The sequence below is a fragment of the Ricinus communis genome, chromosome 5 (genome assembly GCF_019578655.1).
Source record: "Ricinus communis isolate WT05 ecotype wild-type chromosome 5, ASM1957865v1, whole genome shotgun sequence".
NCBI classification, from domain to species: Eukaryota; Viridiplantae; Streptophyta; class Magnoliopsida; order Malpighiales; family Euphorbiaceae; genus Ricinus; species Ricinus communis.
In genome coordinates, this window is record NC_063260.1 from 23,106,346 (window position 1) to 23,239,961 (window position 133,616).

At 32.0% G+C, this 133,616-nt stretch overlaps 15 protein-coding genes and 3 non-coding genes across 21 annotated transcripts; 7 read left to right on the forward strand and 11 right to left on the reverse strand.

Annotated features, from left to right (window-relative positions):
* Nucleotides 1-10,473: 10,473 nt before the first annotated feature.
* LOC8271401 (serine/threonine/tyrosine-protein kinase HT1) lies at nucleotides 10,474-15,791 on the reverse strand. Of its 2 annotated transcripts, XR_001534855.3 has the most exons (5): nucleotides 15,622-15,791; nucleotides 14,031-15,240; nucleotides 13,293-13,748; nucleotides 12,307-12,632; nucleotides 10,474-10,754 (listed from the first exon to the last, which is right to left on the reverse strand). XR_001534855.3 is itself a non-coding variant. In XM_015716036.3 (4 exons), the coding sequence occupies exons 2-4, from the start codon at nucleotides 14,790-14,792 to the stop codon at nucleotides 12,360-12,362; spliced, it is 1,491 nt and encodes a 496-aa protein (XP_015571522.1). In that variant the 5' UTR covers nucleotides 14,793-15,240; nucleotides 15,622-15,791; the 3' UTR covers nucleotides 12,015-12,359. The 2 variants fall into 2 exon arrangements, 1 of the variants encoding a protein (XP_015571522.1); XM_015716036.3 differs by lacking the exon at nucleotides 10,474-10,754 and having other exon boundaries at nucleotides 12,015-12,632.
* Nucleotides 15,792-22,164: 6,373 nt separating this feature from the next.
* TRNAF-GAA lies at nucleotides 22,165-22,237 on the reverse strand. Its single transcript has one exon. It is a non-coding gene; the product is annotated as a tRNA-Phe (tRNA).
* A 2,141-nt stretch (nucleotides 22,238-24,378) lies between these two features.
* LOC8288057 lies at nucleotides 24,379-25,729 on the reverse strand. Its single transcript, XM_002509421.4, has 3 exons — nucleotides 25,369-25,729; nucleotides 25,043-25,268; nucleotides 24,379-24,923 (listed from the first exon to the last, which is right to left on the reverse strand). The coding sequence occupies exons 1-3, from the start codon at nucleotides 25,639-25,641 to the stop codon at nucleotides 24,496-24,498; spliced, it is 927 nt and encodes a 308-aa protein (XP_002509467.1). The 5' UTR covers nucleotides 25,642-25,729; the 3' UTR covers nucleotides 24,379-24,495.
* Nucleotides 25,730-33,068: 7,339 nt separating this feature from the next.
* Nucleotides 33,069-33,141, reverse strand: TRNAF-GAA. The gene has a single exon. It is a non-coding gene; the product is annotated as a tRNA-Phe (tRNA).
* Nucleotides 33,142-33,269: 128 nt separating this feature from the next.
* Nucleotides 33,270-35,888, reverse strand: LOC8288056 (L-type lectin-domain containing receptor kinase VII.1). Its single transcript, XM_015729011.3, has 2 exons — nucleotides 33,628-35,888; nucleotides 33,270-33,542 (listed from the first exon to the last, which is right to left on the reverse strand). Exons 1-2 carry the CDS (start codon nucleotides 35,702-35,704, stop codon nucleotides 33,469-33,471), a joined length of 2,151 nt encoding a protein of 716 aa, XP_015584497.2. The 5' UTR covers nucleotides 35,705-35,888; the 3' UTR covers nucleotides 33,270-33,468.
* Nucleotides 35,889-49,979: 14,091 nt separating this feature from the next.
* On the forward strand, nucleotides 49,980-56,312 carry LOC8271405 (probable hexosyltransferase MUCI70). Its single transcript, XM_002509424.4, has 9 exons — nucleotides 49,980-51,026; nucleotides 51,520-51,765; nucleotides 51,964-52,177; nucleotides 52,371-52,480; nucleotides 52,564-52,763; nucleotides 53,133-53,236; nucleotides 54,374-54,561; nucleotides 54,665-54,864; nucleotides 55,627-56,312. Exons 1-9 carry the CDS (start codon nucleotides 50,759-50,761, stop codon nucleotides 55,858-55,860), a joined length of 1,764 nt encoding a protein of 587 aa, XP_002509470.2. The 5' UTR covers nucleotides 49,980-50,758; the 3' UTR covers nucleotides 55,861-56,312.
* Nucleotides 56,313-57,347: 1,035 nt separating this feature from the next.
* LOC8271406 lies at nucleotides 57,348-58,031 on the forward strand. The gene has a single exon (XM_002509425.4). It carries the CDS (start codon nucleotides 57,485-57,487, stop codon nucleotides 57,920-57,922), a length of 438 nt encoding a protein of 145 aa, XP_002509471.1. The 5' UTR covers nucleotides 57,348-57,484; the 3' UTR covers nucleotides 57,923-58,031.
* A 3,055-nt stretch (nucleotides 58,032-61,086) lies between these two features.
* On the reverse strand, nucleotides 61,087-62,340 carry LOC8271407 (BURP domain-containing protein BNM2A). Its single transcript, XM_002509426.4, has 2 exons — nucleotides 62,140-62,340; nucleotides 61,087-62,024 (listed from the first exon to the last, which is right to left on the reverse strand). Exons 1-2 carry the CDS (start codon nucleotides 62,191-62,193, stop codon nucleotides 61,191-61,193), a joined length of 888 nt encoding a protein of 295 aa, XP_002509472.1. The 5' UTR covers nucleotides 62,194-62,340; the 3' UTR covers nucleotides 61,087-61,190.
* Nucleotides 62,341-69,961: 7,621 nt separating this feature from the next.
* Nucleotides 69,962-70,849, forward strand: LOC8271408 (organ-specific protein P4). Its single transcript, XM_002509427.4, has 2 exons — nucleotides 69,962-70,121; nucleotides 70,226-70,849. Exons 1-2 carry the CDS (start codon nucleotides 70,071-70,073, stop codon nucleotides 70,622-70,624), a joined length of 450 nt encoding a protein of 149 aa, XP_002509473.3. The 5' UTR covers nucleotides 69,962-70,070; the 3' UTR covers nucleotides 70,625-70,849.
* A 1,120-nt stretch (nucleotides 70,850-71,969) lies between these two features.
* LOC8271409 (SWI/SNF complex subunit SWI3D) lies at nucleotides 71,970-77,586 on the forward strand. 2 transcript variants are annotated; one of them, XM_015715301.3, is made up of 7 exons: nucleotides 71,970-72,651; nucleotides 72,941-73,464; nucleotides 74,511-75,161; nucleotides 75,693-75,859; nucleotides 75,941-76,665; nucleotides 76,897-77,084; nucleotides 77,154-77,586. In XM_015715301.3, the coding sequence occupies exons 1-7, from the start codon at nucleotides 72,213-72,215 to the stop codon at nucleotides 77,523-77,525; spliced, it is 3,066 nt and encodes a 1,021-aa protein (XP_015570787.2). In that variant the 5' UTR covers nucleotides 71,970-72,212; the 3' UTR covers nucleotides 77,526-77,586. The 2 variants fall into 2 exon arrangements, with proteins under 2 accessions (XP_015570787.2, XP_015570783.2); XM_015715297.3 differs by having other exon boundaries at nucleotides 71,972-72,651; nucleotides 75,938-76,665.
* A 1,774-nt stretch (nucleotides 77,587-79,360) lies between these two features.
* On the reverse strand, nucleotides 79,361-82,043 carry LOC8271410 (ras-related protein Rab7). Its single transcript, XM_002509429.4, has 7 exons — nucleotides 81,778-82,043; nucleotides 81,409-81,435; nucleotides 81,181-81,280; nucleotides 80,474-80,620; nucleotides 80,289-80,369; nucleotides 80,024-80,169; nucleotides 79,361-79,725 (listed from the first exon to the last, which is right to left on the reverse strand). The coding sequence occupies exons 1-7, from the start codon at nucleotides 81,828-81,830 to the stop codon at nucleotides 79,659-79,661; spliced, it is 621 nt and encodes a 206-aa protein (XP_002509475.1). The 5' UTR covers nucleotides 81,831-82,043; the 3' UTR covers nucleotides 79,361-79,658.
* Nucleotides 82,044-85,098: 3,055 nt separating this feature from the next.
* On the forward strand, nucleotides 85,099-88,606 carry LOC8271411 (putative proline-rich receptor-like protein kinase PERK6). Its single transcript, XM_015716692.3, has 8 exons — nucleotides 85,099-85,770; nucleotides 86,187-86,738; nucleotides 86,833-86,919; nucleotides 87,005-87,075; nucleotides 87,189-87,265; nucleotides 87,397-87,541; nucleotides 87,739-87,900; nucleotides 88,075-88,606. Exons 1-8 carry the CDS (start codon nucleotides 85,179-85,181, stop codon nucleotides 88,354-88,356), a joined length of 1,968 nt encoding a protein of 655 aa, XP_015572178.2. The 5' UTR covers nucleotides 85,099-85,178; the 3' UTR covers nucleotides 88,357-88,606.
* Nucleotides 88,607-92,538: 3,932 nt separating this feature from the next.
* On the forward strand, nucleotides 92,539-99,220 carry LOC8271412 (coatomer subunit gamma-2). The gene is made up of 18 exons (XM_002509431.4): nucleotides 92,539-92,741; nucleotides 93,283-93,380; nucleotides 93,478-93,528; nucleotides 93,677-93,790; nucleotides 93,890-94,090; nucleotides 94,180-94,281; nucleotides 94,902-95,009; nucleotides 95,091-95,324; nucleotides 95,430-95,680; nucleotides 95,764-95,935; nucleotides 96,023-96,178; nucleotides 96,283-96,333; nucleotides 96,598-96,738; nucleotides 97,097-97,294; nucleotides 97,390-97,521; nucleotides 97,610-97,783; nucleotides 98,054-98,293; nucleotides 98,661-99,220. The coding sequence occupies exons 1-18, from the start codon at nucleotides 92,696-92,698 to the stop codon at nucleotides 98,853-98,855; spliced, it is 2,664 nt and encodes an 887-aa protein (XP_002509477.2). The 5' UTR covers nucleotides 92,539-92,695; the 3' UTR covers nucleotides 98,856-99,220.
* A 1,077-nt stretch (nucleotides 99,221-100,297) lies between these two features.
* Nucleotides 100,298-105,683, reverse strand: LOC8271413 (guanine nucleotide-binding protein subunit beta-2). The gene is made up of 6 exons (XM_002509432.4): nucleotides 105,199-105,683; nucleotides 105,021-105,115; nucleotides 102,954-103,378; nucleotides 102,207-102,564; nucleotides 101,485-101,598; nucleotides 100,298-100,550 (listed from the first exon to the last, which is right to left on the reverse strand). Exons 1-6 carry the CDS (start codon nucleotides 105,302-105,304, stop codon nucleotides 100,515-100,517), a joined length of 1,134 nt encoding a protein of 377 aa, XP_002509478.1. The 5' UTR covers nucleotides 105,305-105,683; the 3' UTR covers nucleotides 100,298-100,514.
* A 3,278-nt stretch (nucleotides 105,684-108,961) lies between these two features.
* On the forward strand, nucleotides 108,962-109,033 carry TRNAE-UUC. The gene has a single exon. It is a non-coding gene; the product is annotated as a tRNA-Glu (tRNA).
* A 772-nt stretch (nucleotides 109,034-109,805) lies between these two features.
* On the reverse strand, nucleotides 109,806-113,926 carry LOC8288048 (glucan endo-1,3-beta-glucosidase 7). Its single transcript, XM_002509433.4, has 6 exons — nucleotides 113,699-113,926; nucleotides 113,194-113,489; nucleotides 112,705-113,073; nucleotides 111,313-111,636; nucleotides 110,665-110,953; nucleotides 109,806-110,153 (listed from the first exon to the last, which is right to left on the reverse strand). Exons 1-6 carry the CDS (start codon nucleotides 113,763-113,765, stop codon nucleotides 110,116-110,118), a joined length of 1,383 nt encoding a protein of 460 aa, XP_002509479.1. The 5' UTR covers nucleotides 113,766-113,926; the 3' UTR covers nucleotides 109,806-110,115.
* Nucleotides 113,927-117,058: 3,132 nt separating this feature from the next.
* On the reverse strand, nucleotides 117,059-122,666 carry LOC8271416 (cyclase-associated protein 1). Its single transcript, XM_002509435.4, has 10 exons — nucleotides 121,987-122,666; nucleotides 121,235-121,403; nucleotides 121,066-121,130; nucleotides 119,001-119,310; nucleotides 118,764-118,911; nucleotides 118,556-118,665; nucleotides 118,355-118,410; nucleotides 118,179-118,235; nucleotides 117,859-118,002; nucleotides 117,059-117,447 (listed from the first exon to the last, which is right to left on the reverse strand). The coding sequence occupies exons 1-10, from the start codon at nucleotides 122,266-122,268 to the stop codon at nucleotides 117,361-117,363; spliced, it is 1,428 nt and encodes a 475-aa protein (XP_002509481.1). The 5' UTR covers nucleotides 122,269-122,666; the 3' UTR covers nucleotides 117,059-117,360.
* Nucleotides 122,667-124,349: 1,683 nt separating this feature from the next.
* LOC8271417 (probable receptor-like serine/threonine-protein kinase At4g34500) lies at nucleotides 124,350-128,272 on the reverse strand. 2 transcript variants are annotated; one of them, XM_015714964.3, is made up of 7 exons: nucleotides 127,501-128,272; nucleotides 126,666-126,770; nucleotides 126,454-126,576; nucleotides 126,086-126,256; nucleotides 125,838-125,967; nucleotides 125,549-125,758; nucleotides 124,350-124,743 (listed from the first exon to the last, which is right to left on the reverse strand). In XM_015714964.3, the coding sequence occupies exons 1-7, from the start codon at nucleotides 128,091-128,093 to the stop codon at nucleotides 124,735-124,737; spliced, it is 1,341 nt and encodes a 446-aa protein (XP_015570450.1). In that variant the 5' UTR covers nucleotides 128,094-128,272; the 3' UTR covers nucleotides 124,350-124,734. The 2 variants fall into 2 exon arrangements, with proteins under 2 accessions (XP_015570450.1, XP_002509482.2); XM_002509436.4 differs by having other exon boundaries at nucleotides 124,350-124,751; nucleotides 127,501-128,271.
* Between the last annotated feature and the right edge of the window lie 5,344 nt (nucleotides 128,273-133,616).

Sequence of the window (133,616 nt, forward strand, 5' to 3'; positions counted from 1 at the left end):
CCTCACATTCAGAAATCAAAATTCCTAAAAATCAAATTCAAATCCCTAAAATCATTTGCTAGCAATGTCAAGCAGCTTGTATTACTCTTCCTGAAAGAACATATTAAAATCCCTAAACGCTCGTTTGACAAAGTAATTACTTCATGAAAAGAAATCTTTAAATAAGTTTATATGTTAGGTAATTTAATAGTAAAAGAATGTCTGCATTTGTGAATATTAGTAATAGATTGTTTGTTGTTTTTTGGTGTTGCAGTACCCAACTCAAAATATTTCACTATACGTCTACATCATTCTGTTTTGCATAAGGAAAATGAGTATGCAATTGGGTTTGTAGACTACTTTGATTTTTGTTCTGCAATCTATGATTGAGATTGATGTGATGGCAAAGGAGTGCAATCTTCAGCTTAGCTGTTTGGAATATTTCTGGTTGTTGCCAAATGTTTCTTATTTTGAATGGATTAGATGCTTAAATATTGATGCTGATGTACTTGATTTGATATGGCATTGGATTGCTGTTGCTGGACTTTAGAAGAAAAACTTAGCAAATATTTGGTGCAGCTTTTTTCATAATTGTTGCCTTTTATTTATACTGAAAAGAAAACTACAAATAAGGACTTATGACCACGCTCTACTTCCTACGTATATGCCACTATTTAATTATTTAGCAAACTCTTAAAGACTAGGTCAGAAAGTAACCAATATCTATCAGCTACAAAAAAATATTGTTGAAAATAGAACTTCTAGAGTTCGAGCTTATCCAATAAATTACCCCCTTAAGCTTGCTACACTGTTGATTTGAACGACGCTGAGCTTCTGACGCATCTCGATGAACTTGTTCCGTGCCAATGCCTTTGTTAGAATATCCGCTAGCTGCCCATCGGTGCCAACGTGATCAACATCCATTTTTCCGGTCTCGATACACTCCCGGATAAAATAAAATTTTGTGTTAATGTGCTTGCTCCTGGCATGATACACCGGGTTCTTGAAAAGCGCAATAGCCGACTTGTTATCCGATATAAGTTTGAAGCTTAGTTCTTCATGCCCGACTAGCTCGCAGATGAGACGACTGAGCCACACGCCTTAGCATGCCGCAGTTTCCACCGCAACGTACTCTGCCTCATAGGATGATAGAGCAACAATCTTCTGCTTCTGAGAATTCCATGTCACTATGCTGTTCCCTACGAAGAAAGCTATCCCGGAGGTGCTCTTCCGTCGATATCGGAGGTCACCGTCATTAGCCAATCAATGCCATTTTTTCTCCACTTGTCTTGTAACAACACCCGTAGCTTAGTGTACCTTGTATGTACCTAAGTATTTGCTTGATAGCCACCCAGTGTTGTGTGCTTGGCGCCTCCATGTATCGGCTAGCAATCCCTACCACGTGAGCAATGTCAGGCCGCGTGTTGACCAAGTAATGGAGGCTTCTGATTACACTCTGATACTTCGTTGCGTCCACTGCAGCGCTCCCACCCTTCTTGCTTAGACGGAGTCGATTCTCCATTGGCGTGTGACACAAGTTACAGCCACCCATGCCGGCGAACTCTAAAATCTTTACCCCGTATGCTCCCTGGCACCTCGTGATTTCACCATCGCCTTGACGCACCTCGATCCCCAAGTAATAACTAAGAAGATCGAGATCACTCATCTTAAACACTTGCTGCATCTGTGCTTTGAACTTGACGATTTCTTGAACACTTGTCCCCGTAATGATTAAATCGTCCACATAAACACCCACAAGTAGAAAAGATTGAGCTGTACCTTTCCTATAGATAGCGTGCTCGAGCTGGCTATTCGTGAACCCAAGTGAGATGAGGGAGGCTTCCAGCTTTGAGTTCCATGCTCTCGGTGCTTGTTGGTGCTCGTACAATGCCTTACTTAGCTTGAGTACTTTTCCATTGTTGGTGTTGTCGACGAAGCCCACTGGTTGCTGGACGTAGACTTCTTCAATAAGGTCGCCGTTTAAGAACGCCGACTTCACATCCATGTGGTGCACCTGCCATTTTCCGTGTGCGGCGAGTGCTAGCAACAGTCGCACTGTCTCCATCCTTGCCATGGGAGCGAAAACTTCCTCGAAGTCCATACCCTGACGCTGAGTGTACCCCTTGGTGACGAGTCTTGCCTTGTGCTTCATGATGTTACCGGCGTGATCTTTTTTTACTTTAAATACCCACTTGAGCCCAATGGCGTGGTGGTTCGCCGAAAGTGATGCAAACTCCCACGTCTTGTTGTTGACGATCGACTTCATCTCATCCTTCATGGCACTCCTCCAAGACGGATCTGCAAGTGCAACTTCCACGCTCGCCAACTCCTCCGTGACAAGTCGAGATTCGCCCGATTGCCGAGGTCCTGAGTTGGTGTCGAGATTGTCATCGTGTGTGGGTGGCGTAGCCCATTGAACTTGTGTCTGAACGGGCATGGGTGTTTGCGGCTTAACTTCCAGTGTGGTCAGCTCAGTTGCCAGTGTGCGTGGTGCACCTGTTGTTGTTGCGCTGGTCTCCGTTGAGTAAACCACTGTGAATGTGGTCGGCGCTGCTGTTGTCTCTGAGCTCGATGTCTCCCAATTCCAGGTGCGGCCCTCCTCAAAGACAACGTCTCTCATCACGTACAGCCGCTTCTCTGCCAGGTCGTAAACCCGGTAAGCCTTTACACCATCCTCGTAGCCTATGAACACCCCCAATGTCGAGCGATCTGCAAGCTTGTGCATTCCTGGTCCAACTCTCTTGACATATACAATGCATCCAAAGGTTCTTAAATGGTGTACACTCGGCTTCTTCTTGTGCCATGCTTCGTAAGGCGTCATGCCGTCTAAACTCCTCGTCGGCACGCGATTGAGAAAGTACGCTGCAGTTCTCACAGCCTCTCCCCAAAACATTCCCGGCACAGCTATTGACTTCATAAGACATCGAGCCATTTCAACCATCATTTGATTTCGTCTCTTCACAATGCTGTTTTGTTGCGGCGAGTAAGGTGCTGTGGTATTATGCTTAATGCCATTCTCCTTGCAGAACTCTACAAATTCGCCGGAGTTGAACTCTCCGCCGCGATCAGAACGGAACACGAGCAACTTGCACTCACGTTCTGCCTCAGCTACTGCCTTGATCTTTTTGAAACACTGGAATGCCTCGTCTTTCGTCCTGAGCATCTCAATCCACATAAATCGACTAAAATCATCGACTATGAGCAGAAAGTACCTTTTACCGCCTGCAGTTGTTGGAGTGATTGGGCCGCACAAGTCGCTGTGGACTAGTTCCAGTGGACGACGTGTGCGGAACTTCGAAGCCTGAGGAAATGGCATCCTGTGTTGCTTCCCAATTGCACATCTGTCACAGAGTTCCTCCACGTGTTTGATGTAGGGAATGCCCGTACCATCTCTTTGCGTGAAAGATTGGGCAGCGCTCGAAAGTGGAAATGCCCGAATCGGGCATGCTAAAGCCAAGCTACGTCGTCCTTTTGCATCAGTAGACTCACAGGTGCTGTAAGGTTCAAACTTAGCATGTAGAGTTAGTTGATACCGGTGTGAGTACTTTGCGTGTTCGACTAAGAATATAAAGCACCCCACCTTGGATGACGATTTTGTAACCATTTTCATCAAGCTGCCCAAGTGAGAAAATGTTGCTCCGCAGTCTCGTAATATAATATACATCAGAGAGAACACGGTGGTCGCCGGTGAGACACTGAAACATGACCGTGCATCTGCCACATATGTTCACCACTGAGCCATCGCTAAATCGCACCGTGCCATGCACTGTTTCGTCGAGGGTCCTGAATGCTTTCTTTTCGCCGATCATGTGATTGCTGGCGCCGGTGTCGAGATACCATACGCCTTCAGTTGCAGCCACGGGCATCACCTTCTCTTTGTTCAGGTACACTACCGGAGGTGTGTCGTCGACACCTTGTGCCAATGTCTCGATCTGCACCATGAGCAACGTTGGTTCATTGTCTACCTCCGCCTCAATACGAGCAAGATTCGCTTGTTGTTATTGCTCCTGGTCATGCTTTGCTTTGCGACACTCCTTCGCCCAATGCCCTGGAATCCCATAGTAGCGACAATTGCCTTTTTTTCGTTGGCCGTTGCCTCCGCTGCTTGATGATGACTTTGCTTTATACCCCGCCAACGACTTTAGTTTAGCTGCAGTCTTGCTCTTCTTGTTGCCGCCACCGGATGACCCTTGCCCTTGCTCACGATGACGCTGCCGGGACTGCCACTCTTCCTCCGTGAGGAGTAAATGACCTTCGGCAGGTGCGGGGTCATCAAGCTCACTGCGCTCCTCTACGACTAGGAGCCGGGCAGTGAGTTCTTTAGATGGACAGGTTTTTGAGATCCACTAGTGACTCAATTGCCATAGCCATCTGCTTGTACTTGTGTGGCACACTCCGAAGGAATTTGAGCACTGCCTTATGCTCAGTCACTGGATCACCCAACACCTCGAGGTTGTTGACGATATCCGTGAGTCGAATGCCGAAAGACTCCACTCCCTTGCCGTCCTTGAACGCGACATTCTCGAAATCAGTCCAGCGTGTCTGCGCCTTGGCCTCCCAGACGCGCTCGACGCCAATCCGCATGATCTTGAGTGTGTCCCAAGCCTCCTTAGTTGCCGCCTTTATGCCAAGCGTACGGATTAGTTCCGGCGAAACTGCCCGTAGCAGTGCCGACATTGCTCTCCGGTCCTTGCGTTGATCGCGAGGACAACCTTCGATGACATCCCACAAGCCTTGCGCTTGCAGTTGTACCTTCATGAGGATCACCCAATCCGCGTAGTTGGTTCGCGTGAGAACCGAAAAGTGTCCGCGCCATTGCTCTCCCTGATGATCCGTTCCACTATGTGTAACTCACTGCCGCCACCGGTGTTAAGCTGCCCCAGCAATGGAGTTGGACTCTCCCCCTTGTTCTTGTCGACTACTTCTTTTCCTTATGTTGCCATTTGCCGAAGCGGATCAAACACCGATCAACTGTAGAGGTTTGGATCGAACACCACACGCTCTGATACCACTTGTTATTGCTAGACTTTAGAAGAAAAACTTAGCACAAGAAGAAAAGCTAGAGAATGCAAGTATTTGGTGCATTAAAACTTACTGTTTTTCTCATAGTTGTTGCTTTTTATTTATACTGAAAAGAAAACTACAAATAAGGACTCATAAGGAAGCCTTATCCAGTCGAGAAGTCAGGGACCAAAGGATAAAGGAATTATGAGCATGGCCTCAGGTCTGTACAGCTCTCAGTTGTACAGACAGATCATCACAAGTCTAGCAAAAAGGAAAAAGGGAGCGACCTTTCTTCCTTAAGGAAGAAAGGTCGCTTCAACCCATCCAAAATCAGAAAGTAAACGTTGACATAGAACATAGGAGCTAAACTGGTAGCTTAAGGACCGTTACAAGCTCAACCATGTATATAACAAAGCATACTCCCACTGTAATACTCAAAATTCTTATTACTGTAAAGAATCATTATTGTTAAATAGACTTCCACAATAACTTATCCAATTTTTCAGTCTCCTGGTATCCAATAAGTTGTAATAAAGTAGCTCATGCTTTAACTTCTTTTGCTTTTGATAATTTGTCTACCTTATTTATTGTGGAGGATGTCCCTCCTTTTTTGTTCATGCTCTTACTGTTCAATACATTTGTAATTCTTCTTTCTAGTTTCAATATACTATTCTTATTCTAAAAAGAAAATATTTTATTTTTACTTTTTCATCTATCCCAAATTATAGTGCCCATTTTATTTCAGATTGTTACTTGAATACAAGTAACTAATAGTAAAAATGTGCTTTGTTTAAATAAAATCAACTAAAATTAATTTTAAATTTTTTGTTTCAAAATTGTAAATTTTTATTGAATATATTATTTCATTCAATGTAATACTAAAATTTTTTATTTAAATTTTAATAGTTAAAAATTAGTTACAAATAAAAAAAAACTAATATGCATCATTGACATTCAAAATGTCTAACAAAAAATTAATAATATTAACTCCAAAAAGGTTAACTTTTTTAATTTATATGTAAATTAAAAGTGAGCCATTTTCTTTTTGGAGGGAGAGCTTCTCTAATATTATATATACTAGTTGATATATCACGTGCCTTACACATAATTTTACATATAAATGTAAACTATAGTTAATTTTAAATTACGTATGTATACGTCAAAGCATATTATGTATAAACAATACTTATGTATGTTAGTTATATTTGTTAATCAAATAAATAAAATAATACTCATTTAAATTCTATGATAATATGAAGAGAAAAATGCTAAATATCTCAATTCACATCTTATCCACCTATGTGGCATCTAATATAATATTACTTTTCTTTACTTATGAACATTATTTGCTTCGGTAAATAAATTTAATTCTTATGTATGTTAGAAACGTAAATATACAAATAGAAATAAATATTTAAATAATAATTACAAATTTGAATTTATAAGTTATAACTATTGATTTATCTAATATTATTTTATTGCATAAAATTTAAAATATGTATCCCACATAAATTTTCTGAAATCAATTAAAGTCATTTTTTTCAATTACTAAAGTCAAATGTTCTTTTATGTCTTCTTTTTTTCTTGATGGCTTTTATTATATATTATATTATAGATTATAAATATACGATTACAAAGAAGCATATAAATTCGCTTAAACACCTTTTATCAAACTTTTAATAAGTATTTTCTAAATATAGGTTAAATAGGCTATTTTATTTTTAATACTCTTTCAAAAAAAAATTTCAATTAATTCAATTTTAAAAAAATAAAATTCAATATAAAACCCCAAGATAATATATTAAAAAGAGTACAATTGTAACATATAATCCTAATAGGAAGAGAAACTATATTCTAATTCAATTATGTTAAGATAAAATTAAATTTTACTCTTATATTCCTTAATCAAATTCAATTGCTTCTATTTTTTATCAGTTATTTTTTTCCTTAGTAGTGCTGTCATGTTCATCAATTGATTGCAAAGCCCCAATTTATTCAATCTTTTTTTAAAAAAAAAATTAAGCTAAGTTCTTATGAATGACTTGATTTAAGGATGTTAGATTGGAACAGAACATTGCAAAAAGCAGGTTTCTCGTTCAAGAGCAATTCCAAATAGATACAAATTAATATTGATGATGGTTGAGATCCTAAAAGACAGGTGGTTGACAAGGGTCAGAAGATTATGTAGCTGCAGAAACCACGCAGCAATAATTAAAAAAGCACAAGACAAAAAAATTATATATTTTATGTGTCTCATGTATATTTTTATATACGTACTAAATTAAATAAATATTATATATATATATATATATATATATATATTAATTTTAATATTTAAATCCTCTAAATTAATATAAAAATTTTATAATTTTTATTCAATAAATACGTTCACCAAAATTTTTAATATCCTTATTTATTAATTCTAGGAGAAAAAACAAGAGAAAACGAGTGCCACCAAAATTTAATACTGTGCTTTCTTTATTTCATTTTTCATTGGCCTGGAAAACATTACAAATTACAGAATCATGGAATAGAAATACTTATATGCTGTCCTGAATCATTAAATTCTTGACCTGGACAGGAGGGAAATGACAATGAAAAACCAATGTGAAACCTAGCAAGAGAAACAGCACAACAATGTCCGAATCCGAATTTAGACATTCACTGGTTTTGAAGTCTGATGATGGTAGGTAACAAATTAAAGATGAATATCAAATAAAACACCAAACCAGGCATCCTGTTTTCTTTATAAAAGCTTGATCATAATTAATATGTAGTCAAAAAGATCACAATAGCTTTTCACAAAATGCTCATCATACCAACCAAAATAATCTGATATTAGCTCACGTGGCTCCATCGCCAGACCACTCGATTCCATTTCCTCAAATATTCATTTATTAATTTTCAGATTTTCCAGTGAAAGATACAAAGGAAACTATAATTGATCTCCTCGACTTTAAATTAATAAAGTGCTCAAAGCTTGGCTCGTCTTTTTCATTACATTTTCCTCTTCCTGCTCAAATTTTGTTTTTGCACATTGTCTCTTTATTTTGCTTTTCTTCCATTTTTTTTTTTTTTTGTTTTTTCCCCTTCTCTACTTCCAAGTTATTCAGACAAGCATCATCATACAACCAAACTTTATTTTGAACAGTCAATTCTATGGTTCCAATATCTGCAGCTTTATGGATAAAATAAACTGAATTATTGTTCGCATTTAGTTGAACTTGGATTCATTTCTCTTAAATTTCATAAAAGTTATACAAAAGAGGTTTTCTCTTTTTCTTTTTTAATTTCTTTTAAGAAGTAAAGGCCAAGTTGTGGGAAATTTCAAGAGAACATGGTGCAACCTAATTCCACCTGTTTCTTTGTGCGTTTCCAATATGGAGGAGGAGTAGTAAAAAGTGGTCAAATTGGAGATGTCTATATTAAAAGAAGTTATGATTCACATAAATCACAAATATAGCAAAGGGGACAACTATATGAATATAGTTTAGAGATTCTTCGCAGATTAGAGTTTTGAATTTTGATTGCAATTCTATACACTTGGCTAAAATGAAAATTTATACCTTTATACTGAAAGATCCGAAAATCCGAAATTGCAATTATTAAAGATATGTTTGTGATTGCTATTGAGTATTTAAAAAGCAACTTTGGAAATTTCTTAATTTAATATATTGATTCTTTGTCTTTGATAAACTGTTTTTCACAAACTTGCTTTTGGAGAAAATGTCAATATGTTATGAAATAAAAAATCAAATAAACGAACACCAATTTAATTTTTTTTTATAAAAATAAATATAATCAAAATTAAAATTGAAAAAGAAAATTTTAAACATCAAACACAGTTTAAGTAATTAATTTTCTAATTATAAAATAAAACTATCTTAAGAGTCTCAATTGATTAGTGAAATTATAGGTAATAACTAAATCATGAAATATTTTTAGATTGTTGTAGCTAGTGTATAAACCGGTCAATATAAATATAATTGACATTTGAATATAATTTCTTTATTTATTGTGAGAATTAAGAATAGAGACAAAATTAAGTATTATTTTGTTGAGATATAGTTACACGGGGCAAAATTAGAAGAAACAAATGGGTTTCATGATTTTAATTTTAAAGAAAAGAAAATAATTAGAGGTTAAAGAGGCAATTATATAAGGATTGCCAACGATTGAGCTCCAAAATAAAATTGATGGAATTAGCAGAGTAGAACTTGATCAGTCCAAATTATGTATAGATATTTAAGAGTATTTTAAAGCTTTAATGATATATTTCTATATATAAAATAGTGAAAATATGTGCTTTTGCCTCACTTAAGCTTAATTGTCTATTTTCAGAAATATTAGCAAAAAGAGGAAAATATGGAGCTAAAAGAAGCTTAATGGGATATATTCGTGCCATTGACAACATTATTAAAGAATATGTAAGCTAAAGAATATACACATTAAATCTATAATTATAAAAAAGTCAAGTAGACACGTATAGCCTATAGTCTTTTAATCCAGCTAAATTGATAATAATTAAATTCGGAATCATTTAATACAACCTACCATTCAAGATATAAGTTCTTAAATTTACTAAAACTATTATTTTTAACTGCACATAATGTAACAAATTAGCTTATTTTTCATTATATTGAGAAGTAATTATGACATTGTAAATGTTGATATGAATATAATATATCACTTACTTTAGATATTATAGAATATTAAATTAGCTTATTTTTCTAAAAGTTATATTTTTAAATATATATATGTGTGTGTGTTAAAATAAAAAGAATATAAGTGTTTAGTTTAGTCTTTCTGCTTTTGTATGAACGTTGTTATTTATTTATTTAATGAATGATTTCTTTACCTTCATATCTTATTAGTTTCAGTTATTATTGTTAGTTAACCATCATATTAATTTAGCAATAGTAATTGTTATGAAAATCTTTAGGTTTAAAAGTATCAGAAACATCATCTTTACTTTAATCTATGTTGGTATAAGAAACCTAAGTTGCATTATTAGCTTGAGTGATTTAAGGAAAAGGCACATTACCATCTCATTCATTAGATCTAGGCTTAAAATAAAACAAGGAAATTATTAAGTAAATAGCTAAATTAAATACTATTTTTAGCATATAATTTTAGATCATAAGCATTTGCATTTGCATTGCATATTTATTTATTATTTAGTTACTTTACTTTATGACCATTATCCTCTCAAACAAATGATTTAAAGTGTTTAGATTTACTTTTATTGTTTTGTGTTGATAATTAGTCTTTATAATAAGTGGCCTCATAGTTCTTTGAGAGATCGACCTCGTGATGAACTTACCCTTACTATAGGGACGGTTCATGCACTTACGAGTACTAAAAAAGATACATCAGAACTCAATCAGCTACTAATTTAAAATCGTATTGTTCGCTATCCACTTAATTTCTTTGTGAATTTTGGGTAATTTTAAGGTATCATAAATTGTTTAAAATAAAGAAAAAGTACTCTTCTATGAAAGGATATTTCCTGAATGATATTTTCATAACTTACAATGATATCTCCTATGGTAATATCCAAATTAAGGCTTAGCGTAAAAATTGAAGATATCAAGAAATTAAGGCAAAGCCCAATCTAGTATTGCCTGGTGGGCTTTTTAATAGAAGAAAAGGGTCGAATATGGACACTAACGTCAAGCAATCACATCGCATATCTGGGACCACAAATTACTATCTCATCTGTTGTTGCTGGCTGATTTCATTGCATCTGTCCGAGTTTAGAGCTCACCCACCTAATCCATAGATAATGTTGATTGACTATGTCATAATCATTATTTATATACAAAAAAATACATAATATAAAACTATTTTTACTGGAAATCCAATGCACATGGACTTGAACTCAGCATTGCACTTAAAAGAGAGGCTTTTCACTCATGTTGGGTGAGCGCCATAAATGTGACTATGTAAAAGGTATCCCTACACCTAACAATTGTGAATTGCAATTAATGCTGAGATATTTTTGCCAGTACAAAGAACAGTATGGTTACATGCATGTCTCAACAAGAAAATTTAGAAAAAGGCCTAATAAACAAATTGACTGGTAATTGAAAGAAAAGCCACTCCCAACACAGAAAGTGATGACATCAATTATCAAAGAAAACATATCATTTCCTTTTCCTGTTTTTGACTGGTCGATAAAGCAAAGCTATAGCAGATGATATGATCCCGCTTGCACCCTCAGTAGATTGGCAACCATGTGAGAATTTACCAAGACAGGGTATCCTATCACTTGCCCCTCCGGACTCTCTTGTTTGTGGATTCTTGTATCTATTATTCTTCTATACAGCCAACAAACAAACCAACCAGGGAGAACAATACAGCCACAAGAAGAGTGTGCATGCCCCCGTAAATCATTGCATTTATAACTATTCAATTAAAACATTTTTTTATTTTGCACAGAAAAAAGAAAATGATCATACCAAGAAAACTTAACATAACGAAACAAAGGCCTTAAAAATGGATGGCAGCAGCGTGCTATGAGAAGAATGCAACCGTGAAAAATCAAATAAAAAATTGGCATTTACTGTTGGCCAAACTGGGGTTTCTTGCCAGCCAACCCATCCAAATATGCTGGGGAGGGGAAGGACTTAACAGTAAGAAGTTAATGTTATCCTAGTGACCAAACAAACATTAGTCCATTGGCGTTCATGAAAAAGAACATCAAATCCAATGAGACAATATGCCTTGCAAGCATTTTGAAGAAGATCCACAAAACGTGCACGTGCAAAGATGATCACGTAATTCATGGTTATCATATAATCACCAATGTGATGATAATAAGGAAAGGTTCAACTTCTTTCTGATATTGTCAACAAAAGCAATATAGTCAGAACAAATGAAAACCAGACCACTGAAACTTTTAACTAACCCATAGTTTGAATGTCTACCACCTTTTCTTCCCCAATCTACCTGCCTAAGCAGCTCTTCCTTTAATAAGTATTAGAATGAAAGCAACGATATGCTACAATTACTACACTGCATAAACAAAATAAACCCAAAAATACAAAAAGATGATTAAAGAAAAGGCAAGTATAAACAAGTTCATCTTAGAGAATCCACCCAAAGCAGACCCACCCCACACCTCATAGAAAAACACTATTTCTGTCATCTCCATAATTGCTTACAATGTTCAGAACACCCTAAAATGTGATGACTGTTGTGTGTATGTATATCTGTGAAGAAAAAAACTTTCACCTCAGTGGATGCTACCAATCCATTAATTCACTCTCACATGAATGTGACATAGAAGAGGATTACAAACAAGAGGCTTAGAAAACAAACCTTTTAATTACAAATAACCTGGTGCACTACAAAAGCCAGGCTATAAGAGAGATTCATGTGAATTTAGGTTTAGGCATAGGGGAGCTACTTGGATGCATGGGACCAAGCTTTTGAATCCAATGAAGAAGACCTTTCTTATGATCTTGGCAAGTTGGATTTTGTACCAAATTCAGAGTCCCATCACGAGCAAGTGAAGATCCAAATTGCTCTAATACCTTCACGATTTGCCAAAACTCAGGCCTCTTATCTGGTTGCAAGGACCAGCATTGCTCGATTAATGCTCTCATGGCTGGATGACAGTCCCGTGGGATAACAGGTCTCAAATTCTACAGAAAAATAACAAATTATCTGAAATCAGGAAGATATTCTGCTGGAGTTTATAGGAGTAACAAAGTACAGAACAAAACAAATTATTGAAAGGAGAGGGAGAGAAAGAGAATAAAACCATTCAGAACTACTCAACCAGCAAGAAATTGGATTATGTACAAATAGATTCCCTTTGCCCTTCTTAGATTCAAAGATTAATTCTCTCATTAGACAAATAATTCAATTAAAAAAAATTACCAAATTTTGCTTTTCAAACATTGATGCAATCCATATGTTTACTACTACACACTGATGAGGAAAAAGATGTTTCTCTTCAAATCAGATTTCACTTGCTATACTTTCATGCCAAAAAGTAGGATGCACATTTCACTATAATTAGCAGCAATACTTTTTATAACAGTAACTTCTTATATGTCTTCATTTCACCAGGACTCAATATCTCACTAAATTCCATGGGATACAAATTCCTCAATATCCCTTATACCAGCAGCAAGAATGACTGATCATAATAGTTCCTTATCTAAAGTATCTTTCACCAAAATAACTAAGACTTGAAAAAAATCCCCAGAATTGTGCAATTTAAAAAGAAGTCTGAACGCCAAGAAGTTATAAGTTCATAAAACAACATTGATAACAGTAGAAAACAAGTAAAGCAATACCTTATTCACTACTGCAAAAGCAGCTTGTATGGGGTTCATATCCTCATACGGGATTGTTCCAGCCACCAATTCCCATAAAATTAGCCCAAAACTGTAGACATCTACCCTTTTCCCGTAAGATTTCTTTTTTATCATCTCTGGCGCCATCCATCTGTAAGTCCCTGGATCATCAGCTAATGAATCGCAGTAAGCCTCCTCACAAGCTATACCAAAATCAGCAATCTTCATACGAAACTCTTGATCAATAAGTACGTTTTCGGGTTTAAGATCTCTATGGATGATACTTTGAGAGTGAATGTATTCCATTCCACGAGCAATGTCCAGCGCAATTGCAATTAGTTTCTCCAAGGGGAGAGACTTATGCTCGAGCTTGTGCAAGTATGCCCTCAAGGAACCTTCAGATAAATATTCTGTTATAACACAATACACCGGTGGCATTTTGCATGCTGCTACAAACTGCATTTCAGATCAAAATATGTAATAAATAAGAATTCACTATGCAGCCTCAGGCTTACTCCACTCACAATTGTTTCAATCACAGTTAGAAGTTCACATCTATTGTTTGCCACTTAGATAATCTAATCACAAAAGACAACGTACAGAATCACATGTTAACTCTATGTGGTGCAAGACAAGGGAACAACGCCGACTTCCCTCTACTAAAAATTGGGAAGAATAACATAAGCAAAAAAGACAACCAAAACCAACATAGTAAAGGGTTAGAAAGAATTTGATCACCTTTATAACATTTGGATGGTGAAGCCGAGATAAAAGAGTTACTTCCCTGTCATATTGATTCTTTAATCTAATTGATAAGGTTCCATTGTCGTCATCATCTGGGGCCCGAATAATTTTAACAGCAACAGGTTCGTCCTTGTATACGCCATGATAAAGCCTGCTATGTGCCCCATGAGCAAATCTAAGACCAAGAAACAGCTTAGACATATCAACACTAAATTCATCAGCTGCTTCTACAGCATTAACCCTTCCGCCAGCATGGTCAAAATACTTTGTCCAAGCAGAGTCCTTCTTAGACTTTAATTTTTCATGACCCTTCAATGAAGCTAACTGCCGAAGTGGGCTTGTGTTAGATGCATGTTTGGATGGCTTGGCAAATCCCTTGTCTTGATCTTTGCTGCGAGGATGAGGAGTTGAGAATCTCTTCCTATCAGATCTTGCTTCCTTAAAAGTATCAGAAAGCGCTGTTTGAGGGAGAGGAGATAAAGATCTCAGCTTGTTGGTCACAGGATTTCGCTGAATCTGAGAATTACTAGTAACGGAGGATGAGGACTTCTTATTTGGAAAGGAAGCAGATCTCTGATTGGAAAAGTAAAGAGATTTCCGATTAGGAGAAGACGTGCCAGGCCTTGATTTCAAGCCTGAATTCCTCTCTTCCTGAACAGCTAAAGCCAAAGACGCCAATCTTGAAGAATCTAATCGATGACAAACTGTGTGTGAAAACTTTGTCCTCCTTATCCAAGAACTATTCTCTTCCTCCATTCTCTCTTCCTTATTCCCACCAATTTAATACTTGAAACCCTAAAACAAATTTCTAACAATAACAAAACTCGTCAGCCTCTCAGCCTCTATAAAGTTTGGTGTTCCTTCTTCTTCAGATGAATAAGAAAGAAAGAGACCTGAAAACAAGAAAGTACTTGCAGGACCCAAGAATTCAAATCTCTCCCAACCCATCAACAAGTGAGCTATAAAGATTCAAACTTTGGGTCTACTACAATCGAGAAACCATTCAAATCCATGAAGACACATCAAGAAAGGGACCATAATAGAGTTCAATCTCATTTCCATAATAACCAAAATCCCATCAACGAAAACCATCAAAACATTAATCACCACCACCACCACCAAGCCAAACCAAAACCAAGACCTGATTAACCGACCCTTTCTTTTTCCTTTGGCTTCAAAGTCAAACGGCACCTTCTGCAGAAACCTGGAAAATCCCACAGAGATACCACCCAGTGGCCAATAAACAAATAAAAAAATTAAATAATCATTTAAAAGAGAAAAAGGAAAAAAAGGCAAACCAAAGCAAAGTACACTCAATTATTTAAGCAAATTAAGCAACCCCCATGATTACTTACATCCCCCACACCCCCTATTATTAAACACTGGAAAGAAATCCAATCATTATGTCAAAACAATCATTCACCCAAATATTATTAAACTGCAAAAATAACAATAACCCAGATACTCAGATAAATCCCCAAATTCCCAAATAAACATATCACAAAAAAAAAAAACTCTCAGATAAAAAATTAGAAAAACGGAGAGAGAGAGAAAAAAAAAAAAAAAAAAAGGCAAGTGCTTTTACCATTAAGAGGGCACATAGCTATCAGGAGGCAGTGACATTATTCTCCTTGAAAAATCCATGTTTTTAAAAGGCTCCTGTTTTGTGTGCATGAGAGAAGAGAGAGAGAGAGAGAGAAAAAAAAAAAAGGAATTAAAGGATTTTTATTCTTTTTTTATTTGCTTTTTGTGGAGAAAGAAAAATCGCGAGTGTTGGATGGAATTTCGATGTGCCAAAACATACGTACTTTATACGGCGACACCGTAGATTCCACTGGACCCGATATTTTTGGCGACGACTTTAGTAAGGCAAGGAAAGGTGGGGCCCTTTTACTCGCGCTAGATGGTGGGTGGGCACCCACTCAATTAAAAGAAAGAGGAAAAGAAAAAAAAGAAACCCTAAAACTAAAAAGTCAATATAATACGGTAAGAGGGAGAATTTTATTATTTAATTAATTTTTGTCTGTTATTTTTATAGTATTAAATTAGAAAAGAAAAAGAGAAAACAAAGGAATCCAAGTGTCACCATCTGAAGAGAATTAATTTTAGGAAGCTACGGTTGTATTGTGTGGTACGGTTTGCACGGATTAGGTTTTAATGCTGCTTGGTGGGTGGCGGAGTTATGGTGGTGGTGGGGGTGGGGGTGGCGGTGGTGGGGTTTTCTTGGATCTCATTATTCTTTGTTGTTAATTGTTATTGTTGTTGCTGAATTGTTTTGTTGGGATGGAACATCTCTACGTGTGTGGTAATATTTGATTTGAGATGTCTTCTTTGTTGTGTTTTAGTTTGTTTTGGCTTTCTGTTTATTGGAACTTTTCAAATGGCATCTTAATTGTGGTTGTTTCTCCATGAATATGCCAGACAATATCTCTCACTAATTACTATTACACTAAATACAGGATTTAGAGATTTTGAAACCGCACCGAAACGTTTCAACAGAAAATATTAGTTGATTATTTAGATTTGAAATATTAGTTGATTATTTAAATCTCTTTTAAATCAGATTGTATGGAAATATTTTTAATACAATCATAGATATCAATAGTTTTTTTATTATATCGAGCGGTAATCAACCTATTTCATGTTATTCTAAAACAAATTATAACTGATTTAAAAAATATTTATATATACTATTGTTTATATAATAAATAAATTTGTAATTATTTATATAATAATTAAATCTAACTCTTAAAACCAAACTCAAATTAAATATATAACGCATTATTAAATATAAATTTAATAATTATACTCTAATAAAATATAAAACTATTGGCCTATATTTAAAAATAGAAACACTAAATTTATATTTAATTACAATATTAATTAATATACAATTTTATCTTGGTTTTTCTGAATAAACTCTAAATTTACATCATTAATATTTATTTAATTTAAAAATATAATATTTAAATTTTTAAAAATTTAGCAGTAAAAATATTATTGTGGTATCAAATATATTAATAATATTAATTAATTATATTTATAATAATTTTTATCAGTGATATCTCTTTTGATTAATTAATAAAGTATGATATTTATTGGTCTCTTTTAATAAGATAACGCTATTTTTAATATTAATTTGGTGGATCAAAAATAAATTATTCTAATTTCACACTATGTAGTTGTTGAAATAAGTATAATATAATTGTAGTAATTTTTACTTTTTATTATATATTTTTTAATTAATTTCAATTGATTTAAGCTGAAAATGAATTATTTAAAAATATAAAATCTCCGATACCTATTATCTTGTTTTGCACCGAATTATTCTATTAGATCCAAATCATTATACCGAATAGTTATAAAAAAATCTATATATTTTTATATAGAAATTTTTATATTGGAGATTCAATTTTAAAAACTTCAAAAATTGATATGAATTAAAAAATGTTCCAATTTCCAAATCTTCTCGAAGTGTACTCATCTTGATTAATTTTTTTTCTTCTCTAATTTTTTAAATTAAAAAACAGATTGATGAGATTTAAATTTTATGCCCTTACTCCCATATATTAAAATAAATATCTAAGTAATATAATTTTAGTTCTATAAAATATTTTCTCCCATCCATGTTCATCTAATTGTGTCTCATAATTAAATTTGGACTTAAGAAAATAAGGGGATTACTAAGTATAAGCTAGACTAAATGCTATTTTATCATATAATTTATATTAATCATTCTAGTTGCATATTTATTTTTTAATTTTTTTTTTATAAATCTTTAAATCATTCTCAAAACATTGATTTAGAGTGATTAACTTTTAGTATTTTGTGTGATAGTTGGTCTTTATAATATATGCTCTATAATTCCTTGTGAGATCGACCTCATTGTGAACTTGCATGTACTATCATTCGGTTCGTACACTTGCAAGTACTAACTTAGACACATTAAATTTTTGACGCTGTTGCCGTAAAATTTGGCAATATTATATTTGATTAATTGCTGAGTTTTATTTCTTATATTTTTGTGTGTTGCATGTTTATTTATTTTTGTTTTATCTTTAAATTTTATTTTTAAGTTTTTAAATCTAAAATTTTTTCTTTAATTTTGTATGCCTAGCAGAAAAATAAGATCAGGTGATTTATCAACTCAAAATCCCATACAACTTGAGATCAGCTGTTAAAAAGGCAAAAGGAGACCAAGAGGTAGAGAGTGAGTTTGTACCTCCAAGAGAAAAAGAATTTGAAGAAAAGCTACAACAAGAATTTGTATGAGAGTTTGAGAAAATGGCTATGACCAAAGAAAAGTTACAGCTTAAATGCAAATGGCTATGAAGATTTATACTCGTCTTATAATTGGTAACACTACTTCATGCATAGTTCTAGGTGATGCATCTAGAAATTATGAACTCAATAACATTTATTTTAATATACTTCCTTTTTTCTATAGTATACCTAGTGAAGATGCATTAATATTTATTAGAAAATTTTACGCTATAGTTCATATATTCCCATAATCTAAACTAAATGAAGACCAATTAAGGATGAGATGTTTTTCTTACTCATTAAAAGAGACAGCAAAAGCTTGGTTAATAACCTTGCCTCCTAATTCTTTGAGAACTTTGGATGAAATTTATCAACAAAAATTCACGAGTAAATTTTACTCACATCAAAACACCAAAAAATTAAGGGCTGAAATTTTCAACTTTTATTGAAAGGATACTGAATCATTTCATGAAGCATGGGATCGCTTCAAATCACTTTTACTACAATACCCACACCATGGATACCCACTTCCTGTAACCAACCAATCATTCTATGATAGTCTAACACAACAATATCAATGTATGGTTAATAATGCAGTTGAGGGTGCCATGTTAGAAAAGACTGCGGATGAGGTTTATGATATTTTTGAGATGTTAGGAACTAATTCACAATAAAAGAGTGTGAGAACAAAAAGAGTAGGAGTGAATGAAGTTGTGTCTAATAATGAGATGCCTATTCAAATAGCTGAATTAATTAAACAAGTTAGGACACTTTGTGCAACTAAGAATGTACAAAGTAATGAGGTATATGGGATATGTGGTATTTATGGTTATGGTGCTAATATTTTTGCTCATCTTATGAGACTTATGCAGGAAATGATTATGAAGAGGTTAATTTGATGGAATTTTATCAGCCTAGGCAACCTAAAAATAATCCATATTCCGACACTTACAATCTAGGATGGAGGAACCATCCAATATTTCTAGGGAGGAATAATGATCAAAACCTACCACGAATAATGATCAAAACCCACCACAAATATTGAGGAACCAAAACTAGTCTCAATATCAAAATCAAGAGCCTCAATACCCAAGGAATTAAAACCCTCCATTATCTAATTAAGGACAAGCCCCTCAAAGAAAATCAAATTTGGAGTAAATACTCCAATTTTTTATGACAGCTACCCATGATAGGATAGAGAGGAATGAAAAGAAAACTGATTCTATAGAAGCTTCAATGAAGCGATTGGAAACTCAAATTGGGTAAATTGCTGAAGCTGTACAAGCAAACAAGAAAGAAAAACTACCAAATCAACCTAAGCAAGCTAAAGCAGTCACTATTCTGAAGAATGGTGAGTTATTTAATAATAATACTAAAAATTTAATTAAAAATATTATTCTTACGCAAATACATTAAAAGAAGATGAACTAGTTGATGTAGAAATAATTGAATGAGGTGTACAAAAAGAAGAAAGAGTAGAGCCCAATCTTTAACAAAAAAAAAAAAAGACAACGAGGCATTTTTAAAAACTAACAGTAAAATCTATAATTATCAACATAACTATAAAACTTATATTTTTTAGTTATATTTAACACTTCAGAATTGAATTTTTTTATTACAAACTGAAAGACTTCTATTTCAAGTTTAGAAATTTGTTTTACAGTCCAAAAAGTCATCACCTTTTTTAGATTTAAATTTGATAAGTTTCTATATTTGAAATAAAAAAATCTATCTTTTTGCTAAAAGTTTATAAAATTTAAGAAATTAGATAAAATTAAAATAAACGTAAAGTTGAGAATTATATGAATAATTGGGCGATTTAAAATGGGGTCCAAAGCTTGGAAGATGGACTAGGAGAGTATCTGAGTTTACAGAGCTTTTACCATCACTGGAAGATGGCCCAGGTGCTTACCTGAAACCCACCACACAAAATAGCCATGCCCACAATTAATGGATACGTAAGTCCATTTATAAATAGAAATAGTTAAGCCCATTCTTTCTAATTTACACACTTTGCTAACTCCCACCACTCCATGAGAAATCTATATATAAACTTTTGGTTAAATACATATATTTATTTATCTAAAATTATTTTAATTAGTCAGTTTAATATTTTAACTTTTAATTTAATTTAATAGATATCTAAATTTTATTTTCTTAATATTTAAACACTTTTAACTTTCAATTTAACCTAATATGTATGTGAACTTTACTTTTTGGTAATATTTAAATATTTTTATTCAATATGTGTGATGTATTGAATAAAAAAATATATCAAAAAATATAAAAATATCACAAAAGAGAAATTTTAATTATTTATTAAGTTAAATTAAAAATTAAAGTGGTAAACTGACTAAATGATTAAAATTTAAATGTCTGATCTAAATTTTTTGACATATGTGATTTAACATAAAATATTTTTGTTTTAACATATGTACTTATTTTAAATATATGGGATTCAAACTTATGTATAATTTTATTAACTTTCTATTAATTCATTAATTAGTAAGTTATATTTTTAATTAAACAATTACTTTAATATGTGAAACTAGTATTTCAATTATATATTTAGTTTTATATTGGATATAATTTAGTTTTATGATTAGACAATAACTCTAATTCTAAAAATATAATATTTTGCTAAATTTTTTAATAATTTTATTAACTAATAAATTATTTTCTAATTCTAAAAATAGAAATATTATTATATTTATAGTATCAATTTATATAATATTATAAAATAATTATAATATTTTATTGAAACCAACAAATATATTAAGAAAAATTTTGATAAAAACATTTATATTAAATTTTAAAATACTATAAAATATTAAAAAATTATCAAATTATATTTTATAAATTTAATTTATATATTATATTTATAATCAAAATAATTACGATTCCAAACGCGTAAAGTGACTATACTAAATTGCATGGGAACTATACAAAAAGAGGATGCTGTGAAGAATACTTCTAATATGAATACGGCTAGAAGAGGGGTTGTAGGTTTTGAAGGCAAATCGTGGACGGAAGGTGAAGTGAACTCTAAAACACCGGATCAATTAGAATATTAATAATCCTCCACTTGAGCCGGATTTTGAAAGTCTGCCTTACTTATATTATATGAGGACCATAGTTGGCTTCCACTTTCACCTCCCTTTCTTAATATCAACTTCGATGCTGCCTCTGAACAACATCATCGTTTTGGGTCCATAGGAGGGGTAGTGCATAATCCTTCAGGCCTTCTTGTTGGCAGAACTCCAACGATCGTTCCTGGTATCTTTGAGCAATTATTGCTGCAAATGACGGCACTAAAGTACAACATGCTTTGCCTAATTCAGAAAGGCTGGTCTATGGTTGAGTGTGAAGGTGATGCATTAGTGGTCATCTGAATACTTAATGATTGTATTTGTGGTGAGTCTTGATGTTTCTAATCTATTACAGGACATTCTGTCTCATAGGAACTTATTTCAGTCTTCCTCTTTTAGTTATGTTATGTTCCTGGATTTTGTAACTCTCTTTGCTCATCATGTTGCCGTTTAAGCTAAATTAGTTGTGCGACGTGGATTCTGAGCTGTTAGTGAAAGCTGCCTTTGTTAAAAAAAAAAAAAAAAGAAAGAAAAAGAAAAAGAACCAATGTCAGATTCAAATTGACTAAGTGAGTTGACACGGAAAACATCTTCCTTCTACTATAAATCGGGGTTAGCAGTAACATGATCGTCACAGCACAACATCGGAATAGATATTTTTCATCTGCATGTGTAATATTCACGGTCGCTTCCTAATTCCAACTCGATGACCAAATTATGACACTAGATGACACAATAAAGGAAAAGGAGAAATTAAGGAAAAAGAAACAAAAAAATGCGGTGAGCGTGGATCGAACACGCGACCTTCAGATCTTCAGTCTGACGCTCTCCCAACTGAGCTATCCCCGCTCGCATGTTCACTGTTTGTTTAAATATTAAATAACATCATTTGATGTTTAGTTAACATTTCTCCACCTTGCTACAATTCTAATCTGGAGCTTTGGTGGACTAACTTTTAATTTTAAAATGAACAAATTAAATTAATTTTTATTATTATATATTATCTTTTAATTTTAATTTATAGTAACTTAATCTGAATTCCTTTTATAAATAAATAAAAATTTAAAATATTTTTTATATCTCTCAAAAATATTAATTTAATATTGAAATATAATATTTTTATTATTCTTAGTAAAACTCTTTTAAAAGAACAATAAACATCACACTTCAATAAAAGGAGAAATAAATAATAAATTTTTTATCTATATTCATCATTAAACATATAAACAATAATATAAATAATTTTACTGAATATAATTATCAATCAACTATCAATTATCGGATATCAAATACCAACTATTAACTACCAATAACAGTTTAGCGAGTGAAGCTCATAATTTACTATTAAGAAGCTTTCTTTCCATGTGCAAAAGCAAAAAAGTTAATAGTGTGGTTGCGAATAGGATAGTAAGTTCTAACTAAACATAATCTAAGCCATGGATACAGTTAATTCTCTCAATAGATCTTTTCCAGCCTTAGATCAGAATGAGAAATAGACTTAAAAGCAGCTGCTGCTATAATGATCAAATAATTAAGTACAGAAGATTATCTATTTTAGATTTAAATCATAGAAAGCTTGCATCTTTTAGGAAAGACATAAGGAGAATCAATAGTATCACATGGGACATGGATATATACAATGAAATTTCGCACCATTTTGGAACAAGGCAACAATATCTTATTAGGATTTATAAATGGTGGGGTACCAAATTGACGCAAAACCACTTCACTTTTGATGGTCAATGAATGTACCTGGACAGAAACAAAACACTTTAAAGCCACACGGAGAATTCTTTTCACTCTTATATTTATTTTGATAACAAGGCTCCGTTTGTTTCAAAATATATATATATTAACGATTCTGTACAGTTATATATTTAAAATCAAATAAAATTTATAATTATGAAGAGGTTATAATTTAATGAAGGTTTGAGTATATAATTTTTTTTTAAATTTTAAATTTAATTTTATTGGTAAAATAATAGAAATCAGAAATAAAATATATAAATATCTTATAATATTATATTAATAAGATAAAACAATATTACAATAAAATAAAATATAATATAATATATATTTTTTTAAACTATATATAAAAATATTATTATATAAAAAGATATTTCTTAAGATGGAATTACAAAAATATATAACGTATTACAATAAATATTTTATTTTTATTTATAACCGACTCAAATTGGAACCGTAATTATTCATATAAAAATTATTTCTATATATAGTATTGTTATAAAAAAAAATTTCCTATGTATATATTTTTTTAAAAGTCATCTGATTTTTGTAATCTTTAGTGTATATACTAAAAAATATCAATGTTCTTTAATGAAATTAGATTACTAAAGTATTTTGATTTATCAAAACTTCATACTTTTTTAACTTATAATTAATTGTGAGATGATCAAATAAAAACAATGAGTAATTTTTTCTTTTTGTAACCGATTGATGACCAATGCTAGTTAGTTGGTGATGGACGACGAAAATTAGATAACTAGATTGAAAAAGGAAAGAGGCAATTTTAAATTTTTTTAATAAGATTTTTACCGAAATTAGATGTAAACATTATAATTAATAAGAGAGTAATACATATATATTTGATGTTAAATGATTGATACATATTTTATTATTTAAAACTAATAAATATGTATTAATCATCTATGTATAAAAAAAATATAATCTAAATCTAAGCAATTTTTTTTTTTCATTTTCTTAATACGCAACTGATGACCAATGCTAGTTCCCGTTGCCGAGGTGAGCTGAAATCATTGCCCATATTTGAAATATTAATTGCCATGTTTTGCCAATTCTTATTAAATTCTTTAACAGTAAAGTTTTCCACTTATTGGTTACAGACACACCCCAAAAGAAAATAAGAATAAATTGTGTATCATGGAATCAAAGCCATGAAATGATAGCAACTGTCTAGAAATATCATGAAAAATAGAGTAAAAGGGAAGAGAAGAGGAAAAAAGAAGACAAAAAGTTAATTATTTGTGCCCATATTTATATATATTTACCTCTCAAATTTTACATGTAATTCTATGAAGATCCACAAACAAGAAATACAAACAAAAATTAAATATTCAATCTCGCAATCATACAACCTCAACTGCTGTACAATGCATATTAGGCAACAAATCTAGCAAATCAACCGTTAGCATCGAAGACTTAGGCTTTGATACCTTGCCTGAATATCCCATTGAAAAGCTTGGTATTGATGCTACAGTCCTTTCACATGTTCCAAGCCATTTAGCTTGCATATACCTTCGTTTTCTCCATGGCCCCAAGTGCATTTTCTTTTGTTTCATGCACTTCTTAGCAGCTAAGCATAAAATCTTTATCACATTATTTAATCTTTCAACTTTTCCCACGAAAATCTCCGGTAATTTCCGTACTAAACTATTATACTCCTCGCTTGCTTTTGCCATCTCGAACTCAGCTTGGAAATTTAATTCAATGATTACTCTTATCTCTCCTTTTTTAGAACTTGAATTATCTATCACATCTAAAAATGTATGTTCTCCTGCATAGTAAATTAAGGACTAGTTAGAAGTTGATTTAAAAAGAATTATATTCATACTAATTAACTAAAATACTAATAATCTTTTTTTTTTTCAGAAAAAGATTCCAGTTAGTAATTACCTGATGGGATATCAGGAGAACTTCTCCATTTAGACTTGCAAATGGCACTATTATATCCAGCGTTTCGGAGGCGGCCGGAGACCTCTGCCATCAAACATTTCCGGCAGCCGCCAACCATCGGTTTTCCACAACCACAGGTTGTTCCTGCCATTTGAATTTCTTTTATTGTTTCTTTGGTGATATTTCTAATGCCTGATTCCAGTGAGCTAGTTCTACATAAGGTAGCCTGAACACCAAAATATATGTCAAAGAAAATAAATAAATCCATAGATATGGATTGATTAATTAACATATATAAGAAAACGTAAATCAGACTATATACTTACTTGTAGAAGCTGGTGTTGGTTGTCCCAGAAGCTTTTGTCTTCTTGAAAACCGCCATTCTCTTTCTCTTCATCTTCTTCTTCATCTAATGCTTCATTTTCATAAGAATCCTCGCTGCTAGGACTTGCCTGAAACGACTGATCTTCGCCGTGCTCAAGAAACCCGAAAACCATATCGGAGAAACTCCCCATCGGCTGGTCGTGGAAATCAAATTCCTGACTATTAACCGGGAAATCCTGCTGATAAATTGGGATTCTAAATCTCGCACTGGGCATGGCTTGTACTGATGAGCTCCTTGTTTAAGACAAAGGAAGGAAGAAAAAAAGAAAAAAAAAGGAAAATGTGTTAAGTGACAACACACCATAATAAAAATTTCATTTATATACTTAGCTTGGACTGACGTGGGGCCCAACACCCAACGTGGACCAACGAGTCGCCGCGCACATGTGGGTCACTTGTATTGCCTACGTGGAACTAAATGATTGGAAGATATAAATCAGACAACAAGGATCCACGTCAGTCAGCTTCAATAATGTTGATCTCTGGATATACTCGAATATTCACGTAAATTATAGTTTTCATATTTCTCCTTTTATTTTATTTGTTTTTATCTATTAAATGGAAAAAAAAAAAGAAAAACCGGATTAAAAATTATAAAATAAAAGAAAAAATAGATGTTTTTGCAGGTTTATCCTCATCTTGTGAATAGAGCGGGACCATGAACTTCCGGTGATGTGACTGGGTGTTGATCGAGACCCACGTGGTTTGATCTGGATCGTTGATAAAAAATTAACAAGGTTTATCCGAAGAGTGGGACCCAGTTGCCAGCCACCTAACGCAAATGATTTATTGTAATCATATGGGAATGGCTTTGTCAGATTTTTTATTTATTTATCGCTAAAAAGAAAAGAAAAAGAAAAACAGTGGATGTCGAGAAAACGCGGCGTCTTGGCAATGGTTTTTGAGAATTCTAGACATAACATGACAAGATTCCTATGAATTTTCTAGACAAGTGTAGTGGCAAAAAGTAAGGGTGTTGTGGTCATTTGCTCAGGGCAATAATTTTCGGAATGTGTCAATGTGCTCGAGCGTTAAAGCCCCTTCACTTGAATAAGAGATTTATTTTCCGATTTCATATGCCACAATTGACGTTCTGAGGATCATATATGTCGGTGAAGGGAAAAACCCAATAGTTGGTGTTATGCCAATAACAAAGTTGATATGGTAAATATTTGAAGGGTTTAATTGCTAAATAAATTATATATTTTATTCACTTTTTCTAAATTTAGTAGGTAACTTATATCTTGATAATGATTTTGATTTCAACTTTCAACGGTATTATCAATTAAAATCAGTTGATGCAGTTATAATATTAATGATAAAGAATTTGAGTCGGTGATAAAATTACTGAATTATTTCCAGATAATTCAAAGATTTTTTTTTTTTTTTTATGTTTTAGTTCGAAACCTTAAAAATTCTAAGACATGGAATATTTTTAATTTCATAATAAGTAAAATAGACAAAACAAGTAAGAAATGAATTAGATTTTATCTTATTAGAATTTTTTTAATAAAAATGAATATAATACTAGATAAAACCATTTTATTCTTACATCATCTATTTATTTGTCTAAATAATACTGTTATTAATTATGATTTCAACATCTTTAATACTTTTTATCATTATTAGAATTGCAATCGTGTTGAAAAGTTTTGGCTAAAATTTTTTAACCAATTAACACCGAAATTAATATTAAAATATGTTACTAGAATATAAAAAGAGTTAAAAATAATGTATTAGATTTAAAAATAACTTGAGAGTATGACTTATCTAGCAATTAAAGTTCTCAAGTATGATTTTCATTTTACTATAGGAATTATTTATTGTCTATTTTACGGAAAATTTAAGTTATTTATTTTATTCTTTGTATATACAATAAATTGAATTACGTCTATTTTTACATCAAGATTTTTGACGTATAAATATTATATAATGGCTAATGAAATCTTAAATTTAATTTTGATTTCTTATTAGAATATGTTGAAAAGGATGGGGGAGCATTTCATATCCTTTTGTGGGTAGTTAGGTCTACCTTTCCGATAGTAAATGGTTTCTTTCATTTTCACTTGCGCTATAGGCAAATTCTAACAATTGTGCATTTACATGGATGGTTCACATGAAATTGTATAGTGTAATTAGTACTTATTATCCTGGGGTGCATATGATATATCCTTACTCTAGGGCCTTCTGTTGGTATATGTACTTTTTTGTTTTCTTTTAGTAATACTTATCTTCTTAATTTAACATTTGAGGCTTAGCCATGGGCGATTGCTGTATGGAAATGAAGAAGGTTGTATTCACTTAAGATTCTTAGAGATTTGTGTGGAGTTTAAAAATTCAGTTGTGACAATAATAATTTTAAAAGGCATTGTATAAGTCACGAGGAATTCAATATTGACTTTTAAAAATTTTTAAAAAGTCTATAAAAATTAGAGGGTATTCAATTACAACTTTTTAAAATCTCTAAAAATAAGCTAGTGTTAAAAAAATCATCGACTTTTATATACATGGACTTTTATATACTTTTAATAATTTTTTTATTCATTGTTATGAATACAAATTTTTAAAATTTGTCTTTCACTTTTCTTTAAGATTTTGATAGAATTTTTTCTTTGAAAACTCATATTTTTTCTTTTCAAATTCTCCTATATTATTATTTTCATTTATCTTTACTATATTATCCATCTTAAGAAATATAAAACATTTGATAAAACTCATAAAGCCAAAAATTATTTACTAATAATATTTGCTTGTACTCACACATATAAATAAATAAATTAAAATTTTTTAATTTAATTTTCAAAGACTACCATAAAAATTTTAAAGTTTAAATGAAGCATTTAGTGAATTGTTTTTGAGCAAACAATCTCACTATATAGACTTCTAGGTTTTATTAGGAAAATAATTTGTTTTATGTTAGTAAACGTGATTGTTGTGGATTTATGTATTTATCAATGAATTAATATGAGTAATTACTATTGATTTAAGTATTATTGAATAAGTAATAAATAAAATATAACGGATATGACATGAATTTAGTGGTCTAATCAGAAATAAATTGTAATAAGATAATTTTTATAAAAAAAATTAGTACCTTGACAAAAAAATAGTATTCATGTTATGAAATACAAAATTTTAAAATAATATAAATTTGACACAACAATGAAATAGAGTTCATTATTTGTGTATAGAGTTGTATATAATATTATATGAAATAATTTAAACTAAATAATAAATACAAAAAAGAAGATAAGGAAAATAATAAAAGTAAAATAATTAAATTTACTTTTAAATAATTAAATAATAGATAACTAATAATTTGTAAAATCAATAAAAATCTATCGATGTCTATAAAAATATTTTTAAATAAAATATATAAAAATCACTCACTGAAAATTTTATAAAAATAATCAAAAAAAATTTAATTAAATATTATTGTCCAAAATTCAATCCTTCACTTTTACACTATCTAAATAAAATTTTATCTTTATAATAAATATAAAAAAATGCCTATGTAGGCCATGGATTACGGGACATCCTATGAATAAAAAATTGATTTTCCGAATTCTTTAGCCTTATTACTGAAATGAAAATGCCAGTAATCATTCCTAAAAGACAAATTCCAGCCGGGCTACGTGTTCCCTTAAGCTTTTGACTATATATAACCTGTAGTAAGCTTGCCAGTATTTGTTAGGCATAAATTGTAGGTAAAGTATTTAAAACTCAAAAGCAACCATGTTTTGTCACTAACCTAATCATGACCCTTTGTTATAATCTTATCATCTTCACCTCATGTGTCCCAAAAGAACCCATACAAAATAATAGCCAAAAACGACATCATCTCATTAACGTAAAAGAAACATTAGGATATAATAATGCCGGAAATAAAATATATATATTTTAACATAATCTTGGTGCTTTTGATGTTTTTCACGAGCTTCTTTATAATCTTTTATCCATTATTAAATTCTTATTCCTTAAAATATACTCTCCTCTACTTCCTGTATCTCTCTCTACCATTCTTAAATTGTAAATGTCATTTGAATTATTTAATTCTATTTATCGTATAGTTTTATATGTAAGCCACTCTTTTCATGCATTCACGCTTCCTCTATAATTATTGATTAGATTTAAACCCACCTAAAATAATCATAGATTTCAAACTTAAGAATATTGGACTAAATACTTGCATTTTGTAGTCAACTTATAACTACAAATTTCGAACCTATTATCATAAGTTTAAAGGAAATTTGTCATATTTTGTCGAATAAAAATATGTATATTCTTATTTATAGCTATATTTTATCTATCTTTCCTATCCAACATTGTTGACGTGTACATACCAATTAGTGATCATTACCGCAGCTTCTTTTGGGTTCATTGCTTACACTGTATTTTTAATGTATAGAATAGAGGAAATATTATATAGTATTAGCGCAGTCCAGGTTTGGTGATAAGGACCTGTTTTGTCTTACCATCAACAACTTGCTTCTGATCCATGAATCATATTCGTCTGGTTTCTCTCTTCCTAACTCAATTCTAAGACCGAACCTATGTCATGGATCCTTATTTTTATATATTCAAACTATAGAGTTATATTCCCCATCTTTATAAGAGATATTGTTCTATTTTTCCCTTTAAGATTATCACAAGTTTGACCATTAATTTCAATATTGGCATTCATCCCATCAAAAACTAAAAGACAGATAGAGAAACAGGTGACTGATTTTCATGTGTTTCAGATTCGCTCAAGGAATATATGAGCATCTGATTAAAGATGACCATCTTAGTCGATTACACATCATCAATATGTTTAGCTCAAGGTTTGTGCTTAATTAATTAACCCTCTCATATTAACATACTTTAGAATTAGACCCCAAAAGTTATCCAGCATTTATCAAATCTTTCTTTTTCTGATTATTGAAAAAATCAATTGGATGTTGACGTATAAATAATTATTAAAAACTAGTTGACATTAAAATAAAATTACATAAATAGATATATTTTCATAAAAAAATTTAAAATATAGCGACGGATTTTATATTTTTTAAATAAAATAAATAGATTAATAGTAAGTTTTATGTCTTCTGCTAAAGTTAGCAAGTGAATATTGTACTTAATTTAGAAAAATGTTTTGATTTGAATTTCGTTATTTGTGGAATATTAATGAAATTAAAAGATTGCATTGAGATTAATGGGACAGAAGAGTGCCGCATTAGGTGGTCCAACCTCTCATAGGATAACAATGTACAGATCACATGTTGATTATGTTGCTAGTAAGCGATATTCGGATGAATGCCACTTCAGATTTTAAGTAAATATAAAGGATAAATCATTACAATTTCAAATTTGGAGTGCTTAGTTGGCAAGAAGGCCTGCCTCATCCAAGGATAAGCTTTGATAATATTCATCAATAAATGTTTGCCACCCAACAGGGACAAGGTGCAAATTTAAGCTACGATACAAAGGAAAGGGGAATGTTTTTTGTGGCCTAGACGCACCCACTCCGAAAGACAAGTATGTATCTGGGTTGGAATGAATTTTGAGGTTGTACTTGTATTTGGAATCTGTCTTTGTCCAGAAATCAAGTTGAATTTCCTGTCCATAATCAACCCCAACTGAAGAACCTACGCCTGAGATGGCTTTATACTCTCATAAATCATAAGACGAGTGTGAATGCATGGATCAATTCATAAAGCATTTAAAATTGATTTAAAAAATATTTGAGATTAACTTGGTTTTTAATTAAATTGAGTTCGAGCTCGAGTAATCTCTCGAGCCAGGTTCAAACTCCTTAATATTTAATTAGAAAAATTCATAAATTTAATTGAATTTTTAGTCATTATTAATATATCACAGTAGAAAATTCAATCAAATTCGAGTCAACCTCGTAACGGATGTTCAACTCGATTTACAAAAACAAATTAATCATCATGAATTTGCTAGAACAAATTAGGCAATATGCATTTTTTAAGTCCTTGATTGTTTTAGTTTTATTTTATTGAGCCATTTAATTTTTATTTTGCTTCATTGAAACCTGATAATTTTTATTTCTATTTTAATTAATAAAATCAAATAAAAATTTCAGGGATCAATAGAATATAACTGAAACATTCAAGTACTTAATAATGAATTTTTCAAACAAATTAAAATGTATCTTATGTATGACTAAATTAATCTACAATTCTGAACCCTAATTAATAAGATAGAAACTAAACTGACTCCAATTGTAGCTACTATTATTTAATTTGAAAGTTCAAAGATACGGTGGTTCTAACATACTTTACATTCCAACTAAAGGTTTGAAATGAATAATTCCAAAATAATTTGAACATAAAAAATGGAAAATGTTAAACATTTTTTTTTGTTTCACCTCTTGCCCAGGTGATGTAGCATCTAATTCTTTATTAGACTATTTTTTGAATTTAAAATATTAAGAGATAATTTTATAACAATATTAGACGTCACATTGGGTGAGATAAAAAATGTAAATTATGTAGCATTACTTACAAAAAATTGACATTGAGTCTAATATTTAGTTTGGATTGGACTATCTACCCACATGGAAGGAAGGATGTAGAACCAAATCTCACATGCTTTTTCTTTTTTTTCAGAAATTATTTTGGTGCTTGTCCATGTTAACAAACTATCGTTTGTGGTCCTGGTGTGGAGGTCTTAATCCTAAGTTTATTAGGACATAATCCTGTTAATTAGTTGATTATGTATATAGAATGGCAAGTGGGACTTACTAGCTTCATGCTATATATGATCCTATGTCTCTATATGTATATAGAGCAATGAATTCCTTCATGTGCTAGCATATGCAAACGGAGAAGCAAAATGATAAAAGTAATTTGAACGTGGGAAGCAACCTAATTTTCACGATTGATTATCCATGAGCTATATCTGTTTATGTCCTTGTTATATTATCATCAGATCCACATCTTTGTTCTTTCTTTCCATTCACATCCTTCAATTCTGATCCAAATTCCCGTCAGAAAACAAAAAGGTGAGGACTGATTTGCAAAATGTGAAGAGACGTTAGTAAAAATCAAAGAAAGAAAAAGATAAAAGAAGAAAGCAAGCTTACTGTCTATTATGCTAGAATCTTCTATGTTATTCCCTTCTTTCAGTTGAGATCTCTTTCATGGTAATAATATTAACATTATTTCCCTTTTAATCTCGACTGAATTCGAGTATGTCATGCATTAATATTAATTACTAAGTTATAGTACACTCAAATTATCTCTAGTTGAATATTTGCAAAATTATCTTAATTTTATTAAATACCGAAAAGGTTATATGCCCAACAATATACATTATAAGTTTGATTTGAAATATCAAAGGGTAAATATTGGTGAATGATGAATGAAAAAATTCAAACAGCTACAATTCCAATTCTCACTAATAAGGATCAAATCCTTATTATTTATCTTGTTGGGAGTGGGATTTCTAAGACTGGTAAAAGCAAATCGAAAGGCCACATTTAATTTAAGATTAAAGATTTTCATATTGAGCCGTAGAGTATAGTTTTGGGATTTGATTATATATCAGATCTAATTCATTTTGTTCAAACAGAACAAAAGAATTAGCAGATTGGGCCGTAGAGTTTACTTTGGGCTTAATCCAATAAAAAATAAAATGCGGTGAGCGTGGATCGAACACGCGACCTTCAGATCTTCAGTCTGACGCTCTCCCAACTGAGCTATCCCCGCTTGTCTTTCAGTTAATGAATTATGAATTAATAGAGATGCTGGTGCAGGAAAGCATAGAACTAGTTGATTCTTGTGTGTTCTTAGCATTAAAGATTATATATAGGAAAAGTTGACAAGTTAGCAGAAACTATTTCAATGAAACACTGAAAACAATATTCAAAACTCATATCCTCTAATCTCAGAATACCGATTTCCTGTACATATATATAACAATTGTGCAAACAAAGTTTGCCAACAAAAATGAATCAACATATTAAAACAAAACAAAACAAAAATAAAAAGAGCTGAATTAATGTCAAAGCTCCTTTCCCACCAGCAATTTCAAGTTTATGTGGTCTTGAATCTCATTTGTCCCAACATCTGCAGCTGCCTCCCCAGCCTTGTTGTCTGGCTTCGGAAATCTGGTCAAGGTTTCAGTCCATCAAAATCGGCATAACCAACAAATTTCTGCTATGCTAATAAAATTCGCAGTGCAGATTCACCTACCATCGACTATTACGCTATTGGTCCAAGAAAGAGACATGGAAGATGATTGTCTGATATCTTCAAATGTTGGGTGAGATGAATATCCCAATCTCTGAGAATAATCCAACCACATTTCCTTAGAGTTCACATATTGCAGCAAATATGCATCCATATCTTCTGTTTCAGTCTCATTAGCCTCGTTTTTCCCCTCCAAAATCTTCACCACTTGCCTCATTGTTGGCCTGACACTAGCATCAGGATATCCGCAGAGCAGGCCTAAGTGAAGTACTCTTTCTACCTCTTCCTCGTCAAATCCTCCTCTAGCCTTTATCCGGGGATCAAGAGCATCCAGTAGTTGCCCCCGCATCATTGACTGCCATACCAATTCTACTAAAGGTTGCTTCCCTTCCTCTATAGGCCTTCTGCCACATATTACTTCCAAAATCAAGACCCCGAAACCAAATACATCTGTTTGACTTGATGCTCTACCACTTCTAACCACCTCAGGCGCTAAGTACCCCACTGTTCCAACCACTCTTGTGGTGCTAGCCACTTGACCATGGCTATGCATCCTGGCTAGGCCAAAATCACCGATCTTTCCTTTCATATCCTTGTCAAGTAACACGTTGCTAGCCTTAATGTCCCTGTGTAGGACTCTAGACTCCCATCCTTCGTGCAAATACAACACTCCTGAAGCCACATCTTTCAAAATCCTTATTCTCTCTTCACAGCTTAACATTTTGCTTTCATCACAATCAAACACCCTTTTATCCAAACTTCCATTTTCTAAATAATCATAGACCAACATGAAACTTCCTTTTTCTTTCTTACACCAACCTCTCAGCCCAACTAAATTTCTGTGTTTTAGTCTTCCAAGACTAGAGATTTCAGCCAAAAATTCTCTCATTCCATCATTTTCATGGGAAATTCGCTTCACTGCGACCTCAGCGCCTCCTGGCAATACACCCTTGTAGACCTTTCCATTTCCTCCAATGCCAATGACATTTTCTTCACTGAATCCCTTTGTTGCTGCCTCAATTTCTTGATATGTAATTCGATGGGGCCAATATTCCAATTCCCATTCCTCTATATCAGCTCTTTCCCTTGCCTTCCTCTGCTTCCTCCTAATAAAGAACAAAGTAATCAAAGCAGCAGAGACAATAACAACAAAACTTCCAGCTGTAGCTCCTGCAATGAACCCTTTAGACCGAAAAAATGAACCCTTTGGAAGAACAAACGATGGTAACCCAACTGTAATCAACCTTTCACTTAATGAAAAATCTGAATTGCTAAAGCTCCAAGCAAGAATTTTATGACTCTCAACAAGTCTTCCTGTTGATGCTGTAAACCCAACATACATCTCTTCCTCAAAAATACCAGAAAGATCAATAGAAACATTTAACAAAGGCCGGCTAGGCCTTCTCGTACCAACAGGTGCCATAGTAATATTAATTAAAGAATCTGCATAATCAATCCAAACTTGATAATTTTCACCATTATTTAGCTTCAGTCTCTTGAATGACTTCATGTCTTCGCTGCTGCTCCTTCTATCATCAAGCCAATATCCTGCATCTTCTGCAAATCTTGATGTGAGAGAATTCACATCAATACCAACATGGTTATCATTAATATCATTGAATTCTTGATTGGAAAACACATCAAACTCGATCCCAAGCACATGATTATTGGGATCACCATCGTTTGTTCTATTAAACAAGCCTAAATTCTGAGCTGTTGTCGTACCTTCTATGCCAGCAATTGGCACAAAAATGAAAACCAACCCATGTCCTGGAAGAACATTCTTGTAAGGGGCCATGGCAAAAATGAAAGAAGTAGAAAAGGGATACACATAAGATGAATTTGGATCTTTGGTGCGTATTTTTGACGGATATAAAGCACGACCAATTGTGAAAGTAGTTTCATTAGTAAGAGAAAGAATGCGAGATTCAATAACAGCATAGCCGTAAAGAAGCAAACTAGACGAATTGAACCCATTGTAGACAAAGTCAGTTGCTAAAATGGGTTGTTGGCAAAAAAGAATTATGGAAACAAGAACAAGAACAAGCAAGAAACGAGGAGGCTTCTGGTGTTTCTTCATCAGAGCTAGCTAATTAAGCAAAAAAATGCAGAAACATGAAAAGCAAAAGCCTTTGTTTTTCAGGATAGTAGTTAGTTTAGGTAGATTATAGATATGGTTGAAATGATTCAAGACAAGGCGGTGGTTTAGACAAGAAGATCAAGTTAGCTGACACCTTCTTGACAGTAAGTAGTATTTCTCTTGGATTTTTCCTGGTCAAACATTTTGTAGCTTGGAATTTTAGACATGGATACTTTGAATATTACAAAGATGGCACAGTAATTAGTTAGTTTAATCAGCAACTTTGCATTTTCAGAAAAAATGAAAGAGTTGGATCCTTTACAAGTTTGTCATCTGAACATTACAAAACAATCAGTTCCATTATTTAATTATATAGAGATCACGTTAATATTAATAGTCAGATAGTATTTTTTTATTGCATTCAATTTTTTAATAATTAATATATATCTAAAATATTATAAAGTATCAGAAAAAAATTAAATTTATAATAATCGAAATTTAAAATAGTTATTATCAATATACTTAAAGCAAATTGCATCACTTAAATTTAAAATTAATAGAATAATATATATAAGAAGATTTATATTTTAATTAAATATTTAATTTTATAATAATTATATATATATATATATATATATATATATATATATATATATATTATTGAATGATAATATTTTCAAAAGTCAATTTAAAATGAAATTAACTTCTTAGAATTTATTAATTTATTAAATATTATATATAAAAAAAAGTTGACTATATTTTAAAATTATTGTACTTAATTTATCATCACCCTTTAATCAGAAAATTTTACCTATATGTCTAAACCATTTCGTTACCCATTTCACTAACTCTGGATTATTTTAGGCTGCGTTTTGTCATTTCTTACGCAATGATTGATTATTATATCTGTTACTATTCTCTATCAATAATAATAATAATAATAATAATAATAATAAGATGGATAAATTATAACCAGTTAATACTCTTTTTATGGTTATAACCATCTAAGTTGCAAATTAGAAACATCATTTTAGGTACCCGGAATTACACAAAAAGAAATACTACCAAAGTATATCAGTTTCTCTTTGGATATTCTTTTGTGTTTATTTTAAATTTTAAAATGGAATTACTTTATTAAATTATGATCTTAAACGTTTTATGATTTATCTATTATTTTATATACAATGAATATTTTAATTTTATTCAATTTTATAAATTTAATAAATATACTTTTCAGAAGAGGATGAATAAAATATTTTTATGAATATGATGGAATGTTCACAAAGAAACTAAAAGGATATTTTAAAAAAGTTGTGGAGACAAGAGAATATTTTAGAAAATTATAAAGACAAATAAATTATTTAGCATTAAGTTTGCAACATAAGTAGCCAAATATATAAATTTAGATGCTCGAGAGATATCTCTAGAAGGTGAGGGATGGCATATTTCTTTTTCTTACAAATTGAGGTGCTACTAAATATACCATAAAATTTAAAGGCAAAAGTGATAGAAAAAGAAAAGTTGGTATAGTCAGAAGGGCAATTTGACAATTTTATAAATAGAACTTAAATACGAATTGTACTAGAATTCTCAAAGTTCAAAGAAGGTATCACATTCAATGACATAAGATAAATTCAACAAGAAAATAATAAAATAGATTTAGAAAATGAAATATGAAAGCAACAAGAAAGGTCAGAAAAGAAGTTTGCCGGCTAAATCAAGAAAGACCCTCAGAAATTAAAAATAAAAAGATTCAATGTGTAATTTTCTTATTTGACTCTCGCAATCCTTTTGCAAAAGAAAATTAAGAAAAGTAAACGAGCCAGAAAAATGAATGCAGATATTATGCCTCTGTACGGATCTATTCATTGTCAATTGTCAAAATCAAACCTACTAAATGGCCAACCTGGATCTCACTACCAGCTAAGTCAATTGATTTTATCACCCTTCTTCAATTTCCAATTTTCTCTAATATTTATTTTTTCACCAAAAAATAAAATGAAATCAATCCCAGAAATATTTTTGTTTAGTATATCAATAATTAAATTTCTATAAGTAATCTGATCGGTCTGTCTATTATTATTAAATATATTTAACTTTAAATTTTCTTAATTTTTATCAAAATTTTTAAGCCGGATAGAGATTAGCCCTCCAGTGTCTTTCTCCCTGCTCGAGATCGAGTGTCTTTCTCCCTGCTCGAGATCGAGTGCAGTAGAGTTCATACACTAATGAAGGTTTACTACTTTTATTGTGAGAATGAGAAAATAATTATACATATTATATATTCTTTAATTTTATTGAATACTTAAATAATAAAAATAAAATAAAATTCAGATTATTTAGAAGATTTAGCCATAAGTGCAATCGAAATAGAATACGAAAAAGAAATAACATATACATTTACCTATGAAGAGAAATATGTTTGGGGATCAAATTAAAAAATGTAAGGAAATTATAGATGAAAAAATGCGGCATCCCTGAGTCACTTTCAATAGTTCAAACTTTGGTATCATAAGAAGCGGAAAGGCAACTTTTAATTAGTTCACATCTCATAATCACTATCATATCTTTGCAGAGCCAAAACGTAATTACTGATATCATATATTTGCAGGCCTTTGTGGAATTTTGCATCAGCGTAACATTAACAGCAAGGTGATAGAAGTTGAGTCACAGTTGCCTCATGACGATGATAATTATTCATCTTTTAGTTCGTTGCGCGTCATTATTCACTAGTGGGATTAAAGTTTACGCAATTCAACTAAAACTATTGGGTAGAATAGAACCAAATGAGTTTTTACTTTAGAGTTGAGAATTGCCTGGAATTGCGAATAATCAAAGGAATTAAAACAAATCCAACAAAAAAACTTTCGAATATTGTGTTCGGCAACAGGGCTGATATTTTATGACGACGGAATGAGGAAATTGGATAATTAGAGCAGTGAGCAGAATGAGAAAGTTAAAAAGAAAATGAAGACAAGAAAAGATTTAGGTTAGCAATTTCAAAAGATGACTATTATAACAAAAGTCTTACAAAGCGATGGTTTAATTGATCCATAAATTAGAGAGAGAGAGTCAATTAAGAATTATGAGTACGTCTAACACAACACTAGCAAGTATTAAAAGAATAGAAGGAAAGTAATACACGATTATATAGGCTGCTAATTAGATCCATGACAAATATTTGCTAGTCCTTGTCATTTAGTCTTTTACAAATAATAATAATAAAATGGCGGACGGACCTCGGGGTCTTTTGGGGTGGAAGAGTATGACGGTCGTGAGAGACATTATTAAAAGGAGGTTGGAGATTAGTATAAATAGTGGCAGAAATACGGATGTATGGCATATGATCCTTCAAAGTTACCTCTGTCCTAAGGAAGGTCTCTGATATTATAACAAATGGCAGATCTTGGAATGAATATCTGATTAAAGCTTTATTCCCGGAGGCTCAAGTTAGAGCTATTTTTTATGTTCCTATTGGATCTAGTCATATGTCTGATATGGTTATTTGGTTCCCTGAGTCAAAAGGTGTGCTTACCACCAAGTCTGCCTATAAATTAATTTGTAATTTAAGGGATGCTGCTATATCTAGGAATAGAGCTTTAACATCTGAGGTCATTGATGATTTCTGTTGGAAATCAATGTAGACTGTTAGAAATAGTTTACCCACTAACCAGAGATTGTATAAAATGAGAATAAAAGAATTTAGCCTTTGTCCTATCTGTAATTTGCATAAGGAAACAGTGAAACATATCCTATTCTTGTGTGATCATGCTAGGGCCGCTTGGCTTGCATCTAATTTGGGGTTCATTCCATAAATACTTGGCTTAATAAGTTTTAAGGATTGGCGGATCAAAATGTCTGAGAGGGCCAAGATGGAGCTTGATGGAAACCTAATTATTTAATTAGGTTCCTTGGTCGGAGCATTTGGAAAATGAGGAATAGGTTTTCTTTTAGGGTTGTGTTCCTGAACCTGTTTTGACTGTTTGCAGAGCCTCCTTAATGGTTTAGGAGATCCTCTCGGCTACTCATAATCCATCTAATGGATCCTCGCCCCAGTCTACCTCAAATGTTAATTATCACAAGTGGTGCTTTTCGGTTTTTGAATGCTTAAAAATTTAATTCTGACGCTATTTTTGAGCTTAAACTTGTAAAACCTTTCAGGAATGTGAACATGGAATTTAAGGTGAATAACTTTATAAGAGTTTAATATTTTACTGCCGACCTATTAACAATTGATGTGCGAAAATATTTTAAATAATGCTTGCCATTCAGCAGATTTGGTCATCATGCATTAAAATTGGATGAACACTATTCTGAATTTACATTGGATATATCTCCAATAGGTATGGGGCCACTGTCCCGGTAGTATATTTATTATTCTCTTAATCTATAAATACAGATATTTTTATATTCTTACTATTTTAATTTCGTTTTCCGAGTTTGCTAATGCAGATTAATACACTATCAGAGTCATGCAAGCACTTATGAAATGCCAAATTATAAACCACATTAAATTATTTCAAGCATATAAGGTATAAATTTGGTGATGTGAGATCATGCTTTCTCAAATATTTCCTGATAGAAAATGGAGATGACGAATGAAATCTCAAGGGAAATATTATACAAGTCCATGAGATAAAGATATTCATAAATAGGAGAATTTATAACCTAGTCAGAATGAGAGGATTTGACTATTTGAGCCTGAGCTAGCTGGGAGCATGGTCTTCTAGTGTCATCCCTTGTTGCTACTATTTAATACATATAAAATCTCAATTTGTCAACAAACTTTTCTCCTTCCCACCGTAACCAAAAGTCATTACATTCACAACCGATAGATATTTAAATATTATCAGAAAGGGTCTCTGCGAAATACTGAAGCAAACCGCATATGTCAAAGATATAAAATTAAAAATTTGAAGCAAATTACACCAATTAAAATAAAATATTTAGAAATTTAAATGATTTTTTTTGAATTAACCTTCTAAATAATAAGGTTTATTCTTTCTTTTTTCTTAATCCATACTTCAATAGTATATCCACATTAATGTAAATGAAACTGATGAGAAATGAAAACAACCACCCACCTATGAATATGATGACATTTAATGTACTGTAACACATGGATTAATCTTTCAGAAACAAAAAAACACATGGATTAAGATTAAAGGCTATACAATGACATTGTAACCAACCAATCTAAGCATCATTATAATTTATACTTCATTAATTTTCCAACAAATTAACAAAATTCCCACATTAGAGTATAACACTTAACAATTAATGTAGCATGAGTATCTCTAATCTCCAAAGCAATTCAAAATTGATAATACAACAATTAATAGGTGGCGTTGATGGACTATTGTGAGAGACTTTTACTTTTTGATAAAATTAATTGGGAAGCCCTGCATCTAGTTATAGCCTTTTTATTAAAGAAGTGATTGTTTTTTGGTATTAACATTAAGAATTATTATTGAGAATAATTTATTTGCCCACTTTTTGCTCGTGTCTTCCGGTTCACTAATCAGCCCAATGCAGCAACCAATTCGATGGACCTTAGCCGTCAGGATCGGAAGAGACAAGGATTTTATACAGCTCATGATATAGTTTTGTTAAAAGATTTAAATTCTCAACTCCACTAGACCAACATGAAAATAGAATATCATAAAATATAAAAAATAATCATATAACTCGCTTCTGTAATCAGCAAACTAATTTTCGTAAGCTTCTTTGTTTTGGCGTTGAATTCTTATACCACTTTGATGACTGGTTGGCAATGGCCAAAACCTCAGGCCATAAAAATATATATTTTGTTTGTTTTGGTGGTTTTCTTGCTATAGAAGTGGGGACGAAGCTATGGTAGCCTCCTCTTAAGAGCACAAGTGCACCGCTCCACCATCAAATGGCAGCCTGCCAGCCGCCCACACATTATTCTTCAACATCTCTGCCAATAAAGAACGCCTTAAATTATTACGTGGCTAATCACTTTATGTACACGAATAAAATAATAACAACGATAGATACTACTGCTATTACCTCGGTGATGATAATAAAACAGTTTGAATCAAATATAATACAAAAAGTACATATATATATATATATATATATATATACGTATAATTTTTCAAAATGAAGAGACCGATAAATAATCTTACCCGAGTTATTTTCACACATTTACTATACAAAAAGGTGAGAGTTCACAAACGTTTGTTTAGTAATTTAAATAAAAAAATATTGTTAATGGGTGTAGAATGATAAAAAAATAATATGAAGAGAAGAATATGAGATTGTATTAACTTATGTAATACATGCTTTGGTACATATTTGTATATATACAGAAAACAAGAGCTAGAAATAAAAATAAATAATCACTAAATCAATGACCTAAAATCAACCCCTCTAATTGTGAGTCAAGAATATAAACAAATCATTAAAATCTTGGAGTAGATTATTAACTAATATAATCTAACATCCCCCTCAAACTCAAGGTGACAAAGAATTTGCTAAATTGAGTTTGCAAGATAAGTCATGAAAGCGACTAAGTGGGTGAGCTTTAGTAAAAATGTCATATGTCTGATTAATAGAAGACACATGAGAGAGTTGAAGAGTGCCATTGATGAGATAATGCCGGATGAAGTGACAATCAATCTCAATATGTTTGGTGCGCTCATGGAAAACATCATTACAAGCAATTTGTATGGCACTGTGATTGTCACAGTAAATATTTGTGGCATTAGATTGTGAAACTCTCATATCCTATAACAACCATCGTAAGCAACAAAGCTCAGAAGTTGTGTCAGTAAGGGCCCTATATTCCGGCTCCGTACTTAAGCGGGAAACTACTGTTTGCTTTTTACTCCGCCTAGAGATGAGAGAATCTCCCAAGAAAAAAAAACAATAGCCAGTCGTAGATCTTCTATCAGTAGGATCGCCTGCCCAATCAGCGTCTGAGAATGCACACAATATTAGTGAGGATTGTGAAGAATAATGAAGGTCATGAAACAAAGTACCCTTGATATAACGAAGAATTCGAAGAACTGCACTGAAATGAGAACTGTGAGGGGCAGCCATGAACTGGTTAACCATGTGAACTGCATGAGCTATGTCTGGACGAGTGGCGGTGAGATAAATAAGGCTTCCAACCAATTGCCTGTAAAGAGTAGGATCATCAAAAAATGTGACATTTGTCGGTAAAAGCTTGACATTAGCTTCACGGGGAGAAGTCTTATTATCTGTCAGGTTGGCACGTGTTAAGAGATCAGTTGCATATTTTGCCTGAGACAAGGAATAGCCTGAGCTGTGAGATGAAACTTATATCCCAAGAAAGTAACTTAAACGACCAAGATCTTTCCTCTCAAACTGCTTGTTGAGAAATCGTTTCAACTCTGTAATTCCCTGCAAATCATCTCCTGTAACAATCATGTCATCCACATATAACAGTAAAAGGGTGTATCCCTTATCCGTTTTGTGAAGAAATAAAGCGTTATCATACGAACTAGAAGTAAATCCAAATTTGTGAATTGTGGAACTGAATTTGGAAAACCATGCACGAGGAGCCTGTTTAAGACCATATAAGGCTTTATGAAGATAACAAACTTTACCAGGTGGATGATCATAGCCTGGCGGGGGTTTCATGTAGACTTTTTCGGAGAGATCCCCATTAAGGAAAGCATTTTTGACGTCCATTTGGAAAAATGACCATTTTTGTACAGCAGCTACAACAATAAGGCTTGGAACTGAAGTAAGACGAGCTACAGGTGCAAAGGTTTCTTCATAGCCAATACCATATTCTTGAGTAAAGCCCTTGGCCACCAAACGAGCTGTATACCGTTCTATTGATCCATCAACACGGGTTTTGATTTTATAAACCCATTTGCATCCCACGATAGCTTTATCAACCGGAAGATCCACCAAATCCAAAGTTTGTGTCTTTATTAAAGCCTGCAATTCTTCTTTCGTAGCTTGCTGCCAAAGAGGATTAGTATTGGCTTCCTTATAAGAGGAAGGCTCATGTAAAGTAACAATTGTAGAGTAACAATGATAATCACGGAGATAAGATGGTGGTTGGCGTACTCTAGGAGGAAGATCATTTGAGTAAGTTTCTAATAATGTAGAATTCTCAGACGTGTTAGATCCTGCAGGATAGGCAATAGGTTGGTCATATGTTTGTCCTGCAATAACAACGTTAGGAGAAAGAGGAGAGTCCTCATTTTCATTATGGACAGTTTGTATTTCAAGAAATAAGTCAGCGGAAGGATCACAAAAGTAAGGTGGACTATTTGTAGACATTTGAAACTTAAAGACTGTAAAAAATATTTTATGTTTTTTAGAAGTAACATGCCGAGAAATACGTAGACGTTTAGAGATAGGGTCCCAACATCTATAACCTTTATGTTCGATTCCATAACCCAAAAGCAGCATAGACGCTCACGAGGTTCTAATTTTGTGCCTTCATGTGGCTGTAAGAAAATAAAGCAAGCACATCCAAAAACACGAAGTAGAGTATAATCAGGATGGATACCATATAATCGTTCATAAGGAGTTTGATTACCAATAATCGGAGAGGGGACACGATTAATGGTATAAACAGCTGTGAGAGCAGCTTCGACCCAGAAACGCTCAGGACAAGCGGCAGAAGTCAAAAGAGTGTGAATAGTATCCAAGATATGTCTGTGTTTTTGCTCTGCACGACCATTGGATGGCAGTAACATATTATGACAAAAGTTGTAAAAGTTTATAGTCTTTGTATTCCATGGCATTATCAGTTCAAAGAGTTTTTATGCTATAAAAAAATTGAGTTTTGACAAAAGAAGCAAAGTTAGCATAGATTTCATATAAGTGAGAACGATTTTTAAAAAAGTATATGCAGGTAAACCGAGAGTAATCATCCACAAAGATTAAAAAATAAATTGCACCGCCCATTGTGGCTATAGGGGATGGTCCCCAAATGTCAGTATGCACAAGATCAAAAATAGCAGAAGAAAATGAAGTGCTTTTATTAAAAGGTAAAGCATGTTGTTTTCCAAGTTCACAAGAAGCACAATCAAAATTTTGATATTTAATATTTTCTAAAGCACTGCTAGAACATAAAGATTTAAGTGTAGAAGAAGAAACATGACTAAGGCGAGAATGCCAAGTTGACGAGGAGATGTAAGCGCATTGAGATACAAAAGAAAGGACAACATTTGTTTGTGAAGGGAGTTGAAGAGAAGATAGTTCAAACAGACGACCAACTTTACGGTCGGTCCAAAGGATTTGTCCCGTTTGTGGATCCTGCACATAACAACCATGATAAGAAAAATGTAAGTCAAAACCTTTCTCACAAAGTTGTCCAACATAAATAAGGTTTAATGAAAGCTTAGGTATAAGAAAGTGCATTGTAAGGACAAATTAGAAGTAGCAATATGACCTATATGGCTGACAGATATACAAGAATTATCAACCGTATGTATAACAGGAGCATAAGATATGACATTTTTAGTTTGGAATAAATGAGGATCTGCAGTCATATGGTTACAACAACCAGAATCAAAGAACCAAGAGGAAGTTGTACCTTTGGTGGCAGAAAAGGCAGAGGAAGTGGAGTTAACCGTAAAGGATTGAGCTAGAGCTTGTTTCAGTGTGTCAATGTCTATCTCGCTTAGTAACTCATTCAGAGATGGGGAATTACCAGGTGAAGAATCCTCCTCAATGGTAGTAGCTGCAGAAGTATGAGTAAATGCCTTACCAAACTTGGATCGGGATTGGGTGTACTTTCCTTGCTTGCCTTGTAACTTGAAACATTCAGAAATAAGATGCCCATCTTTATGACAGTACCTACAGTTTTTCCCTTTATTTTACGAATATGCAGTAGTAGCCAGGACTGTATCAGTAGAGAGGACTGACTTATGAGGTTTCAAATTTATTAAATGAGCTTTTTTGTTCAATAACTCTATAACTATAGTGTCAAGATTTGGAAAAGGATCCCTATGTAACAAAGAGGACCTTACTGACTCAAAGTCATCATTTAAAGCTAAAGTGAACTGATAAACTCTAAATTCATTTCTTTATTTAGCATAGAGTTCAGCATCACAAGAATCATGCCAAATTGGTTCAGACATTGATAATTGGTCCCATGCAACAGTCATTTCAAATAAAAAATCAATGATGGACTGACCTAATTTTTGATGCATTCGAGTAAGAGTACCGTAAAAGTGAAATCTGTGAATGGCGTTTGTTATTGAATATCGTTTTGACAATAATTCCCACACCTCTTTTGGAGTATCAAAGCGTCCAAACTGGAGCTTGATGGATGGGATACAAGTGTTTCGAAACCAAGTAAGAATTTGATGATTCTTACTGTCCCATTCTTCAAACTGCTGAACATATTTGGACTGCTCCTCTTCTCGATGAATAGATTTATGTCTTTATTGGTTTTGACCGGCCCAGTATCATAAATGTAAATGGCTCGGCTAGATGGGGCAGAATAAAAATAAAATAGTAAAATAGAAATTATCTTTCGGAGAGATGGCCCAGTGGTTGATAGCTCCAGTCTTCTTTGCCCTTGATTAGTTTTATTGTAGCGAATTATATTAACATATCTCTATAGCTTTTTTCCTCGAAGAAAGCTTGACATTTCTTCGGACCAAATAACATAATTTTTCCCATTAAGGATAGTAGTAATTAGATGTGAGACGTCAGATTTCTCCATGAAATAGATGAGTCAAAATATATACAGACCTGAAAATATAAATTGCTGAAGTAACAACAACAAATGGACTCCTTTTATTTAAAGAAAGTGAAATTTTGAGTAATGTCTCTAATGATTATAATTTTGGTTTCTGGAAAGTATGATTTTAAATGGATTGAGTGATAAAAGTGTATGATATCACATGAGAAGCCAAAAGAAATAAACCAAAGTAAAAATACAAACAAACAAAAAGAGACTAAAGAAATTTTATAGAGCCATGCTCTAATACCATGTAGAATGATAAAGAATAATATGAAGAGAAGAATATGAGATTGTATTAACTTATGTAATACATACCTTGATACAGGTCTGTATATATACAGAAAACAAGAGCTAGAAATAAAAATAAATAATCACTAAATCAATTACCTAAAATCAGCCCCTCTAATTGTGGGTCAAAAATATAAACAAATCACTAAAATCTTGGAGTATATTATTGACTAATATAATATAACAATGGGTTCAATGCGATAATATGTTTTGCATACCTTATTCTTTAATAGATGCTACTTACTGAATGTCTAAATTAAGCTATCTTTATTGTAAATAGTGTTAGTAAATTGAATTTTTAAGGAAGTCATTTTTTTTATAAATTAAAATTAAAAGTGCTTGATATATAATTTAACTTTTTCAGAAATATAAAATTGTGGTTTTGTTATATATTCTAAAAGATAATAATATTTATAATAAAATTAATATTAGCTTTTTTAGATATTTAAATAAAAATATATCAGTCAATTAGATTATAGTTAATTAAGAAAATTATACTTATCTAACCTCCTTAAATAAGTTCTCTATAAGAAACGTTAAGTTGTTTACTTCTCATAAAAAAATTTTGATCATGCAATCCAGACACAATTAAAATCTATATTTCTCAAGAAATACTATCTTCTCTTCTTACTTACCCATATCAGAAGAGTTCTCGGTGCAGGATTAGAGCTACTTATTATAAATCAAACGATCTATTATTTTAACAAAAGTGTTAAATAACAAAATAATAATGTAATTTCCTAAATCACATTAAAACGTTGTCAATTCAATTAATGACAGAGTATTATCCACCATGATATTTCCCATCTCCAGCATTAATTACTATATATATATATATATATATATATATATTAATTTTTAAAATTTAAACTTTTTTGACACATGTTTAGTTTTGACATTTAGACTTTTTATTTTGATATGTGTACTATTTTTGACACAAATAATTTAAATTTCTGTGTAATTTTATAGGTTTTTTATTAATTTATTAATTAATAAATTATATTTATAATTAAACAATGACCCTAATACTAAAGATAGCATATTTATTATATTTTAATACTATATTAACTAATAAATAGTTTATAAATCATATAATAATACTAATTCTATCATATAGCATATTAATTATATTTTAATATTATATTAACTAATAAATTATTATTTTTAACTAGATAATAAGTTAAATTCTAGAAAATAACATCTTAAATTATATTTCTAATATTATATTTAATAATAAATTAATTTTTAATTACATAATAAAATCTTAATCTTAAAAATAGTAATATCAATTATATTATTAAGTTACACAATACTAAAATTAATTAATAAATATTTTTAAAAGAATTTTTATATTATTATACTAATAAAGTTTTAAAATTTTAAAAAATTAAGAATATTTAGAAATAGTTAGTTTGCTATTATGTTTAAAAATATTATAAATTAAATATTAATATTATAAATTTTATTAAATTGTATCTATCAATTTAATTTTATAATCGAAATAATAATAACGATCGTGCAACTCAGGTAAACGACTAGTAATAAATAAATTTTTATCTAAATTTAGTGTATATAATGCAACAAATAAGAAATTGACATGTTTATTTGAGAGTCTTACACTTTAATATCGAACAATTGATATATATTTTATTATTTAAAATTAATAAATATATATATCAAATATCTATCGACTTAGCATATAAATAAAAATATACATCGGGTTTAACCACAAATTTATTTTTTATAATAATAATAATAATACGAAGAGTATGATAAATCTTTTTTGATATGGGAAAAAAATTTAATGTCCATATTCCAATTAATATCCAGCAGAATACATATAGTGAGATGCCAGGTTTCCCTCATGTCTTGGATACATTAGTACTGGCAAAGTGACTTTGAAAATGTGCATGATTTTGAAGTTTGGCAATCGACAATGACATTTCGCGAAAATGCACAAATTTTATTATTATTTTTTCTAAATGATCTGATCAGGAAATGAAAAAGAAGGAAGAATAAAGAACAGTTCAGGCCTTTCTCATTCCTATTTCCTTTTGGGTGCACCCTACAGTTATACTTGTTCCGGATAATCATTGTAGGACCTAAATGAAAATAAAACAACCCTTGAGAGACAATTGGACAAATATCATATTAATCTTAATTGAACGCCAAAAGATGTTTTGATAAATTAATTTCAAAGTTAGACGCAAATGTTCAAATTAGTTTTTCTAACAACTCTTATAACCCTTATTTTTTAAGTGGGATTAAGACGAAACACTTGAGTCAATTTTAAATATCAAACTAATATGCTTAACTCTTTTTTTATATCTCCACCATAATAGAGTGAATAATAAATTATATCATCTTATTATTAGTGGAAAAGATCAGTAAATAAATTATCAAGTTCAAATATATAGATTATGAGCTTAAATTTTGTATAAATCGTCTCTTATAACTATTTTTTCAATTTCTGAATAGTCAGCGATTCAAAATTAAAATTTTATATATATATAAAAAAGATAAAAAGTAAACAAATTTGTTAATTATATAAAATATATAATATATAAAACTAATTAAACTATATATGATCAGACATTGAAAATGCTATTATGTTTAAGATTATATGAAATTTCGATGGTTAAAATTAATTTAAAAAAAAAAAACTGAAAGATGCCCAATTTCCACCATAAAATTCATAAATGATGCATGGTTAATAGTGGTTGATGGATTGGACAAGCAACAAAAGTTGATATAATGGTGGCAGATCCATAACTGGTGGGTGTGTGATATCCGTCTTAAAGTTAATTGGCTTATTAGTTTTATTTTCTATTTGTTTATTTTATTACTAGTTAGTTGTCCAATAACTAATTTCAATTGTTTTTAATTAAATAGAAGACACATAATTTTTTTGACTCAAATAATAAACAATGGAATGAAATAATAAAAACCCATATCCTGACATCAACTACCAGCATAACCCTATTGGCTTAATGCTTTCAGTTTCATCAGATACCTAAATTTATATTTTTCGTATTATTTTTGTGGAGTTTATAATTATTCTACTAATTAATCATATTTAGACACTGACAAATGTCTCGATCATGGCTATTCTATTATCTTATGATAAAACCTCAGAACTACACATGACCGTCCGATTATATTTACATCACGCACATGGCATAGGTTAAGGTTAGCCTGTCAAAATAAATATGTTTCATGTCTTTTAATTTTATATATATATATATATATATTTATTTCTTATAAAATTTCATCAGCATATAAATATTAGATTTGAAATTCCTTTTTTAATGCAAAACACCCTCAAATTCGGAGAAAAAAGGAATTATGATTTTTTTTTTCTTTAACATGTTACAGAAAATCCCAGATTTGACAAAATAAATTAGAGAGAAAGATAGAAAGAAAGAAAAAAAAAAATCCTTGATTTCACCAAACCTTTGATTTTTGCTCAAAACCCTATCCGCCAATCACAAACCCTAGATTTATTCTCTTCAAAATTCAATAGTAATCCCTCCATTGCATTTTTTTTAATAATAATATAATAAATTATTTATTATATTTATTATCTAACTTTGATCTGTGAGTTTATAGATTCACATTTGTACTCTTATACTAAATTGACAGTTCTTTTTTAGAAATCATTTCTTTTAATTTTCCTTTCTTTATTGCGTAATTGAGTGCAATCTGGTTCTGCAGAGGAGCTTTGATTTCAGGGAGTACTAAAGTTGCCCCAGCAGTTTTGGGGCCAATTTGGTGAAGTGAGTCTGAACTATTTTCTTAATTAAATATTTTTTCAGATCAATTTAGAGTATTTATTATTTGGAAGTTTTGTTCAAGATAAACTGGTGCTTTCGCCAATTTGGCGAACTGGGTTTCCGTCGATTTTCCATTTTAATCCATTCTGTTGCTTATTAATAATACTGTATTGTGTGACAGTAATAGAGAAAGATAAGTGATTCTTTTTTCTTTAATTATTTTTTATGAGAAGGAGATGAGATGAAAGGGGTATTGTCTAGTGTTGTGAGGTTTAAGGAGAGATAATGACTGGAGGGTCATTGGGTTTAGGGATTCGTTCTAGTAGTTATGGATCATTGGAGAAGCAATTTCAACAGCAAAACGGTGTTGGTGTTGGTGGTGTTATTTTGCCCAACCAAACGACAAGCCGTCCTAAACCTGCTAAAATGCTTAAAGAGAAAGAGCGGCTTTTTCATTGGATCTGTAAGATTGTTGGCCGTAAAAAGGTTGGAATGTTGTTCCTTTGTATCATCTCCGCTGCCGTTTTCGTCTGGGTTCTGTATGTAGGAAAAGGTCTGGATTCTGATTCTCCAATTCATATTTACTAGTTATTGGTTTGTTATAATGCTCAAATTCATTTCTTAGATCGAATGGGTTGATGCTTGTTTTGTTATTTTCTTGTTTGGATTGCTTGTTATACAGCTATTGCATTTTTATTTAAATTGTTATTGCATTTTTATTTAAATTGTTTTTGGTTGGCTGTATAAATTGGGAAATGTGTACTTAGGGTATACTTTCATGTTTTAGATATCTAGTGCTTTTAGGCTGTTGTCAGATGAGCGTGGAATTGCTTACATCTCACTGAGGGGATAATTGCTGCCGTTGGTCTAATTGAATAAATTTGAAATGTAACTTGGTAGCATCCAATTTTGAAAATTTTGATTTTCTTTTACTTGTTTTATCCCCCTCTCCTGATGCCCTTTCCCAGGGGTGGTCTATGTTGTAGTTCCTGCTCCGTTGTTACCTTTATTAGAGATGTGATGCTTGCCTTTTGGGCTGTTTCCAGGTGAGGATTCACAGGAAGGTGACCATGTCTCAAACATTACGTTTAATAGCTCTTATCCATTTAGCAATACAGAGAACAGGACTTCTATATCTAAGAACTTCAATTTGCTGCCACCACAGCCACAGCCACCGCCACCGCCTCCTCCTACACCATATTTTCTGGGCTATACTCTTCCTCCAGGGCATCCATGTAATAGCTTTACTTTACCTCCTCCACCAGCTGATAAGAAAAGAACTGGTCCACGGCGTAAGTTCTCCCTCACTAGCCACTTGTTTGGTTTACCTTTTCTTTTCTCTCTATTTTTTTTGTTTAATAAGCAATGCTGCAAAATACTTTATGTTGTGGATTTGTCAAGGTGGAAGGGATTTTGACTTGCTATATTTTTTAATACACAAGAAATATGATGTCAGTTTTGCTGAAATCCTGTGTTGGTGTATATTTCAGCATGTCCTGTGTGTTACCTTCCTGTGGAAGAAGCAATTGCCTTGATGCCAAAGTTCCCCTCATATTCTCCAGTAGTTAAGAATCTGACTTATATCTACGAGGATCCACTAAGTAGAGATGGAGAATTTGGAGGTTCAGATTTTGGTGGTTATCCTACTTTAAAGCAGAGAAGTGAATCTTATGATATTAGAGACTCGATGAATGTGCATTGTGGGTATGCTCTCTTTCTCTCATTCAATTCCTCCTGCACATGTTTATAAGTATTGGAGGTTTTTCCTTTGGAATTTTGCCTGATCTAGTTTACATCTTTTAGAGCAACACAGTACATTTTTTTGGATCCTCTATTGATTGTTGGTTCATTTATTTTTCATCCTGAACTTTGGTTTTTGCATATTTACACTAATCAGATTTGTCAGAGGACAAAGACCCGGCCACAGTACAGGATTTGACATGGATGAAACTGACTTGGCTGCAATGGAGCAGTGCCATGGGGTGGTGGTTGCTTCTGCTATATTTGGTATCTTCTTTGCACAATGAAACTTCAACTTATCGTTTCCTTTGCATAAGCTGCTAGCTAAATAAATTGTTCTTGTCTGTCAGGAGCCTTTGATGACATTCAACAGCCAAGTAATATTAGTATGTACTCCAAGCAGACTGTCTGCTTCTTCATGTTTGTGGATGAAGAAACAGAAGCATATTTGAAAAAGAATGGTGGTCTAGACAGCAGCAGGATGGTTGGAGTATGGAGAATTGTTCTTGTCCGTAATCTTCCTTATGCAGATGGAAGACGCAATGGAAAGGTAAAATGTTGTATTTTAAGTTAGCATTTCCATTCTTAAGTTGGATCAAAGCTTGAGCTTATTGTTTCTCTATGTGTCCAGAATGTGCCGCAGTAGCTTTAAATATTAGATTTCTATTATTTTGACCAGTGCTCCTTCACATGAATAGATGGGAAGACTCATATAACTGATTCCACAATAGTCTTTCTGTTAATAGCAACGTCTAGAAATAAATAGCATTCAGTTTCTTTTGGTAACTGTTGTACACTAGAATCACTTTACATTTGAAACTTGAAAGGGCTTGATGGGATTTGGAGGGTAAAAGGCTGTGCTAATGATACAAGTTGGCACTTCAATATGCCTTTTTAACCCAGGTTATGCCTGTGGCAGGTACCAAAGCTTCTATCACATAGGCTTTTTCCAAATGCCCGCTATTCTTTATGGATTGATGGGAAGCTTGAACTTGTTGTAGATCCGCATCAAATCCTTGAAAGGTAAAACTCTGGTTCTCCTTTTTTGTTTCCTCTCCTTTTTCTCTTGATCCATCTATGATGTTTGTCCAATTACTTTCATGAGCTTGCTATGCTGTCAAGTTTCAAATATCAGGGTTAACAAGCTAACTATACAATTTCATATTATCAAGTTTCAGGAGTTGGTCATTGTATATTCGCAATTAATGCATGCATCATAAACTGAATTTTTGTTGGATGCGCTTTGGTGTTTTCTGTTGAATTTTTGCAAGGACACTGGGGGACCATGTATTTACAAATTTCCACTTGTCCTACTACTTAGTCTCTTAAATTCTCTCTTTGGTTAATCTGGAGAATATTTGAGATGTGTTTCACAGCTTAAAGTCAGTCTCATGGCATAGATAAAATTCCTTTTATTTCTGAAAATCTCATTCTTGGGTCTAGTGTCTTCACATTGTATATTGTATTTTTTTCATGAACCCCAAATGCCACACACTATGATTGCTTCTAAGTTATTTGACCTTTGCTAAAGAGTTACAATGCTGGCTGGGGTATGATGGCGTGTATTTTGGGTTCAACTTTATGTTATTAATATAGATATTGAAAAAATGGAATGCTTCTCTGAAAAGTAGTAGGCTTTAAAGTGAAAATAGTTTAATTCCTTATTGCTTTCCCTACTAATAGTTTTTTTTTTTTTTTTTTCTGAAATCTATTAATAATTTTCTTATTCACCTTTTCTTTCTGGTATATCGGAAAAGTAAAAAGACAAAAGGAAAAAAAGAAAAGAAAAGACTGACCCATTAAACCAGCACCAATAAAGTCCGCCATTAAGAGCTCATGAGCAGATATTCTAGGTCTATATAATTCCTTTATTACTTTTTTATGGATAAATTATGTGCTTTGTAATGTATATTAAGTCAACAAAAAGTTGGTGGGTGGTTTATCCAATGAATCTAGAAACAGTGGTTTTGCCTCTAGGAAAGCTGTGAGATTTTCAAGTTGTCATTTCAGTGGTGCTCCAAAGGAAAGCCATGTGGCATAATGGAAGTTCACGTTAGATGTAGTAAAACTGTTAGTGGTGGTTGTTCCTTTTGGTGTGGCTAGAGTCAATTTTGGGCTCCTTAATTACTATTTTTCTTCTATTTTTGTGCTAATGCACAGGCATTTATGGAGAAAAAATGCGAGTTTTGCAATTTCTAGACATTACAAGCGCTTTGATGTGTTTGTGGAAGCTGAGGCAAATAAAGCAGCTGGAAAGTATGATAATGCTTCCATTGACTTCCAAATTGATTTTTACAAAAAGGAGGGTCTGACTCCATATTCTGAGGCCAAGCTTCCTATCACAAGTGGTAAGTGTAACTTTGCTCTCTTCTTTTCGGTTGCATCTGTTTAGTTTCTTTTTATTTGTGTTTGTTATTGGTATAAAGTTAAATTTGATGAGTGGCTCTGCAGATGTCCCTGAAGGATGTGTAATAATAAGAGAGCATGTCCCTATTAGCAACCTCTTTACTTGTCTTTGGTTCAATGAAGTTGACCGCTTTACATCCAGGGACCAAATCAGCTTTTCCACTGTAAGAGATAAGGTTCAGGCAAAAACAAATTGGACAGTCAATATGTTCTTGGACTGTGAAAGACGAAACTTTGTTGTTCAGGTAATCATGTAACACATTTCTGGTCATATTTTTTCAAACCAAATTGTCCTGCAAACAAGGTAGTTTTGAAAAGCAGCACTTGTTTTTGCACTTCTTTTAATACCAAAGACACACCAACTTGTCTTTTGCACTTCTTTTTTCTTATTATTATTTTATTTAAAAGGATAACCGGTTTTGGTACGATATAATTTACAAGTGGTATGCCAGAGTGCAGTCAAGTGTTTTCTTTTGATTCTCTAACCGCATTATTTTTCTTTTTGCTTTTTTTTTTTTTTTAAATAAAAGATACTTGTGTGTTTCTTGGGAATTTATGTGCTTCATTGTTACATTATATATATATATATATATATATCATCGTGTCAGACTAACTATACACATTGCAACATCGTATTCACTATGCTCAACTTGTTGGAGAATACAATCTGACTGGTGGACCAAATCTTATGCCAAAAAATTCAGGGAGATATTAGAGGAAGTGTTTCTGAAAATTGTGAGAAATAGATGTTATAAAATAAGTTTTTGAAAAATCCTAAACCTTCTAATAGTGAATGATGTTTCTGAACACCTCAGGGAATTTTCGGTTTTAGTTCTCTTTGGCCAAAATCTGCTACTTAGTTGCATCTTATTTCCTCCTGACTAGACACCTTGGTTAAATTTGCGTGAAAGTCCTGACTGTTAAATCACTAGTCTGTCAATGGCTATTATCCTGTGTATGCCTCATGCATTTTTGTGTAAGTGCGAACTCTCTGTTCCAATCTGCAGAAATACCATAGAGATGTTCTAGAGCACATGGCTCCTCCTCCTCCTGTTTATCCACCACCACCACCAACTCCACCATCTGCTTTGGTGCATGAAGCACCATTTAAAACAGCGCTTGAAAATTCTGATGAAAAGGTTGTGAATGGCCCAGTTCGGAGAGCAAGGCGGGGGAGGAAATCTGGATCAAGGCGTCACCGCAAAGTTGTTGCTGGTGGCAGGGACATTGATTCAAGTTAAAGTTTTGTTCAGGAAAATTTGCCATTCCCTGGTGGCGGGAACATTGATTCAAGTTAAAGTTTTGTTCAGGAAAATTTGTCATTCTTTTTCTTTCTCTCTGAAAAATCATTCATTGCAGGGATGGAAGATTTGTGCAAGATGAGTATTGTAGTTCTTTTTACCACAGAGAACACTGGCTCTCATTCTTTTTTTTCTTTTTTCCCTAGTTATGAATTCTCCTCTTTTATTCTTTTCTTTTCTTTTCTTTCTAAAATTCTTTTTTTTTGTTGTATATATTATATATAATATAATTTCCAATAATTATGATATGGGTTTCTACCCAAGTCCTGAAATGTGGTAACCCATCTTTTTGTTGTTCAGTATTATAACGAGGTTGTATTGGAAAAATCATTTAATAGGAATTATATGTTTTCTTCGGTTCAGAATGAATAAATTTTATTTGCTCCTTGTAATTTTATCATTTACTTTTTTGTGCGTATTCTGCATTAAATATAACTTTGCTTAATCTTCTTGTTTGATGAGAAAATAATGCCTATTTTCTGAATGGTCAAACATTTATTAAATTATATGCATGGGAAGTCTTACCGACTTTTACAGGGTTGATTTAAAGCACCAGAAAATCCACATCCGGAAATTCTTGTTCCTGGTTTTTTTTTTCTTCTTCTGTTCCTACTGTTAGATTTCTATCCGCATTTGGACGTAGAAAAAAAATGAATAGCTAGAACCGACCATACATCCATTCCATACACATAGCACGTTTTGGCCAAAATTAAGGTAATAAAACATGGCCCAGTAAGCTTTGAAGGAATTTGTGTTAGTTTTTCACGTCAGATTTATGAAAGAGAATGCTCCTCTATCCCTCAACAGAAAAATGTTGTGTGTTGTTTGTAAATCTACGGTCTAGTTTATTTGCTCAGGGCTGATTACTGATCCTGAAAGGCAATGTCACTAACAGTTTTCACCACCTACCTAAAATTTAATGTGAAGGTGATGACCCTTACAATATATTGTCTTGATGACTACTTGTTCCAAGATTTATTTGCTATCTCCTAATTATACTTTTCCTCTGTCCTGTTTCTGCCTCAAATTATTGTTGTTTCAAGCATAGATATCTCACGAAAAGTCACAGCTGAATTTCTTATTCTTTAAGACAAACAAAATATAAGGGATTACATGTGATTTTTTACCATCTAAGCGTCCTCTTTCTAATTCCTACGTAATTTTATGAGTTTAATCCGGAATCTTCATTCTCAATTTCTTTATAATTTGAAAAAGAAAAAAAAGAAATCTATCATATAATCCGAATTTCTCTGTATAGTTTATATAATGAAAATTTAAGCAGATTTTTAATATACTATAAAGCACAGTCGTTTTTCTGTCGGCAATATAAGAAAATGCCAAATGGCAAATTTAGTCCAATTGTGTGTGACATGAGCTGGGTCCCCCCTGGAAAGATCCTTATCTAATTGTCTTCAAACAAAGAACCAACGGAATCTTTCTTCTTCATTTTCAATGGCATAATAAACAGAATCCTTTTCCTTCTCTAATCCCTCTCTGCACCATGACTACTTCCACGCTCATCACCTAATCGAATCCCAACCGTCTGATTATAATCAACACCCAGATGTCATCCTCATCAGCCTTCTCCATCATCTGTATCCTGCACTCGTTGATTGCCCTAACGAGTGGGAGTTTAATGATGTTTCACATGAAAGAAATCTACACCTTCACCCACGGCTCTGACGCAGCTTTGAAACTAATGGGATCCACTCCTCATGACCAGCTATTAATCAGGACGTCCGATTCCTTTTCCGGGTTATTGCTATTTGCAATTGGGTTTCTAATATTCATGGTTTCTTTTGTTAAAGATCGTGACCTTCAGGCTTTTTTTGCAAAAGGGTGTACTGTTCTTCATGTTTTTATGGCTATCTGGAGAGTTACTTTTGAGAGGAGAGTTGACGTGTTGGCTTGGGACTGGTTGAGACAGATTGTTGGTGATTTCTTATTGGCTCTTTCGTGGGTTTTCTTTCTTGTTTATTCTTGGAGGGAGAAGTACGATTAGTCCTTTTTAATTTCTTTTCTCAGGTTACGTAAGCCTTTCTTTTTCCTCTTTGTTTTGGTTGTATTCTGAGGAGATATATAATGGTCTGAATGAGTTATAATTTCTTAAATATTGATGACTGAGTATGATCTGGATTTAGTAGCATGGAATTGGGATTGTATATGAATCGAATTAGCTTTTTGCTATAGTGGAGCATCTTCTATGACTCTCTGCATAAAACAATTTAGCTTGAACTGATAACAGGCCTTTCTCTTTTTAGTATTTAATTTAGCTCTGCTAACTGAGAGTTTGTTTTGAGCTGTAATATTCTACACTTCTGATGAAATACTTCATTTTGTGTTGCGGGTGTACACACATACCCAAATTAAAGTAAAGATATCCAAATCATTTTATGTATACGATAATTAAAAAAAAAATTTACTTTAATCTATAATATTATTAAAAATATCATATTAAATATAAATTAGCTACAACACTTAATCAAATGGAAAATAAAAATTTAATACATGAAATTTAGGGTGGTCCTGTGCTGTTTTTAAGGAAGAATGGCCACTTAAAGATTTAGATTGGGCCTTATGTGGTGTTAATTCTATCAATTTTCTTTAAAGAACATTACATCATTTATGCATATTTACTATAACTCTATTTCAATTATATTTGGCAACTATTTCTTTCATTTATACTTTTATGTATTCTTTTCATCGAGTAATTTTAGATGATTCTCTGATTTGGGCATAAAATTACCCCTGAAAGTTATCACAAGTTCAGAATACATGGGCAGAGTGGATTTGGTTAAGAACAAGATTGGCTTGTTTTCAATCCTCCTTTTCAATTAAACTTGATCGGCCATGGATTACCACTAAAACCTGATTGTTGGCCCAACTTGGATTTCCGTTCATTGGATATGGAGCACAATACCATGTCAAAAGTTGCCGCAGTATAACTTATACTTATTTGTCGATCCCTATATCACTTCTTTTCTTTATTATTATTATTATTATTATTATTATTATTATTATTTTCACCCTCCGGATTGAACGGATTACCTTGTGCATGAACAAGTTCATGATGGAACTAGAAACTTGTATTTCCTGATCTTTGGCATGAGGTACCTATCAAGTTAGGGCAGGTGGCCCATTATTCATGGCAGTTTGGTATTAAAAAGAAAGAAATAAAGTTCAATTTAGCTCCTCAACATTTTGTTAAAGATCAAATTAACCCTTTTCACATTTTTGGATCATTTTAGCACAAAACTTGCATTTATGGGCTCTTTTACAATTTTATTTTCACTAAACCACTTGTGAGAAATTGAATGATATTCAAAAATATAATTATTTTTATAAAATTTAATAATTAATGAAAAAAATGATAAATTTATAAAAAATATTAAATTTTCTTTTAATCGCATATACTTTATTATTAAATTATGAAAAATGATAATCTTCTTTATCTTTTACAAATTATAATAATTCTTCTAAGTCTTATTATTATCGAAAAAAATAAAAGATATTACAAAAACATGATTATTTTTGTGAAGTTTAATGATTTATGAAAATTTGATAAATTTATGAAAAATATATATATTCTTATAATCCTTAAATTTATTGCTAAATTATCAAACATAACAATTTTTTTCATATTTTCTCACAATTTATAATAATTTTCTGTAAGCCCCACTACTTGCTAGAAAAAAATAAATGATATTAAAAAATATGATTATTTTTGTGAAATTTAATAATTTATGAAAAAATTGATAAATTTATAAAATCTATTAATTTAATAGTTGAATTTATTGGTAAATTATAAAAAGTGACAATCTTCTTTGTATTTTCCTTTTACAAATTGTAATAATTGTTCGTAAGTTTTACTACCTATAAAGAAAATGCATTGTATTAAGAAAATATGGTTACTTTTATAAAATTTAATAATTTACGGAAAAATTTAATTTTTTACAAAAGATACTAAACTTTTTGTAATCATAAAATTATTAATAAATTATGAAAAGTAATAATTTTCTTTATATTTTTGTCAAATTGTAGTTTATTTTCAGTTTAGAGTAGATTTAGGAAATATAAGTATCTTTAATTAATATTGTTAAATTTCCATCTATTTCTTTAAAATGCCTTTATTTATTAAACTTTCAATAAAAGCTATAATTTCAAAGTATAAAGTACAAAAATAATTACATATGATAATATCTATACTAATTAATAAATGATATATTTAACAATTATTACTAAACTAACAATTAAAAAAGAAAAATGACTATAACAAGTCATAGTTTTTAATTTCTTAACTATATCAATGATAAATTGTATTAGTTAAACAATTATAATATTTAGAAGAAAAAGTTTTACATTAGTAAATTTTAATTATAACATCTATTTTGAAAATAGTTTTATGAATAGTTTTTTTTTTTTGGTTGGTAACTACTGTATTTAAGTTAAAGTAAAATAATTATAATTTTTTTATAAGTTATTATCGGTTACCAAAAACAATTGCTACGAACAGTTAAATCAAACGGACCTTAAATATATTAAATAAGCATATTTGTAAGTCTAATAGAAATAAGTCACTTTAAATCTAGTGAAGCGCTGACATTCCATAAGCTAAACTTAAACTAATCACTCTCGTATGTTTAAGATATAAGTTTAGTCCGATTAAATGTTTTTAAAAGAATGTTAATCCTTAATTCTATATGAAATAGATCCTATCAACCGTAGTTGGTCTTTGTATAACTTATTAAATAGTAATTTATTTGCAGAAACCAATCACTCTTTTATGTTTAGGATATAGGTTTAGCCTACTGAATGCTTTTAAAAGAACTTTAACCCGCAATCTCTTATGAAAACAAATAATTTCTTTTATCATCGGACCGCAACCTTATTAGTAACTCATTTGTTTGTAGCACTTGCCTATAAGCCAGTGTTACTAGGCTTGGTCTAATTTTACTTGTACCACCGGCTATGCATAACTCATAGTATTTGAGTTTCCCCTTTAGCGACTTATTTATAGTTATTCATGTGGCTATGCTTTCGAAATCGAATATTCATAGAGGCTTTGGTCCAGTGGTATTAGAGTTATCTCTGAACTCTGAGGTCTAGAGTTAGAATAACAGCTCAAATGATAAAGAGATAAATAAATAAAAAAAATGAACATGAAAATAGAAACGGCATTATTCTGTCTTCATTCTTATTGGCACAAATTTTGCAGAGGGACATCAGCACAAAGTAGTATACTATGGCTATGAAGCTGATAGCAAATACAGTTAGATACTCTGTTGGATCATAGGCATGGTAGGAACATACACAAAATTATCTCCTCGAAAGAAATGGCAAACATGGGATGATCCTGGTTCAATCCCAAGCACGCGAAACGATGCATGATCACGACTCCATTGAGAAGTGTCCATATGACAAACAGCAACGGCATCCACTCTTCCTCCATGCTCGCCTGCTAATGAAACTACGAACACCTTGTTCTCCGTCTGTTGGCTATGGCAATAGAAAACAGTATAAGGATATGGCAGGGTATGGCATGCCACCATCTTTGGAACTGGTATCTCCTTAGGTTCTTCTAAGATAGTATAATTGTCTAAAAGGGTACTTGATTTGATGATGTGGGTTGTAGATAAAACTTCGAATTGGGTGTTTAATCCAAGGGTTTCACGTACGTAATCAAGCATGGATTCTGCAGATGTAGCACAATGTTTAGTTTCTCCTTTAATGGGTTTAACCTCGCATTCTCTGAGTGTGTTTTGCATGGCTTTGGCTTGAGGAGAATCTTCAGAGAAAGAAAAGAATTGAAGGAGATGTGGGAGTTGTTTGGATGAAAAAGGAATGGAATCTGCTTCGTCCCTAGGTAACAATGTAGAAGTTGAAGAATCTTTCATTGGAAAAAAGATTGGCATTTTCTTGCCTACTTTAAGATCATTCAAGGTGAAAAACACTATCAACGAAGGGTCCATATGGTCCATATGAGACGACTTGGAATTAGCATGAGCATGAGCATGAACCTGATGATCCATGCTCGGAAGTCTCAAGACGTTGCTGTTTTGCATAGGAATAGTCATCTCCCTAGCTCCTCCACTTCCACGAATGCACTGCAAAATTCATATGAAGAATAAATAAGAATAGTAATAATGTTTAACCACCAAAAAAGTACTAATAATGCATTTTAATTTCAGCAAAATCAGTTATTATCTGTAAAGAAGTTACAAGAACAAGCAGAAGATGAAGGAGAAAGGTCTCGACTGCAGAATGAACATCCATCTTTGTTGTGTTATCACTCGAATGAGATTTAGTGTTTTTTTCCTCCCCTGCTATGGAAGAGAGAATTCAGCACATATGAGATAGAACATCTGACCTGTTATTATATTTTATATATTTTCTTTATTTTCAAGAGAATTCTGAAACTTGCAATGGAGTTACTTATAAGGAATAGAATACATTATCAGAAGAAAATCATATAAATATTTATTAATTCTCCACTTAGTTTTATTTTATTAACATAATCTTAACTTTATTTTATTTAATTATATTTTAATTTATTATTTGGTAAATAAAAATCAATTTATAATAAAAAGTAATATATACTTGAAATGTGGGTAAATTCTAATTAAAACTATAATAAAATAACTAACATAAAATTAGTTTATATTATTATCTCATTATTGAAAAAAAAAACTATTCTCTATTAACTAAATATATGATACATCATTCAAGAAATTATTAGTATTGCTTATATATAATATTAATTTATATTTTATTTAAATTATTCATTATATCAATTATTTATAATTAATATAAATATAATAATTAATACTAAATGTCACATCTCGTGATATTTTGTTAATTGAATAATACAGGACACATCACATCATTGCGGATTTGTAAGTATCTAATAATATATTTTAACTCTATATGAATCAATAGTTGAGTGTTGTTGTGGTTTCACATCCTTTAAAACTTTTGTCATTTTTTATTTTTTTTATTTCTATTTTTATTGTTTTATTTGTTTTACTAGATACTTATTGAAAAGCACTAAATCTAAAAAAAAAAAAAAATGGTAATGAGAATGGAAAGAATGTGCCAATGCAAAAAGTTAAAATTAGATATATACAATAATATTGTGGATATCAATCTGATATTTTATATTAGTCGTAGATAATCTATGCTTTCAAATGCACTATCTTTCTTTTCTTGTTTTATATTAGATTTTTAAAATGATTAATATGAATATTATTTTAATTTTAATAAAAAACTTATTAATTATATATCAAATAAAAATTGAACCACCTTATTATTTTTCTTTTTATTATTATTTAGAAAGCAAATAAACCAAATTAATGCTACTACTTTAGTTAATTATAATATCATTGATTAAGACAGAAAGAAGCTTTACTCAAAGTCTTTTTGGTTTTTTAAGGTTTTAAAAGGAAATGATTGATCTTCCCATTTTACTAAATCATATTTAAATCTTATACACTAAGTAGTCAAAGATATGGTTGATCTCCTTTGACACAATCTATTATCACGTTATAAATTTATGAACAAAGTCTCTAATTTTCTGAACAATTGATTAAATCTTCATCTCTTATTTTTTTCATTTTTTCCCTTATTAGTGTCAGGTGAACTTAAAGAATCAATCTCGTTGCATTATTTGAATAAAATTATGACATTATATTGATTTATTAATATAAAATTTATTTAAAAAATTTACCTATTTTGTCAGAATTTGGCTTACTTATAGCTAATTTTATAATTTGATTATGTGAAATTCTAAATTAATTTTTATTTTAATCAAAATATTTAAATTTTAAATTATAAATAGATTCTACAGATTTTATGAATTTTAGCTAAATGCAGCATAAATAAATTGAAATTTTAAATTAATTAATTAAAGTAAGAGATAAATAGATATAAAAAGTGGAAACTTCGTTAATATAATTGAGCTTCCAACTAATATTAAAATTGTTAAAATTTTAGCCACTTGATTGGTTCAACCTTAATATTTATAAATTAATTATATTTTCTTTTTTACTTTATAAGATATAAAATCTCTAATATAATATACTAGATTATTAATTAGAATACATCTTTATCTCGAAAAGGAATATAGTCCAATGTTAATATCTAAAAAAAATGATAGAGGATTAAGTCTTAAACACTCTTTTAAAAAGCAAAAAACAGTGCAAAACGAAAACATCTCAAAGTGGTAATTGCCTATACCATAATGAGAAATCTAAGAGAGTTTTATTAGAAAAAGAAAGATGAGTCCCAGGCCAACCCAGATACACCCTAAAACTATTGTTAGAATTATGATATTACTATGAGAAAGAAGATATGGGAGGACCCAGGAATCTCATAATTACAACCATGTCAATCCACAAATGGGTATTATTTAATTTGTCTTGTTGTGTTTCAATTATTTAACCATATTAACACTTGTCCGTTTGTATTTCGATTAATTTTGTATTACTCCTTATAGGTTCAATTATTATAACTTTGTTCCTTGGTTCAATTATTAACTTTAATACATGAATCATTAGGATCTTGGCTTCTAGCATTATTTACTTTATTTATTTATTTATTCATTTTAGGGTATTTTTATATTTTCCTTCTTGCATTTCTGGCCAATATATGTACAGTCACAGGTTACATGACTTCCTCGCAAATAATTAGCATTGCGCCCAGATTGTAAGAAAAAGGAAAATGCAATCCTTATTCCCCTTCATCACTTTTACCTTGTTTCTTTTGGTAAGAGTTCTTTGAGCCTATGAAATCAAACTATTTATATATGATTTTAATTAATTGAATGAAGATTTCAGAGAGGAGTGACTAAACCTAGTAGTGTGTAGTCAGTTGTTCGGGTCTTGCCCAGATTCTTATAACAAAATATATATTGATGATTTTATTGTGCAATTCTCTTTAAATTCTTTTTTCTTTAAGAACCCATATAGCTCAAGTAATCGTAATTCAATAAAAAATCATAATTTCACTAAAGATTCTAATCCAGCAAGAAGTCCTGATGATGAGAACTCATGTAGCACAAGAAATCCTACTTCAATAAAAAAACCTAATTCCACTAAAAATCTTAATCCAGTAAGGAGTCCTAATGACATCTATTTAATAGTTATTTGTTTCCTTGTTTATTTAGGAATCTTGACCATATTTTATTCCCTCTCTTTAAGTAGTTATTTGTTTTTTTATTGATTTAAGAATCTTAGTCGTATATCCTAGTTATTCTAGAATTATGATTATTTTGTTTTAAGCTCTATAAAAAGAGCTATGTAATTCTTTGTTGAAGTAGGATTTCTTGTGCTACATGGGTTCTCATCATCAAAATTTCTTGTTGTATTAAGATCTCTAATGGAATTAGGATTCTTTATTGAAGTAGAATTATTTGTGCTACATAGGTTCTCATCACTAACACTGTGAATGCAAGAAAAGATGTGGAAGAGTACTGGCCTAGAGGTGTAATGATAGATCAGCTATTGCCAAAATCCACTGCAAACTCGAAAATCAATTATCACACTACTGATAATTTTGAGCTAAAGAATTTTGTTAAAGATTTTAAAGAATATGAAGAACCGATTTATCATGACAATATAAAATCATGTAAACATAAATCATATTCTAAAGATTTTGAGTCAAGACCTAATATATCAATTTACGATAATATGATGTTATTCTCAAAGAAGAGAAATCTTTCATAAAGGACTGTAAACCGAGACCTAATATCTCAGTTTATGATAATAATGCTGGCCTTACAAAAGAGAAACCATTTGCTAACGATTTCAAACCAAGACCAAATATTTCAGTTTATAGCGATTAAAGAGAAGCACGTTTCTGAATACATGCAAATTGTTGGATGACTCTACCTAATGGTATTTTATGTCTTATGAGTGAAGTGCTTGAATAAAGTTTTCTTTTGAAGACCATTGGTACAAGAATAGTGTTATTTTAAAAAGATGACAACTAGTTCTATATATATGTAGTGTACCTTCTAGATAAGATAAGCTCTTTAACTAATAAGCAAATATATGCTTACTGCAACTTCATTATTTAGATAACCTTTATCATCTCTGCAAGTTGTACTGGTCTGGCAAGAACATACAACTTGCTTTCATATTCTAAAAAAGTTCTTTGGACAGTAGCTTTCTGAAGATATATCATCAAGTGGATCGGTAAAAGTTAATCACTAAATGAGATGTATAAAAATAATACCTCATTTCTTGCAATCTTATTTATAAAAAAAGTAAAAATCAATTTCTAGATACTTCGATTTGAATAGAAGATCCAATGTTAGTTCGATAATTCAATATATCAGACTGTTAGTTTGATATATCTCACTTAAATTATCACACTAGAAAATAGGCGGAGAAGAATAAATAATCTTAATCTCATTCATAAATTGAACCCATTATTGAAATCGTAGCTGCAATTGCTTGGTATTCAGCCTCTGTAAAGTACCTTTCTACTCTCTTTAGCCTGCGCAATATATAACCCAGCTGTAGACTTTCAATCATCAACGCTATAAATCTCCAATTTGCATTATTATTAGTAGAAATGTTGAAATTACTATATTATTATTAAAGTTTAACAATAAAACACATCAATTAATTAATGTTGCCACATTATTTGAGATTACATATTTATACTAAATTAACATGAGTATTTATGAATATTCTCCTCAAATGTCAAATCCGCTAGAGTGTTTTTGCTAAAGAACTCACAGTCTAAGCATTGGCTCTTTTACGATCATCAAGAGGTTTTGGATAGCAACAGCTTCAACCTCATATGCTCTACAAAATAGCAACGAATCATTAGCAAATAGTAAATGGGAAATAGAGTGAGAGTGTCTAGTTATTTCAATCCTGCAATTTCCTCTTTCTTTACTTCATTAGATAATACATTGGAAAGCCCTCCAAAACAAATAAAAGAATAAAAATGGAAAGAGGAGATTTTTCTGTGGCATTCCTCTGCTGGGTTTGAAATAACCATATTTCTCACCATTAATCTTGGCAAAGGAAAATAATGTGAAAATCCACTTAATTACTCATAAGATCCACTTATCATTAAATCCCAGAAATTGCATCATATGCTTGAGAAACTCCCATTCCACACATTCATATGCCTTACTAATATGGAGCTTCGGTCATATTAACTTCTTCTCCTCATGTTCTTTAACAGATGCATAAATTCATGTGAAATCAAGTTATTAATTATCAAATATAACCTAACCTTTTATATTATGATCTTCTCCAATAATTTGAGGCAGAATTTGTTGTAATCTAGAGGCCATACAATATTTTTGTGTGGTATACAAAATAAAGAAATGGTTTACATTTCTAGCATCCTGCCAGCCGGAAAGAAATTCCACATTATTGCCCACATGCCCCCTCACATAATATTCTAGTGCTATCATATAAAGTTGACAGGAATATAATAAAACAAAATAATTGAAATAAAAATTAATTATATATATATATATATATATTTGAAATTAATTTATTTTATAATTTTTAGAATGTATTCTTTTTAGATAAAAAGATAGAAGAGGTTATAAACTATCATAAGAAAACTATTTTATTATTAAAATTCTCGATTTGTAAGGATTCGATTAACTTCACTCTAATCAATAACTATTATTATATTACCCGTATAATGATAATATGAATTTACAGTTTAATAATTCTTAATTTTATCTTTTAGCTATTAAATTATAATTTAAAAAGTTATTGATCCAGTAAAATTAATTTGATGTCAAACAATTTAAGTTATTGAGCTCTTAATTTATATTATGAAATACGTGTAATATAATAATAATAGTTGACCAAAATAAAATGACTGAATATTTGCATATTGATAATTTTTTAACGATGAAATACTATTTTATCATGATTTTTAATCATATATTTTTTATTTAAAAATAGTTAAATAATAAATGACATAAATTTTTTTAATGCATCCCTTAAGATAAAAGCTAATAACAATCGAATGTAAACAAAAAATTACTGGGTCACGGTAACAAAAAGCAAGTAAAAAAATGTTATGGCTATATATATATTTATTTATTTATTTATGGGATTTAAATTTTTTTGATATCTGTGTTTATATTTAATACATAAAAAATTATTTTCACATGTGTATTTATTTTTGACACTTAAAATTTAAATGTGTTTGAAATTTTATAATTTATTTCTATTAATTTTTTATTAATGAATTACATTTCTAATTAAATATTAATTTTAATAATAAAAATAATATTTTTATAATATTTTAATATTATATAGACTAATAAATTAATTTCTTAACTAAAAATGATTCTAACTCTACCATAAGAAATAGCATACTAATTTTATATTTTAATATTATATTAACTAATAAATTAACTTTTAATTAAATAAAGATTCTAATTTTAAAACATAACATTTTAAATTTTGTTTAAATACTATATTTATTAATAAATTAAATTTATAATCATATAATAATTTTTAATCGTATAATATTATAATATCAATTATATTGATAGTATTAATTTATATAAAATTTAAAAAATTAAAAGATTTAAAAATAATAAATAAAATATTTAATTTTATTATTTTTAAAATATTATAAATAAATATTAAATATTAAAAATTTTATGAACTTTTATTTAAAGAATTTAATTTTAAAATTAAAATAATAATGCAATATGAATAAATAATTAATCTATTTTATTTATATTTTGTTTAGCTATCAATTCCAATACAATAAAAAGAAGAACCTTATTGTCGTAGAAGTTACCGCCATTTGTTCCAGCCAACCACAATCTCTTCTCCCGAATTTATATATATGCATTTCAGAAAATAAGAAAATATATTTATATTTATAAAATATCAAATAATTAATATATATTTAATTATTTAAAATATAAATATATATCAAAATTTATCGATTCAAATATATAAACAAAAATTACAAATTTCAACTAAATTATTTATTTAAGAGATAGATTGTAGGAAAAACAGTATAAAGATGGTAAGTTTTGTGAAATAGCGCTATGCAATCCTACTTCTTGTTATGCATTATGAATTAATCTTTCTATACTAAAAAAAATTAGCAGAAAAAAGAATTTCTATAGATAATAATTTAAGATTGCTATTGGAAGATTAATTAAACCAAAAAAGAATATTATATCGATTGCTATTGTTATATAACTATTTTTCAGTTTTAAAATTAAATATTTTAAAGTAGAGTTTAATTAATAATAGATTGAATACATATGGATAATAATTTAAGAAACAACTTAATTAATAACATTAAGATTTGTATTCATATATTTATAAATTAATAATATGATCAGTATACTAATTTTAGAATTACAGATTAAGATATTAACTATGTCTATGTAAATTAATGTATAACTATATTATTTTTTATGATTAAAGCATTATTTAATTAGAAAATAAGCGTGTATATATATATAGATAAATCGTGTGAATCTCAGAATCATTTTTAGTGCATTATGCTAATGATATAACAAAATAAGTATTTACTTGAACTTCAGCACGAAAGAAGTGCCAGATGTCCGCATGAGTTTGCTTGAGAAAAGAAATGCTCTGGAAAATCATCGGAAAAAGAAATAAATAGATATTACATTTAAAAGTAGGACATTTTTGTATCAATAAGAGTACAGAAAGAAAAAGATATCAGCCACTATAAGACAAGACCATGTCTTTAGTTTGTTTATTTTCCTTTTGCTAGTAAGCCATTTTTATTAAGGAAAAAGAAAAAAGAAGAAAGAAGGGAGTAAGAAACATAGGGGACAAGCAAGATAATTCCAACCCAAATATATCCGAAAACTATGCTTGAAAAAGTCGGTTAGATTTATGATGGTGCATAAGAAAGAAGACATGTAGAGGACCCCCAAAGCTCATAATTGCTACCATTTTAATCCACAGATATACATTATTTATCCCTTTGTATTTCAATTATTTTTTAATTTGCTTCCTATGTCCAGTCCAATCATCCTTCTAGCAGTACTTATTTATTTTAAGCTATTATTATATTTTCTTTTTGCATTAATTTCTGGGCTATATATAGAGTAACAGGCTAGATGACTTTCTTCCAAGTAACTAAGATTGCACTCAGTTTACAAGAGTATGAAAATGAATTCCTCCTTCCCTTTCATCGCTTTATTCTTGTTTGTTTTGGTAAGCATTTTTCAGTTTACGAAATCGTACTATTTTACATCTGATTTTAATTGAAATATATACTGATGATTTAGTTATGCCACTCTTTTCTTGATCATGAACAGGTTACTAGCACCACAGATGCAAGAAAAGATGTGGGAGAGTACTGGCCTAGAGGTGTAATGAAAGATCAGCCATTGCCAGAAGTTGCTGCAAGCTCAAAAATCAATTGTCACACAACTGATGATTCTGAGCTGAAGAATTTTGTTAAGGAATTTAAAGATCCTGATGAAACGATTAATCATAATGATATAAAACCAGGTCAAAGTAAGTCATTCTTCAAGAATTTTGAGCCGGTACCTAATCTATCAGTTTACAACAATGATTCTATTCTCAAAGAAAAGAAATCTTTTTTCGTCAAAGACTTTGAACCGAGACCTGATGCCTCAGTATATGATAATGATGTTGGCCTTAAAGAAGATAAATCATTTGCTGAAGATTTCGAGGCGATACCCAATCTTTAAGTTTATAATGATTAAGAGAAGCACATTTATGGACTCATGCAGTGATCCTTAATGCCAACTGTATTTGTATGTTTCATGTGTGATAATAAGTGCTCCAATAAAAGAGTCGTAATATTGTGTTAGAATGTCCGAGTTGATGTTTTAGTTCTGGTAAAATTGAGAGACAAATATTTGTATTAGATAAATAATAATTTTAGCAATAGTAGCAAGCAAATAAATTCTATACTTTTGACATCTGTGGTCCATAGCTATTTACACATGCATACGTATAAATGTGATGTTATTCAATTATTATATATTTAATATATATCGTGGTAAAAGAAAAAGAGAAAAAATCCAAATTATTTATTTGCTAGCTAACATTAACCGAAATGTTTGCCATGTTCATAACCCTAATAATCAGATGCCCAATCCAAATATATTTATAAGAATAAATAATGTTCACTCAGAAAGTGATGAGTATTTGTCTCTTTCTTTTTCTATTTATTATTATTGCAAATGAGCCTTTTATTATTTCTTTCCTGAAAATAACTTTTTATGGTTTTTATTAGATTATTTACTTAATTAGTAAAAGCCATATCCGCTTAGAATTGATTGAATTGTTTGCTGTAGCTCGCAATCAATGCAAAAAAAGGTGTGGGAATTTGCTATTTAATAGTGGCTCAAGCCACCTTAGTTCTGCAGTAATACTTGATTAATCTCTCAAAATAAATTTCAACTAAACTTAATTAAAAAATGTATAGTCATTTGGCACATTTCTACCAATTATGAAATATTTTATTATTATGAAATATATCGCCTTAGTAATATAAAATAATATTTAAAGATTATTAAAATTTAATTTAACTATAACTAATTTCATACAAATTTAATTTATATGTAAAATTTTAAATTAATTTTTATTTTATTTAAAATATATAAACTTTTAAATTTATAAATAAATTTTAATCAAATATAATATAAAAAGTGACGTTTCGAGAAAATGATAATGTTATTGCTTAAATAATACAGTACTCCATCATCGTTGAAGTAATAGAGTCAAGGATCGAATTGTGCGTATATTTTTGTCATTGTCTTATTTTGGAATTCCAATCCTAAATCTACATAATATGTAAAATGGAATTTCTGTTTCCTTCTTTGTTATTATTTTTCCGCCGGGCTTATTACTTCTTTTATATTTTCTTCTTGGGCCATTGCTTCCTATCTTGGACTACTTGCCTACAAGTCTTAGGCCCATTTCTTCACGTAAGAGTTATAGACAGAAACCACGACTATAATATTCCTCTCTTTCACACCATAGATCAATATTCTAACAGCCAAGTCTAAACACAAACGACGAAGATCGACAGATATGCGAACCCCCTACCATCATATCATGGACCGCTGCTGCACACAAACACCGAAAACCGATCCACGCTAAGACTGACTATTGCCACACACAACTTTGACACAGTGCCACGACAAAATTCACTTCACATTACATGAAAACAATAAAAGCACCTCTGCTAATAGCAATTCACAGAAATGGTGTATATCATCATCACTCTATAGAAACCGAAGAAAAAACCCTCGACAAAACTCACTCATAATGGAGGACAAACCGGCGGGGGGGAGCTCGGCCACGGCGGGAGGAGACTCACCGGCATCAGCCGAGCCGACGTCATCGTCCCGGCGGAGAGCCAGTGGACAGAAGAGGAAAGCAAACGCACTATCAACTTCAAACGCTTCATCTACGCCATCAAAACGGTTAACCCGAGAGAAAGCGGCGATCTCTCAAATTCCGGTCCATAACGGTGGTCCGTTGACTAGAGCGCGGCAGAGCCCTAACAATTTAGGATCTACCGCGGCGGGTGGTGGGATTAAGGTGGAAGAGAAGGTGGCAGCGGTGACAGCGACGGAAGCAGCAACGATAGCGGCATTGGAAGAGGAGGTGAGTAAATTGGAGGAGTTGAAGGGTGGTATAGAAGCTGAGTTTGAGGTTATCAGATCTCGTGATTCTAATGCTCATGTCGTGCCTCATCATTGCGGTGAGTGTATTTTCTCTTTTTAAGTGTTTTCTTTTTTTGCGTTGATTTATGTACATATCTTTTCTATTTGTAGTAAAAAAAATTGCGGAAGACATTTCAGTTGCTTCTTTTGTTAAAACTTCTTTTGCAACTTCCATTTTCATGCATTTAGTTATCTTTATTTCTTAGAAATTGTTTGATGACAAGGTTCTTAAGCTTTGGTTGTTAAAATAAGAGCACGAGCAATTGTGTGCATGTGACTGTCTGAGAAGTTACTGAATTGGGCCATACTGCTTTCTTCCGATTACAGGCTGGTTTTCATGGCCAAAAATTCATCCCCTTGAGGAGCGTGCCTTGCCTTCATTCTTTAATGGAAAGTCTAAAATTCGGACACCTGATATCTACATGGAGATACGTAATTGGATTGTAAAAAGATTTCATTTAAATCCAAATGTACAGATTGAATTGAAAGATCTGTCAGAGCTTGATGTTGCAGACGTAGATGCAAAGCAAGAGGTGCTAGAATTCTTGGACTATTGGGGATTGATAAATTTCCACCCATTCCCACAAACAGATTCTCCTGCCAATGCTGATGGTGGTGGAAGATCGGAAAAGGAGTTGTTGCTAGAAAAGTTATTTCACTTTGAAACCATTCAACCATGCCTGCCTGTTATTTCTAGGCCTAATGTCTCTTCTCCTGCTTTGCCATCTGGGTTCTTTCCTGATTCTTCAATTGCAGATGAGTTGGTGAGGCCTGAGGGACCAGCTGTTGAGTACCACTGCAATTCTTGTTCAGCCGATTGCTCCCGGAAACGGTACCATTGCCAGACACAGGTTGGTTGTTCTCTAGAGTTCATCGGTTATTTGCTTGTGCTGTAGAAGGAAGAGATGTTTTCTTTAGTTAATTGTCATCTAAGTATAAGGTTCCAGTTCCGCACCACATGAGTGGTGTCCAGTCAAGCACAAGACACACTAATAAAATGCAGCATCTCCTGTTGACCATATTAGAACTTCTGTGCACAAAACAAGGATAAGGATTCATGCCAAACATGTTATGGAGTGTTACATTTTCTGCAATGTCAAAAAGGTGCTATTAAATTTTCTTATGTACATGATCTTTTTGACAAAGCTGTCAGAATCGGGTAATTTTTTATATTATTGGGACATTGTGTTACATTGCAAGGAAGTTCTTGTTTGCAGGATTAAAATTGGAAGTCTCATATGCTAAGGGATGGGTATAATCATAACAGACATCAGTTTGCAATAACAAATGGTTTATTGACAGCTTGCAACGTAGAGGATTGTGAACCCCTGCTTGTTGATTCATGTCAGTATTGAGAAATTCTGCGGAGCAGAATACCAATGGGATGCCTGTAACACAACTAAAAAACCCCATTGTTTGTTTACTATTTTGGGAATTGCTAAACCATGAAAAAGAGCTCTAGTCTGCATCTTGCCAGCCTGTCTTGGATTTTGAATTTTTTTTTTCCACATTCAGAAACTTGTAAAAACCACATTCATCAAAATGGAAAATAACTCAAATGTTTAATTCTTAGAACTGTATTTATTATGATCAAGAGGTCAGAAACATACACATAAGCATGTTGTTTGCATGACTCTGTTGTTTTTATTCAGATTTAAGAAATGAGGAATCCTTACATCATGTATCTTCTGAGTTAGCCACTTATGGCTGTATTGTGCTTAACAGTGAAATTTTGAATAAATGATTTTCAGATTATAGTGGGATTGATGATTGATGGATTAATTTGACATGAGCCATTTTTGCCACGGTCGTAGAATTGATGATTGATGGATTATTTTTTAACACAAATTGTTTTTGCCATGATCTTTATTCCTTTTGATTATGTTCTTGTTGACAGGCAGATTATGATTTATGTGCTGACTGCTTTAATAATGGGAAGTTTGGCTCAGACATGTCTTCATCTGATTTTATTCTTATGGAGCCTGCTGAGGCTCCTGGCATAAGTGGTGGAAAGTGGACTGATCAGGAGACCTTACTTCTCCTTGAAGCATTGGAACTTTATAAAGAAAACTGGAATGAGATTGCAGAGCATGTTGCCACAAAAACCAAAGCTCAGTGTATATTGCACTTTGTTCAAATGCCAATCGAGGATGTCTTCTTTGACTGTTGTGATGATGTAGATGGGAATTCCAAAGAAACTACAGATCCACCTGCGAACATGGATGAAACATCTGCTCCTAAAGATGGAATGGAAACAACCGAGGATAAGACTGGTGCTAAGCAGGATCAGACGTTAACCTCCTCAACAGAAGATGCAAATGAAGTAAAAGTTTGTCAGGAAATTGCAAGGCCTGACAATGGCAGTGAAGCTATAATTGTTGAGGAAACTTCAAAATCAAAAGATATTAGTGAAGTGAAGGCCGATCAACATATGGGTGAAAATTTTGCACTCAAAGCTCTTACTGAAGCATTTGAAGGTGTTGGCTATCCTTCTACTCCAGAAAACCGACTTTCATTTGCGGAGGTTGGAAATCCTGTCATGGCTTTGGTAAGTAAAATGTTAATATCCATGGGCATTTCGTCAGGTAGCTCTGGAAATGAACTTGCTAGTACCAAAAAAGAACTTATGTTAACACAACTATTGATAATCAACAGTTCCTACTTGAATGTGAAGCTGACTTCATTAACAACAGACATGCTTGATGCTTCCCCACCTGTCCACCGAAGAAAAAATTGTTCTGACGCGCTCTAAGTACAATATGCATCAATAGATTGCTTCTATTTTGGTGTTTTCTAAAAAACCCCTGCTGTTTATATGGAGAGTGACAAAATCAATTTTTGCCCATGTTGAATGTGCTTGTAATATTTCTCTCCCTCCCTTAATTTTTTGGTCTCTGTCTTTGCGTGCCTGAATCTCTTTTTTACTTACATTAATATGCCTTCATTCTTTACAAGTAGAAAAACGAAAAAGGTAGCCATGAGACATGCACCTTACAGTGCAAGCAGTAAAATCTCTCTTTTGACTGCCATATTTGAGTATAATTTCTTTTAGCTTACACGCTGTTCATCTCCTTTATAGGCAGCATTTTTGGGAAGATTGGTGGGAAGGGATGTTGCTATTGCTTCTGCTCAGAGCTCTTTGAAATCCTTAAATAGTGAATCCCCTGGCATGCAGCTGGCAGCAAGGCACTGCTTTCTTTTGGAAGATCCACCAGATGATAAAAAGGGGCCAGCTGGTATTGGTTGGTGCGTAACCTTTTTCCCTACATCAAATTATTTTTGGCAACTTTTGGGTTTGTGACTCATGCAGTTTGAAATCTGCAGCAGTGCCACTGAAATTTCTAATCAAGATGCTGCTAAAGACAACCAGGAGGGGCAAACCCAGAGAGGAAATGACTCTCCATCAGTTCTGGATGGCAGTGATTTATTAAATGATTCCAGCAACAAGAAAATTGAAGCTTTTGCTCCAGAAGAAAAGCAGCCTCCAGATTCTTCAAATGAAGAATCCAACAAGAAACTAAACACTGTAAACTATGCAGGCATTGCAGCTTCTCATGCGGAAGTTGAACCTGGTAAATTGAAGGAATTTAATGAATCAGAGTCAGAAAAAGAACCTCAAATGAGTATTTTGAAAGAAACAAATGAGATATCATCCAAGTCCGAAACTCCACCAAGTTCCGTCAAGGAAACAGAACAATCCTTACCGACTGTGCATTCTCAGCTTACGGAGATCTCTAAGGATGTGGATATGGTATCTGATTTGAAACTTTCTGATTCTAATGAACCTTGTCAGTCAATTGCATCAGTGTTGATTGAAGAGCCCTCTCAAGCTGCAGAGGTATCAGAGGATGTAGACATGGTATCGCATTCTCTGCCCCAAGAGAACATTGAGCAACAGCAAAAAGTGAAAACAAATTCAGCAGGAGATCACTCTCACCCTACAGAGGCACCAAAGGATGTAAAAATGTTGTCTTCACTGCCTTCAGAAGCAAAAGAGCCTCAACAACAGCCTGTTGCCCCAATATCGTTGGTTGAAAATGGAGAAACTCCAGGTCTCTCTCTCTACTTTCCTCCCCAAACTCTGTGTGTGGGTCTTTTTGTGTGGGTGGGTGGGTGGATGCCTTTGTGATGATGGAATTTGGATCATTAATTAGTCTAGGGAATAGGTCCAATTTGGTTTATAAGAAGACCTATGTCATTGAAGTGTCCTGCTATTAATTTGTAAACCTAGTTGATCGTCAGTTTTCCTCCAATTTTATTTCTGTATATTTGTTCTTTTGCAGACGAGGACCAGAAGGACGGAAAGAAAGAGAAGCCTGATAGTAATGAGATTAAAGATGATCATAACATCGATAAAATAAAGAGTGCTGCAATTTCTGCACTCTCAGCAGCAGCAGTGAAGGCTAAACTTCTTGCAAACCAGGAGGAAGACCAAATCAGACAACTTGCTGCATCATTGATAGAAAAGCAGGTATTTTCATATGCTAACGAGTTCTCCATGTGTTATAATACAGCTGACCTTTCTGACCTTTGGTTGCAGTTGCATAAGCTGGAAACGAAGTTGTCTTTCTTTAATGAAATGGACCATATAATCATGAGGGTTAGGGAGCAACTCGACAAGTCAAGGCAGAGGCTGTATCATGAGAGAGCGCAGATTATTGCAACCCGACTTGGGATACCACCATCCTCGTCTAGAGCAATGCCACCGACATTACCCACCAATAGAATCGCAATGAATATTGCAAACTCAATACCAAGACCCCCTGTGAACATGAATTCCCAAAGGCCCCCAATTTCAAGACCCATCGGGGCATTGGCTCCTATCCCGTCTAACCCATTTGTATCAACTACAGCAGGAAATTCAATTCGGCCTTCTGGGCAGGACAATCTTTCTTCAGTTGTGACAAAGTAGTCTTCCCCCAGGAGGCATGTGAATAGAGTTCCATTGATATATATATTTTTTTTTACACCAATTAGTTGCCAGCCATTTTTCTGAGTGCCCCTTGCAGTTGTTCTTACTATATATTGAGGTTGGCAGAGATCTTATTAGGTGCTTTTACAAAGTTTGCCTGCCTATAATTTTGAACTTGAAAATTTGCCAGCCGATGATAACCGAAGTTAATATCCCTAGGGTAGCAACTGATACGACTGAGTTGAAGGAAAAACATGCTCTGAGCAAAAGGATCAAATGAAAGAAGTGACCCTAGTTCTAAACCTACATTTTCCAATTTACCCATCTCGTTGAGAAGTCAATAGTATGAATAGTCAGTTAATAGTTAAAACAGCTGGAAGGGAGATGCTGGTCTGCAGGTGCCATCTGCATTGTAATGATGTAATTGTGGAAAATATGGTTTTGGTGTGTCTTTGAAACTAAGTCTAATCTGTTTCCAAGTCAAATCTCTGGGCATGTTTTAATCAAGTCTAATTCCACTCTGTTGGTCCTCGTACAGTAACTCAGATCCAACTAATGCTACTGTATCTGAGCTTTCTTTCTTTCACATATCATTGGCTTTATAGGGTAGAGAGCATTGATGATATGATCTCTCGTTTTTTTTTTTTTTTAAATCTTGAAACCATTTCTATAATGTTCTCAAGGCGTGGTTTTATTCCAGAAATGGACCGCCAACTCGAGTTCATATTTATGTGTATCGCTAATATCTCATCCATGAAATTATCTTGGGAGGAGATGTCAGGCATCTTCCCTACAAAGCTGTTGCTGCGTGGTCCGACTAGCAGGGAGCATTCAACATACTTAATACAAACGGGGATGAAAACCTAACAGCTTACTGCTCAGATACGATGATTGCAAATTTGTAAGGTTCGGTCTATATACTGTAGACATCATAAATGAGTGATGCCCAGTATGTAATGTTATGCAGCATTTCATACTGTCCCCAGAATGTAGGCTGCTAGTTGTTTGAGAAACCAGATTTGGATTAATGGTCAACAAAGATGAATTTTCTTATTAGTTATTTTGCATGAGGAAGTATATGGTACGATCAGCACTCGGAACACTTTGTTTCTCCATAAGCAAGATGACATTCCTGGTCTCCTGAACAAGTTCATTCTCCTTGAATCACAGAGGGGAGGTGCATCTCCGAGAATCACTAAATATCCGTTGAAGCTGCCTATCGGTGGCCTGCCCATTGATCTGTATGCGAGGAAGTCTACTGTTTATGGATAGAGCATAAGTATCACTTAAAACTTTGTTAGAGGATCCTACACACCCCCAAATGCAAATTCGAGGCATTGAGTTACCTTATGTAGCTGCATCTTCTTGGGTATGTAAGCACATCATCAACTTTTCTAGCAAAGAAATAATTAAAAGGATTCGCGACCCATGAGAATAACTAAAAAGTGTACGTGATGCTCCCGAAAGTACGAGTGTTATAAATTATTATCCATTAAACTCGCAAGTGAAATCAGAAACCCTTTAACGTCTCCCTTTGGATTAGTGAGTGTTAAAACGCCAAATTTAGATTTTTTTTCAATTCAATAAAACTGCTTTATCCATAAAGGTAGTTTGCCAAGACTAAATTTTATAAAACAGATTTCGGGATCGCAATTTTTAAATGGGTCATAATCTCTCAAGTCTTTGTAGTAACGAAGTTTAACAAGTGTTTGTTCCCGGCAGAGCTATGTTTCAAATTGAAAGGGTGACATTGAACCACTAACCTCAGTTTCTGAACGGGTCAAGGAGTTCACAAGGAAAATGTTTCTGATGCATACAATAATCTAATACATCTCTGGAAGGAACTCTCGAGTATCTTGATAAATGATAAATAAGAAAACAAAACACTATAGTAACAAGACTAGTGCACAATAATGAGATAGTGCCTAACAAGAAATCAAACACAACCTGAACAAATAAAACAGTATTACAGACAGGCACCCAGAATTGGCACCATTTGACGAATTTGCTTCCCACAAACACTAATGTACAGTATTGCCTTCATACATATCAATAGAAACAGCTAAAAAGAGGCCAAATCATTTATAACACTTGTAAAGGTACTTTATTGATGCTGAAAAATCAACCCACAATTTAACACTCGCATCCAGTTGACCTAGGCTGACTGCTGGTTCCAACATCAATGGTGTCCGGCAAGTATCTTCACCAGCAGCACAACAGCAGAAAAAGGATTATATTAGCGTATTTCAGATAGTTCAAACAGAAAATGGATACATATAAAACATCAATTACACTGCTCAAATTATCTATTTGGCCACCAAATCAAATGGTCAAACATCTCGACATGTAACTGAATCCAAAACTATACCAGAGGATGACTAGATATCACTAAACAAACAAATTGGTCAAATTAATCAATGTGCATTCTGAAACATGAGTAATCACCAGAAAAGAGAAAAGACCGTAAAGGTGTTTGCAAATGGCGATTTAGCACTTACATCTCTTCCTCTTCCCCACTCAACAGGGCATTCTTTGCTATGCATTGGAAAGCTTCTTCCACATTAATGCCTTCTTTGGCAGAGGTCTCAAAGTATGGAATATTCCCTTTTGATGCACACCAAGCTCTTGCCTTTTTTTCTGAAACCTGGAGTCAAGCAATGTATTCACTTCAGCACATTAAAGAATATGAATAAGAATATGAATAAACATGTCCACAAACACACATAATAGTGTATAGGGAAACAAGTTCAAGAAGATACATACCACTCTACTATTTCCACCATCCACATCAATCTTGTTCCCAAGAACAACAAATGGGAAATTCTCTGGATCTGAAGGACTTGCCTGCAGATAGATAAATTTGCAGTGTGTATCAAGCAAACAACTGATCAATCATAGACTCTATTCAACATAATTGCCTGTTATCTGCAAATAGATCAACAGAATACCTGAATAAGGAATTCTTCTCTCCAGTTGTTAAGGTTATCAAATGACTTCATTGAATTAACATCATATACGAGAACACAGCAATCAGCACCACGATAGAAAGCAACACCAAGACTCTGGAATCTTTCCTGGCCAGCTGTATCCCAGATCTACCAAAACAACAGAACACTAAATGCTTGGTATAGCACCACAACCAAAACACTGGAAAATTTACTAAGAATTCAGTAGCACATGACAAGCACAAAGAAATTCAAAGTACAGCAATGAGGTAAATAAATGACATGCACCAAATAGATTCCAGTTAAGCAAATCTGATGCACCGACACAGCAAGCAGCTTAAGTATAACCAAATTAATCCTCGTTTCGGCTCATCAAGTAAAAAAATCAAAAGAAGACTGGAGAACACCAAAATGTTTCCCAGGACATTGCCATAGCACTGAATCCCATGGAATGACAAGCAACAAATTAAAAAAAAGGGTGTCCCTAAAAGATTATAGGAAAGATGTTGATGACTCATTATATCAGTTGAGTAGCAAAAATATAATATGATCTTTAAAATAAAAAGGATCAGGCAAGAAAATCAAAACATCTGCAGCTAAAAAGATCAAATTAAAAGAAACAAACCATATGCAGTCGTGCAAGTAATGCTTTATTAATAGTACATAACTGAACTACTTGATATTAAAACCATTACATACTGCCCACCAACCTGTAAAGTGAAGAGCCTATCTTCAAATTGAACTTCCTTAGTCAAGAAATCAGCTCCAATTGTTGCCTTGTATTGATTGCTAAACTTCTTATTTACATATCTAAAAACAATTAAGTCAAGAAGAAAACAAAATAATACCACATAAAAGCTTACATTTCTTTTTCTTTAATAAACGAAATTATAAGATCAACAATCACATCCACCAATGAAAAAAAGGCTCAAGGATACTGATTCATCAAAGAAGTTTTTCCCACCCTGAAAAGCACAATCAAAATGCCAAACATATCAACTTAAAAGTTCCATCAAAACAACAAGTAATAACAGCTAAAAGAAACAAATCAGACACTCAATTTTTGCCCTAATAAAAAAATAATGCTCGGAGACCAAAAATAAATGGTCAATTACTATTCACAGACACAAAATTAGGGCCTCTTCAGATTCATGTTTAAGGTCACAGTAATAGAGGAATCCACAAATTAATTAAGGAAGGAAATAAACAAAGAATAACTCGATCAGATTAATGCTAATCTCGAAGATCCACGTAATTTAACAACAGAACCCTATGTATAAGAAATATAACAAGTAACGGTGACTGACCCGCTGTCGCCGAGAATAATGACCTTAAGAAGAGTTCTACGACGTGAAGGCATAGTTCTGATGAAATTGAATTGATTTGAATTTGATCGACCTGCCTTAGGGTTTCCTTTTGTTGTTTGTTGTAGGAGAAACTTCGATTGTGCAAGTACTTGGGTGGATTCTACTGCTACTAGGAGACGACGAAGAAAAGAAAAGCTCTGTTTATTTGTTTTATTTTTATTTTTATTTCTTTATTTTTTAAAGGAATAAATTTTTTTCAGAAAGTTGGGCCGTTTTCTAGTTTGTAGTCTGCTTGGTCATGGAAAGCTGGTTCTGACCTGTAATTCGTCTGTTTTTTCAAATTTAATTTTGTTTATTTAATCTTTTTGAATTTGAAGGGAGAGTTCTAAAATTACAGGTCGGTGACTTATAGTCTAATCACACACTAAAAATATTTTTCTTATTATAAATCGAAACACAGTAATATGTTGGAGATAATTCTTTAATCCATTAATAAAGCTTAGATGTTTTCAGATTTCAAAATTTGGTGGATTCAAGTTGATAAAATTTTATTTTAAAATGTGTATTTATTTATTTTGACATATGTATTTATTTTTTATGCATAAAATTTAAGATTATGTATAATTTTATAATTTTTTCTATTAATTTATTGATTAAAAAATTATATTTCTAATTAAATACTGAATCTGATTCTAAAAATTTATATTTTAATATTATATTAACTAATAAATAGTCTCCTAATCAAATAATGATACTAATTCTATTTTAGAAAATAGCATATTAATTATATTTTAATACTATATTAACTAATAAATTAATTTTCTAATTAGATAACAATTCTAATTGTAGAAAATAATTTATATTTTTTATTATATTTAATTATAAATTAATTTTTAATTATATAATAAATGTTTACTTTAAAAAAATAATATCAATTATTTTGATAGTGTTAATTTATATAATATTAAAATTAATTAATTAATATTTTTAAAATAATTTTATATTATTATATTAATAAAACTTTAAAATTTTAAAAGATTAAAAAAATCTAAAACTAGTTAGTTTATTATTATTTTTTAAAATATAATAAATTAGTATTAAATATTAAAAAATTTATTAAATTATATTTATCAACTTAATTTTACAATCAAAATAATAATAACGGTCGTGCAACATATAGGTAGGCGGCTATTTACTTTAATTTTAAGGTAAAAAACATTTAACTCATAAAAGTATATTAAAATGATTAATTATTATTTTTAATCCTGTAATTTTAATAAAAAATTAAAATAGTGGTTATTTATTATGATTAGATATGAGAAGTGGTGAATTATATTAATAGTCACTAAATTTTGTATTTTATAACAAAAAGATACAAGATTTTTGATTTATAACTAAATAGTTACTGAATTTTAATTTTAACAACACTAAGAAGTTTTTCTAGCGAGTGTAAAGATAATTATACGAGTAATCACAAAATTTTCTACTTTATAATAAAAATATATTAAAATTTTAATTTAAAAAAATACTTGAGCAATACCTTTTCGTAATAGATCAAATGTTTAGTACTTTTTTGTTAGAAATTGCAAAATTTGGTGATAATTCATGTAATTTATTTTCTAAGTGTGTCGAAAAAATTTACCGATGTCATTAAAATTAAATTTTAACAACCATTTATTTGCAAATCAAAAATTTAACATCATTTTATTATAAAATATAAAATTTGATAACCGCCAATATAATATACCCACGTGAGAAATTAAAAATTTTCTTTTTTCTTTCTTCAACTCTCCTTATTTTATTTTATAATATCTTCCTTTTTTCTTTCTTTCGTGGTGGCTATATTTATTGTGAGTCTAAACTTTTGTAAACCTCCTTCTTTTATCAAGTTAAATTTCAAAATTATATATATATATATAAACCTCAAGTTTTGATAAAAACAATTATTTTTTAACTTAAATAGTATAATTTTTGTTTAAAAATCAAACTTTTAAATCGAATTAATTAAATCAAATAAATAAATAATTATTTATTTATACTAAGATGTATAAACCCATAACAAATAAGAAAGTGATATGTATATATAAGTATTTATATTTTGATATTGAATAATTAATAAATGTTCAACTATTTAAAGTAATAAATATGTGTCAATTATTTATCAATTTGATGTATACATTTAGACTAAATAAGATTTTTACTAAAAGTGAATATATGTTTAAATATATGAATTTTATTTTTTTTAATTAAACCATATGCAAATAATTTAATACTTTTCCGCCACAGTATTGTAAAAGCTTAAAAGGCAAAACCAAAACTGCATATAAAAGCCAAGCGCTACTAACAATCATGCAATCCATGGAGAATTCTTGGAGCTAAAAAAAAAAAAGACATAAAAACGTATTACAAACCAAATAAAGTAATTGACTTTAATTTTTCTTTTCTCTTAGGTATTGAATTTGACAAAGGTATACAAATTCCATAACCTCATAGATTTTGATTTTTGCATGTAAACAAAGACTAACATAAACAGATTCTATAAATCAAATAAAAACCACGCAAACAACTGTCCACTGTGACTATAACCAGATTTTGCAACTCCCATTGCTGTGCATATCAAACTTTTGCATGCCTATATTACTGTCGGGATATTATATTAGGGGCTTAAAATGAACCTTTTCTAGAAATATTGCAGCCTAAAAATGGTTGAAAAACTTATGCAACTAAACCAACTAACTCCAGCCCAAAACAGGTTTACCATCGCTACAAGACAACTCATAAACAAGGTGCATCTCGTAGAAAAGAAACTCAAAAATGTGCAAGTCTTCCGTTTTTCACCTTTCCCTTGGACCACCAATATTATTAGTCTCCCGAAATTGACATACATTTTACCAATATTTTGGGTATAATATTTGTATGATTTGAAAGGGTAGGTGCAGCATAAAAGTAGGAAAAAGAGATAAACTCCTCACGAAGAAAAGAAATTTCCAACTTTATAGGAAGTGTTTTTTTGGTTTCATGCAACTCTATTACCCATGCAAAGACCCTTCCTTTCTACCTTTTGAGAAATCCTTCTACCCTTCTCCAATAGGTACTCTCACTCTGAAAAACAATAACAAATGGATGATATTAGGAATAGCATATGGCAACGTTGCTTCAAAATTACATATTCTTTTAATCGATTAATTGATCTCCAGCTGCATTGCATTTTCTGTTCTTTAACTTTAACTTCAACATGCATGCTCACTTATTTATTTTATTTTTTTTTTTTTTTTTAATTCTAGCTGATCAACGTAAATGCTATAACTCGTTGTTAGGGATTTTACGAGGGCGATCATTTGGAGGAGTGGTGGGATTTGTCCAACCTCTTTTAAGGTCAACATCGGCGGGAAGTTTCTGTTATGGCTTCTGCCCCACCGCCAGATTCTCCAGCTTCTCCACCACCTCCTCCCACGTCTACAGATTCACCACCTCCATCATCTCCTCCACCATCTTCACCCCCTCCATCCTCAGCACCCCCTCCGAATTCATCATCACCGCCCCCACCAAATAATGTCTCTCCACCACCACCGAACAATGCCTCCCCACCACCCCCAAGCGGCTCAAATTCTTCACCATCACCGCCAAATAATAACTCCAATGCTTCACCTCCACCACCTTCCTCTTCAAGCAATAATAATTCCTCACCTCCTCCGCCATCAAAAAATGACAATGGCGATGATAACAACAGACCACCACCTCCACCTCATTCATCATCCACTTCCCGTCACTCACCACCACCTCCACGATCAGTATCGCCTGGATCAAGAGATAGATCCTCAAATGAAGGTGGATCAAGTAGTGAAATTAACTTTGTCCCCGTTGTAGTTGGAGTTGTGGTTGGGGTGGCAGTATTGGTACTTCTTGGCTTGATTGCATGCATGTGTGCAAGCAAAAAGAAAAAGAAGAGAATAGAATATGATTACTACGCAGACCAAACTCCTGGAGGCAATGGTACGTATATACACTCGTGATAATTTGACATTGCTTTGTGCTGTACATATGTTTTTAAATTTTTCCATTCCTTTTATTTTTAATTATTTTCTATAATTGGTTTTTTGTTAATTTAATATTCCAGTAAATTATATCTTATTAAAAATAGAAAAATTTAAATTTAAATTTTCAAAAAGGTAGGTCCCCCAGCAGCGCAAGCAGAGGAAATGATAAAATGTTGATCCAATTAATTATCTTGTATTTATATTTCAATTTAACTAACAAACTAAAATGCATAAATAATCAATGGTATCGACCCAGTAAATGACAATATTTGTGATGCACAATTTGTATTTTGATCACATCATGTCAATATTCCTTTTTAAGTTCTTAATTATAAGTTTATAATGAGTTAATGTCGATTTGCAACCCCACAGCTGGAAATTATTTCAATTCTTCAACTCAACCTGTTAATAATTGGCAAGCCGGGAGCCAAAAGGGTACTAATCTACCTCCACCTCCGGGTGTCTATGGAGGATGGCCATCACCGCCACCGCCACCGGGTCCACAAACACCACTACCTCTCGGTGCAATGACCAGTAGTGATCTGAGCTCTAATTTCTCTGGACCATATGGACCACCTTTGCCTCCTCCACATCCTTCTGTTGCTCTTGGATTCACCCAAAGTAGCTTCAGCTATGACGAACTAGCAGCGGTAACTGGAAATTTCTCTCAGGCTAATCTATTAGGCCAAGGAGGGTTCGGATATGTGCATAAAGGGGTATTGCCTAATGGGAAAGAAATCGCAGTTAAAAGTCTTAAAGCTGGCAGCGGACAAGGAGATAGGGAATTTCAAGCTGAAGTTGAGATTATTAGCCGTGTTCACCATCGCCACCTTGTTTCCCTTGTTGGCTACTGTATTGCAGGAGGCAAAAGACTGCTTGTTTATGAGTTCTTACCCAATTCAACTCTTGAATTTCATCTTTACGGTATTCTCTGAAAGCCCATTTGATTGTGGTTATTGTTAGGCCTTTTCATTTACAGCAGATGTTGCTAATGTTATATTCATAATGGATTTTTCAGGTAAGGGTCGCCCAACCATGGATTGGCCTACTAGGTTGAAAATTGCCTTGGGATCAGCCAGAGGACTTGCCTACTTACATGAAGACTGTAAGTCATCAATTCTGATCTATTCTTTTATCTATGTACCTACCATTTTATACAGTTGCGTAATGTTATTGATGCATGTTTGCAGGCCATCCGCGCATTATCCATCGAGACATTAAAGCTGCAAATATTTTACTTGATTACAATTTTGAAGCTAAGGTAAGCTTACCACTGGTTATGCTTGATCATTGATCTGCTTAAAACCTTTGGGATTGTTCAGATTTAATCATTTTAGATAATGATTAGATGATCATATGTTAAATTACAATCAGGTGGCGGATTTTGGATTGGCTAAGCTGTCTAATGACAATAACACTCATGTGTCAACTCGTGTCATGGGAACTTTTGGGTGAGAATCTTTCTGTAATACCGTTCCATTTTAAGTCTCATAATTACATTCATTTTAATTTACTTTAGTTTCATTATTAGTAAACGTAATTTTGATGAGGAAGATTTTGATTTATGCGATTTCCACTGCAGGTACTTGGCTCCCGAGTATGCATCAAGTGGCAAGCTTACTGATAAATCTGATGTTTTCTCCTTTGGTGTCATGTTATTAGAACTGATAACAGGACGCCGCCCTGTTGATCTCACTTCTGATATGGATGAGAGCTTAGTGGACTGGGTGAGGATCTTATTGATGATACAATCTTCTCTTTTGATTGTAATCAAACCTCTGCAATTTATAGATATTCATGAACTTATAAACTTAACTGGTTTAGCAACTGTATTAGCTCTATGATCCAGTATCTTATAGTAGCGCTTTTCCTTTTAAAAATCTCGAATGCTAAAGTTATAATTTTTTTTTGCTTGCATCAATAGGCTAGACCAATTTGTGCCAGCGCTCTGGAGAATGGAGACTTTTCTGAATTAGCAGATCCACGGTTGGAGGGCAACTATGATCCTGCCGAGATGGCACGAATGGTGGCCTGTGCTGGTGCAGCTGTTAGACATTCAGCAAGGAGACGGGCAAAAATGAGCCAAGTAAGATTAAGCCCTTTACTCGATTACCAAATTCTTAATTTGATTCATGGTTAATTAGCTGTTCCTTCAATAACATCACATAACTTTAGCATAGCAAGCCAGCAATAGTACTTTCAAGTTTACAACATTTTGAAAGGAATAATATGCTAAAAACTTGGGCATCCATATGAACAGATTGTTCGAGCACTAGAAGGCGATGTCTCGCTGGAACACTTGAACGAAGGAGTAAAACCCGGACAAAGTACAGTATTCAGCTCTACTTCTGGCAGTTCTGATAATGACACTACATCTTATAGCGCAGATATGAGGAAGTTCAGGAAGGTGGTAATGGACAATAGCCAAGAATATGAAAGTAGTGAATATGGTCACACGAGTGAGTATGGGCTTAATCCTTCCTCTTCAAGCAGTGAAGCAACCACCAAGAGTGGAATGGCAAGCATAAGGCACAGTCCTTGAGAGTAGAATTGACATATTTTATAACAGAGGTCATTTATATTTGGGATTTGGGTGAGACTAGACGATTTCAACAACAGGGACATTATTAGGATGCAAGTATCCTCGTAGCAAGTGCTGAGAGTAAAAATTCGTTTATTTTATCAATGAGTTTGTTGTTGTTTAGGGTGTAACAATGAAATCTTTGAAATTTATTGGATGGTGTTTGAAGGCACATTAAAGTGAAATATTACATTTTCTTATTCTTTCTTTATTGTCAAAATGTTTTAAAATTTCTATTGATGGAGTTCTTCTGAATTTTTTTTTTTATTTGAGTAAACTTATGATTGATGTTTATATCAAGATTTAGCATATAGATTTTCTTTTGATCAAATAACATTCATTTCAATCTCTAATATTTAATCATATATAATGGATTTATTATGATTTTATTTTTTTTATTGAATGGAGTCCTACGAGTTGCGGATTATACAAATAGGAGATAGTCATTTTTTACATTCACCGCAAAAGTGAAATTTCACTTAAAATTCATTTAGTGTAGGTGAGGACTTGAACTTAAAACATTTACTTCCAATAGCAAATACTTTTATCATTTGAATTAGATCGTAAGTATACTATAATTCTATTTTTAAAATTATTCTCACTTTTATTATAATACGACATTTATATTATATCCTTAAAGAAATTTAGATATTTCCTATATATAACTGTTAAATTTAAATAAAAAGGACACTTATTATTATGATAATTATTATTATTGTTTAGAAGTATCACATATTTCAAATTCTATTATGGACCATATATATTAAAGTCTAAAAGATAATTTTTCAAAAAAAAGTCTAGAATTTAAATATTATACTTTACATTCATAACGACTAAGCCAAAGTATGATTACGAGTGCAAATTGCAAAGTAATTAGACAAGGTAACCTGGAGAAATAAAAAGAAAAAATAACAAAAATACTCATTTTTTTTATCAAAATTATGATGTGGATTTTATTATTATTTTACTACACTAAAATATAACAATACAGTTTTTTAATTTTTAAATTATAGTTTTAGTTTTTTAGTAAAACAACCAAGAAATAACTGAAGAATAACAAAAAAAACTAAAAGAACAACCACACCATATTTGTAAAAAAGATTTAAAAAATCACATACAGTAAAAATAATATTATTTTATTAAAATATTTTAGAAAAGTTTTCAAATAAAAAATAAATACATAAACCTCCAGTGGTGGAATTTAAATCTGAAATCTTTAAAATATTAGAGCTCAATTGTTGTTAGTTTAAATCTTAGTACTATATCAAAGCATTATTGAAATACCTTATAACTTACAATATCAATTTAGTATCAATTATAAACATATACATCACAGATACAATTAATAATATTTTACTCTAATAACGAATAGATAATGATTTTATACATTTTTTTAAATAAAAGAACAAAACATTATAAACATAATTTAATTTTTACTCTTGTTTTAAAAATATTTTGATTTTATTATTTGTAATAATTTACCACACACTATAATAATATACATACACTGAATTGCGACATACATATTGTTGTTATGATGTTAATTGCAATACGTTTCCCTTCATGCAATGGATTGGATTATGAACTTTAAAATCAAATTAGAAAGAGCTAAATCTCAAAATTTATAAATTATTAATCGTTTATTCACGTATTGCACAATTGTTATTATTATTTTGATTATAGAATTAAATTGATAGATATAATTAAATAAAATTATATTTATAAAATTTTAAATAGCAAACTAACTATTTTTTAGTATTTTTATTTTTTAAAAGTTCTAAAATTTTATTAATATAATAATATGAAAAATTATTTTGAAAATTATTTAGTAATTAATCTTAATATTATATAAATTAACATATCAATATAATTAATATTATTATTTTTTAGAACTAAAAATTTATTATATGATTAAAATTTAATTTATAACTAAATATAATATTTTAGATTTTACAATTATTATTTAATTATAAAACTAATTTATTAGTTCATATAATATTAAAATATAATTAATATGATATCTCACAGGATAAAATTAGTATCATTATCTTATTAAGAAACTATTTATTAGTTAATATAATATTAGAATATAATTAATGTGCTATTTTTTAGGATTAGAGTCACTGTTTAATTAGATTATAACTTATGAATCAATAAATTAGTAGAAAAAGAAACTATAAAATGTAAAAAATAAGCTTGAATATTATGTTTTAAAAGTAAGTACATATGTCAAAACAAAAAATTTAATTGTAAAAAATTAAGCATATGTGTCAAAAAGATCTTAGGTCTCATAAATTATTATCGAACTAGTCGTTTACCCGTACATTGTAATGTCATTATTATTATTTCGATTATAAAATCAAGTTTATAAATACAATTTAATAAAAAAATTTATATTTAATATTTAATTTATAATATTTAAAAAATAATAGCAAACTAGCTATTTCTAATGTCATTAATCTTTTCAAAATTTTATTAATGTAACAATATAAAAATTATTTTTAAAATATTTAGTTATTAATTGTAATATTATATAAATACTATTAATATAATTAATATTACTATTATAATAATTAAAGATTAATTTATTAGTGAACATAATATTTAAAAGTATATTTTTATTATCTAATTATAAAATAAATTTATTAATTAATATAATATTAAAATATAATTAATATGCCATTTTTAAAATAATCAATTATCTAATTAGAAAAATAATAATAATTTAATTAAAAAATTAAATTATAATTAATATGTTCTTTTTTAGGATTTGAATGATTTCTTAATTAGAAATGTAACTTATTAATTATTAAATTAATAGAAAAACTATAAAATTATACATAAGCTTAAGTCTCATGTGTCAAAAATTAAGCACATATATCAAAAAAAATTTAAATTTGATAAATTTATATATATATATGCTAGTTGTTTACCCATATGTTGAACAACCGTTATTATTATTCTGATTATAAAATCAAAATTATAGATACAATTTAATAATTTTTAATATTTAATATTAATTTATAATATTTTAAAAAATAACAATAAACTAACTGTTTTTAAATATTTTAATTCTTTTTAAATTCTAGTACAATAATTTAAAATTATTCTTAAAATGTTTATTTATTAATTCTAATATTATATAAAGTAATACTATTAATATAATTGGTATTACTATTTTTTAAAATTAAAAATTATTATAATAACTAAAAATTAATTTATTAGTGAATATAATATTTAAATTTATTATTATTGTTTATAATTAAAATTATTATTTAATTGAAAAATATATGTATTAGATAATATAATATTAAAATATAACTAAATGCTATTTCTTAAAATAATTATTATTTATTAAAAAATTAATCACTATTTAATTAGAAGAACAATTATAATATAATTAAAGAATCAATTTATTATTAATATATTATTTTTTAGGATTAGAATAAGTGTTTAGTTAGAAATGTAACTTATTAATTAATAAATTAATAAAATCACATATAGACTTTAATCCATATGTCAAAATAAGTACAAATGTTAAGACGACAATCTTATCTTATGTGTCAAAAATTAAGCATATTAAATTTAAAAAATTAATACATATAAATAATAAAACTAATTTATTAGTTATTATAGTATTAAAATATAATTAATATATTATTTATTATAATAAAACTAGTATTATTAGAAAACTATTTATTAATTAATATAATATTAAAATATAATTAATGTGTTATTTTTAGAATTAAAATTTAATTATAATATAATTTATAAATCAATAAATTAATAAAAAATTATATAAAATCATTCATAAATTTAAATTCTACTTATCAAAAGTAATTACATGTATCCAAATAAGAAATTTATATGTCAAAAATAAATATACATATAAAAATTAAATTTAAAAAATTAATATATATATATATATATATATATATATATATATATATATATATATATATCAGTTGTAGCATAAATATTCGGAATAAATTGCAAGTTATATATAATATTTTCATTTTACTAAAAAATTGAGGCAAAATGATTGTGAACGTGGCGTTGAGTGATTAGTTGGAGTCAGTTAAAACCTTACTATCATAGTTAGCAAATTTTAACAATTTTTATTTCATTTTATGCGTCAAATAAATACATGGAGAAAATAACACATCTTTCTCGTCTTCGAAATTTTACTAATGCGTTTATATTGATATAGAGAGAAAACACACAGACACACGCAGAGAGAAAGAGAGTTTATAAATACGAATTGCAGATCTTGAGAGAGAAGCTTAATTAGTGTTTAGCGATGGCTCAGCCTCTCATAAAGAAAGATGACGACCGCGATGATGAAGGTATTTATGGATTGGATCTCACTCTGTTCCCGCTTTGATTTCATTTCCTAATTTTTCAGCATTAGATCAGTTTGTTAGCTTATAGATCTGTTCTATTTATCTAATTTTAACACTTCTGCTTATGTGGAGTGTGATTTTAGGTCAAATTGTTGAGAGCACGTATACTTTTTAGTTGATCTGATCTCGGTTCTTATTATGATACAAATGTGAAACTTCGCCGTTGCGGTTTCAAATCCCTAAGTTTTCAATGTGGATTGCTCATAATGTCTAAATCTAATTTAATAAGTTGATCTAATGTAATTTTTGCTTTGGTGCCGTTAATTTTGCTGTTAATTGTGGTTTTTAGCCAGTAACATTTTCGATTCTGGTTAGTTATTATTTAAAACATTTGGTGGCTGATTTGATGGGAATTGTTTGGTGATATAGATCTCGTCTATTCTTTAATGATTAACTGCAATTTTAAGGTGTCTTTGTCAATTAAAACATGTTGGGAAAAAAATGATGACGTGCATTTTAACTGTGAAATGTTTGCTTTTGACAGCGGATTACTCTCCATTTTTGGGGATTGAGAAGGGTGCTGTTCTGCAAGAAGCTAGGGTTTTTAATGACCCCCAGCTTGACTCAAGAAAATGCTCTCAGGTTTTTGCTTTATGCTACTATCCTCATTCTCCATTTCCGATGTAGTTAGAATTCAGGACATGTTTGTTCATGGATTTTGGTTTTAAATTTCTTGCAGGTCATCACAAAGATTCTTTATCTTCTGAATCAAGGAGACTCCTTATCAAAGGTCAAGTTTTTCTGCTCGAGAGCTTATATCTTAATTATCTCATGAAAAATTAAATGCAATCACATTTGTTAATTGTAATTTACATCATAACTGTGTTACAGAACTCAAAAACCTTGTCTGAATATCTCCTTTTGCATTATTCTTATAGATTGAAGCCACAGAAGTTTTCTTTTCTGTGACAAAGCTTTTTCAGTCGAGAGATTTAGCTTTGAGGAGAATGGTTTATTTGATTATAAAGGAATTATCGCCATCAGCAGATGAGGTAATACCCTATACTTCCATTAGCATTTTCTACTTGTTGTTTTATTAGAATTTATTGCTTGTAATAGATAGTGACTGACTATATTCTTTTCCACCAAAGGTTATAATTGTGACAAGCTCCCTTATGAAGGACATGAATAGCAAGACTGACATGTACCGTGCAAATGCTATTCGCGTGCTCTGTCGGATAACAGATGGAACCCTGCTTACCCAAATTGAGCGATACTTGAAACAAGCAATTGTTGACAAGAATCCAGTGGTTGCTAGTGCAGCCTTGGTTAGTGGGATCCATTTACTCCAGGTACTTTTGAATTACTTCAGTGGTAAGTTTTATTGATAATCTGTCTAATTTCTTTCTAGGATGGCCTAATACTTTTTAATATTTGGCAGACAAATCCTGAGATAGTGAAAAGATGGAGTAATGAGGTTCAGGAAGCTGTGCAATCAAGAGCTGCCCTTGTACAGTTCCATGCACTTGCTTTGCTTCATCAGGTATGCTGAATATTTAGTTCAAGTTTAAATTTTGATATTAACAACTTCACTGCCAATTCAGCAGTGTTAATGTTCTTCCTTTTCTTTTTCTTTTCGTTAATAATTAACCATAAATACCATCACCTGAAGGCCTTCTTGGTATTTTTACTTGTTACTTGCCATCTTCTTACTCTATCATAGTTGTACAGTGTTTATGTTTCCTGTTCTATTTCTTGCGCTAAATATGAGCACCAAGTACCAACTAGTTTGTCTTCATACCTTTTTACTTTCTTTGGTTGTGTAATATACTTGTTCAAGAATGATCTTTGTTTATTGTTTTAAGTTTCTTCAAATTTATGTCAGTATATTAGTCCTTGCTTTCTGTAGTTCTTTGTATACCAAGTAGAAAAAATATTATCAACAGTGCAAATTATGACTATTTTGCTGCAAGAATGGTTTGATTGATGTGGCATTTTGAACTTCTGGGAGAACGCTAGTCAGAGTTTCTTCTGTTTTCATCATGAAATTAGAAGACAATGGTTTGAATGCTACCAAGAGCTAGGGCAGAAGAGCTATAAAGCTTGTATGTGGAAGTAGATGGATTCATATTTGAATGATGCTTGTGCTTTGTAAACTTGCAGATACGACAGAATGATCGACTAGCTGTCAGCAAGTTAGTTACCAGCTTGACTAGGGGAACTGTTCGCTCGCCACTGGCCCAATGTCTCTTAATACGTTATACAAGTCAGGTAATTGCATTCTGTTTAAACATATGTTTGTGATACTTGTACTCTTGCAGCTATTGTTATGGAAATTGTTTATATGTGCAGGTTATTCGTGAGTCAGCTACTAATACGCAAACAGGGGATCGCCCTTTCTATGATTTTCTTGAGGGTTGTCTGCGCCACAAGGCAGAGATGGTGATATTTGAGGCTGCCAGGGCTATTACAGAGCTGAATGGTGTAACAAGCCGAGAATTGACTCCAGCCATTACTGTTCTCCAACTCTTTTTGAGTTCTTCCAAACCTGTACTGAGATTTGCAGCTGTTCGCACTTTGAACAAGGTATACTGGTTTTTCATCAAGTTAATGAAGGCTGTACTTTGCAATATTTGTGTCCCATTGTTATGAATCATGTACTGAGTTGCTGAAAGTTTCATTTATTTCCAGGTGGCAATGACTCATCCAATGGCTGTCACTAATTGCAACATTGATATGGAAAGTTTAATTTCTGATCAGAACAGAAGCATTGCTACGCTTGCAATCACCACACTGCTTAAGACAGGAAATGAATCAAGTGTGGATCGCCTAATGAAGCAGATAACAAATTTCATGTCAGATATTGCTGATGAATTCAAAATTGTTGTGGTGGAAGCCATAAGGTCACTCTGTTTGAAGTTTCCGCTGAAGTACAGATCATTGTAAGTTATGTTTGCCCTGCGTTTGTTATGCTTAAAATTGTTAGCAACTCAAGTTAAATGTTCTTTTAACCTTGTTATTTCAGAATGAACTTCTTAAGCAACATCCTAAGGGAAGAAGGTGGCTTTGACTATAAAAAGGCAATTGTAGATTCCATAGTAATCCTCATCAGAGATATCCCTGATGCAAAGGAAAGCGGGTTGCTTCATTTGTGTGAGTTTATTGAAGATTGTGAATTTACATACCTCTCAACACAGGTGATATCTTAATCCATTAACAACGATTTTATTCTGTGGTGTTTTCTTGTGTTCTTTAATTTATCCGATGTCTTTGCTTGTTGTTAGATTCTCCATTTTCTGGGGATTGAAGGGCCAAAGACCTCAGACCCCAGCAAATATATACGCTACATTTACAATCGTGTGCATCTTGAGAATGCAACTGTTCGGGCCGCTGCTGTGAGTACATTAGCAAAGTTTGGTGCCCTTGTTGATGCGTTAAAGGTAGTTATTGGCATTTGGGACAGCATGTGTTATCTTGCTAAACTACTATAGGTGGATTATTGGTTACTGACTCTTGGTTAATTTTCTTCTGCATTCTATTCCAGCCTCGCATTTTTGTTCTTCTGAGACGCTGTCTCTTTGACAGTGATGACGAGGTGAATTTCTATACTAATGGAAATTCTTGAAATTTTACTTGGTTGACGTATTCTGTGTACATTTTTCTGAGCACATGCGAGTTCCTCTTCCTCTCTCTGCATCTGCCATTATTTATTTTTCTCTCAATACCTTTCTTTTATAGATTTGTTAGGTCATATAATTTATTTCTTCATTGTTGCCACAAGATTGTTTTAATTTGTTAAATGAACATTTCTGTTATTAAGATTGTTCTCAGTGGTTATCTGTGCTGACTTGTTTGGCAGGTTCGTGATAGGGCAACACTGTATCTGAACACACTTGGTGGTGATGGTGAAATTGTTGAAACTGATAAAAACGTGCAAGATTTTCTCTTTGGTCCATTGGATATTCCATTAGTTAACCTGGAGACAAGTTTGAAAAAATATGTAAGTCTTTTGTCAGATGTACTATGTCCAGAGCTGCAATAGCTATATGCATAATGTGATTATTTAGCTCATTTCCAAAATTACAAATTTTCCATAAAACTATTACTCTTATTTAGTCTTTTAGAAATTTAGGGGATAACATCCAATGATGAGCTCCAATAGACTACCTCTTCCACTTCTAAGGGGCCATGTTTTTTAGCATGGCTACTAAATCTTCATCAACAGCCTGAAAGAAACATTGAAAGATGTCATAAAATTAATTATTGAGAATCCAGTAGATGATATTGAAGTATAGCTAATTAATAGAATATTATTCTTGGCAATATTGAGTCATCTTTTGCATTTATTATTCATACAGGAGCCATCAGAAGAGCCTTTTGATTTTAATTCTGTACCAAGGGAAGTTAAGTCTCAGCCACTTGCAGAGAAGAAAGCCCCAGGGAAGAAGCCAACTGGTCTTGGTGCTCCTCCAACTGGTCCTCCATCTACCGTTGATGCATATGAAAGGCTTCTTTCCTCTATCCCTGAGTTCTCAAACTTTGGGAAGCTTTTCAAGGTCTTTCTTTTGCATTTAAGTTTGTTAGTGCATGTTTTCTATAAACGAATTATGTGGACTCACTAACATGATGTTTCTTTATTTTTTGTTTACAGTCCTCAGCACCTGTGGAGCTTACAGAAGCAGAGACAGAATATGCTGTTAATGTTGTTAAGCATATTTTCGATGGACATGTCGTGTTCCAATACAATTGCACCAATACAGTACCGGAACAATTACTGGAAAATGTAATGATTCAAGACAGCAGTTACTTCAATTTTCGTTCACATGCCTATGTGGTAGGGCTGTGTTTATGACTTATTCATCTATTGTCAGGTTACTGTTGTTGTGGATGCTTCAGAAGCAGAGGATTTTGCAGAGGTAGCGTCCAAGCCCTTAAGATCTCTTCCTTATGATTCACCTGGACAGACTTTCGTGGCATTTGAGAAGCTAGAGGGAGTGCCAGCAGTAGGAAAGTTTTCAAATATGTTGAGATTTATTGTAAAGGAGGTATGTTTAATCAGATTCTTCCTCCATTGATGTGCGTCCTTTTCTTCTTTGAAGATTTGTGTGGACATTCTTGGAAATTAATTTGGAAAGTTGTGTTTGATCTGTAAAACTGGCTTTAACCGCCTTTGTTCTCCATTTTTTGAAGTGGACTTTTACCTGTAGGCTTATTTGTTTTAAGATAGTCCAACAAGAACTTTGTAAGGAGCTGTTACCTGTACCAACACATAAATTATATTATGGGCTCTCATTTCTTTGGGTTATGCACTCCAGGTTGATCAAACTACTGGTGAAGCAGAGGAAGATGGCGTGGAGGATGAATACCAGCTTGAGGACCTTGAGGTTGTCGCGGCAGATTATATGATGAAAGTTGGCGTTTCCAATTTCAGAAATGCATGGGAAAGCATGGGGCCTGATTGCGAGCGCGTGGATGAATATGGCCTTGGCGCAAGAGAGAGCTTGGCTGAAGCTGTTAGTGCTGTCATCAACCTGCTTGGCATGCAGCCCTGTGAGGTTAGTTTGCTTTTTTTAATTGCAAAATAATCAGTTAACTGCTGCAGAATGCTTAGAATGACCAAAGTCACTTTGCTTGCTGCCTATCAAGAATTGGGACCTTGATAATAGAGAGCTGAAAGCTGTGATGTCATTCAACTATTTCTGTGACTAACTTTTATCAGCACTGAATGATGCAAGCTATGCAATCTCAATTTTCTGTCATGCTGTTGTTTGTGGTGCTATGATTATTTTTCCCTTTCTCTAGTTGTACTTTGTTCCGCAAGATGTGAGCACAAAATTTTCTCATCTTAGACATGCTTTTTTGTGCTCTCTCTTCTGATTGCTAATGGCCTTGTATTTGTTCTATATTTTCTGGGATGTCCAGGGCACGGAGGTTGTCCCCAGCAATTCAAGGTCACACACCTGCGTGCTATCTGGAGTTTTTATTGGCAATGTGAAGGTACTTGTACAGTTGCAATTTGGAATAGATGGTCCTAAGGAGGTAGCAATGAAATTGGCTGTTAGATCCGAGGATGAATCTGTGAGCGATGCCATTCATGAGATTGTAGCAAGCGGCTAATTTGTCAGAGTCCAGTGTGATAGTTGCATTCTTCTTATACTTCGGCCTTTTATTTCTGTTAAATGAATGAGATCAGAGGCAGATAGCTGCAAGCAGATAATTATTGTTGTAGAAAGAGGCAGATAGGTGCCTTGGGACTGGGAGCTGGGTTTTGCTAGTGTGAAATGATATTTGCATTTATTTCAGAGCTTCTCTCAGGCAAATAATACTGTGTATCATGAAAATCAACGTCTAAAGGAGGATTTCAATTGTTTTTGTTCTTGAATTCTTATATGGGATTTTAAGTATAGGTTCCATCAAGCTTGTTTGATATACTTTTTGACTTTTTTGAGATCCAAGTATCGGATATGAATTTTTGTAAGGCATTTATCCTCTTTTTTCTTTTTTGGCGCTGTGAATTGATAATGTTATTTGGTAAATTACATCGTTCTTCCGGAGTTAATTGCCTTGTGAATAGAATATGCACATGTTTCAATTTATAAATTCTGGCAAAGCTATAGAATATGTACCAGAATCACCATATTAAGCAAGTCAGTTTAAGTATGCTTTTCTTTCTAAATTCACGATTTTCAGTATTAGCAATTGAACTTTAAAATTTAGCATGTGTAATTATAAAATATATTTCAAGTGTAGCTCTTAAGAATAATTCACCAAACGTTTTAACTTGATAATAGATGGCTTACAGGGTATTACTATATTGTGGAAGCGTTGGGCAATAGACGCATTATACCATTGGAGAAAGCTAAGGTCAAAATCAATTTATCTCCTCTTCACTTTCTTTCTCACATTCACTCGCAACCGCATCGGCTATTGTTCCACTTAGTTACCCCTCTGCTTAATTAAAGCTCTTCAAAGTTTTTCATTATGAATACTTAGATTCTTGCTGTTCCAGTTTCTTCTTTCTTTTTTCTTCCTGGGTAGCTTCCAATCCTACAAGGTCTAGTGAAAATCACGAAAAAATAGGGGGCCATCTTTTTTAAATAGCATATTTAAGAAGAAAATACAATTTTAACTTGCAAATCCCCTATTATATTGCTAATAGAGCCATAATTGTGAATTTTCAATTTTTCAGTCCAGAAGAAAAAAATATTGAATAGACTCCTCATCAGCAAAGCCTTAAACCCTCAGTAATTTCGAGAACATAAAATAAATCGAAATACAGTATTCTGTCTATCAATATAAAAAGTTAATTTTAGAAAGAGAATTACTCTAGTTATTTCAAATTCTGGAAGCGGAAGAACTGAACTATAACATATTAAGCGAAATAACATCTATTGGGTTCGATTCAATAATTCTTCAGGCTTCTTTTATATTTTTTCCCTTTTGAAAATTGATCTCCCTGGTTTTATTTTACTGAATAGGTTTTCTTTTGAAAAACGAGGTCCTTAGAAACCCAGTTTTACTGTTAAAAATATATAGGGTAGAGCACAATCCATGGAAGGTAAATAAATGGCCTCTCGCACGGTCAACATTTTCCCTCTTCTTCCTTTAAAGCTCAGTTTTCACATTAAGGATTACTAGAAGCAATAGTATCATGGTTTCTTCACATCAACTAACTGAGAATACATTTGAATCCACCAAGGAAGCAAGCGTAAGGCAATCCTTATAGCAGGAACCCATGAGCCTTTAGATGACTGCAGATGGACACTCATTTTCTTCTCAAATCACCTTCCTATGACCTCCAAAAGCCCAAATCTGAGAGAGAGAGAGAGAGAGAGTACAAAGAAGCAAATATCAGATTCATCTGTCTGAATGTTCATAGCCAATCCTTAAAGACAAGACTAAATGACAAATAACAGCAACACTAGCTAATGTGAGATTAGTACCATCCTACTGGCTAGCAACTTTCAAGATGAGTTGACAACCAGCAATAAGACAAACCATATGTTTGTTTAATTCTACATTAAAGCAGAACATTGAAAAGGTTTCACTGACCACATGAGGACTACTGCCTAATGCATACTTATCGATGAAAATTTGAGATGTTTGGATCTTGACATATGAATCTTCTTCCTTTCCTTGAATAGATGCTTTTGATGAATGACATATTATATTTATGAAAGGCCTCACATGCTTTCAGGGTCACAAGTTCCGTTAAGGTTTGGTGTTTAACTGTAGGCGTTTAGAACCGTAAGAATATTAGGAGTTCAATGGTCATCTCTATCAAGTAGCAGAGGACGGTAAGAGATAAACTCTTGAATTGACATCGTCAATTTTTTAATCTTCCACGGAAAATTTCACAAAATTTCTTGGGCTATAAAAATGTTACTCTTAGAAGACCATATACGGGAAAATCTAAATCTGAACAGGAGATGCAGAATTTATAGATGTAAAACTCTGTAAGAATGAGTTAATTAATCATCAAAGAGGGACTGCATATAGTTGAATCTGAACCATAGAAGAAAACTTAAATTCTTCACGTCTATCAACTCAGCTAGTAACATAATTAAATTGTGTTGATTAGATATGCCTCAGAAAAGTGAATTGCTTTCCAAAGGGCACTGCAAATTTTGTGTGGTGTCCCAACATAAAGAAAGGGGCCAGGGGCAATTTTATATTAAGAATGCAAATCTGTCCTATAAATCATTTGGCATCAATGAAAGATGAGGTAGTGAACTTGCAGATTAACCTTTAGGTTTGTATCATAACTTCCTGTACACAAGGCACTTCCATCTGCAGACAAGCCCAAACAGCTTATACGGCCCTCATGTGAATTCTGCAGAGATCCCAAGTCCAAAACAACCTGCAAGAAAAGAAGAAAGGTAATTCAAGCAAATGATTCCACTCCTGTGGCCAAATAAGATTAGCCACAACTCAAGCAATCATGCAGATGAACCAATGGGAAAGAATAGACAAAAAATGGAAGCTTAAGGTTCACCATCATTAGGACATGACAAAAGCAATGCATTTTACTCGAGACACTTCTTGCAATGCATTTTACGAGATAATCCGCACTCAAGTGGTGGGTAACTTAGCTATCCCTCAATGTTATTGCTTTTCAGATCTATTATCCATGACAATCTTACCATCTTATATGAAACACCGTTTCTAAGTTTCAGACAAATAACCTAAAACTTACATGGACAGGATACACACTTAAAAGGAAAACGGAAACCTTGTTAGATTTGTAGGAAAATCATGCCAAAGTAATTGAAAGAAAAAAGAAAAAGGAAATGTTACACTACATAAAGAGCCATCGATGACTAGAATCTAAAAACAGCACACCTTTATATAGGGCTCAGTCAATGCTATGCAAAATAGAAGCTAACTTGTGTAAAAATAACAAAATTCAATCCCTTGCAGAACAAGGAGAAATCACCATATCTTCGAAATCAGAAAGTATTTGCACACCTGTGCCAATAATGTATCCCAAACATAGCAATCGCCATTTGAATATCCAGCAAAGAGAAGTCTTCCTGATATGGAGAATGCAATGGAGGTCACATGAGGAACCTCATTGTCATTATGCTGCTGATAGTATACTTGTAACTGGTGCCCAGTCCTAATGTCAAACAACCTACAGGTTCCATCATCTGAGCCTGTTCCAAATCTATTGCCATCTGGAAAGAATTTAACAGCACTAACGTCTCCCTCGTGCCCATGAAAAGTGCGCACAGCTCGACTTGCAACACGAGTGTCCCACAGTCGGGCAGTTGAATCACACGAACCAGATACAAACATTCTCGAGTTTGATCCATTAATTGAAACACTGAAAGTATGCAATATCATAATATTTTAGAAGTAGCCCTGAAGAAATTTAAATATCATAAAAATTTCTGCTCGTCCGCATTTTTAACAAACCCTAAATCACTTCTCATTTTTGTTACTCGGGTTATTAAGGTATTATTCAATTCCTAATAGGTGTGAATTTATAGAATCCATCACATAGTTGGGAAAAGGAGCATAAATCAATAAGATGCCAGATTCTTGACATCAAAGGTAATAAGATTTTTGGCCCTGAACTTGCAAGTATTAAGTGAGTTATAGTTTGGGACATTAATTTTGTCATGGCTTTGACTTGGAACCCAAAGAGTGTTTTTTGTAAGATTACATTTCAATGAGTAAAGCTGAAGTTCGCTTAGGAATCAACCAACTTACCTGAGCACATCAGCTGTGTGTCCAGACTGAAATTCTCCTCCAAACACAGAAGTTCTAAGACCTGTAGTAATATCCCACAGAACACAAGTTTGATCACCGGAGCTTGTGATTAGGTGAGTGTCCTCATCTGGTACATACTGACATGCGGAAACGTAACCCTTATGCCCACTAAGCATCTTTGACACTGGCAGATTCCCATCCTTCTCGGTTGGTGAATTCAGGTTGAATATAGAGCAAACACTATCAAGACCACCACAAGCAACAGACTGACCAGTTGGAGAGAAAGCGCAAGTCATGACCCATGCACAAGGCAATTTTATAGCATGAGTTTTCTGGCTCGTAAGAGCATTCCACACTATCAACCGCCCATCTTGAGATGCACTGACAATTCGATTCTTTTCAGCAGTCCAATCCAAAGAATAAACCTACAAAATTTCCTAAAGATTAGGATTCTTTTTCGAAGTACTGAGCAATTACATCATCCCAGATGAGCTAGTCTTTTACTTGGTTGTTCGAAGTTTGCTAATAATGTATCAAAATCACCATCACACTGGTCTGAAAGAGTGTCAAAATTTCAGAGAGATTGATGTATACACTTTTTTTATCATTGCTGGAAATCTTAAGTTTGTTCCAACCACAGTGAGAACTTGTGTTTTGAGAATCATTTAAGACATAGATCTATCAAAAAAACCACATATGACATAAATATTACAGTACAAAGCATTCAGCTGGGCTATATATTAAAGGAGGCCCATTTTTTGTGAGCATATTCTTATCTGCAGATAAGCATATAAGCTGTGCAATCAGGGCCTCCATCAGATTTGGCATCTAAGAATTCTAGGCACACAATGTTTCCATATGTGACCTTAGCTGAAAGCCATAAAAGTGTCAGAGTGGGTGCAAGAAAGAGAGGGTGAGACAGAATATGGAGGGAATTAAGTAGAAAAAGAAAAAAAAGAATAAGCAAGAAAGTCTGCAAGACTATCAGTAATTCCTACCACAATTATAAAGAGATGGGATCTAATTTCAATCTATAACTAAACTGCAAAAGCTTCTGAGGCTTCCTGTCAGCAATAATGCCATTACATGAATCCAGTATATATGCAGCCAATTTTATGTGGACTTGGCAAGAAAGTAACAGTAATTGCTAAGCATGATGGGTAACCATATCAATCAAATAAGAAAGAGAGACATGGCAAATAAAGTTTGGATATTCTTTTGATCCCAAGGATAAAAACTGTGAAATGACTGGAAATAAAATAGGAAAAGCGCAATCTCTCATCCTAAAGCCTGTTAGATACAGGTCAAATGGTTATGATAAAACTGTGAATGTACACAGCCTAATATCATGACGATCATAGTTGGAGATTCAAATAATATCATGACGATCATAGTTGGAGATTCAAATATTACTGTAAATTCAGTGACACTTTAAAAGTGACCAAGACCCTACTAATTTAGGTGTAGCAAATTATGACAGGATAAAATCGTTGCAAGTCTATGACCAAATGTATCTCACTTGACAACCTGAATGTTACAATGGAATAATTAATATACCCTACTTAAGTTGCAATTTTTCAGTAAATTGGGTGATGATGGTCAAACCTGAAAAGCGTTGCATCAGTACAGTCATGAAACACAATTGGGAACTTAAAACCTGTTCTCTTTACATTAGATCTAGAATAGCCTAATAATCAGAGCAATAACTACATAAAGCATCTTATTTGATGGTATGATTACAGAGATAATTGTCCTAATATGTTCTATTGTAAAATTGTATCATTTCTCTAATCCAATAAGCATCAGCATCAATGAGACCACAAGTGAATGCATCATAAGTACACAATCACCAATGCCATTTTTGTATCTAAAACCCTAAAACACCTCTCTTAATTATCATCTAAGGCATCATAAATTCACAATCACCAATGGCATTTTTGTTTTTAAAACCCTAAAACATCTCTCTTAATTCTCATTTATTACATGATGTCATCTATACACTTTTTCTTCATTTCCTTAAAAGTAGAATTCTAGAGTTAGTGAGAAAAAAAAAAGTGACAGAATTACCTTGCCAGTATGTCCTTGAAGTGTCCGGCAGCAAACCAGATCGGTGGGACCGAAGCTCACCGGAGTCTTCCCCTGGGCTCTCGCGTATCCAGCAACTGCAACAAAACCTCAATCAGATCTATCATGTATCTTCGTTTCAAGATTATGAGCTAAAATTAAAAGAAATACATAAAAGTACCATCAGTGTCGAGCAAAAGGAGGCGCTTCTGCTTTAAGCGTTCTCTAAGAGTATTAACCGTCTCAGTCGCCGCTACGTGGCGCGCTTTTAGCTCCGCAACTGACATTTTGTTGTTTAAAGAAACCTAAAATTTTGAACTAAATAGTAAGTATCCCCATTAAATTATTTGTTGAAACCTCCGATTTTATTCTTGATCCCTAAGATCACGATGTTGTTACGAGGAAGTCAAAAGAAACAAGGTTAAGAGAGATTGGAACTCAGTTATTTCGAAGACAAAATACAGAAGAAACTGGTGTTCGTGGTTCTAACAGAGGTGCTACAGACATTAACGTTTTTTCTTTTCTTCTTTTCTTTTCTTCAGAGGTAACAGAGAGAGATGTAAAGGGTGAGAGACTGAATTGACTGAATCCGCCGGGCCCATTTATGCCCACGTGTCATTTTGGTTTTTCTTTCTTTTTCTTAATTTGTTTTTCCACTTCTGCTTCACACCGTGTCATGTTTTCCGACCCGCTATCTTTTTGAGGTGAGTGATCGAAGAACTCTGATGTATTGACAAATTTCTATTAATATAGTTGGTAGTAGCGAGTATAATTGGATACGGGCTTAATTTCTCCCTTTAATTTATAATTAAGAGTCAAATATACACTATTTATATTATTTCAACTAATAATTTTGTAAATTTATATTTAAAAATTAAATATATTTAGTTTAAATTTTTTTAAGAAATCATTCTTTATATTTGTCTTCAAATGTTGAATATATTTAATTTAAATTTTTAAATTTTAATAAATTAAAAAAATTAGAAATATTATTAATTTATCGATACAATTACTAGTAAAGCGTTATATAAGAGTGTATTTAAAAATTTGATAATTTAAATTTAATTAATTTTAAAATAATAAATATTAAATAAGTCAAATTTTAATTTTTTAAAAATTAAATAAGTCAAATATTATTTTTTTAATAAATAGAATTATAACTTATTATTTTTAGATCAATTAAATTTGAATTTTAAATTTTACCAAACACGTTCTTATATATAGCACATCATTAGATATTGTATCAGTAAATTAATAAAATAATATTAAATTAAATGTATTTGACTAATGATGTATCTAAATTAGTACTCGCAGATTCACGAACCGTTCCTATAGTAAGGATAAATTTACCACGATATCGATTTCTCAATGAACTGTAAGGCCACTTATTATAAAGAATAATTATCAATATAAAATAATAAAAGTAAATTTAAACACTCTAAATCAGTATTTTGAGTAAATAATTTTCATAAAATAAAGTAACTAAACAATAAATAAATATGCAATGTAAATGCTTATGATTTAAAATTATATGCTAAAGATAGTATTTAGTATAGCCATTTATTTAGTAATCTCGTTGTTTACTTTAAGTATAGATCTAATGAATGAGATTTTGACGTGCCTTTTCTTTTAGTCTCTCAAACTAATGTTGCAACTAAAGTTCTTTATACCTACATAGATTGAAGTAAAATTGGTGTCTCTATTACATTCAATCTAAATATGTTCATAATAATTATTATTGTTAAATTAATATGATAATTAACTATCAATAATAACTGAAAGTAATAAAGGTATAAAGGTAAAAAAATCATTTATTAAATAAATAAATAACAAAATTTATATAAAAGTAAATATGCTAAACGCTTATGAAAATTAGCTTAACATATTTAACCCAATGATCATTAATGATATTAAATAAAAAGACATAAAATAATAAAGTAAAAGCTCTCTGTAGATCCATAATTTTTTCAAATATGAAGATTATTGGTCCTCACTCTCCACTTTCTCTTCTTGAAAAGCTCCTTATATCTTAAAAAGAATAATAAAAACTAAATTAAAGTGTTTATGGAATAACTATAGAGAAAATAATGATGGACAGATGTAGAGAGAAAATACGAGAAACTCTCATCTTCCTCCATAATTAGATTTACAAATATATATAGAAGAGTCATCCCCTAAATAAGTTTTCTTAGAAATGTATATCCAATATAAGTTTATCTAAAAGATAAAACTTTAAGTATTTTTATCTTCACCAAATATTATCCTATAAATAACTCTTAATATAAATCCTAATATTTATATAAAATAATTAAAATATCCTATGGACTTTGTAATTTTTGGTCAGGCCTTGCAAGTAGCAGTCTATACGTCTTAATCTTGGGTCTTGACAGAAACATATCCAATTAAGTTATTTTTTTTAGTATTTAGCTCCATATTTTCCTCTCTTCGCTAATATTATCTGAAAATAGACAATTAAAATTAAATGGTGTAGAAACTCATATTTTTACTATATTATATATAGAAATCATATTATTAAAGCTCTAATATACCTTAAATATCTACATATAATTCGGACCTATCAACTGTTAGACATAAATTTGAGAGATTATTTGCTAAAAACATTTAAAATGGTGTATTCAATATTGAGCATAAATATAAGAAACTATCTACATAATAAAATTTAAATTGAAAATATTTAACATTCCATCAGCTAAACTGATTCTTTGTCATTTTCTAATTTTATAATTATAAATATCAAACAAATTATTTTTAATTAAATTAATAGTTCTCTTATAATTTTTTTATAAATATTTTGAATGATTGTGTTGATATTAAAAGGGCTAAATACATATTTATGTTCCTAAATTTGTATCGATTAGTAAGTTTAACTTTAAATTTAATCTAACAAAAATCTAAATTTTACTTTATTTAATATTTGAACACATTTAACTTTCAATTTAACCTAACATACACATGAATTTATTTTTTAGTAATATTTAACACTTGAACGTATTAACTAAAAACATATGTTAAAAAATAGAAAATATAACAAAAAAATAAATCTAAGTATTTATTAAATTAAATTAAAAATTAAAATATTAAACTAACTATGATAAATTTAGGGATATAAATATGTAATTTGCCTATTAAAAACTAGAATGAAGTATTATGTTATTTTCTTGGTTCAATTTTTAAATAAAAAAGGAAAATAAAAACCCACATGTAATTCGATTTTGAAGGGAAAAAAGATCCTATTCCTATCACAATAATAATACTAATAATAAAAATGTAAAATTAATGGATGGAAGTTGCGCAAAAGTCATCTTCTAATTGATTCCTGAAAAATAGTCTCTGTATAAAAAGGAAAGAAGAAAAAGATATATATTCAACTTGGACATAATTAAAGGGCTTCAATTCATTAACCATTGGAGTGGGAGAAGGGCTAAAACTACAGACAATTCTTGGAATCTCAATAATATTTATAAAAAAAAAACATATCTAAGCAGGAATGACATATTCAAACAATAGAACAGGTCCAGACATTGAAGAACAGCAAGATTACACACGTGGATAATTTAATTTAAGCCTTATAATTTAACTCTCCTCTTTTTTCTTTTTTTCTTTTTTTGGTTTGCAAAACATAATTAATGTAATAATTGAAGGTCAACCATAACTGTTACAATAATAATATCTCAAAAAACTTAATAATCCTCCACTCCTTTGATTTTCATACAATATTACAGTTTTCCTTCCGTTACTTCACCTAAAATGAGAGGGGAAAGTAAATTGCAGTAAAAAAAAAGAAACAAACATAAAAGTCTTTCCGTTGCCCTGTGACATCCTAACCGCTGGACGACAACGGATCATTGGCTAGTAGTTCAACTACATAAGGATATAGGGACATTTTTCTATTCCAATCATAAAGCTGAGAAAGTAAGCAGTGATCCGTTGTCGTCCAGCGGTTAGGATATCTGGCTTTCACCCAGGAGACCCGGGTTCGATTCCCGGCAACGGAATCATTTTTTATTTTAATGGAGATCTGGTTTTTGTAGCCATCGAACAAAAGAGAATACCATTATATAAGTCAGTTTATATAACAAACTGTTCCAGTTTGCAGCAATCCTTACAATAGATATATATTTTTTTAAAATTTCGAGTTTAGGCTTAAATGCTAATTTGTCCTGAACTTGTGATACACTATTTATTTTCTAAAGTTGCAATAAGAAATTCCGATAGATTAGAATTCCAGTTAGACAGTGCATAAATTAATTTTTCTAATTTAGTTATGTTTATCATAAAAAAGTTGTTATTTAAACATACTTTGTTTCTCCGTCATCTATTAACAACTTGGAGAGGAAATTAAATAATATATATTTTTTATTTGTCATAATAACCCTTTTTCCAATGTTTGGTAGATGATAAAAATAATTCAAAAAATATCTATATGTACTTTTAGCCATTGAAGAGACGAGAGTCTTGGATGAACTAGTTAATATAAAATGGAGATTGAACTCTTACGTGCACTTCCACAGCAAATTCTGGGGCTGATTAGACCCTTTTGGCAACTTACAGACCTAATAAAACCAAAAACTTAAATCTTTGGGTCTATTTTTAATTGAGTACAAGTTCAAGGGGGGAATTTGGCATTTAAAAACTTTTTATTTTAAAAAATACAAGAAAATTCTCTCGACACAAGCCATGTGCCAGGATAATCATGTCAGGAAAATAACTATAAAAGTTGCAACTTGCAAATTTACAATAGATTTGCACTTTTAGAGCATTAGAGAATGAGGTAATGCCAACTTATATCTTGGGGATAATAATAAATTTGAAACATGGTATGTGAGACTGCTTAACATGATTTCATTTTCTGGCAATACTTTTCAGCCACCTAAAAGGAGAGATCACATAAACATGGCGAGAGAGAGAGAGAGAGAGAGAGAGAGAGAGAGATCTACATACATCAGTGCTCCAATTAAAGGGGAGAATTTACAATTAGAGCTACAAATAAGAACCCATTAAGATTACACCTATTTCCTTATTTAGCTATTTAAATTCATTATTCTGTTCTGTCCTCAAATGTGCCTCCTCTTGCTTTTCAGGTACTTCCACCAGGGTATACACAACCGTTATAACCTGCAACAAAGTGAGAGATAAATTCGGACATGTTACTTGGCATGAAAGAGAGGTTGGTAATTGTAAAGTCTGTTGAAGTTAGTGATTCCAATCTAAAGACAGCTATAACATATTAATTTACAAAAAAGTTAGAATTTTTAGACCTTGGTGGGACACCAACACCTATCAAGTTGCCATTAAAATTCAAAAGCCCATAGTCTTTTTACATTCTAATCATGCACCAGTGGGGATGCAGAATCCTGTATAATCATCTTTTTTGTTAAATTCTATTCTCATGATCTCTTTAATAAAGCTTAACTTATACTCCATTATGAAAGAGGAGTTGTCCACTAATTGTTCCTAAAATTATTCATCCACCTTATCATCATCTACTACAAAGTTGACATATGACACACTCCTATTCTTTCAGCATCACACCACATACATAGGCCAGTATTTCATTTCAGGTATTGTAGATTTATTTATATAAAAAAAGAGCGGGAAGAGAAGAGCTGAAGTTTGAAGAGATTACTAGGATTTTTTGATGTCAGTGTAGCTGTCTGTGAGAAATCACAATTCCACGGGTTCTTGCTAGAAGTTTGGTAGTAGAGATTCATGGCATAAGCAGCATGTGATGCTAAAGTATTTGGCTCGAAACAAGCACCCCCTGGCTGAATTGGGCTGCAATCTATGCCTTGACCGCAGGCATAGTCTAGACTTGCCTGCAATTGGGCATCAGGAACACCAGACTTCGGCATGCACCAACCCGCTCCTGTTGGTTTTGTTGATGGAGTCGCAGGAGTTTTGGGGCTTGATGGAGTCTGATGATAAACCAGAAAGAATTTGCATTACTAATTATAGCAAACCAACCTAATACAAGAATATCCAAGCCACTTGCTGCATATATACAACTTCAGAAAACATTAAAAGAAAAATCTGCAAAAACTCAAACCATGATAGTGTTGATAGAGGAAAGCCATATAATAGAACATAAGATTCCATAATTTTTAAAATTGTCCTGTAAGGACTTTTGGATAAGCTTCCAATTATCTTAATGAGAATTGGATTGTCATCAGCAGCTATTATTAGCTTAACCTAGAAAGTTTTCCAAGCTTTGGAAAGACCTGGTCAAGTTTTTAAAAGAGATTATTATGCAAACACGAATATTATTATCTCTTACCACACTAGCCTTTGAAAGACCGGCATCATATGCCATGGAAAGGTCAGTTTTGAAAAGGCCAAAAGCTCTTTCGGAGGAAGGTCCAGGCTTCAAATCCTCATCATAGAGTGCAAAGAGATATGTATCTACAGACTTTCCAGGCATTAATGGGGTCCCAACTAATGATCTAAGGTGAGCAATCAAGTTGCCATTATAGGCTCTTGCGTTCTCAACGCTAGGACCAACTTCATTGCTATCACCCCGGTAAGGCCAACCAGTCTCAGCAACTAAAATCTCGATATCCTTGAATCCAATTCCATTCAAGGCAGAACGCACAGCATCTACCTGTTACAATCACCAACTAAATCATATTATACAAGCAGTAGGTATAATCAACAGTAATTGCCAAACTACAACGACAGCTACATTGGCAAAGGCACACAAATGTGATTGCAAACATCTCTTGCATGTCCAGCAGCTAGCCTATGCATGCATTTGCACTGGAATTATTGCCAATAGTTTTTCTATCAATAGAATGGTCCCAGATGGTGGTCCCTCCAACTACAACATACAAGATCAGATTAGCCTTTTTCCTTCCTTCCTAATTCCTACTATTTACTCTTCTGGTTCATTAATAATTCAAATCTTAAAAGGACTTGTTTTAAAAATTATGGCAATGGCCAGCTTATCGTGGTGCACAACAAGTCACATCAAGTATAATTCAGTGCTCTATCATTTCTTGGAAAAGAAAAGCAGAAAAAGCAAGTCAGAGGGAGGAATTGGTTCCAAATACTTTTCATGACTCTTTTTTAAGCAGATGAGTGCACCCTACAGTGATCAATTTATCCTCGACACAAAAAGAAAAAAAAAATGCATACAATTCGACTCAAGAAAGAGCCAAGTGAAAAGTTATAAGAAATTACGCAGTTTCACTTAAACATTTTTTCAGCCAAAGACTAAAATTTTCTATGTGAAACCAATTAATCTCACCACATCTGATTTCAGCAACAATAAAAGATAACAAAGGAAGCACCGCACCCTAAACCCATTGTGGGGGGGGGGGGGGGGGGGGGGGGGACGCATTTTTGTCTTTTCAACGCAAAATGCAAGATCTGATTGGGCGGTACAAAGAAGCTGCCCCAACCCAAGGAAACCTTACCTAAAAGTAACACCTAACTTCCATTAGGAATTCCCTTTAATTTGTTTAAAATTTAACTAAGGTAACGCACGAAGTAAACGCAAGTCCACAGAATCTATTCCCTGAGTACAAAGGCAAACAAAACACTAATAACACTAATAACATCTCACCACACAAGCCTTTCTTAATGGTGCATTTGGGTCCCGCCCATCAATTTTACTTTTCTTTCTCTCTAAGTTAAAATAGCGATTGAATAATTGCTGAACTTAACTGACCTGAGCATCAAACATGTTCATGTACTTAATCCCATTACCCGAGTCAATTCGTCCCGAGTTAGGTTGAAACAAGCAAAAAGCCAAAGTCTCGGGTCTGGGGTCACTCTGGTAAGCAAAAAAGGGATAAGGATTGATAGTAAGCGGAGACCCATTATCTCTTTGGAACTGCAATAACCCTTTCATGGTATCTTGATAAGACGGGTTAAACAACCCGGAAGATGGCGGGTCGGACTGAGACAACACTGCCATAGAATGTACGGTTGACACCTTAATCTTGCCACCCAGTGATGCAGCATTAAGCGCGTTTGCAATATTTTGCATTGCTGGTAATAACTGAGAGATTAAATTTTGATCTCCAGATAAAACTACCTGTCATAAAAGAACAAAGAATGTTGATGACCAGTGAGCTTTGGTTCAGTAGTAAAGTTGTTGTTTCTTTTTTTCTTTTTCAATAATATACTGCATTCGTCATTCAATTACTATTATGACCTCGTTACCAACGGTGATGAGGATGATGTTGGTAGCGGGGTAGTAAGGTAAGACGTTTGCGTTGATCCATTGAGTTGCGGAGTTAGGATCGGAAGCTAAAGCAGGAATATCGCCATTTGCTGCACCGATAACGACGCCGATTCCGGTGTTTGCAAGAGCTTTAAGGACAGCTGGATCGGCACCGTATAGTCTTACTTTCTGTATGGCTGTTGATTGTAGAAGCTTCGCGCTGGCCGTCGGTGGCGGGAGGTTGTCGGCAACTAAACCATAGTTAATGCCAATAAACGACTGAGAACCTGCAAATAACAGTCAAATTGTGATAAGAACAGAAAAATAAGAATTGCTAAGATGGAAATTAGTGTCGTTCTGTAGCGGTGGCGGTGTTGAATTTAGTGTCAGAAAAAGGAGGCCTTGTAATTAGTGAAATAAGAAAGAAAAAAATAAATAAGAAAAGAAGAAGAAGAAAGGCTAAAGAAAATTCCCAATAATATAGAATAGAACTTACTGGACAAGTAGAAATCTCGGAGGAGGAGGAGACAGAGAAAGAGAAAGTTGAGTGTTGAAAAGGCCATTTCTCTTGCTTCTTTCTTTTGTGTTGTTTTTTAAGTGGTGTAGATGTGTAGTGGAAGTGGGTGAATTTTGAGGTTAAATAAGGTTCTCTGTTTTTGAAAAGTATAGCTGCAGGAGAAAGGAAAGTGAGGTGAGTTGGAGAGTTAGAAGCTGGAAGGGAAGTACTATAACGGTAACAAAAGTCAAAAAACCTTTTATTTATACAGAAAGAGTGGGGGCTTTCTGAGTAAGATTCAATGCAATTAATCAATAACATTAGCTGGATGTTCTCGTGGAGTGGGACCTGCTGCTGTTCACACCTCTAGAGGATCATCATCATTTTATACCGGGTGGGTGTGGGGAGGTTGAAGCAAATTCTGATAGGCAAATGCTAAACTTCTGTTTAGAACGAAAACATAAATACATATGTAATGTCTTAGTGGGTGGGTATCATAAAACTTTGAACTCAAAGCATAAATGATGAAAAATATAAGACAATATGACTCCTTAGTAATTAGTTAAAGAGATCTTATGTTTATTATTAACATATTAATTATGGTTATAGAGAAGGGAGGATTAAGCTCTAATCCGAAACATACTTGAAGGAGCCAGGAAGTCGCTTTCTATCCTCAAATGCCCCTTGTCATACGGTTGGCTCAGAAATTACATGGAAAAAATGGCTGAGAATACTTCGCTTTCCCAGTCCCACCTACTCTGGTGTGGACATCCGACTTCCAATTTCTCTGGTCTCACAAACTTTTATAAGAAGCGACATCCAAAATGGGTACAAGGTGCCCAACTGCCATTCTTTTTTTCCTTCTTACAGACTTATTTTGGTCATGAACATGATGTATTGCTGCCCAACAATTCCACCACTTCAAGCCGTAAGATCCACAAGATGAACAAAACAAGATGCATTAGTATAAACTAGTTACTTTCTATATAATTTATTTTTAAAAATAATGAGAATGTGTATGGTTCATTTAGGAATAGACAAAGACAATATCCATGAATTAGTTACACTAGAAACATTTTAATCTTGATATTTCCATTTCTTTTTTTAAGTTAAGGTATCATCTCTTTCTAACTTTCTTTTTTCCTTTTCTTACAAACCACTCCAGCCTGACAAGAAGAAAATTCCATATATAAATATATCATACAAGTGTACGAAGACCATGTGGTCAGCCCTGAACATGCTGGGGCCAAAAATGTGTAACTGATGTATGGTAATGGGCTGCGAGGTATGCCGTAGTCACTCACTCGTGGTAGGCATCCAAAATGTGCATCTCTCAGGATCAGTTGTTGGACTATGATCCGTGACTCAACGAAGTTTTTATTTTGAACTGGATAAGATAGGTAATATAATATCAGTTCTCTGCTGGACGAGCAAAAGTTGAAGAACTGAAGCATATTCACTGTGCTCACAAATTAGATTCACATTCTTTGATTCCAATTGTCTACAACAATACGCATTCACCATTCTTCTCACCTGAAGATGAGTATACATTAATCACTTTCAAGTCCACTAAAAACTAAATTCTCTTTCCAAATGCCTAATGCTTTTTTGGGTTTCCAAATGAAACATTAGATAAGGAGGAATAATAATTACATGGACAATTCCATGGCTGTAGTATAGTTACTCTTCCACTTATTATACGGGAACGGATGGAACTTTACCTTTGAAGTTTGACATATTATACTACACTATATCTTCTTATTTAATAAAAATATATTACAAACACTTTTCTTTTCTTTTTATTATTAGATTTTCTATGAACCCGCCATGATTTTTAAACTGAGAAAGCAAAAGTACCCCTATTAGTTTATGAAAGCATTTTGACCTTCTTTCAACCTTAACTTTCTCACCACGGTTCATCCCTTCCACCATCACCGTTCATATCCTCCATCGCCACCGCTCTCAACCCACCTTCAACCGATAAACAAGACAACAAGACGAGGAACAAGCAAATGAGTTGCAGGCGCAACAAAACCTAAAGAAGAAGAAGAATCAAGAAAACAACCTAAATATATAAATTTTAAACAAAAACATGAAAAAGTAAATGGGTGTCAATCGGCTCAACCATCGTTGCTTGTAATGTTTGTTCAACATGAAGGATAATGATGTTGTCTAGCGCATAGGATGCCACAGTGCAGATGCTATAACACTTTTGAGTGTGTTTGTGCGTAGTCATTCTCTTATAAATAATATTTAATAAATTAAAAACAAAAAAAAGTAACTTCATTCCATATTAAATAACTGATAAATTTATTATTCAGTAGTTAATAAATTTTAATAATGATCTTTATAATTATTAATTATTAGAGGAAATATTTTTAAGGAAAACTAAAATATGAGCAAGTAATTGATAAAAAAGGCATGGGAAATTCGTTTGCGCTTTTTATGAAAGATGAAATATTTAGCTAGAAGGCGTAGGTATTATACTAAAATAGAAAAAGATTATATTATATATATTAGTATTTTGTCCGTGCAATAGACAACTATTATTATTAATTTTGAGTTTACAAAAGAATTTGTTAAAATTTTAATGACTTGTAGTTATTTATTATTTTAATAAATAATAAATACAAGAGACTTTAAAAAATATGAATTGACAGATTATGAATTATGTATAGAAAGTTAATATTATAAATATAACTAATATCCTATTTTAAGATTAAAAAAATTAATTTATGAATTAATTATTATTAAAAATATAATTTGATTTTGGACAATAAATTATTATACAGTTAAAAACTATTTCTAAGACTACTACTATTGTTTAATTAAAAAGGCAATTTATGTAATTACTAGATTAATTGTATCATTAATGTCAAACTATACACCAATATAATATTTACCTGGTAAAAACAAACTTATATATTAAAGAACCCCTATTTAACAGATGTCATGGCAAGAAAAAATTGATTATCTCAAGGTTTATATGTGACAAATAACAGGGACAAACAGTGCTTATTCCAAATTAAATTCCATATTGAAAAATCTAACCAAGTATATAATAGCTATCCTATTACCACAACCCAATCCAGCCAGGTAAGTATTCTTCATGAAAGAGTTCTTCAACAAAAAGACATATTAGCTATGAAGAGTATGCCTCGCCTCAATTGAGAGCGGGCCCTTGTTATCATCGTTTAACATCTCTTTCTTAGTTCGCAACATCAAATTTCTTTTTCAATTAATGTCTGCATTAAGAAACCCATCACTTTTACCTTCTTTGTTTCTACTGTCAAATTTCCATGATCACACAGTCTCAGCTTTAGAAAATATTTCTTCCATCAACAAAGGAATTACGATGGATTCAGACAATCAAATAAATTAAAGACCTTCAGGGATCAAAATAATACAAAACTTCGTTCTCATTACAACGTAATGGCAGTCGGAAACTCCTCACAACAAGACAGACATCTAGAAACAAACAACAGGAGAAAAAGAAAAATCAAGCAGAATTTTCCAACAGATGGTTATACCCAAAAAAATAAACATGAGAGATGACCATATATTGACAGCAAATTGAATTGAGGGAAAAAAAAATGTGTGTTTGAAGCCACGCCAGAAAGCAAAAATAAGAAACTGGAAACCTGATCTGCAATAAGACTCTATCAACCTCCAGAGTGGGAGACTGGAGTAGTTTCAAAGTGCCCAGCCTTAAATTCATGAATGTACTGTTGTGGCAAAGCATGCTCCACCTGCAAAAGAAAGACATTCATCCAGTATTTCATTGCTCATATAACAAGTACCAATTCTGCATACCACATTAGTGGACTACTAGATTGATATTTGTGGCAGCTTGTTTTCGGATATGTTTGTGACAAATTTTGTCTTATGAAACATTAGTGTGAATATAGCATTTCATTTCTGAAGTTATCAACATTTAGTATAAAATTCCAGCTGCTTCAGTTGTTTATATTTGAGCTTCAGAAATGTCATGCTTCCAATTCCAAAGAAAAAGATAAACCAGGAAAAGATACATAAACCAGCAAAAGAAACTCAGTAATCTGGAAAATCGAGTTAGTTTTTCAATAATTAAGCATCAAGGAGGCAGAGTGGATCATCGATAAAACTTTTGAGAACAACAAATTAAAAACTTAAAAGCTTACCCAATCACCATCAGACTCTGCACCAGGTACCAAAACATTGATCTCACTTGACTTGGCAGTAGTTATGGATGCTCGCAAAGAATCTTTGCTCAAATATAATTGGCAACCTCCTGTGTTATCGACAGAAATTGTTGGAGCTGAACCCTAGAATGCAGCAAAAATTATGGAGGATCTCACTTAGATATACTAGGATTTCACAAAACTAATCACAAATGATCATAATGATAGCAGTGTCCATATATGATTGGTATTTTAGAATTTAGATACATGATATTCTAGACAAGCTAAGAATCTATATGGACAATAAAATAAATAAGTACCTGACATTGCACCTCCACGCCACTGCAATTCACAATCTCACAAGCAGCCACCACATCCTGTTTATTAAGTCAAGAGCATAGAATCAGTGATCATCCAACCTAAAAATGTATAGTTCTACCACAGCAGTATAAATACTCCCATCATTTTCTAAAATTTTAAGATCTTTCATACTAACCAAAAATACAACTCCCATCTTAGTGCATTTATCAACTGTTATATTGTTGACCTTCCCTGAGAATCATCAGAATCAAAATTAGATCGCTGAGCTGTCCTGAACAGAAACATAATGTAGATCCACAGATACATAGCACAAGTTCACATATGCTTAGAATGATTAGGGTGAGTAATCGTGCTTGTAAGACCATTAAAAAGTTACCTTGAATCTGCAAAACAGAATCTTTGCATCCATAAATATACACAGACTGTTTTGAATCACAGTCATCAATCACTAAATTCTTTCTTCCAATCTGATTCTCCACAACCCACCTGCATGAAGAAAGAGGCAGTACAAACAAACATTACAAATCAACATGACAGCTCAAATAGAATAAAACCAAAATATAAGCATGACGAGGCATACTCACTTGCGACCCATTTGAAGCTCAAGTTTTGGAGGTCCAGCTTTAGAGAAAGAAGGTGAACTAGTACGTCCTCCTTTATCACTGACACCAACCACACCAGTTCTATCTGCATGGTTCTTCGTCTTCATATCATCCGTAACCTTTTTCAGACCTAGGAGGCAAAAGTTACATCAGAACAGCAAAAAAAGAACACTGTTAAGGAAAAAAGAGAAGGTTTTATTTATTCTGAAATGAAAGTACCTGAAGTGACAGACTTGTTTGAGTTGATTTCTTGGAAAACAGCAGCCATCCCTTGTTTTGGCTTTGACGATGAAGGTTGCGAGGATTCAGTACTGAAGAGAGAAGCTGGTGGAGGAGGTGGAGGAGCAGGAGCACTTGGTGCAGGAGCTTTAGATGGAGCAGAAGTTGGTGCTTTGCCAGTAATCCCCCATGTTGGACCCAGGGGATAATGACTCTTCACATAATCCCTCAAACCCGGTACATATAGCTCCTTCATGGCTTTGGCCCACTCAACATGATTTGGGTCTTTGCTTTTGTACTCCACAAGAACCTGAATGTTGCAATGGAAAATATCAGCTATGAGACTGCTATTTTTTACTATTTAAATTGAATAACTTTTCTTATGTGGAATCAGATCAAAGAAGCAAAGCATATTGGCTAAATTACCCTCACTCTGGATTTTGGCCTTAATATCACTAATGTCCCTAAAATTCAATTTGTAACACTAAACTGCATATGAACTTTAATTTTAGTATCACAAAAATCATTAATACCGGTTACCAACAAGAGACCACAGGAATAATGACATTACGTACATGTGTAAAATAATTTATTGTAATTTTTTTTGAAATACATGTCATTTTATCATTAAAATTGATAAACTAAAATGTAATTTTTCATATATCTTCTAACAAATTGAATCTCTCTCTCTCTCTCTCTCTCTCTCTAACCCATCTAAACTTCTCCTTCTCCTTCTTCTTCTTCTTCTCTCTCTCTATTTTCATATCAAGCCCTCAATTGACAATCTTCAAATATGTATATATGAATCCCATCCCATAACAATTCTTAAACTATAATGATAAAAAAAATTGGTGGGTGGAGCTTTGATCAATAGAGCTTCAGCCAGTGTAGGTGAAATTTCGATTCTGATGGTGGAGCTTCAATTTGTGAGCTGCTGTTGTCATTATACAACTTTTGGTGGTGGTAGATCTCCTAGTGGAGCTTCGATTTCCACTCTAACATACTTGATAACGTTGTCGATTGTCGTAGATTCACTGTTGGTGATGCCGGTTGATGTTTCGCTGGTGGAGAAGGTTTGGTTATTGAGACTAGTTGTTTTTGAAGGAAATTGATGATGGACGTTCCGGTTGTGGAGTTGATGTTTTGGTGGCAGTGGTGGAGCTCCAGTGGTGGGGAAAATTTTGTTAGAGGCAAAGTTGCAGAACAAAACATTCTCTTTTTGTGTTGTATTAGAAAGAAAATAAATCAAAGTTAAGAGATTTGAATTTAATGTTTGGCTGTTAGATGTGAGTTTGAACAAAGGCCTGAAATGAAGGAAAAGAGAAATGCTTTTGATAAAATGAAGAAAGTTAGATGTGTATTTTGTTTCTTAATGTTTAGTCAGTGTGAATTTGTAGGAATTAGAGTTCTTTAATGCAAGTTAGAGAGAAAATGAAAGGAAAACTGCATTTTTGTCCATAAATCTCTAATCTATTTAATTTTAGTCCATTAAATGATGACATGGCATGTTATTTAAATTACAAATACATGTGCACCGCATCATTATTTCAGTGGCCTCTATCGCAAAACAGTATGAAGGACTTCTATGATATCGAAATTAAAATCCAGGTTCTTTAATATTACAAATTGAGGTTTAAAGACGGTGGTGATATTAAGGCCAAAAGTCTAGGGACAATGAGGGTAATTTAGCCCACATGTTGCAGCGGCAGCATCAAATTCAATATTCAAATAGCATATTGCGATAAATGTATCAAGATTCGATACTCAAACTAACAGATATAGCTTCACAATTAGGCTCTAATTCTTTAAATTCTTTTTGCTATAATTTTTCTAAGTGACTATCAAGATATAAGATGCTCAACGATGCTATACATGAATAACATTTTAACAAACAAAATAAAATTAAAGAAAAATAATCTGCAGGTTTATGTTTCAATTCATAGGCACACTTGCCAATCATCTACTGGTTCACATTTTTGTTCTCCATCTTAAGCGATTAGAACATGTCTACAAAGTGACAGTTTCCCTAAGATGATTGTTGGATTCTAATAAATATATGAAGTACCTTATTGTTGTAAAATTCAGCCATTTGCCAACTCTCTTCCACATGTGCAATAGGCATGCTCATACCTTAAATGAGAAGGAGACATATCTATATCAACTACTATAGAATAAAAACTCATATGCTATCAGAATTTCAACCAAAAAAAAAAAGCAACAGAACCCTCACTTACCACAATCTTTTCCTGTATAAGCAATCCACGCTAAAGCTGTGAGACTATCAGCAGCAGATTTCAAGTGATTAAAGAAATCAGATCTCCTCCCTTCTGTCATTGCAGTTGCTTTCATTATAACTTCATTCAATGGCTTAAGAAATTCCGCCAACCCCGCAAGCTCAGGTTTCTGCACCAATGAAATTAAACCATCTGACATCACCGACAATGGACATGGAGAATCAAAAGAAGAAGGGAAGGACACAACCAATCTTATTACATCTATATTGCCATGTTTTCTGTTTCCCTTTATTTCATTTTAGTGTCCTAATTCAATAATTACAACATCAACAGACAGCGGAAAAATTGATGCAAAATTCAAGACTAAGTCAATGCCACACTTCCAAAGAATAAAAAACACATAACCAAGTAAAGATCTTCTCATTCTAAGTCTGACATAGTAATTCAAAATCCTAACACAAACAGATAAATAAAGAAAAGATGTCCCTTGTGATATATCATTGAATTGAATTCATTAATTTTCGTATCAGATAAATATAAGATCCATATTATTAAGTTATCCATGCGAATACTCTAAATCAAACTCATATAAAATTCGCTAAAAAAATTCGCATTTTATTCATTGTAAACACTAATAACATGAACCTCATAATGTGACAAACTATATTATTCATAGCATTAATTAGTTAAGCAAATAATTTCGTCCTTCAAAATGGAAAAGAATAAAATAAAATCAAATCAAAAGTGAATACCTGAGTTTGTTTAGCTTGAATAAGAAGCTGTTTTAGAGCACTAAAAGCTTCTTGCACAATCTTGGTAACATCCAAAACTTGTCCTCCAATTTTCTCAGCAGCATTCCAAAGCCTACCTAAGTACTGACCTATGAAATCATCAAACGCTACAATTGATGGATCCGATGCTGCCACATCAGCTCCACTAAAATCACCAACGGCACCTCCTCTAAATCCCGACGTCGATAGCGCCTCCAATCGCGCCACCGCTGATTCCAGCCTCGCTACTAACTTTTCCTCCATGTCCCCAAACAATGAACTTCCCTCTCTTTATCTATATAAATATAATATAAATCCAATGGCTTGCTATATATATGAAGTTTTTTTTTTTTTTTTTCTTTTGGTCCTAGTTAGAACAGATCTGGAGTGTGTGGTTGCCTTATGTGCTGATTAAATGCGGAACATTTCTTTTTCCTTTCTTTTTTCTTTTATTTGTTTTGCTTTTTGTATATTGATGTGAAAGAGACGCCGAAAGTGAGCAAGGGCCGGGGAGAGAGATGTAATTTTGAGCCTCTGTCAGGTTAAGAGAGTGAAAAGGAGCGGAGTGGGAGCGATGTGGAGATGACACGTGTAGCTTACAGAGAAAGTGTTGGCTGTTCTTGCGATGTGGAAACACATGTTCAAGTTTTGATCTGTTTTTAAGTGGAAAAATGGTAATGACAGTTCGAGTGTTTGAATTTTGAAAGGGGTCGTTCTTCGGTATACCATGAATATTTTTAATTATAACAAAATTAAAAATCTGAGTAACCCAGTTGCACCAAATTGAAGTTGAGGGACTTAGTTCCGAGATTACATAACTTCAGGGACTCAAATATGTTTTTCGCTTTTAGGCATTAACTAGATCAGATCCTTAAGAGGATTACTTGAGCCCAAACACATCAAATAGGCCGTGATGAAGCCCATCATCATGGCCTATTTGAAAAGCAAAATGAGATGGGGCAAATGTATAATTATTCGCAATATTTTTAAGCATATTTTTATTTCATTTTTATAACAATAAAATTAAATGTGATGGTAATTAAAAATAAATATTTAAAAGGATGTGCTAGTTTCTATAAAAATTTCTTACGCGGCAAAAGAAATGAAATGAAATAATATTTTAGAAATAAGATTTTTATTCCATTTTGAGGTAAATCAATTCAAATGAGGCCAATGGATTGGGGCAGCCATGAGACACATCGTCATCATTGTTAGAATTTGTTCTTCCATTTTATCCCATTTTCCACTTGTGGGGAAAACATATGATTTCGTTTTACTGCACGAGAAAACGTCTTGATTGGGATGCACTCAATGTTCACAATGTGGCATGAACGAGACTCGAAAAGGATTATCGACTTCTGCGAGGCGGCCATGACATGAGTGTTTTTAATAACAGAATTAGCAATTTTAAGGACATTTGAGGCTAATTTATGGTCTGAAAAGGGCCAATCCATGATACTACCACTAGTCTCATAACAAAGGAAACTTATTGCTGTCTCACTTCTTGAGAAATTCTTTCAAAAATTTAATTTCCATCTTGGGATAACAACCATTCTTGGTTTCTCATATATAATATTGAAATTGAGTTTATATATATATTCGAATTTTTTTTCTATCTGATGGTTTGGGGATTTAATTTTTAATTCCCTTTAGCACATATATAATTGTGTATTTTCCTTCAGGAAAAGAAAAAAACTACTGCTATAACAGCAATAGCAGATAGATTTATTAAGCTCTGTCAAACATTTTCTTGAGTTTCTCAATACATAATTGCACTTGCACATGCACATGCACACTGACTGGCTTTAAAAGGAGCACAGGTGCTGATGCCATCATCCTCAACGGTTAGGCCTGGTGAGTGGGTGATGCAGGAGTGGGTATTACGTAATTGCAGCAAACTAGAAGTGGAGGACAAAGCAACAACCATTATAGCAATAATGCAGTAAATGCACCAAATCCACATATTAGTGAAAGCAACAGAATTGCTACCATGCATGATGAGCAAGGTATCATATACGATTCACCTTTGGTGCTCTTATCCGGCTGAATGTTGAAGCTTTTTGCTTCTTTCTTTGTCCCTTAAAAAACCAGCCATCTCGCTTGACTAAATCAGGGTGCTTGGAGTCAAATGTCGTCCCATGTCTATGGCAAAGTTATAAATTGCGAGGGAAAGAAAAAGGACAGCCAGGCTGCGTAGCTTAAAACATCTCATTAACTTACATGTCGCATATCTGCATTGCATACATTTACAATTTGTTAAAAATTAAGTAGTCATGGTGTTGAATTGCCAGGAAGAACACTAGAGTAGAAAAAAAAATGAAGATGATTTTCATTTAGAATCTGAATGAATGAAAAAGAAAAGGGTTTTCATTATCAACATCGCCAAATAGTTCGGGTGATTTTACAAAAAGATTCTGATCTGATAATCATAACGAGGAAGCTGAGATTTCACATACCAAATATAACTTCATATTTACAAGACTCATTTTAACTGTAAGAGCAAAATGGAGACTTTTCCAAGGGGGTAAAAAAGTAATATATGCACATTGAATCGGCTTTGATTATACTAAATAGTAAAAATTATGCTACAAAATAATTGGAACTCAGGAACTATTTATTCTTCAGATCCGCAACAATCATCTTTGCCGTGCATCACTTCCTCCAGCATGTTTGATTGGATATGGAACTTTGTTGGACTCAACTGCATAAGAAGGGGAACGATCTTTGTCTCTAGCTGATCTGAGTTCCTGCCGAGGAAAAGAGTAAATAAATCGGATTTATCCAGGAAAAGAAGAAAGGAAATTTCGCAAAATAACTGATGATTTCTTAATAAAATAAAAATTTACTCGGCATGATGTCACGCATTAAAGTTCCAGAATATAAATGGATGGCAATATTAGGTATCAACCATGCTGCGAATTAAACATTCTGAACTTGTTTCATGTATGCTACTGATGTCGGTTTAGTTCCCAAAGCAAAAGATAAAAGTTAGCAACAAGTTTAAACAGCGAAGGATTGTTAATTTGGAAGTGGAGAACTAAATAACAGCAACTTAGAGGAGACATAGAAGGCTTCTACAAGTAAGAGTACAAGGGCAAACACAGTTTGTGGCAATTAAGGAACTCCGAATATAAATTCTCATCTATCAAGGAAATGAACAAGTAAAATCACTGATGCCAAAGTGGCAACCTTTGAGCATATTTTACTGCAACAAATCAAAACTGATGCATTAAAAGACTAAAACTTTGAAATGCAGTAATGTATTATATATGCAGTACATGTAATACAGAGAAATGTTAGGTAAAAAGTCAATTGCCAACTGCCCGACCAGAATGCCAGGCAACAACTAATCTGACAATATGAGCACCTAGCACAAATCCATTAAAATCAAATTTCTAATGAAATACTTGTGAAACCAAACAATGCTACAAGACAGGTTCCAAGTAACATTAGTTGAACATAACATTATGAAATTAGTTGATACAAACAGGTTAAGCATTACAGATCAATTTTATTCACGGACAAAAGTTCTAGAAGTACTTACAGTACGAAATGGAAAGTCCTCTGCCTCAAGCATATGGACAACTTGCCCCATCTTTGGTCGCTTATTGCCATCCAAATCTATACATCTAAGACAAACCAGCATGGCTCGTTTAATAGCTCTTACAGAAGGCTGAACTTCAATTAGAGGGTCTAAAACTTCTTCTCCATGACGACTTGCTACCATTCCTTTAAACCATTCAACCAAGTTCATCTGAATAAATTCAATGGAAACAGTGAATTAGGACAGTGTCTCTTTATATATGTGCAATAAAAGAAACCTTGATAATCACCTCTCCAGCTGGTCTGGAGTAATCAATTGGGCTCCTTCCTGTAATCATCTCCATAAGAAGAATTCCAAAACTATACACATCGCTCCCCTCATTTAGCATCCCTGTGCTTGCATAATCAGGAGAAACATATCTGTAGCAAAATGATAACAGGTTTACTGTTAAGGCATGTGAAAGAAATACATCTCCAAATTTGAAGTTTCATTAGCTCATTATTTGACATGAGTTCGGGGATTTGAGAGAATACGAACCCAAATGTTCCCATAACACGTGTAGTGACATAGCTTGAATCAGAACCCAAGAGCTTGGCTAGTCCAAAGTCTGAGACCTTTGGGTTCCAATTTTTATCCAGAAGTATGTTGCTGGATTTGACATCACGATGCACAACTTTGGGCTCTAAACCTTCATGCAAATAGGCTAGCCTGCGGCAGAGACAAGAACTAAAAATTTCAAGAAGAAAAAGGACGGAGTAATATATCACATAGAAAAAGAAATTGTAATAGAAGAAATAAAGAAGTTCCTTTTAACTCATGTTAACATATTAAAACCAACACTAATGGCACCATTTGTGACAAAAAACTAGCAAATAATAAGGGCTAATGGGTAGAAGAATATGCACCCTTTTGCTGTCCCAATGGCAATCTTCATTCTAATATCCCAGGTCAGAGGACTAACAGGCCCTACATCCCCATGTAACCACTGCTCCAAATTGCCATTATCAACATATTCATAAACAAGCATCCTGCACAACCAATTAAAGTGCCCATTAACAAAAAGAAAAACAATTCTCATTACAAGTGCACAAAGCTAAGCTGACATTTAATAAATTACCTACGAGCACCTTCTGCACAATACCCAATTAGACCCACCAAGTTCTTATGCCTTACTTTTCCAATTGCTTCAACTTCCACCCTGAACTCCTTCTCTGCCTGACCCCTACAAACACAAAATTCACAGCATATCAAGGTAATATTTTTTTAGTGATAAATATCATATAAGGAAGCCTCTGAATTACAGCGTTCATGTCGCAATAAATTAGCAGTTTTTCTTTCCACATTGGCTTCGACCTTGACTAACATTGTTTACTAAGAGACAAGTAGTGATCCAATGGCTACTATAATAGCTAGAATTAGTGTTTAACCAAGTCAAAGAAAAACAACAATAATAAATGACTCTGTAACCATAATTTATTTTCAGGAAAAATAAATGATAGTTTATACTTATTTTCAGTTACCCCGTAATCCCAATTGAGCACGCAATTTGCAAGTCATTTTCATGAAATTCTAGGAAAAAAAGTTATAAAATGAATAAAGTGACGATGAAAATAAAGTAAAAGAAAAGTAAAAAGCTCCTATCCTAAACTATATATAGCGTTAAAATAAGTTAAAGAAAATACGATATGGACCATGAGGTAATAAAAATGGAAAAGGGTACAAAAGAGAGATAAATTAAAAGAACAACTCCAAGATCTACATCTACCTTTCCTAGAACTGGTACTCTTTCTGGAAAACACCATCTGGCTACCGACACAGGTACCCTTATCTATTCAGATCATAAATCGCTTAGTTCAATTAAAATTTACCATGGCAGCATTGCTGCGATGGTTAAGAAAGGAGTAAAAATTTTGGTTAAATGCTTAAAATTACGGTAAATTTTGATTACTCACTTGTTATTAAGCAAACTCTTAACAGCAACCACGGAGCCATCCTCCAAAACACCTCTGTAAACGACACCATATCCACCTTCACCGATTACATTGTCCTCGGAAAACCCACGTGTCGCAATCTCCAGCTCCTTTAAACTATACCACCGGCCCCACCCAATATTCTGTTGCAAATCCACCGACGACGAGACGTCACTACCACTCGCGCTACAAGACACGTCATCTTCACTCTCTCCACTCTTCTTCTTCTTCTTCTCATTTTTCTCTTCTCCGATCTCAACAACAACAGCCTCAATTATCTCATTCTTCTTTAATAAATTTATTCCTTCTTTCTCTTTACGATCCAAAGCTTTAATTTCTACGATTTCTTTTGAAACTAACGGGATCATACCTGAGCTCTGTTGGGCTAGCACTTTATTACGTTTTTTTTTAGTCTGTTTCAAGCGGATGCATATGAAAATCAGAAGGAAAACTAAGAGTAAAGATATTAAAATAATTGCGATTATAACGTAGAGTTTTAAATTTAGAAATGATGTTTTTGAAACGAGTTTTTGAGGTAAAGAGGTGGTGGTGGTATCGGAGCCGGAGACCGACATCGGTTGGTTTCCGGAGAAAACTGGAAATTATTTAGGGAAAATGAGAGTGTTTGGAGGTAATATGTAGGAAAATGCTTAAGAATTTGTAAGGGTTTTGGGGGTCTCGGTAAAAGTTAAGAACGGAATGAGAGGGGAAAACAAACAAACAAAGAGAGTGCGTTTTCAACGGATACAAGTAACAAAAAGTACAGGCAAACGTAGCGAAGAAGAAGAAGACAAGTTGAAAGGATGAGTTGTGAGTTCTTACATCTTGGGTCTGGAATTGCAGTTTATTACTAGGATGCCACTGATCAGTGGGCACTGTGCTCCGTATTTTTGGACAAACAGCAGCATTGTGACACTTGTCCCTATAATTTTCTTTTTTGAATTTGTATTCTTTTTTATTTTATGAGAGAGCCATTTACACAATTATTGAAGAACTGCTAAGAAAAATATATTTTTATTATTTAAGTTAGATTTTAAAATGTATAAAAATTAATTACTTCATATTTAATTGATAAAAAATATAAATTTGTTTTTAAAGAAGTCATAAATGTAAAGAAAGAGGAATCATATTTTAAATTAAATAAATTAATATAGATAATTTTTAAAAAAATTAACTAGATGCAACATTAATAGATTAAGATGTTTTTAGAGAAAAAAAAAATAGCCCATAATATTTTTAGAAAAAATAAATTATTTAAATAATTTTTATGATCCTAGAAATTTGAGTATTTAATATTTAGTGTATTAGTCTTTAGTACGAAGCCCGATAAGAAGTTGACTTGAATAAGTTGTAATTATCTAATTCGAATTTTATTTATTTTTCCAATTTGTTGTCATCAGTGGGTTGACTAAAACGTATATTTGATGGATCAACAGCTGTTTTTCATTTACGTTAGTGTGGCAATAGCAAATTCTTCCACACTACTGGATGAACTGCGAGATGTATTACTACCGCATCAATGGGCAGTGCTGTTCTTGGTTTTTGATGAGATGAGATGGTAATGTGAGTGAGAATAGTGGTCAATTCTCAGTCCACCATTCGGAGGGCGGTCAGACTTTGCTTTAATTATATTTCCATTCCATTCATTGGCTTATATTTTCTTTCTCTTTGCTTTTACTATGATTTTGATTTTGATTTTGATTTTGAAAGGAGGGTTTTGTGAGTAAATGATTAAGAAGGGCTGAAAACTATGGAGGATACGCCTAAAATTAACAAAACAAAAACTTCGTATCTGATGTGGGTGGGGCAATAAAAGCTACAGCTAGCATTGGCAAAATAAAGACCTGGACAATGACTTTAATATTTGAACATCAATTTTACTGTTCCTTCCTTCTCCAATTGTTAGGCTTGCTTGCTTGCTTAAGTAGGCTTTCCCTTTGGCAAAAAAATCAAAAGAGTTGTTTTGTTTCGAGTTTTCTTGATTTGTTGCTGATGGCGAGTTCTTGATCTCTTGACAATTCTGATGTACTGTTTGCTTTTTCTATGAAATTAAATGAAGTTGATGGCGTTGGGCAATGAAAAGAATACTTATAAAACTAATCATTAAGATTAGAAAAATAATAAAACTCTTGGTTTCCAAGTTTCTTAATTTGGAACAAAACATTCATTAACATCTTAATCTTTCACTAGCCAGTTGAGACAAGACAATCTTAGAATTTGGTTCCCAAGTTTCAACAACATATATATCCCCTTTGCCCATAACCAATAGGACATCTTACGTAGAGCACAAAGAAACTGAAAAACTGTCGCAAAATTAGAACTACTAGCTACTCGTCCACATCACATGTCATTTGTCTTAACCAGGTCGCATGTGAATGTCAAATGTAACTCGTTACCTAATGCTTTTTGTCAAGTTCCCTCCAAAGTGATCGTTTATGTTCTGCTTAAATAATGTTTAATGTGATTTGTAGAGATCGGCACCCAAAAATAAATATTATAAATATGACTTGTTTGCTCAAAAACATACCTTTTTGTTTGAAACTCTGATGCTACCCTTTCTTTTAACATAATATTGGATGAGTTTTGCTATATGTAGAGATCAGCCAAGTCTGATTTATGTAATATAAAACTAATTAATTACTTCCCATTTTATATTTTTCAAAGCAAATGTGGAATACGTTTCACATAGTCTGCTGATGAAAAACAGAGTCCCATGCAATCCTCTACGGAATTTGGGCTTATTGTAAAATCGGGGCGAATTGAGGTCATTTTGTACTTTATGACATATGGTCCTACAATGGTAAATCTTGCCAGCAAAAATGGACCTATCTTATAAGACAATATTGAATGGTAGGATCCGGGAAAAACATTAATTATTAATCGGCAAAAACCGTGAGGTTTTTACTTTTTAGTGATTGGAATTATTATTTGGTATTTCTTTCCTTTATTTATTTTTTGCTAAAAGGTGTATATATGGTATGTTGATATTTGATGCAATTAAGGAAGGAGCGTCAGTTGTATGCCTAACTAGCCCTCCCCTGCTGACTCGCCATTCCTTTTCTTTTATTCATTTATTTATCTTTTGCATTTATGAATCTCTATGGCTTGGGAAATTGATGGGACTTCAAAATTTTTATTTTGTTGAGAAATTAATGTCACTTTTTTAAATCAAAAGAAATGAGTCAAAGGAATTTTTTGAAATTTTTAATATTAATATTTAATTTAATACTAGTAATGAAGTACTATTCCAATAATTTTTATATAACTCCATATTCAAATTTGTAATTTAACAGTGGCAGAATTTCTATAATTTTATTAATTTAAAAAAATAAAAAGTGACAATTTTTATCTTTTGAAAGGATATTAAAATAGAATATTATTACATGAAAAAAATATAAAATGAAAAGAATATATGGTTATTGTAGAAGGTATAAAAATGATCTCAAATGTTGTACTGAAAATAATGAATACAGATAGTAGTTTAATGAAATCATTAATCTTGTACAGGTTGTTAAAATTATTAACAAACAAATAAGGTTGGTGACCGACAGTTAAGAATGGGGAATTATTTCAAATGTTACAGCAGTGAGACTTCAAAAAATATGATGAATATTTATTCCTGAAAATTAATAATTAGTACTTTGTAACTCAAAATCTTATACTGGTATTAGTATTTGTATATGTTTTGTTAAGCAGTCATGTATCAGCTAACTATTTTGATTAAGAAGAAAAAGACAATTAATCCATTTGTTTTTGGGTATCCATAAGATGTTTCTGCCCTTGCCGAGGCAATTCATTAATCTTTTTGAAATGGACTACTATCTTAAAAGTTACTGCTGAGATTAAATGAATGTCATGTTAAATGTTTAAATGTTAAAACTTAAAATTCTAAATATTTCAAATTGAGCAAAATACCACATTATGAGCATATCCCTTTAACTTTTATTTTAAACTTTTATAGCTGAAGAAATATTAAATTTTATTTTTAATAAGTAAATGCTTTAAAATTATAATTTTTGAAAAGATCCCATTATTATTAATTAAAAAATAATGTAAGAAAGTAGTTTTAAAAATATTTATTAAATTATTTTAGAAAAGTAAAATTAATTGCATTCTATTAAGCTAAAGTGTGTTTATGGAAAGAAATTTGATAATGTTTAAAAAGATATTATCTTGAGTTTTTGGCTCGGGGACTCAACTCCCGAGGCGGTATTTATAACAGGACCTTAGGTCTTGCCTTTTGCATATATGCACATATTGTGTCCGGAGTTAGGAGACATTGGCAAAACTCATCTACAAGTATTATTAGATAGATATTCCTTGATTTTGTTTCAAGCTTATCAAACCCTTATTTATTCATGTTTTTGTGATTTTTTATTTACATTTAGTTTTTTATTTTTTTATTGTTTCAAAAAATATTTAATAATACAGTTTTTACATTTTATATATATTTTCTTGGGTTGTTTTTTTGATAAAATAACTTAAAACAATAAAAAGATATTTAAAGAACAATAATAACTTAATTTTTTTTATATTAAAGTATTTGTGAAAAGTTTGCTTTATTAATCTCTGTCCTGCGGCCCTTAAATCATGGCATCGTTTTCGCCTGTTTTTCTTTCCATCAAACGTCAGCATATTCTTGGATTCAGTAGTGGCGGGAGGGGGCTAGTAGGGGCCATAGCCCACCCTAGTTTTCCAATAAAATAATTGCAATCTTTCATATATTTTTATATTGTGTTCCTTAAGATTTGGCCCTTAAAACTTCAAATATCTCAAAATTTTCTTTATTTCTTTCTTTATATTTGTAATTATCTTTAATATTGTGTTTTGTTAAAAAATTTAAAATTTATTTATCTATCTAAAATTTATATATTAAAATAAAAATTAATTTAAAATTTTATATATTTAAATTCATATAATATTAATTATAATTAAATTAAATTCTAATAAAACATGTAAAATTTTTAAATAAATTGTACGGTAATTTATCAATTATATAATATTAAAATATTTTTAAATATTTATATTTTTTCTTATATATATTTATTTTAAATAAAATAAATTTTTAATTGATTTCAATCATATTAATCTCATTTTTTCTAATTCCTAATTATTTATAATTTTAGCTTAGATTGTATGAAACTTAATAGTTACATATTAATTAATTATTTTTTAGCTTTTTAGTAAAAAGTTATTTTGGTACTCCCTGAAATAAATTTGTAGCCATACCACTACTTGCTTGGAAAAGAGATACACATAAAGGTACATATTTGCCTTTTCTCTCTGTTTATTTGTAATGATAAAAGATGCCCACCTTAGTATTTGTATCATCATTACGATCCAACTATCAAAGAGACACAACACACCTCTAGACTTGATATGCCCATCATGATCATTACATTCATTCTTTATCCAATATTTAACCAACCATTGATTGTCTTTGTGCAAAGACATTTTCGTGCATCCATCTCCCAACTGATTTTTTTTTTTTTTTGTGACTTTTTATTCCACATTTTATAGGTAGTTGGAACCTTGATTCTTTCTTTCCTTCCTTTTTTCTTCTTCTTTTAAATGGATTTCTTGACTGTTTACTTAGTTTTCATGAGGGCTAGAGCCTAAACATAATGGATATTGTATATATACTATATAGTTTGTATATAGATCTCATTCTAAATGTCAAGTAATCCATTAAGCTTACATTTGATATTTGAAATTTTTTTAAGGTGAACAAGTTACTACAACACATGCATTCGATCTTTGAGCCACACGAGCCGAACATCAGAAAGAACTATCAGCCCAATAAGCTATGGCCTTTTGTTAATTTTTGCTGTTTTGATACCTCGCTTCATTTCTATTGTCTTTTAGATTCTAGTTCCATTATGGATAAACTACTATCCTATTAAGTGATTTAGGATTTATTTGCGATTGCCATCGGTGCTAAGAAGCAGGTTTATAATTTTCATTTTTATTTATTAATTTGGTTTTCTAAAATTTCTTATATAACTTATTTTTGAAAAAAAAAAGAAAGTATTTTTTCTAAAAGCAGTTTCTAAATTTCAAAAGTAAATATACCCTCAATTCCAGATGAGCTTTTACTG

What these genes read in the sequence shown, in the direction of transcription:
- LOC8271401 (XM_015716036.3), bottom strand. Translation starts at nt 14,792, where the DNA reads ATGGAGGAAGAGAATAGTTCTTGGATAAGGAGGACAAAGTTTTCACAC. An exon ending in ACCATCCAAATGTTATAAAG is followed by an intron (nt 13,749 to 14,030) that starts GTGATCAAATTC and finishes TCTGAAATGCAG; the next exon opens with TTTGTAGCAGCATGCAAAAT. An exon ending in CTTTTGCAGTAGTGAATAAG is followed by an intron (nt 12,633 to 13,292) that starts GTATTGCTTTAC and finishes ATTTTTCTGTAG; the next exon opens with AATTTGAGACCTGTTATCCC.
- LOC8288057 (XM_002509421.4), bottom strand. Translation starts at nt 25,641, where the DNA reads ATGCCCAGTGCGAGATTTAGAATCCCAATTTATCAGCAGGATTTCCCG. An exon ending in ACCAACACCAGCTTCTACAA is followed by an intron (nt 25,269 to 25,368) that starts GTAAGTATATAG and finishes TTTGGTGTTCAG; the next exon opens with GCTACCTTATGTAGAACTAG. An exon ending in TTCTCCTGATATCCCATCAG is followed by an intron (nt 24,924 to 25,042) that starts GTAATTACTAAC and finishes TTTACTATGCAG; the next exon opens with GAGAACATACATTTTTAGAT.
- LOC8288056 (XM_015729011.3), bottom strand. Translation starts at nt 35,704, where the DNA reads ATGAAGAAACACCAGAAGCCTCCTCGTTTCTTGCTTGTTCTTGTTCTT. An exon ending in CAATAGCGTAATAGTCGATG is followed by an intron (nt 33,543 to 33,627) that starts GTAGGTGAATCT and finishes AACCTTGACCAG; the next exon opens with ATTTCCGAAGCCAGACAACA.
- LOC8271405 (XM_002509424.4), top strand. Translation starts at nt 50,759, where the DNA reads ATGACTGGAGGGTCATTGGGTTTAGGGATTCGTTCTAGTAGTTATGGA. An exon ending in GGTTCTGTATGTAGGAAAAG is followed by an intron (nt 51,027 to 51,519) that starts GTCTGGATTCTG and finishes GGCTGTTTCCAG; the next exon opens with GTGAGGATTCACAGGAAGGT. An exon ending in CAAGCTTCCTATCACAAGTG is followed by an intron (nt 54,562 to 54,664) that starts GTAAGTGTAACT and finishes GTGGCTCTGCAG; the next exon opens with ATGTCCCTGAAGGATGTGTA.
- LOC8271406 (XM_002509425.4), top strand. Translation starts at nt 57,485, where the DNA reads ATGTCATCCTCATCAGCCTTCTCCATCATCTGTATCCTGCACTCGTTG.
- LOC8271407 (XM_002509426.4), bottom strand. Translation starts at nt 62,193, where the DNA reads ATGGATGTTCATTCTGCAGTCGAGACCTTTCTCCTTCATCTTCTGCTT. An exon ending in TTCATCTTCTGCTTGTTCTT is followed by an intron (nt 62,025 to 62,139) that starts GTAACTTCTTTA and finishes TGAATTTTGCAG; the next exon opens with TGCATTCGTGGAAGTGGAGG.
- LOC8271408 (XM_002509427.4), top strand. Translation starts at nt 70,071, where the DNA reads ATGAAAATGAATTCCTCCTTCCCTTTCATCGCTTTATTCTTGTTTGTT. An exon ending in CTTTATTCTTGTTTGTTTTG is followed by an intron (nt 70,122 to 70,225) that starts GTAAGCATTTTT and finishes GATCATGAACAG; the next exon opens with GTTACTAGCACCACAGATGC.
- LOC8271409 (XM_015715297.3), top strand. Translation starts at nt 72,213, where the DNA reads ATGGAGGACAAACCGGCGGGGGGGAGCTCGGCCACGGCGGGAGGAGAC. An exon ending in TGTCGTGCCTCATCATTGCG is followed by an intron (nt 72,652 to 72,940) that starts GTGAGTGTATTT and finishes TTCCGATTACAG; the next exon opens with GCTGGTTTTCATGGCCAAAA. An exon ending in GGGCCAGCTGGTATTGGTTG is followed by an intron (nt 75,860 to 75,937) that starts GTGCGTAACCTT and finishes TGAAATCTGCAG; the next exon opens with CAGTGCCACTGAAATTTCTA.
- LOC8271410 (XM_002509429.4), bottom strand. Translation starts at nt 81,830, where the DNA reads ATGCCTTCACGTCGTAGAACTCTTCTTAAGGTCATTATTCTCGGCGAC. An exon ending in ATAGGCTCTTCACTTTACAG is followed by an intron (nt 80,621 to 81,180) that starts GTTGGTGGGCAG and finishes TTGTTTTGGTAG; the next exon opens with ATCTGGGATACAGCTGGCCA. An exon ending in ATGGTGGAAATAGTAGAGTG is followed by an intron (nt 80,170 to 80,288) that starts GTATGTATCTTC and finishes GCTTGACTCCAG; the next exon opens with GTTTCAGAAAAAAAGGCAAG.
- LOC8271411 (XM_015716692.3), top strand. Translation starts at nt 85,179, where the DNA reads ATGGCTTCTGCCCCACCGCCAGATTCTCCAGCTTCTCCACCACCTCCT. An exon ending in CCAAACTCCTGGAGGCAATG is followed by an intron (nt 85,771 to 86,186) that starts GTACGTATATAC and finishes GCAACCCCACAG; the next exon opens with CTGGAAATTATTTCAATTCT. An exon ending in ATGAGAGCTTAGTGGACTGG is followed by an intron (nt 87,542 to 87,738) that starts GTGAGGATCTTA and finishes TTGCATCAATAG; the next exon opens with GCTAGACCAATTTGTGCCAG.
- LOC8271412 (XM_002509431.4), top strand. Translation starts at nt 92,696, where the DNA reads ATGGCTCAGCCTCTCATAAAGAAAGATGACGACCGCGATGATGAAG. An exon ending in CTGTTCGCACTTTGAACAAG is followed by an intron (nt 95,325 to 95,429) that starts GTATACTGGTTT and finishes ATTTATTTCCAG; the next exon opens with GTGGCAATGACTCATCCAAT. An exon ending in CGGAACAATTACTGGAAAAT is followed by an intron (nt 97,522 to 97,609) that starts GTAATGATTCAA and finishes ATCTATTGTCAG; the next exon opens with GTTACTGTTGTTGTGGATGC.
- LOC8271413 (XM_002509432.4), bottom strand. Translation starts at nt 105,304, where the DNA reads ATGTCAGTTGCGGAGCTAAAAGCGCGCCACGTAGCGGCGACTGAGACG. An exon ending in CCTTTTGCTCGACACTGATG is followed by an intron (nt 105,116 to 105,198) that starts GTACTTTTATGT and finishes GTTTTGTTGCAG; the next exon opens with TTGCTGGATACGCGAGAGCC. An exon ending in CACACAGCTGATGTGCTCAG is followed by an intron (nt 102,565 to 102,953) that starts GTAAGTTGGTTG and finishes GCATACTTTCAG; the next exon opens with TGTTTCAATTAATGGATCAA.
- LOC8288048 (XM_002509433.4), bottom strand. Translation starts at nt 113,765, where the DNA reads ATGGCCTTTTCAACACTCAACTTTCTCTTTCTCTGTCTCCTCCTCCTC. An exon ending in TCATCACCGTTGGTAACGAG is followed by an intron (nt 113,074 to 113,193) that starts GTCATAATAGTA and finishes CTTTTATGACAG; the next exon opens with GTAGTTTTATCTGGAGATCA. An exon ending in TGAACATGTTTGATGCTCAG is followed by an intron (nt 111,637 to 112,704) that starts GTCAGTTAAGTT and finishes TGATTGTAACAG; the next exon opens with GTAGATGCTGTGCGTTCTGC.
- LOC8271416 (XM_002509435.4), bottom strand. Translation starts at nt 122,268, where the DNA reads ATGGAGGAAAAGTTAGTAGCGAGGCTGGAATCAGCGGTGGCGCGATTG. An exon ending in CTGAATTTTACAACAATAAG is followed by an intron (nt 119,311 to 121,065) that starts GTACTTCATATA and finishes TGCAACATTCAG; the next exon opens with GTTCTTGTGGAGTACAAAAG. An exon ending in AGATGGGAGTTGTATTTTTG is followed by an intron (nt 118,236 to 118,354) that starts GTTAGTATGAAA and finishes CTTAATAAACAG; the next exon opens with GATGTGGTGGCTGCTTGTGA.
- LOC8271417 (XM_002509436.4), bottom strand. Translation starts at nt 128,093, where the DNA reads ATGTCGGTCTCCGGCTCCGATACCACCACCACCTCTTTACCTCAAAAA. An exon ending in CGTGTTATGGGAACATTTGG is followed by an intron (nt 125,968 to 126,085) that starts GTTCGTATTCTC and finishes ATTTTGCTACAG; the next exon opens with ATATGTTTCTCCTGATTATG. An exon ending in AGGACTTTCCATTTCGTACT is followed by an intron (nt 124,752 to 125,548) that starts GTAAGTACTTCT and finishes TTTCCTCGGCAG; the next exon opens with GAACTCAGATCAGCTAGAGA.